At 59.0% G+C, this 139,999-nt stretch overlaps 2 protein-coding genes and 1 long non-coding RNA gene across 6 annotated transcripts; 1 reads left to right on the top strand and 2 right to left on the bottom strand.

Moving 5' to 3' along the window:
• Window positions 1–10,709: 10,709 nt before the first annotated feature.
• Window positions 10,710–34,384, bottom strand: PARVG (parvin gamma). The gene is made up of 13 exons (XM_007096316.3): window positions 34,035–34,384; window positions 32,265–32,359; window positions 29,686–29,750; window positions 27,854–27,956; window positions 27,032–27,172; window positions 26,007–26,122; window positions 24,078–24,133; window positions 22,768–22,790; window positions 19,930–19,988; window positions 19,659–19,727; window positions 17,509–17,610; window positions 11,483–11,555; window positions 10,710–11,032 (listed from the first exon to the last, which is right to left on the bottom strand). The coding sequence occupies exons 1-13, from the start codon at window positions 34,043–34,045 to the stop codon at window positions 10,923–10,925; spliced, it is 1,023 nt and encodes a 340-aa protein (XP_007096378.1). The 5' UTR covers window positions 34,046–34,384; the 3' UTR covers window positions 10,710–10,922.
• Window positions 34,385–35,845: 1,461 nt separating this feature from the next.
• On the bottom strand, window positions 35,846–138,352 carry PARVB (parvin beta). Of its 4 annotated transcripts, none has more exons than XM_042993493.1 (13): window positions 138,214–138,352; window positions 87,557–87,646; window positions 84,719–84,789; window positions 70,574–70,676; window positions 63,293–63,433; window positions 61,602–61,717; window positions 58,682–58,740; window positions 56,274–56,293; window positions 50,538–50,599; window positions 47,948–48,016; window positions 44,947–45,048; window positions 40,180–40,252; window positions 35,846–38,687 (listed from the first exon to the last, which is right to left on the bottom strand). In XM_042993493.1, the coding sequence occupies exons 1-13, from the start codon at window positions 138,326–138,328 to the stop codon at window positions 38,611–38,613; spliced, it is 1,098 nt and encodes a 365-aa protein (XP_042849427.1). In that variant the 5' UTR covers window positions 138,329–138,352; the 3' UTR covers window positions 35,846–38,610. The 4 variants fall into 4 exon arrangements, with proteins under 4 accessions (XP_042849427.1, XP_042849425.1, XP_042849428.1 ...); XM_042993491.1 differs by lacking the exon at window positions 138,214–138,352 and adding an exon at window positions 110,128–110,218; XM_042993494.1 differs by lacking the exons at window positions 35,846–38,687; window positions 138,214–138,352 and adding exons at window positions 39,890–40,082; window positions 110,128–110,218.
• LOC107180991 lies at window positions 87,759–89,237 on the top strand. Its single transcript, XR_001511771.2, has 3 exons — window positions 87,759–88,144; window positions 88,501–88,729; window positions 89,060–89,237. It is a non-coding gene; the product is annotated as an uncharacterized LOC107180991 (long non-coding RNA).
• Window positions 138,353–139,999: the final 1,647 nt, after the last annotated feature.

Raw genomic sequence — 139,999 nt, 5'->3', positions numbered from 1 at the left:
AGAGGCAGAGAGAGAGGGAGACACAGAATCCGAGGCAGGCTCCAGGCTCTGAGCCGTCGGCACAGGGCCCGACGCGGGGCTTGAACCCACAGACCGCGAGATCGTGACCTGAGCCGAAGTCGGACGCTCACCCGACCCAGCCACCCAGGCGCCCCTAAAGCTGATGTTTCTTGTGTGTAATTTTATCCTTATCGATGGTGGCAGCTTGTAAAATGCACAGCTCGGTGTAGTTAAGGGATTTCGCACCTGTGGAAGGTTTTCCCCGAAAACTCACTCGCAGATGGGGGGGCACATCCTCTGTCGGACCGCCCGCAGGAGCGGGGCTACGGGAACCGGTGGCAGGGTGCAGCCCCAGACCCTGTCCCCTCTCCGCCTGCCAAGGCCAAGCTCTCTGTGCCAGCGTCCAGCCCTCCCGGGCGTGCCAAGCTGGCCCAGAAGAAGCCTTGCTGTCAGGAAAACCGCCGTTAAAACATTCTGTCCTCACCCGGGAGAGGACCTGGCTTGTCCACCACCAGAAGCCAGCCTGACACGGCCACACTGGCCCCGGGGCCTGTCTGAGGCTCCTTCCCCTGCCGGGCTCACTGGCCTGGTTCATCTCAGGCCGGAGCCTGTCTCCAGGTCGATTTGCTCTGCGCGTCTCCTCGGGGGTCTCCGTCTCGGCCTCGCATGAGCGAAACCTAGAAACACCTGCTTCTTACATCTCACGCTCAGCGTGGCCGAGTCCGCGGCGGCCGGTGACGGTGTCAGCTACAGACATAGAGGACTCCCACCGCCTGACTTCCAGTCCGGGTCACCAAAGGCCACCAGCTTCCTCCTGGGACACTCAGAACCCCGATCTCCTGCCAGGAGAATCCCAAGGTGCCCAGCAGCCGCCGTGCTCGGGCACCGGCCCATAGGCAGGGCCAGCCAAGCCCAGCGGGGGACCGGACATGCCCCTGAGACACCTCAGGTGACACCCCCGGCCTTTCTAGCCCTCCTCCCACGGCAGAGCAGTGGGCTGGCCCGTCTGAGCTCACCCCTGCAGAGGCCAGGAGCCTAACAAGAGTGGTCCTCTCCTGCCGCTGGGTTGACCCGCAGGTAAGCGGGGGGTGACCAGAGAGCCATGGAAACTGTAAGGGAAGAAGTGTTATTAATAGATTCCTCCCCCCCCCCCCAAAAAATGAGGAAATATGACTTCGTAAGCTCCAGTCCCCTCCCCAGGGTCAAGGCAGATAAAGGGCAGAGCAAGATTTTAATAGAAGTCCTGCCTTTATTTTTTTTTTAATTTTTTTTAACGTTTATTTATTTTTGAGACAGAGAGAGACAGAGCATGAATGGGGGAGGGACAGAGAGAGAGGGAGACACAGAGTCGGAAGCAGGCTCCAGGCTCTGAGCTGTCAGCCCAGAGCCCGATGCGGGGCTCGAACTCACGGACCGCGAGATCGTGACCTGAGCCGAAGTCGGACGCTTAACCGACTGAGCCACCCAGGTGCCCCAGAAGTCCTGCCTTTAAAGCTCCACCCTCCCCTACGCACCCCATTGCGAGAGGGCAGTTTGGTGGCTGAGTCAAGGGACTGGATTAGACGTGCAGGACCCCCAGGCTGTGGGAAGGCAGGGAGGGAGGTGTGAGTTGAGGAGGGAGAAGGCCCAGAGCCTTCACGATCTCAGGGTTCGTGAGTTTGAGTTCTGAGTCAGGCTCTGCACCGACGGTGCGGAGCCTGCTTGGGATTCTCTCTGTCTCTGTCTCTCTGTCTCTCTCTCCCTCTCTGTCCCTCCCTGCCTGAAAATAAATAAATAAACATTAAAAAAATAAATAAATAAAAGGCTGACCTTTGTTCCAGAAACCATCACCGTGTCACCAGGATTCGTCACTGCTCTGTCCAAACCGCATCACAGACCACACATGCCCAGAAAACCCCCCTGGGGGCCTGCTGCCCCCCACAAACACGGGGTCTGGGAGATACGGCCACTCACAGTACGCGAGATGGGGTAGGAGGGGCCCTTCTAAGAGTTCCAAAGCAGGGAGGGTGATCCCACGGGAATCCCAAGTTCGGAGCACCTGGCCTTAAAGGTGGGGAGACTGAGGGGAAGGGTCCTGTCGCCTGGAATGACAACCCCTGAGGTTAGGGGCTAGTCTGTCTGCTTTGGTGTCCCTGGGCATCGTGCCCCATGGGGCTGTCGCGTGAATGGGAGGGAAGGAGTCTGAAAGACGGGAAAAGAGGAGGGGAGGAAGGAAGAAGGAAGAGAAAAGGGAAGGGAAGAGAGAAGGGAGAAGGGGAGGTGGAAGAGGGAGGGAGGGAGGGGAGAGCGTGCCCATTACGCACTCACTCAGCAGATCCTCACCGGCCACTGCCCGTGCCCACCTTGCTGGGCGCTGGGCACTCAGTAGGGAGGCAGATTCAGGCCCTGCCCTGAAGTAGCCCACCGGCCAGGGAAGACAGGCCCAGCCGTGGGCACCGCACTCTCAGAGCAGGGCTCTGTGCCCCGGAACTCGGGCTCCAGCAGAGGGGGTCAAGGCACAGAGAGTTCACATGTGGTGTGGGTTCAAGTTCAAGAACTGTTGACCCAGACGTGGCAGGACAGGAACGGAGGCGGGACAGGGGAACTTGCAACACGCAGCGAGGAGATAAACCCCAGCCAGGCCCGAGGCTTCCTTCCGGCCTACGGTGGCCGTACAAGGCCCTGAGGGTCTGTGAGGGCCCCTCTCTGGGTCTCTGCGTCCTAGCCAGCCGGTCACTAGCTCTGTGCCGCTTTTTCTCAGAGAAAACAGGTGTTTCTCCACACCCAAACCTCTGTCGACGGAAGATGAATGGGAGGGCCTATGAGTTCCCCGTTCTCGGTGGCCTTTAGAACTATGGTTCTGAGGCTCAACTGCCCGTTAGAATCACCCGGACAGGGTCCAGACCTCCCAGCGCCCAAACCGCACCCGGCTCAGGGACCGAGAACGGGCACAGGTAAGGCCCAGGATCAGAAGTCCAAGTGCAGCCAAGATGGGAACCACCTTCCTGGAGCTTCTACTCAAAGGGTGGTCCGTGGACCGGCAGCTTCCGGGCCTCCCAGAGCACGTTAGCCATCCAGAGTCTGCGTCTATCACCGGGGTGAGCAACGCACATGTGCATTCCGAGCCGCTGCCTGGTGCATGGCGTGAAACCCAGGTGTACTTCCTGTCCCCGGAGGCCCCGAGTGGCAGGTGGACATGAGCTGGCGGGCCCGTCTGACCATCACGGCCCAGATTTGGATGACCCAGGGTGGTCTGAGCGGGGCACCCGGCCCCATTAGGCGTGCTCTGTTCCCACCTTGCCATAGGATGCTGGGACCCTGTACAGCCCACGCCTTCCTTCCGTGGGCCTTGCCTGTTAGAAAGTTCTACCGGATCTGACGCAGGGTTCCCCGGCCTCTGACTCCCCCGGGTGAGCTGCCGGGGCCTGGTCTCCACCTCAGGCTGTCCGCTCCCCAGCACCTGTCTCTTATCTCCCTCTGCCTGGGACCTTTAGGCCGATCTCTTTCCTCCAGAGCTGCTGCCTCAGCACCCCGACCCCGCCCCCCCACTGTCCCCCGGGTAGGACCTGTCCCCCAGACCAACCAGGACCGGCCGTTCGAGAAGATTCCGTCTCGCTAACACCACGCTAATTGTGTCCCTAGAAGGAAGCACCCAAAGCCTTTTGTTAGTGACATATACTGCCGTGATGGAGATGATTCACGGACAAAAGCGGCCTGGGTCAGGGTCCAGGATGAGAGGACCGGGCAAGGGGAGTGGGTCTTGACAAGGAACAGGGGGTGATGGGGGAGCAGATCCCTCCCTCCATGTGGAGACTCCAGGAGGGGCCAACACGGAGAAAGAGATTGGTGAAGATACGTTGCTGCCTATTAGAAATCTGTTACGTGAGACCAGAGAACAACGTCCCCTTCCCATAGTACGATGGACTGAGTCGCTGAGCACGAGTCACGTTGCAAAGCAACAGAAAAGTACCGTGCATATGCGTGCGTGTCAAGGTATTTTTTTCTATGTGCATATACTCATACAGATATGGATAATGGACAGATTCATATGCATCACACAGAGCAAGCAAGAGCAAGGAAGACCCTCACGAGCCAAGGAACTAAAAATGGAATTGGAATTCTCCAGAGGTAAGCCACTGCCTAAGCTGGTTTTGCCCAGCGGGAGCATTTGCCAAGCCCAGTCACCTTGACCTTCCTTTGTCAGGACCACATACGGCGCTGGGGTGGGAAGGAAAGCCTGGGCCTGTCCTGCTCGAGAGTCAGGGAGCCCACGTAAAGCCAGGTTTTCCAAAGGGCTATGATGTCACTGTTGAAATAAGTTGGCAGGGGGTGGGGCGCCTGGGTGGCTCAGTCGGTTAAGCATCTGACTTTGACTCAGGTCATGAGCTCACCGTTCATGGGTTCGGGCCCCACGTCTGTGCTGACAGCTCGGAGCCTGGAGCCTGCTTTGGATTCGGTGTCTCCTCTCTTTGCCTTTCCCTCGCTCTCTCTCTCTCAAAAAATAAACAATAACATATATATGTATAGATAGATGATATAGATGATAGATATAGATACAGATTTTTTTTTTTTTTTTAATTAGAGGGGAAACTTGAAGAGAACACTTACTTTATCGATCCTGGCACGGGACAAAAGGAAAAACACTCTCCCCTGAAGTCATAACCACAAACCAACCCTCATGTGGATTTTATACCTAGCCATGTGGACCACAAAGCTCAAACTAAGACTCTAGTGAAAGGGACTCACATTGAAGTGACTCTCAGCAGGTAGAAACGACCGCCGGCAAAGCTCACAGAAGACACAAGGGAAAAAGCACCATGAGCAAGAGTCCACGCAAACAAGAGGCAGCCGCCGCAGACCAGGCTTCAGGCGCCAGCTCATCAGAGGTGGAACATGACATAAAGATGCCTAAAGAGTTAAAAGAAGGGATCAAAGATATGAATAAGGGACAAGAGACTGTAAAATGGCCAAGAAATTCTGCAAAGTTAGCAACTAAAACTTCTAGCAACCCCAAGCGATATAACCGAAATAAAATGAATGGACTAAACAGCAGAGTCAATGTAGCCGTTGTGGTCAAGGTCCCCTCCCCCACCCCCACCCCCAGCTACTGCAACGCCCATCCAAGGGGTGAGTTCACACATTTCTTGCTCAAGAAAGTTCAAAGCGGGTGTTCCTACCCGGCAGCCCTCCCTCCCAGAACGATTCCATCTTTGGCCCCCGCCATCTTACAGCACATGGCTACCAATGTCACCCCATTGCCTGCGCACCAGGGCATCACCCGGGCCTCCTGGATGAACATCCCTGTGTGAGCACCAAGGGTCATACGGGGACCAGGTTTGGGGACCAGGCCCTGCAATGGTACATCTTGCTTCGCTCGCATTTCGGTGACTAGGAGTCCGTTCCGTGGCTGGGAGATGTGGGCCAGCTGTGCGCCCAGCAGGAAAAGAAAGTGGGTCTGCTGAGCGGCCAGGCCATCTGGACCACGGCAGGTGAAGAAACATGAAGGTCCAGTAAGTGTCAGCCACAGCCATTATTTAGCCAACGGCACTCTTGAAAACCTCGCCCATCGTTACTTCCGTTAATCCTCGTGACTCCCACCCTGGGGATGAAGCTAAGCTGGGAGCAGCCTTCCCATTTTCCAAATGAGGAAACGCATGCTCAGAGAAGGGCAGTGACTTGCCCAAGATTACACAGCTGCTGAGAGGCCGAGCTTGGGATCGGAGTCCAGGATTTCCCGCCACATCACACCGTTGCCTTTCTCTCCGGACAACCAGGGGAAAGGAGAGGGATCGTGGAGCCAGGGGTCCTCCGTTGGCCTCTGTGTGTTCAGCTGAGTTGGTGAACCCCCCCCCCAGCTTAGGCTCCAGTGGACCCAGGGCTGAGGAAACTGATCGGAGGTCAGGGCCGTGAGTCTAGAGTTGAGCTCAGCTTTAACACCAGCTCCCTGGGGCATCAGGGTGGCCGGCCTGGGCCCCAGGGTCGGCATCTGCCCCACCCCAGTGCAGCTAAGAGGTCCCTGTCAGTGGGTCAGCCAGCAAATATTTATCCAGCGCCCCCGGTGTAGTGAGTAGTGTTGTAGGTTTCAACAAGCAGAGCCCGGGAGCAGGAGACATGCGAAATCCAGGTAGGGCTTACCTGACGAGCTAGATTTTTAGCGCCCGAACTCCAACCACGAGCTGGGGCCCTGACCTCACGGCACAGCATTTTCACCAGGACCCACGGAAGGAAGGACTTTCGGTTCTGTTTTCGCAGGTACAGGGACGATAATGGTGAAGTTGATTCTGGTGACGGCAGCGACGTCATCCGACATCCCTGAACGCTGTGCGCCCGGCAGCGCCTGGGTGGAAGACGGATCCTCTTTAACTTTTGTCATAAGCCTACGAAACGCAAATTCCCTTCTCGCTTCCGTTGGGCCAGAGAAGGAAGCCGGGGCTCCGAGAAGTGAGCGATTCCCCCCGCGTCACAGGGCAGGTGGAGGATGCCCCCGGGATTCACGCCCTGGGACCTGACTCCAGCATTGCAGGGTAGCCGATGCCCCGAGAGAGGCACTGAGCTCCTCCTGGACAGAGCCTCCAACAGGCCGTCTGTATCCCCGGCTCCGAGCCCAGGGCCCGCGCAGGGTAGGTGCGCGGGGAAGGTCTGTTAGGAACGGCGTGTGCACAGTGATTTGTACGGATGTGAAATCCCACCTGTGCCTTGATGATACCCCTGCAGGCAGGAAGCATACCAACCCATCCGAAATGCTCACGGATGAATGAATGAATTCCTGCAGCTGTTGGCCCACCCAGATCAGCTGGCCGGCTCTTCCCGGGAGAATCATGCCTGGGCCATCCCCGCAGTCCATTTTCCAAGCCGCCAGGCCTCCCAGAACCTGCTGTGCCAGCTCAGCCCGGGCCCCCACGACCGACGAGCCCCCACCGCTCCCTAGGATAAACCCACCGGGGGGATATGAGGACCCATTTGATCTCCCAGGTGAGAAAGGCCCGTGATGCCCCCCTGCCTCCGCAGCCCGGGTCTTACAGGGAGAGAAAGCCCACGGGGGTGGGGACTGGAGGAGGGAGGTGGGGGCTTTGGTCTGTTGCCAGAGAGAGAGGGGAGGAACACACTTTTCCCCAGACAAGCTGTTTGCTTCCCAGCTGACTTTGGTAAAAGAAAAAATATTCCTAGTGCCATCTGTTCCCAGAGCGGGGCTGGTGTGGGGCCCGGGGCTTCCTGTAGCTCAGGCAGCCAGACCCAGTTTCAGAATCGGAGACAGCTGCCCCCTGGATTATTTCGGGAAGCGGCTCAACTCCGCAGCACCCCGGCCGTCCTTCGAGGCATTTCCCGTCGCTCCGAAGCTGTTTGCACACGCAGCCCCAGACTGCCAGCTCCTTCTCAGGCCTCAGGGCCTCCTGTTCAGCCACTGTCATCATCCTGCTTCCTGCTTCCTCCTCTGTCGGAGCCAGACTCCCCGGGGTGGAGGGGGTGGGGGGCCAGGACCAGGGAGCTAGACTGAGGGAAGGGCAAGACTTGGTTCCCCGGGAAGGGGGGGAAGGGAGGGTCTAGAGGAGTCTGGAGTCTGGCGGCCAGGAGGCTGGAGATGGGGAGTCAGGCGGTAGGACAGGGGAGGGGCGAGGGCTGACCTGGATATGGTGAGTTGGGCGGGTCCCCTCCCCCACCCAAGGGACGCCGGGCCCTGGGCAGTTGGAAACGGGGGTGTGGTCGGGAAGGCGGACGGTGGGTGTCAGGGGCTGGGGGGTGGGGGCTGGAGTTACCGTCCAAGGGGGACCGAGGGTCAGTGTGGCGAGACGGAAGGGGTTCTGGGGACGGATGTTGGGGATGGTCGCGGGACAATGTGAAGGACCTTAATGCCACTGATCGGTGCACTCCAGATGTCAGGTGCATTTTTCCACAATAGAGCGACGGAACGGTGCAATTAAAAGGCAGAGCTGCTCAGATTGGCCAGAAGGACACGGCTATTTGTGTCTGCAAGGAGTCCTCTTTACATACAGAGACACAGACAGTGTGAAAGTAGCAAGATGGAAATGATAGCTCGCTGTGTTAGCATCAGAGAAAGGTTTCAGCGCAGGAGATACTCCAGGGGACAAGGAGAGCACAGACGGCACTCCCCGGGGGGCCCCAGGTGAGCATCCTGTCCGCCGGCTCCCACACCCGCCCCTCCCGGCCTCCCTGCGCCTGTCGCCCCCTCCCACGCTTTGAACGTCTCCCTCTTCCCCCATTTATTTTTTTATTTAACAAATCATTTTTATTTTTTATTTATAAAAATAAATAAATAAATAAATAAAATATAAAATAAAATAAAAATCATTTATTTTCTATTTAAAAAATCGTTTTTAAGTTTATTTATTCATTTCAAGCAAGACAGAGAGAGGGAGCAGGGGAGGGGTAGAGAGGGAGGGGTGGAGAGGGAGAGAGAGAATCGCAAGCAGGCTCCGCATGGCCAGCGCGGAGCCCAACGCGGGGCCTGAACTCACGAACCGTGAGATCACGACCTGAGCCGAGACCAGGAGGGAGACACTTAACCGAAGAGCCGCCAGGCGATGCCCCGCTGTCCCCAGCCGGCCTTGAACGGGGCCAGGTCCTCTGCGCTCCCCGCCTCGGCCCTCGGCCCTGGCCCCCTTCACGCCAGGCGTCCAGAAAGCACGAGCCAGGGCCGCCCCGGCCGTCTCGCCTCGCTCGTGCAGGTGGACGACGTTGACCCCTGTTCAGCGTCACGGCAAATTTAAACGTGTCCGTTACTTTTCTGTAGCCTTATCGAGCAGTAACCTATAAAAGGAAAGGTCCCCAGTGTTTTAAGTGCACAATTTGATGAGTTCTGATGAAGGCATATAGTCCCGTAACCGCCGCCCCAACTCTCATGACGCAGGGCAGTGCCGCCTCCCGCAAAGGTCCCTTCGTGCCTCTTTGCTGCTGTCGGAACCCTTCCCCAAGCCCCCCTGGGAACCGCCCCCCGCCCCCCCCCCCCCCCCACCGCAGTCTGGCCTTTTCTAGAATTTCTTACAAACTGTAGCATCAGCGCATCGCCTGCTGGGCCTCCCGTCTGTCACCCGCCCCGTGCTCCTGGGGTCTTGCCCGCTGGCTCTGCATCGGCACCCCCTCCCTCGGGGCCACGCAGAACCCAGTGCGCGGACGCCCTGTGACCCGTGTATGCCTTTGCCAGCGACGGACGTCTGAGTCCTTCCCGATCTGAGGCGTCTGTGAACAGCACTGCCATGCGCGTGCAGGTCTTGGCGTAGACGTACGTTTTCGTTTCTCTCGGATGAACACCTAGCCGTGAATCGGCCGGGTCGGACGAGGAGGGTCTGTTTTAGTCCGGAAGGAACCCGCCGAACTCCTTGCCGCACCCGCATCCCCACCCGCAACGTGTGTCCGTGCCCACACTTGATGTCGTCAGACTCTTCAACTTGGCCGTGACGGGAGGTGCGCAGCGGGCTGTCCGGTGGTTTTACTTCCCTGAGGAATGACGGTCTGGGGAATCCGGGTTGGTCAGCTCAGGCTGCTGTGACAGCACACGGCAGACCGGGGGGCTTAGACGCCAGACATTCATCGCTCATGGTTCTAGAGGCTGGAAGTGCGAGGTCAAGGTGCCGGCAGGTTCAGCTCCTGGTGAGAGGCCTCCTCGCGGCTTGCAGATGGCCACTTTCTGGCTGGGTCTTCACGCGCAGAGAGAGAGAGAGAGAGAGAGAGAGCCCTGGTGTCTCTCCCCCTTCTCATTAGGACGCTAATCCCATCACGGGGCCCCACCCTCTCGAACTCCTCTATACCTAATCGCCTGTGAGTCCAGAGGGGAGGGGAGCAGGTGGACGGGGGTGGGGTGGAAGAGAGACCTCTTGAGACCGTCTCACCCTCAGACACCATCTCCTGATGCCACACCCCATGGGACGTCCTCCCACACGCCACAAGCCCCCCACCCCAAAGCCCCCCACCCCCGCCCCCAGATCCAAGGCTGTCAAACTGGTACAACCCCAGACCCAGCGGGGGCCCGGAGCCGGAGGGCAGGGGAGAGGCAGCCCTGGGGGTGCCCAGCTCAGTCGTCCCCTTGCCAGCCCCGACCCCCACCCCCTGTGCCTTGTCCTGGCTGGTTCCCGCCACACGTCAGCTCCTGGGATGGCCACGTTCCACCCCCCTGCAGGGACTTGTTCTTTGAGAAACACAGGCAGCAAGGGCCAGTTCTCACCAGAGACAGCGTGACGTGATGGCACATCCCTGGGGACAGACCAGGAGACCATCCGACCTACCCGTCAGCCACAAAGATTTCTCCTTTGTGACTTCCGGGCAAGGCTCACCATCGAGCTGCAGGGGTGGCTCTGGGCCATGGCTCCTCTGGCAAGTAAGTGGATTAACTTCCCCCAAGGGGCTCGGGGGCTTGGTTTGGGGGCCAGGTGAGACTCCTGCCTCTGGATGGTGATCCCGGGGCCCATCACGCTGAGACAGAGGCAGGCTGGGGCCTCCGATCTTCAGCCCTGACACCTGAGAGTCCTTTCTGCTCCCAAAGTCGGACGCAGGAGCCCGAGTGAAGGTCAGCATCATTGGTCTCTTCGCTGCTCCCACGGATGCCCTCAGAGATGAGGCTCTGAGAACCTTCCACGCCCCGCCCCACGGAAAGGGGAACTGCTTTGGGGGGTCAGCTCATACTTATGCATATTGAAGGGTCCTTCCCAGGGCACCGCAGGCTCCCCCGATCCCTCCCAGAACTACATTAGTTACTGTAAACTGAGTGAGGCCAGAGGTTGGTTCAAAACAGATCCAGGCCTAGTGAATTCAAAGATATTCGGATGGAAACACGGATCAGGGATGGGGGGAAGGGGCAGGCGTGCCACAGACACACAGGGAAACAGAGGGCAGCCGGCTGTATGGTGGGGGAGGTCCCTCTGTGGCCCTTGGGCCCTCCCTTGGGTCCTGCAAGCAGGCTCAGAGAAGCAGCTTTGGGGGGGCAGTGACAGTTAATTCGGGGATCCACGGGGCGTGCTGTCGGCGTTTTCTTTCAGCTTGTGCTTGCGAAACAGGCTGTAGAGGACGCGTAACGTGCTCTTGGTGTCCTTGTTCACGATGTCTGCAGGGCAGAGGAGAACGGGACAGCCGGTCAGGCCTAGGCGGGGGTGGGGAGGGGGTGACCACCGTCCCACTGTTGCCCGGGACCCAGTGGCTTCCTGGGACACGGGACTTCCGTGCTAAACCCGGGGGGTGGGGAATCCCTGTCCAACGGGACAGCTGGTCACGCCAGGCCTGAGTCCCAGGACCCTCGCGTGGCCCTGCCTCCCTGTTCCTCCCCTGCACCCCAGTGCCCCCCACGCCTGTCGGGACAGCCTGCCCCAGGGTCCCCAATCCCCGGTCTCCTCTCCCTGTGACCCCTCCCCCACTGGGGCTGGTGGAAGCTGTGGGCACCGCACCCCCTCATAGGAAGTCCCTGAAGAGGCTCGGTGTCTGCCATGCCACGCAAGGGGACCGCACGGCCACATGCTGTCCCCTGACACCGCGGCACCCCCTCGAGCCGCACCCTCACCTTCGGGGTTGATGGGGTAGCTGAGCAGGCCTTCGTCCTTGAGCAGCTCCAGGGCCAGGGTGACATTGTGCAGCTGTGATAAGACCCCACCAGATGTTGGCAAAATGAGGGAGCCTCCACCCAGGTGCTGGTCCCCAAGTACCAGGCCCGCCCACCACTCAAGGAGTCCACCCCGAGTGGGAAAGGCAGTTATGGCGAGGGGCATCTAGTCCGGACGTCAGGGAGGGCTTCCTGGGGGAGGTGACGTCTACAGGTAAGTCCTGCCAAGGGAGGGGACGTAGCCAGGGAAAGGAACACGGGTTTATCCTGACCTTTTCTGATGCAGCCCCAACGCTGTGGGCAACGGAGACGCCACCAGAAGCAGCTCAGTTCCAGGGGCAACGCACAGATGGGGAAACTGAGGTTCTGAGTGGCCAAGGGGCTCCTCTGAGCTTACAAGACGGAGAGCGTCAGAACCAGGTCCGTCTCACTCTGATGTCCGGGCAAAGCAGGCTGGAGGCTGGAGCAGCGCCCCTGCCCAGGCCCACCTGGGCTCAGACCCCTGCTCGGTCGCCGGGCAACCTCCAGGCTCCCCCGGCCTGCCTTGCGCCCCTGCAGAGCGGGGTCCCCACCATTTCCCCCGTGTCCCGATCCGGGATGCTGGGCGGGGCGCCCTGGGGAGCCCTGAAGAGACGCTCTGTTAGCGGAGATTTCCCTGTTCACGGCTAGTTTCTCCCTGGGGCCTCGATACGATCAAAAAGTCCCTTCCCTTCTTGGGGCAGCAGCCTGGTGTCTTAGAAGGAGATGGTGTGGGGTGACGGCAACGGCGTGGGGTGGGGTGAAGCAGGTCTGAAGGCAGCTAAACCCCTCATTCACTGTGACTTCAAGCAGGCCCTCCCTTCAATGGTCTCAGCCCCCGACAGGGCGACCGTGGGCCCCGGAAGGCCTCGACTGGCGGCCAGCCATGCGGCCCCATCCCCGCCGCGTGGCCTGCTTCCCACGGTCCCCATGGCAACCTCACCGGTGGCCTAGAGGCCCAGCGGGCAGAGGAACAGCCGAGCAAGGCCACTTGGGGAAGCCGGCCCAGCCCGGTGGCCTCCCAGTGGCTCTGGGTAGGAGGACTCTTGCGACCTGGATGGGGCTCGAAGCCCCTAAGAGAGCTCTCCCGAGGGAGGGCGGGGTGTGGGTTACCCCGTCCTGGTCCGAGGACACTGGGCGGGGCCGGGGAGAACCTTCCACCCCACCCCCCACCCCAGGACTCCCGCTGCAACCTGGGGCAAGGGGCGGAGCGCTCCCTGGTGGCTGGTCGCGGCAGGCTGTGCGGGGACAAGGCGGGCCGTCTGTGGGGTCCCTCTCCACGGGGAGAGGTGTTGCCGCAGAGAATGGACAGAGACCCGGGCAGGGGGGTGGGGGGTCCGAGACGCAAGAGTGGGAGAGGGGCGGCGCTGTAGCCGGTCAGGAGGAGCCCCAGGCTGTCAGTGGTGCCGAGGCCCCCGGGCAGGTGGGACACACCACTGGGGCCGTGCGGACGCAGGTAGGAAGTCTCAGAGGGAGCAGGTCACGGCTCCATTGCTCGCTGCTGTCACTGTGTCCCCAAGGATTCCCCCCAGCCCGGAATATTCTGAAAAAATGAGGGCCGCTGTTGTTCACATTCTCATCGTGAACACTAGTCACCGGCTGCCCACGAGGTAAGCGTCAGAATGAGAGGCTGAGACTGGACCCTCGGCACAGTGCTCTCCCGCCTCCCAGCCCTGCCTTTGACGGACTCACTCTCCACACCGGCGTCTCCCAGAGCATGACCCAGGGCATAGAGGGAAAGGGCGTCTGTGACCAAACGGGTTGGGGAAAGGTTAGCTAAAAATACGATGGAAATCCTTCGCTGCGGGACTTCTCAGAGCCTTGACTGTCTACGGCGTACTGTGAACCTTCCAGACAACGTGTGGTTGCCCAAGTTATTTGACCGTAGGATCCACTTGTCATGGGGCCCCTCAGGGGACCAGTGTTTTGGAAACACTTGGTCCATTCCCTTATTTAAAAAATAATTGTGAGCACCTACTGTGGGCTGGCTGTGAGACAAGGGCAAAATCACCCCCCACCCCGCTCCCTGCCCCCATGGAATTTGTGCTTTGAGAACCGCCACCATCCACACTGCGAGAACGACCACACTTGCTTCAACCTGTCAAGCCCGTGCTCGACCCGAGCCCCGCGGAGCTGCCGCAGGCTCCAGATCCGTCTCCCGCGCTCCCCCCTAAGCGTCACCTCGCTTCCGTGCACGGTGAGATGGTGACAGAGGCACCACGTTGCACGGAGCGGGGGGAAGGTTGTAACCCAGGAGGATGCGCTCAAATCCCCCCGGGGAGAAATAACTGAACGTGGGAGGAGGCCCACGATTCCCGGAACTGGTGTTTTGCTTACGGCAGAGCAGACCGTCGCCTCCCTCCCTCCGTCCCTAGAGCTCGTCTTCCCGAAAGGAATGACAGTCTCGCGAAAACACCGGTGGCCAGGAAGGGCTGATAAGGAGACCGCCAACGTGGAGGGGCCGCTGCGCCAAGATCAGGGTGCCTCGGGTGTCCTACCGTCGGCAAAGGGCTGGCGCTCCCGCCCTCTTCAGCTAATGACCTCTCGGCAATTTGGCCACACCCTCCCGCAGCTGAGACCTCCCACAGTAAAAATCCATTCTTGGGGGGTCTGAGCTCAGAGGCCGCTTCTCTTCCCCTGTGTGGAATGTGGCTCATCGCGGGAAGCTGATTCTAAAATCGGTGGGTTCAGCAGGCTGACGGCACCCAGGGACGTGAGGAGTCAGGACGTTTGTCCCTGGCTCGTAATGGGGTTTGTGAGGGTGCCGATTGCGGGGAGGAGGCTTTGAAGTCCCCATGGAGCCCGACAGCCGAGGAACAAAGAGGGGACCCCTGTGCCGTCCCGGGTCTTGGTTCTGCGCCCCTTCCCAAGGCTCCCTGGCCTGCGTGTGGCCCTCACTTCTCCATCCGCCTCCCCGCTCTCCTGCCTTCTCCTGCCTCCGTGTCCTGCCTTCTGGGTGCAGGGCGAACACCACCGCCCCGGCTGGGCTCTGACCCTCCTGAGCCTTCCGGCAGCTTCGGGCAAGACTCCCTCTTGGCCACGGAGAGGCTCACACCCCCTCTGCCTCCCTTAGGGCTCACCCTGACTCCCCAGAAACCGGGAGAAGGCTCTGGCTTTGGAGGCAAACAGTGAGCCCACTGTTCCTGCTCCTACCTCTAGAACCACAAACGCTGCATGGCTCCAGCCGATTAGCTCCTCACCCTAGAGCCGAGCCCTTGAGAGTCTGAGCCCCGAATCAATCTTCCAGTCAAGCACGCTCCTGCCTCCTGGGAAGGTGGAGGCCGTGCCCACTGAAGACCGCGTCTCCGTGGTGCAAGGGGGAGAAGAGCAGGCTGAGGGTCAGAAGGCCAGTGCTCGTGTCAGACCTGCCACTGAGCAGCGGAGTGGTCCTGGGCAAGCCCCAGAGCCTCTCTGGGCCTCAGCTTTCCCCTCTGTCGAATGGAGACACAACCCCTGCCCTGTCCCCCAGCAAGGGTGCAGGGTGGGGATGAAATGGGGTAAAGGGCCAGGTGAGGCCAGAAGTAGGATGTGAGCACAGCTGTGGTTCGGGGGCCTATGAAACACCGAGGAGCCTGGATGAGCCACGGAGGTGGTCGGAACCGACAGCCCGGCTAAGCAGGTGGGAACGAAGCAGGAGGCAGGGTAGGCAGAGGAGCCATCTGGGCAAAAGGCCTGGAGACGCGAGAGAACCGGGCTGCGGGTAGGCTCTGACGCTGAGACCAGGAGTCGGTGGGACACGGATGGACAGGGCTGTGGATGTGTGGGGAGGGGCCTGGAGGAAGGGACCAGGGTGTGTGTTGGGGGGGGGGGCGGCCAAGCCAGGATGGAGTCCAGCGGCCCCCCACCCCCACCCCAGGCAGGCCACGAGGTCTGATCCAACCCCGGAACTGTGGCTCTCACCCTCCCCGGTGACGCAGCCATGCCAAAGGGGACGGAATTCCTTCTTTGGGATGGATGAATGGGTGGGTGGGTGGGTGGGTGGGTGGATGGATGAGCAGATAAATAGGCAGATGAAGGGATGGCCAGGCAGGTGAGTGAGTGGATGAACTGGCAGATAAGCAAATAGGCAAGTCAATGGATTGGTGTGAGGGTGGATGGATGGCTGGCTGGCTGGCTGGCTGGATGGATGGATGGGTGGATGGATGGATGAGTGTGTGGATGGATGGATGGATGGATGGATGGATGGATGGATGGATGGATATGTGGATGGATGGATGGATGGATGGATGGATGGATGGATGGATGAGTGTGTGGATGGATGGATGGATGGATGGATGGATGGATGGATGGATGGTTGGGTGGATGGATGGGTGGATGGATGGATGGGTGGATGGATGGATGGATGGATGGTTGGGTGGATGGATGGGTGGATGGATGGATGGGTGGATGGATGGATGGATGGTTGGGTGGATGGATGGGTGGATGGATGGATGGGTGGATGGATGGATGGATGGGTGGATGGATGGGTGGATGGATGGATGGGTGGATGGATGGATGGGTGGATGGATGGATGGATGGATGGATAAATGGATGGATGAGTGTGTGGATGGATGGATGGATGGATGGATGGATGGATAGATGGATGGATGGTTGGGTGGATGGATGGATGGATGAGTGTGTGGATGAGTGTGTGGATGGATGGATGGATGGATGGATGGATAGATGGATGGATGGTTGGGTGGATGGATGGATGGATGAGTGTGTGGATGGATGGATGGATGGATGGTTGGGTGGATGGATGGATGAGTGTGTGGATGGATGGATGGATGGATGGATGGATGGATGGATGGATGGTTGGGTGGATGGATGGATGAGTGTGTGGATGGATGGATGGATGGATGGATGGATGGATGGATGGATAGATGGATGGATGGTTGGGTGGATGGATGGATGGATGAGTGTGTGGATGGATGGATGGATGGATGGATGGATGGATGGATGGATAGTTGGGTGGATGGATGGATGAGTGTGTGGATGGATGGATGGATGGATGGATGGATGGATGGATGGATGGTTGGGTGGATGGATGGATGAGTGTGTGGATGGATGGGTGGATGGATGGATGGATGGTTGGGTGGATGGATGGATGGATGAGTGTGTGGATGGATGGATGGATGGATGGATGGATGGATGGATGGTTGGGTGGATGGATGGATGAGTGTGTGGATGGATGGATGGATGGTTGGGTGGATGGATGGATGAGTGTGTGGATGGATGGATGGATGGATGGATAGATGGATGGATGGTTGGGTGGATGGATGGATGGATGAGTGTGTGGATGGATGGATGGATGGATGGATGGATGGATGGTTGGGTGGATGGATGGATGAGTGTGTGGATGGATGGATGGATGGATGGATGGATAGATGGATGGATGGTTGGGTGGATGGATGGATGGATGAGTGTGTGGATGGATGGATGGATGGATGGATGGATGGGTGGATGGATGGATGGATGAGTGGGTGGATGGATGGATGGATGGATGGATGGATGGTTGGGTGGATGGATGGATGAGTGTGTGGATGGATGGATGGATGGATGGATGGATGGATGGATGGTTGGGTGGATGGATGGATGAGTGTGTGGATGGATGGATGGATGGATGGATGGATGGATGGATAGATGGATGGATGGTTGGGTGGATGGATGGATGGATGGTTGGGTGGATGGATGGATGGATGGATGGATGGATGGATGGATGGTTGGGTGGATGGATGGATGAGTGGGTGGATGGATGGATGGATGAGTGGATGGATGAGAAGATAAATAGGCAGATGAATGGATGGCCAGGCAGGTGAATGGGTGAATGCATTGAATGGATGGGTGAATGGATGCGTAGACACGTGGATGACCAAACTTCCCCTCCATGCTTCACTTCACCTGGAAGTGAATAAGGAGACTGGTATTGTCAATTTCACAAGTCTGTCCATTCAGGAACAGACCCTCAAGGAAACCTCTGGAGAACTCACCATTTCCGCAGGACAGGTGGGAGTGAGGTAGAACTCCTTCAAGTGCAGGAAGAAGCCTTCCAGTTGTCCAATCAGCAAGAGTAAGAGGACCCCGTCTGCAAACTGCAAAGGAGAAGCACGGGGGGCAGAGGCCGCACGGGTCCCGCGCCGCCTTCGGCGGGCGGAGTGGCGCTGCGGGAGGCTGCCTTTCTGCGACTCAAGGACGACACCCCCGACCATGCCCCTTGCCGCGTGTTGTAAACATGGGCGGCGGCAGGGAGGAAGCAGTTATCCACTGCCTGGCGCAAAGCACACGCCCAATAAAATAAGCTGTCTTTCCATTAGCTGGGAGATAGCCGGATGTCGCCTTTGAAACCACACCCCCGCTCCGCGAGCGACAGAGCCACAGGAGAAAACGGAGTCGAGCGTAACATCATTCCTCAGCACGGTGGGCTCGTGTCGCTGGCCGCCACATTAATATTTCCGTCTGCGCTGTCTGTACGCTCAGGGACAAAGCGTCGCCCCGCCACCCGCATGTCGTAAGCTCATATCAACCTACTCAATCTCTTCAAAGATACCAGACGCAAGACTGGATGTTGGAGGGAAAACCGCCCCTCGAGCTCGACGTCCTTAACAGAATTCCCTCCTACGAGGTCTGTTTCGCCGTTATTCGTTTGGCCTGAAATCTTTCCTGCTGATGTGCCCCCGTAACATCCCCGAAATACCAGAGGCTTCCACTACCCCTTTATCCGACAGTCTCTACACATCATCGTCACCCAAGCCAGTATTTTCCAAGCGCCATGATTTCATCGAGGAAGAGAGACGTCCACAGGATCATCCTGTTCACACCCACATGAACGACACCGAGACCCCCAATTCGTCGTCTACTGCGTGTCCACAGCGTGTCAGGGAGCGGAGTCAACTCCGGGGGCCGCTTGTCTTGAATCTTTACTCCCAGGTCCACGAGGCTCGTATCCTTACGCTCGTTGTAAAAGAAGAGGGGTCCGAGGTCCACAGAAGTCCAAACCAAGGCCGTGCAGACAACGTGGAGGCGGTGTCCTTGAAGCCCAGGGGCCACACGTGTCCACCTGGCTTCCGAGCCTCGTATGTCCGCCCTGCCACGTCACCACGCCACATCACACACAGGCTTCTCACGTGGCCACCATGTGACATGGTGATGAGGACACACTGTGGCCTCGGCACCCTGGGTTCGAATCCCAGGTCTTCTGCTCTATCGCTGTGTGACCTTGGGCGAGTTAATTAACATCTCTGTGTCTTAGCGTCCTCCTGTATAAAACGGGGCAGTATCTGTTCCCACCTCGGGGACTGTCAGGGGGAGTCAATGAGTGCGCAGAGCCTGGCGCATAGTGAGGGCTTTACTGGCTTTAGAAACCAGGCACGGGAGCAGATCACACCCCGCCCGTCTCTGGCTAACGTCAGGGTGTGTCTGAGAAGTCAGCACCTCTGGCTGAAGTCACCACAAGTCGTTCGGTCCACCAGGGACCAGACCTGACTTCCGCCTCCCTCCCCCACCGCCACCGTGGCGCGTGAGCAGAACCCGGGTGGCCCAGCACCGACCCCGCCACGGCGGGTTGATGTGTCTGGTGTCCAGGGGGCTCCGTCACCGCCAGAAGGCCCCGCGCCGGCGACCAGCCCGTCGGCTTCCCCGCTCCCCTCCGTGCTGAGGGAGTATCGCAGGTGCACAGCATCCTCACGGAAAACCGTGGCCCCCCGCAGAAGGCCGATGCCGACCGTGCAAGATATGGCTCCTGCCCCACGCGGGGACTAGGTGTAGGTCAGCCCCGGGGGGCCGAGCAGCCGAGGGGCCCACAGATTCAGGGCTGTGGCGGAACCTAAGACAACGCCCGGCAGCTAGCTCAAAGCCGTGAGCAGACGCAATGACACCAGGAGAGCTCCCACGGCATAGGTGAGCCCCTGCGTAAAACACACCCACGGTCCCTGCCTCACGAGATCCCCACGGTGTCCCTGGTGGGTGAGGCTGCCTACCTACCAGCTACGTCCGCCATCGGAGAGGCGCCAGGTCTCCAAGAGGTGACACATCGCAGGCCCCGCGGGGGCGGATCGAGGCTCCCCGTGCCCCGCAGGACCCTCTTCCCCACCTGCACCCCGTGACCCTGCCCTACCCGGGGACCCTGCACCTGAGACCCTACCTGGGTGTCCAGATTCTGCACAGACAGGCCCAGGCGATCCAGCTTCTGGTTGACAAAGTTCACAATGGCCTACACAAGGAAGAGCACGGACGTCGGGCCCGGGGCTCAGGTTTTCCGCCTTCCGCTTTGGGGGAGGGGGGGACAGAAAGCCCCCCCGCATGGCACCCGAAGCACAGCAGGTGAGGAGCGAGGGCCTTGCCCCTTCCCCTGCACCCCCCAGGACACGAGGCAGACGGGCGGGAGAGTGACTGGGAGCTTTGATCTCTCTTACCTCCTTCACAGCGCTCACTTTCTCCGGAGCCAGTTTAAATAATTCATCAAAGACGTCGTCTGCAGACAGATCCAATAAACACCTCATTACGATGCTATTATCCTTGCGCCAAACAGGGACGCATTTCCATAAAAGTTTCTCAGAATACCCCGTCCGCAGAGAGATGTAGTGTCATCGCAACGGTTCTTGAATTAAAACACGGGCCTGTGTCTTTGTCCCTGCGCCCCTGGCCGTGTAGCCCAGGGGGAGTCGCCTGCCCTCTCTGGCCCTTTATGGCTGATCATACCTACTAGAAGGCGTCTTCGCAAAGATGAGATTTGGTACCAGATAACGCACTTGGCTCGGCGGCTGGGCACACAGTAGGACCTCGATAAACTTCATCTCGGGGCACCCGGGTGGCTCCATCGGTTACGCATCCGAGTCTTGGCTCAGGTCATGATCTCACGGTTCGTGAGTTCGAGCCCTGCATCGGGCTCTGTGCTGACAGCTCAGAGCCTGCTTGGGATTCTCTCTCTCTCTCTCTCTCTCTCTCTCTCTCTCTCTCTCTCTCCCCCTCTCTCTCTGCCCTTCCCCTACTCGTGTTCTCTCTCTTTCTAAATAAATAAATAAACAAAACTTTAAAAATAAAACAAAACAAAAAAAGGTCATCCTTTCTGCCGTGGATGCCTGTGCGTCTGCTCAGCCACCGCTCCTCCCCCTGGAAAGCTTCTCTCCTTCGTCCCCATTCCCCCCCTCCACCCACAGGCCCACGGAGCCCAGGGAGCTGCCGTAGGTGACCGAGCAGGGCCCAGCCCCAGACGGACACTTGGCCCGCGGGTCTCCTCCCCCGCATTCCTGGATTGGCAGAATGAGGGCACGGAGCCCCGCGTCGTGCCAAAGGCCAGCACCCTCAGCAGCTGAGTCACGCCTGCCTGGTTTAGGAACAAAGGGGGCATCTTGGCAGCCCCGGGCCTGTCCCGCCTCAGACACCCGAGTCCTCAGCCAAATGCCCTTTTCCCACAAGCAGCCCTCCTCATATTTGCAGCCAACACATCTCCCCAGGGAAGATGGGTCCTCGGGCACCGAGTGCCCAAGCTGGCTAGAAGGATTTACCTTCAGATGCTGATGCTCAGCAGCTGTGCAACTCTGAGCAAGTCACTTCACCTCTCTGTGCCTCGGTTCTCTCATTAGTGAAAGGGAAAAGGTAGCACCAGATAGCATCGTGCACCAGGAATCATGGTGGAGACACCAGTCCCTTCGGACCCCTTGGCCTGGGTGGCCAGGGAAATCGGGTCTCTGAAGGAGCCAGGAAACGGGGAGGCGAATGTGTGCTCGGTTGACATGAGCCAGAACAGCATGAATGTGCTAGACGGGGTGGTGGGGAGGTCCGGCTCCTTTCCCCTCACCATGTGACCCACCCTCATGCTGCCCCCTGACAAACACTGCCCCCCGAGCAACACCCCATGTCCTCATGCTGCCCTGCACACACACACACACACACACACACACACACACACACACACACGTTGGCCAGCCTCCCTGCACCTCCCTTTCCCTTCCTTCTCCCACTCATCTTCCCTCAGCCTGTTCTCAGAAGCCCCTCAAAGATCATTATTTCCACCTTTGCAGGTGAAGCACCCCTCATGGAACCCCCTGCCCATACAGAGCTGTGTTCTAAGTGGGGAGGGTTCAGGGAGAAAAATCATGTTAGGATGGATGGATGATGGATGGACTGGTGGGGTGTGTGTGGACAGATGGATTGGTGGGTGGGTGGACGGATGGGTAATTTGGTGGGTGGGTGGGTGGGTGGGTGGATGATGTGGACTGGTGTATGGATGGCCAAATAGATTGGTGGATAGATGGATGGATTGGTGAATGGATGGATGGATGGATGGATGGATGGATGGATGGATGGATAGATTGGTGGTTGGGTGGGTGGATGGACAGATGGATTGGTGAATGGACGGATGGATGGATAGGTTGGTGGGTGGGTAGGTGGATGGATAGATGGATGGATGGATGGATGGATAGACTGGTGGGTGGGTAGGTGGATGGATGGATGGATGGATGGATGGATGGATGGATGGACGGATAGATTGGTGGGTGGGTAGGTGGATGGATAGATGGATGGATGGATGGATGGATGGATGGATGGATGGATGGATTGGTGGGTGGGTAGGTAGATGGATGGATGGATGGACAGATGGATTGGTGAATGGATGGATGGATGGAAGAATACATTGGTGGGTGGGTAGGTGGATGGATGGATGGATGGATGGATGGATGGATGGATGAACAGCCGACTAGGCCAACTGAGTGAATGAATGAAAGAAGAAATGGATGGACCAATCTCTCAATAGGGGAAGATGTCTGTCACAAAAGTGGCCACACCACTGCACAGTCACTATGGGGCACCCACTCTGGGCTAAACACATTCACAAATCATCTTTTAACCCTCCTCACCAGTCCAAGAGGTGGGTGCCATTATTAATCTCATTTTACAGATGAGAAAGCTGAGACACAGACAGGTTATGTCACTTGCCCAAGTTCACATGGCTAACAAGAGGACACGTTAGTGTCTGAACCCGGGCCATGTGGCTTCAGAGCCCACACGTTCATAACAACTCTACCATGACCACCGGCAGGAACTGTAAACCTCTCCCTGCCGTTCGAGCAGTATCGTGAGAGGAAACAGCCCGATCCTGGGACAGACTGACGGAGAGAAGAAGGGACAAATGGAGCAGAAGAAGGCTTGAGATACAAGTAGCGGGGGGCAGAGGCAAGAGCAGAGAACACCCAGCAAGTGACCCTTCATCCTCCCGTCTGTTTTAACACACACCCGGTGGGAAAAGTACTCACTGGTAGCTAGGTCCTTGTCTGTGCTAAAGGGACAATTGCAGGGGGGAGAAAGGTAAACACGTGGTTAAAAAATATCCTCAGACCTGTAGTTTCTTATTACGACAAGACTCAGCACTAGCAAGGTTGACAGAGAAACGGGCGAGCTCCCTTCTTCCCTGCAGTTCGTAAGCAGGCAGGGCCCTTGCGCAGGGCGCGGGCAGAAAGAGGCCCACACCCCACCCTGGAGGCTTCCACACCTAGTTGTGTCTGGATTTTGTCATTTCTGTGGTTGTTGTTTTAGTTCGGGTGGGCGGTATACAAGAAAGCACACAAATTGTACGATTAAGGCGCGTGCGTTTTTTGCACGCACCTGTGTGATCAGCACCCAACAAGATACAGACCTTTCCCGGCACCCCTATGTGCTCTCCCCCGCCCCCGCTCCCCGCCCCCCCACCAAAGATCACCCCTGCCCTGATTCCTCCTGCTGTGAACTGGTTTTGCCTATTCTGGGAGCCCGTGTAATGAAATCACGCTCTCTTCTGCGTCTGGCTTCTTTCACTCTGTTTCTCTTGTTCTGAATGGTTTGTCTTCGACCTTGTGTCAAATTTTCCACCCCAGCCACACCCCTTCGAAGCAAGGTTCTGGGCCCAAAGTGGGTCAAGCTGTCCCAGGAGGGCCGGGTGGCCCCTGCAACCAAGGCCCTCAACAGGGGACTGGGCTGTGCAGGGTAGAGAGGGCAGCCTGAAACAGAGAGCCAGGCTTTACCTCCAGGAGGGCAGAGGGAAGAGCCCATTAGCGGAGCAACCTGCTTGTCCAGACGCACGAAAGGTAAGCAGCTGGCTGTCGTGGACACCCAAGGACAGAGCCACCCGCCCCGCACACACTAGGTGCTCTATAAATGCTGGTGTCTGGTGCCCTTGGCTCCAGCCCTCGGCCACCAGGCTCTGGGAAGCGACATGGCATCGGGGTCCTGTGACCCCAGGTCTAGATTCCTCCTGGCCCACAATGGCTATAGTGTGACCTCATGACAGGGAGCCACAGCTCCTTCTGTCCCCAACTCTGCTTGCTTTTGTGCAGAGGACAAACGAGCTGGCGGGGGGAGGGGGGGCGTGCCTAACAGCCAGAGCCATGCCCTGTGAGGCCCAGCAAGATGAAAAGGCGCCCGGCAGGGCTGAGGGGTCAGGGAGGCCCTCTGGGGGCTGAGAGGAAGTGGCGAGATGTGAGGGTCCCTCCCACAAAGGGCGGGCACATCTGTCCCCAGCTTCAGGCCCTGTTACCCATTCCCCAAATAATATAGCTCGGCCTGTGCTGCAAGCCGACTCTCCCCTCACCTGCATTCAGTGAGCTGTTCCACCGACTTCTCCGACTTGAGACCACTTTTGGTGCTCTAAGAAAGAAAAACAGGGAAGAAATTGAGTAATCCCAGAAAACTCGGGGACCCACACCAGCAGCCACTGAAAGACTGTAGTGGCCAGCGCAGCCCCAGAACCCAGCTCACTCTACCTCTTTCCCTCCTCAGGGCGGCTCCTGGACGGTGCTCATCACTGGGGCCTGGCTCAATTGTCTTTCTTGCTCATGAGCCTTGGGCCCCATGAGGATGGGGACAATGTCTGTCTTGTTCCCCAGATATCCCCAGAGTCTCACTCAGTCCCTGGCTCACAGGGAGTCAATAAACATGTGTTGATCTGAATGACAAATGAATAATGACTGGATGGATGGATGGATGGATGGATGGATGGATGGATGGATTGGTGGGTGGGTAGGTGGGTGGATGGATGGATGGGTGGATGGATGGATGGTGGATGGATGGATGGGTGGGTGGGTAGGTGGGTGGATGGATGGATGGGTGGATGGATGGATGGTGGATGGATGGATGGATGGATTGGTGGGTGGGTAGGTAGGTTGATGGATGGATGGATGGATGGATGGATGGCAGATGGATGGATGGAGGGTGGATGGATGGATGGGTGGGTGGATGGATGGATTGGTGGGTGGGTAGGTGGGTGGATGGATGGATGGGTGGATGGATGGATGGTGGATGGATGGATGGGTGGGTGGATGGATGGTGGATGGATGGATGGATGGATGGATTGGTGGGTGGGTAGGTAGGTTGATGGATGGATGGATGGATGGATGGCGGATGGATGGATGGATGGATGGATGGATGGATGGATGGATTGGTGGGTGGGTAGGTGGGTGGATGGATGGATGGATGGATGGCGGATGGATGGATGGATGGTGGATGGATGGATGGATGGGTGGATGGGTGGATGGATGGATTGGGGGGTGGGTAGGTGGGTGGGTGGGTGGATGGATGGATGGATGGATGGATGGATTGGTGGGTGGGTAGGTGGGTGGATGGATGGATGGATGGTGGATGGATGGATGGATGGATGGATTGGTGGGTGGATGGATGGATGGATGGATGGTGGGTGGATGGTGGATAGATGGTGGATGGATGAGTGGGTGGATGGGTGGATGGATAGATGAATGGTGAAGGGATAGATGGATGGATGGGTAAATGGATGGGTGGATAGGTAGGTGGATGGATTAATGAATAAGTGAATGAGTGAAGGAATGAAGGAATGAAGTCACCTCTGATTTATATCAGAAGTATAAACAAAGTCACGACACTGCTTAGTGGAGAATTTTAATCAACAGTTTTGAAAGAAGTAAGAATGATTTCATCTGAGTGAAACGTAAGCTCCAAGACGGGAAGCCCCATGGCTCATCCGGGCACTCAGAAGTTGGGGGAGGGAGTAATGGGGAGCAGGAGAAGGTGAGGGCCCCGTTTGTGACGCTCAGACTCTGCCTGAGGGAGAAGCCATGGGCTCCGGGGACATGGGCTTCAGCACCAGTTGTGCACGTGCTAGAGCAAGGGGACCCTGCAGGTCCCTTTGCTCCCTTGCACGGTCACAGCCATCGTTGGTGAATGAGGGACAACACCGCAGTGGCCCGGGCCAAAACTATGAAGGCTCCTGAAAGGCCATGAACAGATAGATGACCACTTATGGCCCATGTGACCATGTGACCACATGACCCTATGCCCCCCGCCACCACGGACTCTCAGTATCTCCACCCACAGCTCCAGCCCAGGCCCCTCTGCAGTCCTGGAGGGATGTGCTATATCTTGAGGCTCCTAAGAAAACACCCTGGCTCAGCCCCTCCCCACGCAGCACCCCCTAATCCAGGGTACGGTGATATGGACCCAAGATGCTCAGCCTGTACACAGGGGTCCCCCCAAGCACCCAGCCCCGTACCTCCATGGTGATCACCTCCACCTGGACGTTGGTCGGGAGGGGCAGGTCGGGCTGGAAGCGCTTGGCCAGGGCCACGAGGAGATGCAAGGTGGCCAGCAGGTCCTTGTTGAAGATGGCTGGGAGGGGAGAGGGCACAGGTCAGAGCAGAAGGGGCCACCGATACCTGGGGCCACACGGAGGGCTCCATATTGTCCCAACAACCCTCTGAAGACCAAGGAGATCTGCCTCCAGCCTTCTGGAAGGCAGAGGGCTGGAGATACTCATTCGGAACCAAAAATAGCCACCCTGTGCTCTCATCACCCTGCTCTGCGAATACAGCCCACGGGCACAATTCCCCAAGTGGACGGGGCATTCGACACAGAGACAGCCACTCTTTACAATTTTGAGCCGCTCGAGGCCCTACAGTGGGGGCCCCCGTGCAAGAAACCGTTGGCTTCAGATGAGTGTGGCTTAATTCAGGGCCAACGTTACGCCCATCAGTTGTTGAAAGCGGGACGTTAAATGCAGCGGTGAAGGCACGCAACCCAACAAAAACTGGGCTTGAAAACTGTTACATCACCACCTCCCAACCTCGGAGAAGGCACTCAACCCCTTCAGCCTCAGTTTTCTCATCTGGAAGATGGGGGAGGGGGCGGAGATCAGAGTGGGGGCTTTGCTCGCTCCCATTCGCTCCAAAGCAGGCACCGCGGGTTGAGCTTAAATCAATTAACGAAACGAGACCGGTAGCACCCATCTGACGAGATACGTGGGAGCTCGTGGTGCTTGGAACTCAAAAGTAGGGGCCTCATTGACCGCGTTTATGCCGTTACACGGCCGCGGGCTTTGCTGCGGCGACACCTCCGGGGCGCAGAAGCGTGTAGGGGCTCTTGGCCCCGAAAGGGGTACACGACTTTGCACGGGAGGCTCCCTGGAAGCCCCCAGGGTGCCCCCACCCAGAGGCAGAGGAAACAAGAGGCCGGTGCTGCACAGGGACCCAGGCTCCCCCGCCCTCCCGGGGACCCCGCCCCAGCCGAGGCCCCACATACCGTCCATGTTCCACTTGAGCGGCTGATCTTCTGCCTGCAGGCTGCGGTTGACCGCCTCCAGGACGGCCTCCAGCTTGCGCCTCTGGTTGGGGACCGTGAGAGCCATCTCCTCCACGTCCAGCCGGAGCCCAGTCAGCGTCTCTGAGGGCAGATCGGGAGAGGGCCCAGGAGGGAGTCGGGGGGAGAGACCGAGAAAGGCAGGACAGGGAGGGAGGGGTGAGAACCGTGCCCCCCCCCAGGCCTCCTCCACCACCACAAGCCCTGTGACCCGAGCGAGCCCCGGCCCTCCTAGCCGCCCTCCACTGGCCCACCTCACCTTGACCTTAGCCTTCTGCTCAGCTACGTGCACTTCCTTCTCGCAAGGCAGGGTGGCCTAGACTCCTAAGCTCAGACCCTGACTCCCCCGCCTTCCCCACTGCAAGACGCTGGACAAGTGACGAGGCCTCTCCGAGCCTCATTTTCCTCATCCATAAAATGGGGATAGTAAGAGGATAGGGTTTTTCTGAGGATTAACCACACCTGCTCCTTGGCAGGTGCTCGGGAAGGGGCTGGCAGGATCGTTCTGTCCAACTACCAAGGGTCCCACAAAGGGCGCTGCTGAGCCAGGCCCCAGGTCAGCCGAGGACCAGAATCGGGCATACCCCTGCCCTCTGGGACCTCACGGCTTTGTGGGCAGAAGGCAGGTGCGCAGACCAAGCCCGACATCACAACGGCGACGGGGAGGGGGCGGCTGTTGAGGAGTCCACCCCCGGGGCCTGAAGGGGCCAAGGGGGGGCGGTGTGCTGGGGCCCAGGCCCATGTACCCTGGGAGCAGCCGCTTACGGAAAAGGTGGTGCAAGATGAGCCCGTCGAATATGTCCTCCTCCAGGCTGCGGACCACGATGTGCTCCGGGAGGAGCTTGGCATTGATCCAGTCCATCAGCACCTGAAGACCCCAAGGGGATGGCTGGCCCGGGACCACTCCTCGCCGGGTCCCCCACCTGGCTCAGCTCTGACCCGCAAGGCCCTCCTCCCACCTGCCAGCTCCTATACCATCCGTCAAGGCCAGGTCAAATGTCACCTCCTCCGGGAAGCCCTCCCTGCCCTCTCAGTCTGACTTCCCAAAGACCCTCTGCTTCTCTTCAGCAGGAACCTGGGCCCTGGCGGGGGGGGGGGGGGGGGGTGCTGTTTGTCCTGTGCAAGGTGCTGGTCCCGGAAGGCCACCATAACAAGTACCTGAGAGCGGGGAGGTGGCCGTGGAACCGGATAATGGGAAGAGTTTTGAAGGCCCTCGACAGGAAAGGCCTGAATTGCCCTGAAGAGGCGGTTGGTAGAAACCTGGATCTAAGTAGGCACTTCTGGGAGAGCCCAGAAGGAGAGGAGGGACGTGACTTTGGAAACACAGAGGAGGCCCCGTGACAAGGGAGGCAGAGACCCGAGTGGCGAGTCTAGGCGCCAAGGGGCGCCAGAGCCGCCTGACGCCGGGCAAGAGGCCTGGGATGGGTTCCCTCTCGGAACCTCCGGGAGGGACCCACGCTGCCCACACCTCGATTGAGGACTTCCGGCCTACGGGCTGGGAGACCTTCAACTCCCCTTGCTTTAAGCCGCCTGGCTCATGGTGCTCCGTGGCACCAGCCCCAGGACACCCACACAGGGGCTGCTGGGGTCCCGCCTGATCCCCCAGACTCCACGACCGAGGCACACACCCCTGCTCCCCTCTGCACCTCTGCCAGGGCGTCCGTCCCCGCCCGGGTTCAACAGGCCGGGAGCGCAGGAAGCAGGGCCCCGTGCCTTTAAGGGAGCAGCGCCGGCTCCTCCGGACTTGGGAGCCAACCTCCCAGCTACTCCGTCTCTGCACCTGCTCCCGGAGGGGCCCACCCACTTGCTTTCCTTCCTCCTGGCTCACTACCTGCGCCCAAATCCTTCTCAGGGTAAGCTCCAGGAGGAGCCCCAACTAAGACGTGTCGGCACCCTGTCAGGTTTCCAGGAAGGGCCTCGCTGGTTCTCCTCGGGTCCCAGTGCCTGACGGTGGGGAAGGTGGGATGGAGGGAGCCGGGGAACGGGAGGGAGAGAGGAAGGGACGGGAAAACGGCCACAGTCTGGGGGGATGGAAGGTGGTGCAGGCCAGGAGGCCTCCCCGCAGGAGGCACCAGAAAGGCCACATGGAGACTGAAGCAATGAGGCAGACGAAAACGGAGCCTGAACCTGCCTGGTCCAGCAGGTGCAGCAACAGCCTCCCAGCCAACGAGAGACGCGGGGGGCCCGGGTGACTCACCCCCCGTTCTGCCCATTTTGCCAGCTCTCCACTGCCGTGCGCAGCCGAGCAGGGGCAAGTGCACAAGCTTTGGGGCCTGGGTCAAACTCTGCTGGCCGGCCTTGTGTCCCCCCCAGGCCAGGTCACCCCTCTGAGCCTCCTACTCACTCCACGGGATTCAGGACGGCAGAGCCCTCTCAACCGTCGTGAGGCGTGTGGGGATCATCTACGTAAAGGCACACAGTCGGTGCTCAATAAATGTTCCCTCATGTAGCCATTCGACAGGTCTCCCGGGGACCTGCAGGGTCACCACCCGCCAGGCTGAGGTCAGAGAGGGGAGGAGCGGGACAGACCCCGCCCCAAGGGGACGGAAAGGCTGCCCCCAGAGAAAGCAGGGGGGAGACCGTGGAAGGAGCTGTACCTTCTGCAGCTCTTCAAATTTGGGGTCCCCCCGCGAGGTGGGTGGCAGGTACTTCTTCTTTTCTCCTGGAAGCAGAGGCGAGCATGACACGCGTGTGGGGTCCCTGCGGGGGGGGCTGGGCAGCCTGGCACCTCGACACCCGGGGAATTGGGTCCTGCTGCATCACACGCGCGCCCACACAGATCCACAGACACGGTCACTGATACACACGCGTGCACACGCACAGGCACACACAGATACACAGACACACAGTAGTAGATACACACACACACACACACACACACACACACACACACACACTGAGCATCAAACATCTAAAGTGACTTGGTCCTCCCAGACACGCCTCGTCCTCCACACCTCTTTCTTTGCCCGTGCTGTTCCAGCCCCCCCCCCAATGCCCTTCCCTCTGGTTCCCCTCATGAGCACCAGCTCATCCTCAGGCACAACAATATACACAGTTCGCCTGGAAAACCGTTTCCTGCCTCAAATTCAAATGTTAGCTGGGTGTCCTGGGTTTTATCTGGCAATTCCACCCACGTACTCAAGCAGAGGGGCTCGCACGAGCCCAGGGGCCGGGCACCAGGGGGCCACGGCGGATTTCAGCCCAGTCTGTCTGGCTCCCTGGCACGGGCAGGACGCCGAGACCACCCTGGCTGACCCCTCTGGTCAGCGGCTTCCCGAAGCCTTAGACTCGCAGCACCCACAAATGGCAGGGCCGAGAGGATCTAGTCTCGATGAACATGGGGGAAACTGAGCCACCACGTGGGGCGCTGCCTTGCCCAGGTTCACAAAATGCAACGCCTCTGTCTTCCCACGACGCGGCTGGAGACTTTTCCTAGATGATCTGAAAACCTTCAAGTTCTCCCCGGCCCCGTATCTCCTGACAAGAGGCGGGGACATCTAACACGCTGGGCCCGGGCAGTCTCTGGACCGGTGTGTGGGGAGCGGGTGGGTGGGTGAAAGCCTCCGGTGATACCCCACCCCCACCCCCCGCCAGCTCCTTCCTGGAGCAGGTTTCCTGCCGCTCTGAATCATCCCATGTTCCAGCTGTGCCTGCCAGTACTTTGAGCATTTCTAAATCCACTGCAAAACACAAAATAAATATTTTTTCAAATAACCCAGCCCCACCGCTAACGGCAGTTTTGCTCGTGATGCTTTCCAGCGTTAAACCATCTATAAACAGAGAGCACCAGGCAGTTAAGGAAGTCAGCTTCTCGACTCTGGGCAATGCCCGCCCGGCCCCCAGGGTCTCGCTCACTGCTCTGGGGTCTCTCGGCCACATCGCCCATCTTAAAATTCAGGCTGTATTCACAGGGTCTAGCTCAAGCTGCATTCTGCTCTTACGTTTCAACGATGTCACACTTTTCCTCCGTCATCATATTTATGTCTTAAAGGTTCCATAAATTCTAGTGAGTTCACTTAACGCCCTTGCTGAGCGGGACATTTGGCTTGCTTCCCGATTCGCCTCTTTTCTGTAACAGGGGGATTGACAGCTTTGGGTGCCTGCGTTGTCCTTTCCAAACATCTCCTTGGGAAGGGAGGTTTCAGGGGCAGTGGCCACAAACTCCCCGAGCTCAGAAAACAGATTTGTTAAACGGGGGACCCACACCCATTGAATTGCCCCGTCCTATGCCCACCCACTTTTTAAAAAACTTTTGGGGGGCGCCTGGGTGGCTCAGTCGGTTGAGCCTCTGACTTCGGCTCAGGTCACGATCTCACGGTTCGTGAGTTTGAGCCCTGCATCGGGCTCTGTGCTGACAGCTCGGAGCCTGGAGATGCTTCGGATTCCGTGCCTCCCTCTCTTTCTGCCCCAACCCACTCGCATTCTGTCTCTGTCTCTCTCAAATATAAATAAACATGAAAAAAATTTTTCATGTTTATTTATATTTGAGAGGGGGGGCAGAGAGAGGGGGACACAGAATCCAAAGCAGGCTCTAGGCTCTGAGCTATCAGCACAGAGCCCAACACGGGGCTTGAACTCACGGACGTCGTGACCTGAGCCCAAGTCTGAGTCACCCGGGCGCCCTTATGCCCACCCACTATTTAAAGGGACCCACACGAGTGAAGGAAGCAGATCGATAACCCCCATCCCCTGCCAAGTCAGATCTCTGCAGATATCTGCCAGTAGGGCACGGCGGGAGGGGAACCTGAATGCTGGGGCTCCCCTCCTTGGGTTCCCAACCCCAGCTCCACCGCGTTAACGGAGTCCCCTGCCACCGCCACGTTATTCACTGGGCCTCAGTTTCCTCGCGCATACAAGGGAGGCAGGAACGCCTACCCTCAGAGCGATAAACGAGGTACAGCTTGTAGGACGTGCACAGCTCGTAGGAGCAGTTAATATCGCGTTACCAGTGTCATCGTCAAACGCGAGACGTGTGGTTATGAGCGGTACGGGGGTACCTGCCAAAGTTTCCAGAAGCGGGGGTGGGAGTTGTCAAGGATAAAGCAGAAGGCATAGGCAGGGGCTGCACAAATTGGGTGTTCGGTTAACAACCTGGGAAGCAAGGCAGGGCCCGGACCTGCCCGCAGACCCGCCCCTCCGCCCCGCGCGGACCCCCAGCCCCACTTGGGCCCGGCACCTTGTGGGAGCAACTCCTCCGCCGGCCGGCCCACCGCCTTCGGGAGCTGCAGCAGGTTGTACAAGGATTCCGGCTCCATTTCTGCCTTGCCGGCCCTGGGGGATGCAGGGGACAGGGGGGCATCACCATCCGAGGAGCCCCGCGCTGGCCCTGGGCCGTGGTTCCTCTCCGACCATGAGGCACGGGGAGTGGGCGGGGGCTGCCTAGGCAAGGAGACGGGTCTCCCTGATGAGAAGTAGGCCGTGGGGCCCATTCTGGCAGGACGCAGGGGTGGAGGGAGGCCCGCGGCTGAGGGCTTGTCAAGATCTGGGGAAACCCTGGAGTTAAGCTCCAGAGGGATGCCCGGGGTGGGCGTACGGCAGGGCTGGGTGAGGCGAATCCGCGGATGGGTGACATCTACGGTGCCTGAGTTCCCACGGGGGCAGGGCGAGGGGGGCACTGGATCCGCCCCTTCCAGGTCCCTGAGCCCGAGACGGGTGGGCACGGAGTGGCACCACCAGCCTTCCGATGCGGGGACCACGCTGGCATGGCGGCATCCCCCAGGCTCGGCTGCCAGTCCACGGGGGCCTGGCTCTCGGGGGGCGGCCTGGCCCCTCCTGGCCCGACGTGGAACGAGGCTGTCCACGGTGGGGCTCGGCGGGCTCAGCCTCTCTGCGCTTTGGGGGCCTCACTGCGCACGTCAGCATGGGAGGGGCCGGCACGCGAGGGGTGTGTGTGGCCCCCTTCGTGTGCTCCTTCTGGGCAGGGGCCGGGCTCACCCCACGCGGGACGGGCCCCTGGAGAAGCCAGCCCGGCCTCCTTCCTGTTGCCCCAGGGCTCACTTCCTCTCCTGCTCAGCCGGCAGCTTTGCCCTCCTCTTCGGCCCCCTGCGTTTCCCCAGCGTTTCGGGCCCCAAAAAGACATGGGGGCCGCAGAATGGGGGGCAGCTCCAGCCCTCCCCCTTCCCCCCCCCCACCGGGGAAACCTGGCTACAGCAGCGGGACCCAGAGCTGTGGCAAGATGGGGACACTGGCAGGGCCACCCCATCGCCCTAGCAGCCGGCCCGCGGGGAACCTCTGAGGCCCCATCCCGAACAGAAGGATGGGGGAGACCACAGCTGTGGGACCGGTCCTGCCCCCCGAATTCCCAAGCCTCCTTCTGGACAGGATTCGGCTCGAGGGACGTGGCCGGAGAAGAGGAAAGAGCCCTGCCTGGGGGTTAGGAGGAGGCCCGGGTTCCAGGCTTGCTCTTCCTCACCCTACGCGGCTTTGGGCGAATCCCCTCCCTTCCTGGTCCTAAAGGTCTTTACAAGACAGGGCCGGACTCAGAGCTCACCGAAGGCAGTGGAGCGGACACGAGGGGTGTCTGCCCCAGCTCTGTTCAGGGTATCTCCCCTCCCCCGGCAGCCCCTCCCCGCCCTGGGCCTCAGTTTCTTCATCTGAAACGGGGTGGCCTTTCTTCCCCCCCCACGCCGGATGACGCTCAGGGGAGATGGTGCGGAGAAAGGGAGACTGTCCACCTGGCTACCAGGGAGGTGGGATCGTGCCCTTCTGTCTGGCCCCGGGAGGGAGGAAATGCGCCTCTCTACGCGTGGGTGGCCGGTGGGGGGGGTTGCACAGGGGCTCAGGGCTTTGCTTGGCCCGAGTCCCTCCCTCAGCTAAGGGTGTGTTCTCTGGGGTCGGCCGCCACAAGCCCCCACCCCCGGAGCCCTCCCTCTGCGCCCTCTCGCTCCTGAACATTACAGACGGGCAGAGAGCCCCGAGCCCAGGGCTCCCGGGAGCTGAGACTCACCTGGCTGCCATGAAATGAAGGCCGCGGAGCTCAAATCGTGATCACCGGCTTCCAGAGAAAAGTAAGTTCCTACCCTGGGGGCTGGAGGGGCCGGGGGAGGGCAGGGTCCCCCCACCCCCCACGCTGCTCACTTCCTCCGGGCCTGCGGCTTCCGCAGGGCCTGCTGGGCTGCGTCTGCAGGGAGCTTCCTCCTCGCTGGGCCTCAGGGCCTGGTGCCTCCATGGCCCCGACGGAAAGCTCTGCCCCCCGAGCGCCAACCACCCAGCCACACCTCCGGGCCCTCAGATGCCTCGCAGGAGACGCAGCGTTGCCGTTTCTTCCTTCTCTCCCTCTCCCCTCCCCGCCTCGCAACCCCAGCAGTCCCTCACGGTCGCCCCATCTCCAAGTGGCAGCACCAGCCAAGCCAGCCACTGAGGCCAGGGACCCCCACCTCCCCGCCACGGGGAGCTGGCGAACTCATGAGCCGTGAGATCACGACCTGAGCTGAAGTCCGACGCTCAGAGGACTGAGCCACCCAGGCGCCCCTTAAGGGCTTTAAGTTTACTGGAACCGGCCTCCGAGGCAGGTACTGTTGTACCTGCTGTTGCTGCTCACAGAGGTACCAGCCTAAGAGGCAGAGGCAGTTTGCAGCATGGTGGGGACGGGCAGCTGCACGCTTGGCTGGGGCAGGTGTGACGGGCACGGCGTGGCCCTGCGTCCCCTGCTTCCCGGGCCAGGTGCACCGCCACGTCCCGGCAGAGATGGCCCATCCACGCAGGGAAACTGAAGCGTGTTGGACAAAGCGCCTCCCGGGGCCGGGTTAAGGGAACACAGAAGAGACGGTGCCACAGCCCAAGACTAGCGATATGAGCGAGTTATCACGACCCCAGGGCCCGACGGGGCAGAGGCCAGAGTGGACACCAGAGCCCAGAGAGAGAGATCCGCCAGCCAGGGGTGTGGTAGAGGGGCCCTCCGACCCCGGTGGCCCCGCAGAGGGGCGGCCCTGGAGTACAAACCCCCCGACCTCGCTCCCTCTCCCCCACGCTCCCTCCTGCCGGGGCCTCCCACCGGCCAAGTCCAAACGGAAGCCAGAGGCAAGGCAGCTCACGGACGCAGTCCGGGAGGCCAGCGTGGAAAACGCTGGAGAGGCATCTGGAGAGGCGGACGGAAAGTATCCGGCTCGAAATTGAAACCGCGGGGCAGCAGCCACTCAGCAGCCTCCTGGTCACGGCAGGGACGGCCGGCACCACGGTGCGGTTCGAAGCGTCCTCCGTGGGGGTCCGTCCCCAGCCTGCCGCGCCAGCCTTCCCGTGGCTCTGGGGCCACCTCATTTCCTGCGTTCGATTCCTTTCTGCCTCGAGCAACTACAGCGGCCCCAGTTACAGGCAACCGAACCTGGATTAAGGAAGGTGGCTCTTTAGGGAGGGAAACTGGAGGGACGTTCCCACCGTGGAAAGCGAGGGAGAACTAACCAGCCAGCAGTCACATGGGAACAAAGCGGGTTTGGACCAGGCAATTCTCCGAAGCCTGGGTTCTTTGGGGCAGCAATCGGAGATTCTTTTCGAGGCGCCCGAATCACCCCATGACTTCTGCAGGGAAGGCTCACAGCAGGGCCAGCGTGGAGCACGAGCCCTCGGCCACCGCCGAGGGTCACCCGGGTCCCTCGCCCTGCAGCGTTAAGGACACCACCCCCTGAGACAGCGCCGCTGTCCAGCAGGCCTGGTCCGATCGGAAGCTCCTGGAGCTTGTGCGTCCCAGCCCCCAGCACCGGGCCGGCGCGAACCGATGACCCCTAAGCGCAGGAGAGAAAAACCAGACACAAGCAGCGGACGGCCCCACGCTCTCGAGTTCTTTATTGGAATAAATAACAGCACACTGTTGCACTTCCCGGCACCCTCCTGACCGAGCCTCCGGCTTAGGACAGATCAGGTTTGCATAGAGGGTGCTGGCCAGCGGCACTCAGGAAAAGCCTCAGCTTCCCGCAGCCAGCCAGGCGGGCAGCATAACAGCACAGCCAGGGTTTTAGCGGCTTTTCTGTAATATCCAGAAACCCGAAACAGACATGGGCTTAAAACAATTAAAAAGACTGTGAAACACGGGCACACGAAGGGGCTGAAAAAAGCATCTGGTTCCTTTAAATCACAGCTCTCTGTCACATGCAGTTAGGACACTGGGGCACACGGGGCTCGGCCGACAGGACACCCCGCGGTTGTCACAAGGGAAACGAAGCTGCAGGCGGCTTCCCCGTGGCCGGCGGAGGACGCGAACAAAAGCCACTCGGAGAAGGATCAAAGGTGACCAACTCACCACCCCCGCCCGACCCTGCACTCGGGCCCCGGAGACCCTGAGCCATCGCCGCTCGGGTGCAAACGAGCTGGCTTTTCCTTAGTTCCTGTGGAGGGGCCTCCTTCGTGGAAACACAATTCACTGAAAATGTGGGTCGCTTGAGGAAGGGTTCTAGAACTTTCCGGGATTAAGGAAAGTTGCTTCTGCTGCCCAAGTCACCCCAAGAAGATGGCCCAGTGTGGCCAATGGGGCTGATCAGAGGAGGGGGGACCGTCCCCAGAGGTGGCCCTGCCCTCCGCCTCACATCTGCACCCCTCCCCCCCCACCACCGTGCGAATGTCCAGGCCATGCTTTCAACTCCGATTCTCACTGGACGGGGAAGGGAGGGAAATGAGGTGCACACAGCTCCAGGGCCCCTTACAGGTGTGCGGAAGGCACATCCACAGCCCTGATCCAACTCGAATAAAACTAGTTTGGAGAGATGACATCTTTTGCCGGACCCACGACCTTCAGCAGTCAGCACTGTGAGGCCAAGGTGCCTGCTCATTGTTGACCCGGATCTTAGTATCCCTCTTACCCTCCTACCAGAAACACACAGGGCTTGAAGAGGGCTCGTCACCTGGGAACGCGGAGCCCCCCTGCCTTCCAGGGCAATTTCCTTCTCTTTGTGGTGCAGAGCCTGTCTGGGCTGAAAACCCCGAGGACATGTTCTTTCCAAATCCGTGTCCCCACTCCTACCCCTTTCGGCCCCCTGGGCCCCCAGGGATCACCCTCACCAAGCCTGCCTGTGAACGGGGCCGGACGACTGGTCTCCACGGCTTTCAGGATGCTGGCATTCTAGGAGTGTAATGAAGTCAGCACGGAACCTTCCAGCCTTGGCTATTTTGTCAACGTGGATCTTTAATGTCACTGCATCCGTAGGAACCACGGTAATACTGTTTTAATTATTTCTTTCCCCCGTTGGGAAACCACCTCCATCAAAACGACGATTCTGAAACTAGCCCCAGCCTGGAAGCAGCGGGGCTGAGCCAGAATATTAAGCCGTTTTGTGAGCCGTGAGCACTGGCATTCGATTTAGTAGGACACAACAGCTCGACGGTGCCTACGGACAGCAGGACGGCCCTATTTCTCTCCTGAGCCAAGGTGGACAGGGGAGGAGGGCGGGTGGCACCAAGCGACCAGCGGGAGAGGCCAGCAGGGTTCTAGAAAGCCACACTCGGGAGGAGGGGGAGGAGCACTTCACATCCCCCCATTAAGGCCTGAACAGTGTCCCCTGGAATCTGTACGTTGAAGCTCTCACCCCGAGCACCTCAAAATGTCACTGTATTTGGAGACAGGGTCTATACAGAGGTCCGTATGTTAACATGAGGTCACATGGGGGGGCCCTAATCCATTATGACTGGTGTCCTTATAAGAGATCAGGACGCAGACACTCATAGGGACGACGACACGAGGACCCCGGGGGAGGACGGCCATCTATAAGCCAACACCGTGATGCCGGGACTTCTGGCCTCCAGAGCTGGGAGACCACCCATTTCTGCTGCCTAAGCCCCCTGCCTGTGGCACCTTGTTCTAGAAGCCCCTGGCAAGCTGATAGACTCCCCTTTCTAGAAGTTTGAGAAACGCATCTATTCCCAAACAGGGCCTCCGAGATGGATCGAGCAACATTGTAGGTGTACCTCCTAACACAACCCATTTGGCTGTCCCCCCCAAAAAAAAAAGAAGAAGAAGAAGAAAAGAAATACAGAAATAGCCTCAGCAAATCCTTCCTCCCATACCACGGCAGCGGGTCATCTGGGTCTCAGATGTTCATGCAAACAGTGAATGCAAGAACACTGGTCAGGAAGCAGAACACGGCACAGGCCCTCCTGTTCCATCGAAAGCTTCTGGGACTTTAAAAGCAGTTTTTAAAACCGTAAAATGCTTTTTACGGGAAAGGTCTCGCTTCCACGGAGATTCCCCCAGAACGGTCCAGCTGAGTCTCGGCTCGGGGACAGCTACTGATGCTGTTCTCATCGCCCGGGGCGGTTCATCGCTGGGTCCAGAGGATCGCAGGGTGCCCCTCCCACGGGCTGGGAGGTGTGGGTGCGACCGGGGCACCGGAGGAGCCACAAACAAGACAGGAGCGCAGAACCCCGGATTCGCAAGGGTCCTGCCCGCTGCAGAGTTACAGGAGCTACACAAGGGAGTTTAAGAGCAACGACCCGAAAAGGCCGGGTGGAGTGGGGGTGGGGGCGGGGATAACCCTGGCTCGGAGGGGAAGCCAGCGGGCCTCCCCGCCCTGCACAGGGGTTTCCGCTGCTCTCCAAGGTCACTCTAGGTTCTTATACTTGGTGAACAGGTTGTAAAGGACCCTCAGTGTGGACTTGAGATCCAGGTTTACCACGTCTGCGGAAGGAAACAGAAACCGTGGGCGGGGTGAGGACACCTGAGCCCGAGTGCCAGCACACAGGAGCACACGGGGCAGCTGTCGCGTCCACAGCGGAGCACCTTGGCTTAAAGACCGACAGCCACCATACCCGGGACGCCCTGGGCAGCGCCGTCCCGAGACACAGACTGCCACAGGGGCCCCCAGGCCACCTGCCCGCTCAGTGAGCACCTGGGATGGCCGGGACAGAGTCTGCAGCGAGGCCGGTCTGGGGACCAGTGGCGTCCACGTGGTGCGGGGTCTCCGACAGCCGAGGATGCTTACTGGGTCCAACACCCACGGGCCATCCGGTGCCAGGACCGGCGGTGGGCATTCTGGGGCAGGGCGGGGTGGGGCTGCTACTCCATCCTGCCCCCTCGAGGTCAGGCAATGGGGCCGGGGGTAGTGCTACCCACGGCAGGACCCTCGGAGGATCCGACAGCCTACTAAGTCTAGGCTGCCTTCTTTGGTGGGAAAGGGACCGGTCCTCCTGGATGTTGGGCACCTGGGTGTTCTCACTTGCCCTGTGACCTCAGACAAGTGACATCCCTGCTCTGGGCCCCAGTCCTGTTCCCCTGTAGAACTGGCAGGGGATGCAAAAGCCCCTTGTCGGGCCAGAGCACGATCACCTTGCCTTCCCCCTGCAGGGACTCAACCCCAGAAGCAAAAATAGCATCTCTTACGGAAGGCAGGCTGAGGGGCTGCCGTGAGCCAACAGCTGTCCTTACACGGAGTCCCAGAGCGTTTCCAAGCCCAGCTTGTCAGAGCAGGAGGCAAGCGCAGGGCGCTGGCATAACCCTCCCCGCCCCCCCCCACCCCCCCCCCCGCCTTCCCGTTTGGCACAGGAGACCAAGACTCGCAGAGGAGAAACGGCCTGCCCGCCGGTTCACCCTCAGAATGAACTCAGGGGCTCCCACCGACACCCGGGGCTCCCAGGGTCTCCCCGGTCCTGAGGCCTCGGCCCCGGCACCCTCCCACCGCCGGCCACGGCTGCAGCGACGGGAGGTCAGGAGCCACCGAGCCGGAGGCGGCCAACAGGCCCGATGCCCTCTGTGAACGGGCAGGTCCGAGGAAGGCACCAGGCCCGCTCCTGGTCCCCCAGGCTGCCTGCTCAGGTGGCCACACCACCGGCTCCCCGGGCCTCCCTGCGGCTATTCAGACCCCCACACGGCATGATCGCGCCTCGTCCCTGTTCACAAGCCCTGCCCTTTGCCGGCCGTCAGGGACATCAACCCAACAGTCATCTGACTGCAGCAAGCTTTTAATATCCTTTCAAGGCAGGAAAGAGCATCTTCAGCTTGAGCGCTGGCACCCGCAGGGGGACAAAGGTCCTGAGGCTCGTGGGCGGAGGCCACGCCCTCCAAGTCAAGGGGCTGCTAAAAACCAGCACAGTCCTCCGGGTCCTGGTCCCCAAAGCTAAGAGCACGGGGGGCACCGGGGCTGGGGTAGGCAGGGCCGGGGGCAGGGCATTACCTTCAGGGCGAGCCTTGGGGGTCTTGAGGCCTCCGTCCAGCATCAGCTCAAAGGCAAACGCCACGTTGTGGACCTGCCCAGGAAGCAAGGGCAGGGGTCAGGCTCTGCAGCCGCTCCCAGGCCCGCCCGCTGCCCGCTGCTTCTCTTCTGAAAGGACGAGGTGGGAACAAACGCGGCCAGAGGGAGCCCTGGAGTTGGCACATCCACTGGGACCCAAGCGGCCCAGTGCAGGGCACGGGCGGGCAGGGGCAGGGCATGGGGTGGGCGGGGGAGCAGGGAAGGGTGGAGATGTTTACTAGATGGTTCTCACTGCCCTCACCAGTGATCAGAGGCAGCTCAGAGGTGCAGGGGGGCAAGGCACAAAACCCGCCCTCAAGGGCTCGGGCGTCCCCAAGGGCCGGCTCTGCTGAGGGCCACACGATGAGAAGTGGCAGTGACCCTGTTTTAGAAATGAGGCTCAGAGAGGACAAGTCACGTCCCAGAGGCCCTCAGCCCTGCACACCGAGCGGCCACCCACCACGTGCCGGGAGGGGCTCACACACAGAGCCTGTGTGCGTAGCCGGGCAGGACACGGGCCTCGGGGGCAGCGGTGGCCCAGGCACTGGGCAGGCACTGGGGACGCTGCTGGGACTGACGCCAGCACAATGGTGGCTGCAGGTGACAGGCAGTGGGGCCCCCTGGTGCTGGCCTCCACCTGCTGGATGTCACAGGAAGGCGGATCCCGCCCCCACCCCCACCCACACGTGGAATCTTCCCGAAATGAAAAGGCCCCACTCGGCCCGCAAGGACGCTGAAAGCTTGTGTTCTGCTAACACGTCGTGAAGAGGTTGAAAATAACACCCTGTCTGCTGTGTTTATCCACCCGGATCACAGAGACGCAGGGTGACCAAAGCACAGCCAGCCGTCTCCCGAGCGCAAAGGTTGTTAGAGATCGGACGAGGGGGCACCAAAAATAAAACACAGAGCAGAGTCAGAGCTGGAAAGGACCGCGGGGCTCTGAGTAATCAAACATCCTTTCCACAGTAACACCTTCAGGATTTCAGTGTAAATGAACCAGAAACATGAGCATTTTACTTAGTTTTAATAATTAACCAGGAAAAAGATGTGTGACAAAATAACCCTCAGCTGGCAAACGCACAGCAGCTGAGCGTACCGCGGAGGGGCCTCTAGGGCCCCCCAGCAGCACTGGCAGGCAGAGGGGCCCAGGTCGGGGACGGGCCGGTGTGGGGAGGCATCCAGTGCGGGGAGGGGTCCAATGAGGGGACAGCCCAGTGAGGGGAGAGGTCCATTGTGGGGACAGGCCGTTCACACCCAGGGCTGGGCGGGGCTGCAAATGGCCAGATGGAGGGGGCCGGAGGGTCCCGGGCCATTCCCGAGGCCTTCGGAAAAGGCCAAACGGGAAGGCCAGGTAGGATGTCGGACGCCCAGCCCGAGGTGCACGGAGCCGGCCCGGAGGAGGGCTGTGGGCTACGTCCCGGCCACTTTGCGAAGGAGGCCCCGGGGCTGAGATGGGTTAGGAGGCCCGTGCCAAGCGAGGCTCAGGGCTGGACGAGTCGGAGGCAGGATTCAGATCTGTGCGCCTTCCCACGCTGGCCGGCACCGTCCAGCCCACCTACTCCACACGGGCACAACAGGCTTGGGGTCGCGACGGAGACAGGGTGGCAGAGAGGGAGAGACAGGAAGAAGACTTGGGCCTGGAAGGCTCCTCGATCGTCCCGACTCGGGACATCTTCTCATGGCCTCTTCCAGGCCCGAGGGTCCGTCCCGAGCAGAAGCCGGGAATGAACAAGACGAGTGTCCCCGTTCGCCACACAGTGGGACCTGACCCGAGACTCCGAGAGAGAGAGAGAGAGAGAGAGAGAGAGAGAGAGAGAGAGACACGGCTCCTCGAAAGTGCTCCTGCAGAGAGCAGTTCCCGCCCAGACCCCCTTCCCTGCAGCTACTGGGCTCAGCAGGGCAAGTTTCCTCCCGCTTCCTTCTCAGTCTGAGGAAACTGCCAGACAGGAAGTCACCACCACTCTACTCTCGTCTCAGCCACGCCATCGCCTCCACTAGCCTTTCCTACCTGCAGAGAAGCGACCCCCTGAGCCCGGGCCCCCCGGAACAGGGCAGACAGAAAAGCTAACAGCTCTCCAGGCCCAAGGGGACCAGGCCCCACGCCGTGTCCCAAAGCCCCATGCTGCCCCTGGGAGCCCTCCACACGGCCAGGACGCCCCGCAATCCTTTCTCGCTGCAATTCAAAGGATTTTTGAAAACCTGGCCAAGTGACAGAGGAATAGAAGGTTCCAGAATAGGAGTGGGCTCTTCCAGCTCTGCCCTGCTGTGTGAGCCTGGGCTGCGTCTCAGCCCTTTTGAGATTCTGTTTCCTTGTCCAGAGGGAGAGAATCAGATGGGGGGACAGAAGGAAAGGAGCACTCTGAGAACTCCTGTTAACAACCACCACTGGATCTCCAGGAGGCACTGCAGTCCCCACAGAAAGGGATGCCGTGGAGTCTTCCAGAAAGACAACTGATGGGCGCAGGGTACTCAGCAAAGTGGCTACCTTACACAGAGTAAGATCTATCTTACACAGAGTAAGATCATAGAACACAAAGGGGCGCCTGGGTGGCTCAGTTAAGCATCTGACTCTGGCTCAGGTCACGATCTCGCAGTCCATGAGTTCGAGCCCCGCGTCGGGCTCTGTGCTGACAGCTCGGAGCCTGGAGCTGCTTCGGATTCTGTGTCTCCCTCTCTCTCTGCCCCTCCCGCCGCTCACACTCTGTCTCTGTCTCTCTCTCTCTAAAAAATAAACATTCAAACAATTAAAAAACAACAACAACAAAAAGCCACTGGTCACACCGACGGCTCAGTTCAAAGGGTACTGTTTGTGTGCAGAAGCCTAGGGCGTCTGAGCCGTCTGGTCTCGTGTTTTAAAATCCAGTACGACTGTTTAAAAACACAGGTCCTCACTCTGCTTGGGGAGAGCAGCCCTTGATACATCTCTCATTTTGCTCACTGAACCATAGCGCCCCCGTCCTGGAAATACAGAGTTGCTACATTCTCAGGGTCGGAGCAAACGCGCCCCCCAGAGTCCGGGCCCCCAGAGGATACTTTGTGGGTGGTCCCCCAGCAGCCCCGCCCCACCTGCCCATCTACACGCAGTGCCGGAGAGCTTGGGTGCGCGGACCAGCCTAGAGCGAGTTCAGGTCTATGCCGTGGGAGACACCCCTGCCCGTGAGCTGGTCCTGATGACCAGGAGGCTAATAAAGACAGCGAGCACACAAAGAACTTGCCAGTGGCTGCCGTGGTGACCATCACTCCCCAGGAGGAGCAGGGAGAGGATCCGGGGGAGGGCAGGGGTGCCAGAGAAGAATCCACCAGAATCCCAGCATCCTCCCCAAGGTGGGCTCCAGCTGCCCACAGAGCTGCGTCCAGGGCCGCCCCCCCCAACTCCTTGAGGGGGAAGGGGCTCCCACCGGACGCTGTCCCCTGACACAGCCTTCCCCTCACGGCTCTCACGCAGGGGCGAAAGCGGTCGGTCACTGGGGCCTCTCACGCCTCCCAGGCCAGGCCAGCAACCAACAAAAACTCTCCTCTGTTTCAAAGGGAATAAGACCAGGGCCGGGGAGATGGTGCCCCGGCCGTTTGCACAGCCTCAGCTCGGAAAGAAGCCCGGTTCCAGCCACTTGGCTCAATTAACCACGCGTGCCAGCATCGTTATGAACCTGAACAAAGAAAGCAACGCGTCTGCGACCAGCCACGTCGGGCCTGGGAACGCAGGAGCCTCTTCAGCAAGTGATCTGCGCGCTCGTTTCTGGACCAACAGCACAGACACCCTTGTTTCCTGCTGGGAGCTCTGCTCGCTCCCTCTTGCTCGTGCTGTCTCCGTTCAGCGCGGCTCAAACGTTCCAGGACCTCTCTGCTCTGCTCTGAGTCCGTCTCGGCAGCAAGGCAGGAACAACATTCGGCCGCGAGCGAACGGCCTGCAAGGTGGCCAGAAGCACGCGGACTGATGAGCCCCGGCCCCACCGTCGGATGTTTCCCTGGCTGCCGTCACCCGCTCGCGCTGTCCGCCTCTCTGACTCACGGGTCTAGCGCTTTGGGAAAATAAGACGACAGATGCCTGGGAGTCCAAAGCAATCTGAACGGCCCCGCAAGCCAAGTTTCGCAAGGCAACGCACGAGCCGCTGTCTGGAGGGGCTGAACTTCAGGAAGCCCTGAGCAGGAGGCAAAAACGCCTGGCCGCAAACAGCAGTGACACAGGGGACGCGGTGGCCCACGCTCACGGGTTGGGCCCCTTTTTCTGTCATCTTAGAGAAAGAAAGCGAGAGGCGGGGAGAGGGGCGGAGGGAGAGGGGCGAATCCCAAGCAGCCTCCCCGCTCGCACGGACTCTAACGCGGGGCTCAATCCCACGACCCTGGGATCGTGACCTGAGCCGGAATCAAGAGTCAGACGCTCAACTGACTGAGCCCCCCCAGGTGCCCCAAAGGTTAGGCCCTTGGACCCAAACGATCCTATTTGGGGAATTTTCCTAGAAAACAATCCACAAGGACGGACACACACTCACACACGTTCGAGATGCCCCTCCCTATTATTTTAATGGGGAAAAAGCAGAAAAGCAAGTTAACTGCCTAGGAACGGGGAGCCGGGGGACAGCGGTGCCCGAGCCACCCCGTGGGACCTTGAGCCCCCACTGAAAACGGCACCTGGGAAGCAGCTGGGACCAGAGGTGCCCTGGTAACGAGCACATTCCCGGGCCACTCTGAGGACGGCGACCACACACGTACCTTCTGGTCGAAGCTGTCTGGGGTCAGGTAGAAGTTGTGCAGAGGGACAAAGTAGTCCTCCAGGAGGCCCATGAGCAGCACCAGGTAGACACCATCTGCGAACTGCAGAGAAGCACTCGGTGAGGTTTCGGGGCCGTACACGGGGTGGGCGAACCTTCCACACGCGTTCAAGAGAAGGAAGACGTCTTAAGGGAAGAGCTCCGTCCCTCGTTCGGGCCGGAACCCGCCATCAGGGGAAGGCCCCGGGCGCAGAGCGTCTGGCTCGGGACTGACGGGGCCGTGCAGGTGTCTGGGGCTGTAGCACGTTCACGCGGTCAGGGCCACGGCGCTAGAAACGGACGGCCCGGCTGCTAGACACCCCCCCCCACCGCTGCCCCTGGGGGAACAGTGCCCCCATCTCTCAGGGTTGGCATGCGGACGAGAGGGCGGGCCGGGCAGCCCCGGCAGGGGTGAGCGCTCCACGAGAGTCGGCCGCCGCCGTGACCCACCCGTGAGGGGCGGGGGGCCCTACGCTTTGGCGTGGGGTTCGCTGCCCCGTTCCGCCCGCTCACCTTGGCAGCTGACGGAACACCTTCCTCTAGCTGTGCTCACGGCGCCAGACAAGGCTTTCCCACGCTCGAGCCCCGGTGACGAAGAGCTCCCGTGTGTCCATCTACGTGGGCACCTAGCCGGGCCCTGCACGCCGGTGCCACTGGGTCGGGCTGCGGCCCTCACTCAAGACCCCCACCCGGCCCCTCTCCCTGCCACCCGGCCCAGCAGCACCTGCCCCCACAGCAGGGGGACCGGGCGTCTAGAACAAAAGACCCCCCTCTCTGGCAGACAGCCTTCCCCCACCCCAATAAGCCAGGGAGCAGCTCCAGCTTTGAAAGAGAAAGCAGCGGAGACCAGTGAGGGCGGGGGGGACAAGAGAGGCACAGGAGGCCCCGGGGGGGGTGGGGGAGGGGGGTCTTGGCCATCCCCACAGAGGACAGAGATGGCGTCTCTGAAGGGTCGAGACCTGCTGGGTCCCCTGCAGGGCCAGTCCCTGAGAGGACCCCAGCCTCCGGGTGTCTGAGCCTGTGCTGTCCCGACAGGCCGCGACACCCATTGGAACGAGACACTTCTTTGTTTGAATGCTGAGGACTCATCCTCTTTCACGGCGGGAAAATACACATCACGTGAAATCTGCCACTTTGACCGCGTCTCAGCGGCACGGAGTCCGTTCGCACCGCGTGCGACCATCACGGCCGTCTGTTCCCAGAACTCACGTCATCGTGTGAGACGGAAGTTCCTAAATTTCAACTGTTTTCAAGTTTATTTATTTATTTTCAGAGAGGCAGAGGCAGCACGAGTGCGGGAGGGGCAGAGAGAGCGAGGGAGAGACAGAGAATCGCAAGCCGGCTCCAGGCTCCAAGCCGTCAGCACAGAGCCCGACGCGGGGCTCGAACTCACGGACCGCGAGATCGTGACAAACCACATCACAAGAGAGCCGCACAGTATGATATGTTGTTGTTAAAAAAAAAAAAAAACATTTATGCGTTAAGAGCCATCTGGAGGAATACACATCAACCGTGAGCTGTGGTTAGTGAGGTCTGGAGACGATGAAGGGGGCAGACGGGGAGGGACAAAGGATGACGTGTTAGGACCCTTTGGGACTGCTGATGGGCCGAACAGCAAGGACTGAGAGGCGAGGGGTGCAATGTTGGTAAACTGCAACGACAACGAATGTCTCTGCAAACAGCGCGCAAATAAACACACTCATTAGAAACGGACCGTTTGGCTTTCCCATACGGACCCGCACTGTCCACGATCAGCCAGCCGTGCAGAGAAAAGGTCCGGAACGAAACCCTCAGCACAGCGATCTCTGGGTGTCGGGATTAGGAGTGATTTTTATTTGCTTTGCTTATCTGCGTTTTCAGACATTCTACAATGAACCTGAATTACTTTTTTAATTAGGAAAGCAAATGAGAAAAGGTAAAGAAACAGACAGGAACGGAGGGAGGCAATCACCCAGGGGTTTAAGAGGATCAGCGGTGGGCGGGAGGAATCTGTACCGAGAACTTTACAAAGACTCCACAAATTCAAGCACCCAGCTAATCCTGGGAAAATTATATTTTGTGCTTAATGCCTGCTGAGTCCCCGAAACATATTTTCGCTATGTGATTAGCTCCGAGGGGGTGGGGGAGTATATTTTATACGCTTCCTGCAGAAGCCATATTTTGTGCACAGTCACTGGACGGGTATTCAGTGAGCACTTGCTCAATAAGGATGGTGATGGAGAACAGAAGCGGGGGGTGGGGGATGGAATGTTCTAAACCGAAAAACCTGCACGTGCAAATGCCCTTCGGCGGGGGCGGGGGGGGAGGGGGGGTGGCAACTCAGAGGGTGTTACGGGTTGAACTGTGCGTCCCTAAATGATGTGCTGGGAGTCCTAACCCGTAGAACCCGTGAACATGACCTTATTTGGAAATAGTCGCTACTAAAGTAACTTGAGTTAAAGATGAGGTCACTAGAATGGGCCCTAATCCAACATAACCCGTGTCCTTACTAAAAGGGGAAATCTGGACACACAGACGCGCACACGGGGGGGACCCCATGTGACAATGAAGGCAGAGATCCATAACCCGACGGGGTGAGGCATCTATAACCCGACGGAAGCCAAGAATCACGAGCAGCCCCGCCGGGCAGCCGGGGAGAGGCCTGGCACAGAGCCCCCCTCACAGCCTCAGGAGGAAGCAACCCTCCCCACGTTGATCTGGGGCGTCCAGCCTCCAGGACCGTGAGGACGTAAATGTCTCAGGTAGAAGCCACTCAGTCTGGGGCTCTTTCTCCCAGCAGCCCCAGGAAATTAGGACAGAGGCCCCGAGAGAAGGCCAGAGCGGCGGGGGCCAGCTCTTCCGGCTGTGGGGTGGGCATTCCTTGCAGACGAACAAGACGGCACGGGCCTTGCTCACGTGGCCCACCCGGGATCCGAAAACTGGCCGAAAACGGGGACACATGCTTCAACCCAAACACTGCTCACCTGGGTCTCTAGTTCCGTCACCTCCAAATTCAGCTTGTTCAAGTGCTTGTTCACAAATGTGATGAGAGACTGTCAAGGCAGAGAGAGAGACAGGAACCGTGAGGAAGAGATGTACCTCCCGTCCAACGGGACGGCCGTGACACTGGCCGTCACTGGCTTTGTAAGACGCTTCCCTAATCCGTTTGCTACAATGAAAGGCTCATGTGGGAAAGGATACGTTCTTACAGCGACCCTCAGTTTTAATGGAATAAAGCCTAAATCTATCCCAGCTGGAGAAGAAAACTCACATCTCTATCCACCAGCCCCCCCAGCACCCCCCCACACACACACGTAGTTAACAATCCTCGAGAAGAATCCTCAGCGCCCTTCAGAAGGATAACACCGTCAGGGGAAGATGATTACGTTTTTAAATGTATCCTAGATGTGACCTCGAACGACCAAAGGCTGAGAGGGGTCACACTCGTCCGTTTCAGGACACTTCAGTAAGCTTGATCACCGGGAGGCAGGGCCACCGACTTCTCGCCAGCAAACGTTTACAACGTGTCACCTGTCACTTTTCTCAGCCAGCAAATCCCAACGCCGATGGGGACTCAACACCAGCCCCACCCCAGACACGATGCCACGTCCTCATCCGTGCTCCCCAGATTTACTGAGCAGCCGCTACGTGCCAGGCACTTTGGTGCTGGGGACACGAAGACCGTAAGACGGGGGGGGGGGTAACCTGGAAAGCCTGTGGCAGGATTCTCCCTACACAGCTGGTGGAGGCGACAAGAGAAATCAAGAGCCAGAGCGAAGCATGTGAAAGACATGAAGGTCTGCTGGGCACAGAGGCAGGCGTGTGGACCGCCCCCCCCCCCGGACCCCCGAGGATGCCAGAGGAGGGAGCCTTTGAGTGGGCGGGGGGAGGGGGCAGGCCGGATGGGAGATGGGAGCGGGGGGTGGGCAGAGCAGGCACCCAGGCCGCGAACACTCCGAGGTCTTCAGGCTGCAGCTGGATGTGACGGGATGGAAGAGAGCAGGAGGGGTGACCCCGGAGAGGGGGGCAGGGTCTCCCGGCTTTTATACTGGGGTACGGGCAGCCTCTAACACGGCCACTCTCGATGTGGGGGTGGGGAAGGGCTGGGCTGGAAGCAGGAAGCTGTCAGGTGTCAGGCAGATAAAAGGATTTGGTCTTGGTCATCACTGGGGTCCCCAGGGCCCCAAACCATGTCCTTTCAAAGAATGAATCAATGGCCTATCTACTGAAAGTCGAACCTTACGCCACATCGTACTCAGCGATAGCTGATACGCTTCGTGCTAGGCCTCTGCTGGACCTGATTATATTCTGCTCTCACAGAGCCCTGGAGAGGGGAGTCCTGCCTTGGCCCTGACAGACGGGGAAACTGAGGTACGGGTTATCGTCTGCCTCAGGTCACGCAGTTGATAGATGGGGCAGCCAGATTTGAATCTCCCTGTGCATCCAGACGGTTCTGTCAGGGTTGCTGGGGGCCAGGTGTGGCAGGGGGAGGGGGGAGGGGCACTGCTCTGAGGCCCCAAGGCAGGCCACTCGTGACCCAAGGATGCTAAGAAGGCTCCGCCCCAGAAGGACCACTGGGATGGTTGTGCCAGCCTTTTGCAAAGTGCTTCCAAGAACTCATAATCTCATGGTCCCAGGCTGGACCGGCATTTTCCAAAAGTGGGCTCCATAGGAATTTAATTTAATGTATTTAACAAAATAAATGGATCAACAGATGTCACTATCGACAAACAAGTTTGGAAAATGCTTCCTACCAAGCCCCCTCTTGGAGAATTCCAATGCACGGCAGCATATCAAAGGCCCTGAGAAGTCCTGCATTAAGAAACCTGTTCTCTCTCCCCCAGGTCAAGGGCAGAAACGATTGCCCCTTGGATTTCACAGGAAGGCGGAAAGCACATCCACCCTCCCGCTGCCTCCTCGAGGGAGGAGTCTGCAGGCGCTCAGAGAACTCCAGTGGGCTGGGTCTCGATTCCTTCTGGGCGAGAACAATCCCTCCTGGCGGATCCCCCTGGAAGCTCATCATTCCCCGGCCCCTGACTCCAGTCTCGGTTCGCACGGTTTGTTCCATATCCAGGGTCTTACGCGCAGGCTGCCTGGGCTGGGGGCGGGGCGGGGAGGGGGCCTGTCCTCGCGCTCCTGCGTGGCGTGGGGGACATGGGCCAAGTGCACGCACAGAGCAGCTCGGCCGGCAAAGGCCTGCCTGCTTACCGGGCAGGTTGGGAATACAGCTTCATGGCAACGAGGCCTGCAAGAGCCAGCAGGTGGACATGCTTGAAAACATTCCCACGTTGAGAAAGAGCCCCGAGTCGGAACGAGGCGCCACACTGGCACTGGCGGGATAATTCACCCGACAGGAGCGGGCGGGGCGGGCAGGAAGACGCCCGGGGAGCGGAGATGTTGAGTTAAAGGTGCTAATTTTATGCACTGTAGTTACGTTTTTGCCTATAATTACACTTCAATCCATGTGGCAAACATTTCAGAGATTGCAAACGTGTTCCCACCTTCTTCCCAGCACCGAGTTCACGCTGTAAAAAAGCCTGGAGACAGAGGGAAAGAGCCCAGCCCAGAGCCTACCTTCTTCACCACGCTGAGCTTGTCCGGGGCGTGGTCAAACAGGGTGTCGAAGGCGTCCCGCTCTGCGTGGACAGGCGAAGGGGAAGAGACACAGGGTGGGGTTCGTGGAAACGCACGGGCCGCCCATCCCCGGGGACCGGGCGGCTTCGGAGCCCGCCTCCCGGGGATGTCCCGCCCCCCTGACTCTCTCTCACCCGCCTAGAATCCCCCTCATTCCCACCAGAGCCCGAGGGCAGGCGCAGATGAGGGACAAAATCAAGGAAAAGATGCTTCCTCTAAGTCACTTTCTGTCTTGCAACATGGAACTCACGGGCGGCACTTGAACACCCGCCCCCATCACATCCTCCGACTCCGGGGATCCTTGTCTGCCTCTCTCTCCCCCCACTCGCCACGCGCACCAGTAAATCTCGCTGGAGCCTCTGAGCGCGTCTCCCCACCAGCCCGGCTACCAGCCCCACGCCTGCCCCACCGCCCTCACGTGGCGGCGGCCTCCTCCTTACCTGGCCTCCCTCCTCTACTCCCAGCCCTCCGATCCCTGCTCCTAGCAGGTGCAGCGAGCCCTTTAAAGGGTAGACTGGGTCATTTCTTGCCCCTCCCGTTCCCTGCCCTGACCGAAACTCTCCAACAGCTTCTTGTCGCTCGCTCCCTCTCCCGTGCCCCACGGGATCCAGCAGGCACAGTCACCCCTCCCCACCCAACACACGCGCCCTCCCTGGCTTCCCGGCCGCTCCTCCATCATAGGCCCACCACAGGGCCTTTGCACCCGCTGTCCACCTGCCATACTTCCTTCAGGTTGCTCTCAGATATCACTCCCCCGGAGAGCCTTCCACGACCATCCACATCTAGAAGAGGGCCCCACACCCGCTCTCTGTCCTCCGACCCTCGTGGGCTGCCTGTAACACTCGATCGCTACTTGAAAGGACGTCTAATGTTTACGTGCCTGCTGGATATTATCTGCTGGACTCTCGACTCCTTGCTGGCTGAAACACCTTTCTCGCTTGTTCCCTGCACTGCCTCAGAGCAAATGAACCAACCAGGAGACCCGGCTCCAGAATCCCTCCCCAGCAATTCTTTGGGGGGGTGTCCCCCTCCGCGGGGACATCTGCAGGGCCTGAGGCAGCCTATTCCCACCCACTTGCCTTCTTCCAGGAGAGCCCTAACCCGCTCTGCTACTCAAGAGCCCAGCCATGCCCTCCACATCAACACAGAATCCGTCTGACGTAAGGCCACTGGAGGCCAGGTCACCATGGCTCTCAATGGATGAGAGGGAGCAGGGCGGGCTGGGGGCCAGGTGCCTGGTTCTAGCCTGTTGCTGCCATGGCAGGGGCCTCATGGAGGCAGGATGGAGCCCGCTGCACCAGGCAGGGAGACTGAGGCCTCAGAGTGGATGCGGGGCTGTGGGGGTTCCCTGGCAGGGTAGAGGGGGAAAGGGAGGAGGGCATCTGGAAGGCCCTGGGGCCCCGACTTCTGTCTTCCAGGAGCCAGCTGTTCCCTGAAGGTGCCTGGGGCAACATATGCTCAGAGGACCCCAGCCAGCAGAGAGGCCCTCTATTACTAGCACGGGCTTGGGGGCAACCCCAGCGCGGCGTTCTGGGGGCTGGGGAGCCCAGCCGGATCAGGTGGGGTGGGAGCAGGAAGTCTCCACTGCCTGTCTGGAGATGGCCGGGAGCCCAGAACCAGAGCTGACCCAGGACCAGCTTCAGGACTGCCCGGCCTGACCCACGGAGGGGGAGAGAGGGAGAAATCAGAAGGCAGGCCGACACCCAAGCCGGCCAGAGAACCAGGTCTCCTGGGGGAGGCGGCCCAGTCCTTCCCCCCCCCGGTCTGGCCCCAAGAGGAAAGCGCTCCAAGTCCAAGGCCGAGGGTGCCGGGAGGCAACTCGCAGCCCAGCCCAGCCCAGGTAGCGACCCCCTCGGCCTCGGGGGTGGGGAGAGGGAAGGTGGGAGGCGAGGAGGAAGGGAGAGATGGAAGGGCTTGTGTGTGCACGTGAGAGTATGTTGTGTACATGAGCACCCATGGGGGGGGGGCGCGTGTGCTTGGGGAGAGGGCCACCCAGTTTCGCCTGCCTAAAAGCCACCAGCAACCAGAGGGCCCGGCCTTGCAGAGGCCCCTCCTCCAGCTCTTCTGTGAAGGCGGCCGGACGTTATTTTTCTAATCCCTTAAGTCAGATTAGGCTCAATACCACAGCCTGCTAAGGAGGGGAAGAGAAAAGCTACATCTTTACAAAGCAAAATACAAACTTTAAATGCAGCTTGAGAAGAACCCTGGGAGCAGAGCAGAGCCTGACGTCAGCCGCGTATATTTAGCTGGGCCACCGCTGGGCTCACGGAGCGAAGGCGTGCAGAGGCGCCACGGGAGGGTGCGGAGGCCTGCCGCCCCTGAGCCACCCCTACCTGCACCGGGGGCACAGGGGCGACACCACACAGCACGGCCGGGCCAGCCTCCGCTGCACCCCTGAGGAAGCCTGGCCTCGGGAATGAAAATAGATCCCATTTCAAATCCCGGACGCCCGACTTCAAAGTCCCCGGACTTTGGGCAAGTTGCTTCCTTCCTACCCGTTTCCTCCTCCGTAAAGTGGGAGTGACGATAGTCCCTACCTCACCTCACGGCTGGAGTAGGAATGAAACAGAGGACAGAGGGACAAGCCCACTGCCTCAGGGCCCCAGCTGCCCTCTTCTGCCCCACCCCAGCCTCATGTCCCTCTGCAGACTCTGGGGACAGTCACAGAGGTAAAGCCCTGGGAGGGGCACAGGCTGGGTGGAGGCAGACGGGGAAACTGAGGTATAGCACAAAGAGAGCGGGAACCCACAAGGAGCCAGAAAGGACACAGAGAGAGGCCAAGTCAACCAGGACACGCCCCTGTCTGTCCGCCCCCCACCCCGCCCCCCCGTGACCCGGCACACAGGCTGAGGGTCACAGTATCACCTGATGCTCTCCTCGCTCCCCCCTTGGTGTTATCAGCCTGGTCCCTGGAGGCCCCCAGGGACAGAGGGCCAGGGGCCTGAGGGAGGCCCCACACAGGAGCCTTGAGGTCGAGCGGGGGTTTGCTGGGACAAGAGGAGGGGGAAGGGCATTCCAGACAGAGGGAACAGAAAGCACAAAGAAGCACAAGAAAGCCAGGGCAGGGTGCAGACAGCGCGGCCTGGGAAGGAGGCTCAGAGGGACTGGGTCCGGCAGGGCGAGGAGCCCCAGAGGGTGGTGACCGGGAGGGGCACAGGTGGCTCGGTCGGGCTGCAGTGGGGGGGAAGGGGGGGGCTCTGTCGGCAGGAAGCGGGGGATGTGAGGAGGAGACGGGGGTAGAGGAGAGCTGCTCCCCTGTCCCAAAGCCCAGGGCAGAGGAGGGGCTGCCGCGGAGGAGAGGCAGCCCGCAAGCCTGTTGCCATGGAGACCAAGCAGCAGCTCCCAGCTCCTCTGGGGAGAAGGGCCTCCCAGCCCACCTCAGCCAGGACAGTGGTGACTCACCAAAGGGGGCCCTGGCGGTGGGGGGGGGGGGGGGGGTAGGGCGACCCCCTTCCTTCCCGAGCTCAGGGCGCCCAGGTGAAAAACAGGTGCTGAACAGGACCCCCCCCCCCGCAAAGCCCAGCGGGCAGACATTAGCCAAGGAGGGTCCACCTGGTATTCTGGAAGCTCCCGGCAGGTCTGCAGCCCAGGGCTGGAGGCTGCAGGGGGATGCACGCTGAGGACGACACAGCTCCAGCCCACAGGATGCTTATAGTTCAAGAGGCCTCGTGTGAAGGCACAGAAGGAGGGCGCCGAGGGCTCCCGGAGTCTGACAGGTAGTGGCAGCTCCCTGGGAGCACCAGCGAGGGGAGCGAAGAGACAGGCTGGGTGGGGGCAGGGCAGTCAGGGAGGGCCTCCTGGGTAGGAGCTGGGGAGTGAGCTGGGGAGTGGGCCGTGGGGGAATCCAGGGGGAGAGCATTCCAAGAGGGCACTGCAAGAGCTGGAGGGTGGGGGTGGGGGGCGTGACAGGAGGCAGACAGGCCGGGGGAGGGAGGAGGCCAGAGAGGAGGCGAGGGGTGTGCGAAGGGGTGGTCTGAGAGGGTCTGGGGGCCACTTCGAGGGCTGTGGCTTTAGCTTAAGCCAAGGTGGGGGGTAAGGAGGAGAGTGAGGGGTTGGGGGGGCGCTTTAGGAAGTATGACTCCAGCTCGAGGGGTGAGCCAGGGACCAGGACCCGGGGGGGGAAGGAGAGTCAGACCTCGGTGGGCCAAGGGCTGTCGGGGACCCCGAGGGTCCCACGGGAGAAGAGCCAGCGGAGGCCCAGCTGCGGCCGAGGTTGCCATCTGGGTACCCAGGGGACCTCGGAGCTTGCGCCAGCAGAAGCCGGAGCTGGGGGCGGAACTAACAGCCTGTCCCCCGCTAATAGCCTGCGTGCACTTCCTAAGCAGGGCGAGCCTATAAAGTAGCATCGACTCCACCAGCTTCTCGTGGTTCCGCGGCCCCTGAAGGCTCACACGCCCCCCGTGTCCACCGGCACAGCAGCCGGGTCCAGTTTTCATACTGTGACACCTGGCCCTTTCCCAAGGCATCACGGTCCTGCACCCCATTTGCGCCATTGGCAGGGTCGCGGGGGCTTCTCGGCCGGGCTCCCACCCCCTCTGCCGAGCAGACTCTCCCCAGGGCCCCCAAACCTCCAACTGGGCCCCCGCCAAACAGGGACGTGACAACGTGCAGAAAATCAAAGACACTTAACAACGGTCTGAAGGGCCCGCTCTTATCGCCTCTATACCTCCCCAGTTCCACGGAGGTCTGAGCCCACACAGGAGTGACAGGGAGGTGACACAAGGGTACACTGTGTCCCCCGCCCAGGCAGCGGGGGCCAAGCTGCCGTGACACGTGTCCGCCCCAGGTGCCCTCGCTGGCCCTGCGGGCTGAGCTCCTCTCACTGTCGCCCTGCTGCCCTCAGCACCGGAGGGTTTCCTTTTCTCTCCCTTCCTTTAAAAAATAATAAAGACATTTAAAAAGGACTGAACTGCTTACTTCAAAAAAAAAAAAAACAGCAAAGACTGGGATTTTCCCCAGGGCAGCTTAAGGCCTACTTAAGAAAGCTTGAGGACGTAACAGCTCCAGGCTCTGAGCTGTCAGCACAGAGCCCGACCCGGGGCTCGAACTCACGAGCCGAGCCGTGAGATCATGTCCGGGGCCGAGGTCGGATGCTTAACCCACGAAGCCCCCCAGGCGCCCCTCCACTTTTCCTTCTAACAGCTGTGCTCCCTGGAGAACATGCGATTTGGGGGTGGAGGGCTTTCTGTTTTGAAATCTTCCCCAAAGCAAGGAGCTTCACTCAGTCGGCCTCTGGCTGCGGCTGAGAAGAAGCTGGGGGCCTCCCACCCCTGAGGGTTCGAACGCCGCCCCAAGCTGTCCTTGTATCTGCCACCTCTTGCTGAGATGAAGACAGGGTTGTGCCATGCTTCCGGAGGGGAGGGGACAGCTCTCCGGGAACGGCCACTGGAAACGCCCCCCGTCCCAGAGAGCACCTGCCACATCCCAGACACCCCCCACCCCCTGCCAGCCCTGTTTCACACGCCACCCCCACCGCGCTCTTATCCCACCGGCCGGTGGCATCTCGGAGAAGCAGACAGACCCCAGGGGGATCCACACGCTCTCCCTCGGAGACCCAGCGCTGCCGACGGGAGGAAACCCCACCGGGTCCTGCCGGCCCTGCCCCCTGCGTGAGCTTCCCGTCACCGCCCCAAAGTGCCCGCGACCCGTGGCCTCCCCACCCCCACACTTACTTACCAAAGCGACCCATCATCATCCTGCAAACAGAACAGAGAGGGAGCCGTCAGAGGGGTCGCTCAGAACGCGGCGTGACGAGGCCACGATGGAGGGAACGCAGAAGTCGCAGCCCCCGCTGCCCCGTTGAGGGGCTTTTTATAAAGAGGTAAATCCTGTTTCGACAGAGTCTCTGCCCCTCTAATTACAAAGGGCAGGTGCTCGGGTGGATTTCTAAATGTCGGCACAAGATCGGCAGCAAACGGCCACCTTTCTTCAAACCATCCCTTCGATGCCATTTGCCATTGGTGGGAAGTTGCATCATGGCAGCGGTTAATAGAACGCTTCAGCAGAAAACGGGTCTCCTGGGGCCGCTGAACCGTAAGCTTTAACGCGCAAGGGTCACCCTGCAGGGAGCAAGCACGCCTCTCGTTCAGGGAGTCACGGAAGAATCCTGAAGAAGCGCAGGCTGGGCCCCGATTCCTGCCTGCAGACGCTGAAGCCACAAGGCACAGAGGCTGGTCCCTCCAGCACGCAGGCCCTCCCCCTGCATCGACCTTCCGGAGAGGCACGGAGGTCCTTATTTCGTCCCCAAGTCCCTCCACGCTCAAGTCCTTTGGCTCTGTCTTACTTAACAAACATTCTCTTGAGCAGTTACTAGGCGCAAGCCATGGAAATAAATAAACACCCCATACCAATAAATGCCATGGCCCTGCCCTCATAAACCCCCATTTCAACACGGCCCATGGGTACCCATGGGCACTAAAAGGAAGCCAGCCACTCCTCTGGGCAACCGCGGAGGGCTTCCCGGAGGAGGTGAGCTCAGCGTGGCCTCTAGAAAAAGAAATGGGAAGAAAGGTAGGAAGCCCAGCCCCGTGAGGACGAGGGACAGATGGAAGGACAGAGGCCTGCCACCCAGGCAGCCCCAACCCCCCCGACTAGATGACGACCTGCCCAGTCTGATCCAGCACTGTCAGCAAATACGGTGCCTGGTGTTTTAAGCCACTTGGTTTCGGGGTGGCTTGCTACCCAATTGTGGATAACTCAGATGCCACCCCCCTCCTCACTCCCCTCAAGCTGCCTTCCTGCGGCTCCCAAACAGGCCGGGCTGCTTGCCATAGGCCCACCAGAGGTGCCAGGCTGGGCACCACGGCCCTTGGCCCGGGTCTCCCCTCTCCCCCTCCCCCCCGCTGCCACGGGCTTGGAACAGACACGCCGCGCATCAGGCCACACATCAGGCCTCCGGGCAGCGACTCCCCAGTTCGCCAGCCCCCATGCCGGGAGTGGTTTCCTGGGTCAGCCTCAAGTTTTGAGAAACCGTCCGTGAATTCGTGACACAGTAATTAATCACTCCGTGAACAGAGCGGGAGGGTTCACCGAGAAGATCAATCTCGACTGTTCTGTTTCATCTGAGACAGGGTTGGTCGAGAGGCACCAACGCAAGTGAATTTTAAAGATCCTTCACGGGGTGTCGTGGGGGCTCCTAAAAGCCACACGCAAAATTTACCATTCGATTTGCTACTTTGAATAGATTTTGAAGCCTTTTAGACTTCTTAAAAATTGCCCTCTGGCTTTCTCTAAGAGGCGAGAGACGGCTCGGCACTCTCTCAAAGGCAAGTTCTAATTCAGACGTGTGGCTCCCTCTCCGACAGAGCGGATGCAGGGACAAGGGGTCCCTAACCATTCTGAACACCTCCTCCCTCCCGCCCCCTCTCTACTTTCTTTAAGATCACCTTCGAAAATAAGGAATAAAAGTCCAAACGCTTTGGAGAATAACTCTGTTCTCACACAGAAAACTTTGAAGACTTTGGCATACCTACCCTACAAAAGCCCCATGTTTCAAGTTCCCCTTTTCCTTTTCTTCCTCGTAAAGAGATCTTGAATGTGATCAGTTACGTTTTTACTTGTTTATTATTCTCTGTGTCTTTCCAGAAACGATTTGGGGCAGCCGAAGTACGTTCTAATTCCCGTACCGCACATTATTTATTTTTCTATCTGGGAGAATTCCTCATTTAAATACCAAACCAGGGGCGCCTGGGTGGCTCAGTCGGTTAAGCGTCAGACTTTGGCTCAGGTCGTGGTCTCACGGTTCGTGGGTTCGAGCCCCACGTGGGGCCCTGTGCTGACAGCTCGGAGCCTGGAGCCTGCTTCAGATTCTGTGTCTCCCTCTCTCTGCCCCTGCCCCACTCACGCTCTCTCTCTCAAAAATAAACATTAAAAATGTTTAAATAAATGCCAAACCAAACTGCTATCTTGCCCTTCCTCACGAGAAAAAAAAAATCTTTGACGAAAGCACACGCAGGACATAAAGCTAGGGCAGGGCTTGCATGAAAATCTCATCCTAAGGCTGGCGGGGGGGGTGGCGGGGGGTGTCGCGCAGAAATCAGCCCCCCGCGTACGTGCGGGTCCCCGGCTCCCACAGGCCCACTTACTCGGTGGTTGTGGTCAGCTCTTCCGTGATGTGGCTGGAATGCAGCAGGCCTTCCCGCTTCTGCAAAGCCCAAAACGAACAGGTAAATATACAAATACGTGGGCAGGCAGAGGGGACGGGAGGAAGGGCATCACTGGCAGGGTGAGTGAGCCGTGTGCAGATGGCCCTGGGGCCGGGAGTCCGCCTGAGGACAGCATCCGAGCCACGCCCACGGCGGGTGGACTGCAGGTGGCCACAGCGGGTGACCCTTTCAGTGGCTGGAAACTGCCCCCTCCCCTCCCCCCAGGCTCTCCACCTTGCGCTGAGAGCTGGCAGCTATGGGGGTCTCAGGGGAAACCCTAGCTCCCGAAGGGATTCCCCGGTGCCGTGCCGCTGGGGGAGTAAGTAAGGGGCACGAGGAACACAACATAGGGAGGTGCACTCGACTGAGGCAGGTGCCCCCCCGCCCAGAAGTCATGTCCATTCGGAACCTCAGAACGTGACCTTGTTTGGAAACTGGGTCTTTGCAGACACAGTTAGTTAGGATGAGGCCATGATGGACTAGGCAGGTCCTAAGTCCAGCATGACTGGAGTCCTTATGAGAGAAAACACACACACACACACACACACACACACACACACACACACACACGGGCACAGAGGGAAGAGGTCATGTGACGACACAGGCAGAGCCTGGGGGGACACATTCACAAGGCCAGAAATGCCGAGGGCTGTCGGAAGTCACCAGAAGCTGGAAGAGAGAAGGAAGGATCCTCCCCTGGAGGCTTCAGAGAGACTGGGGCCCTGCCAACCTCTTGATTAGTAGGACTTCTGGCCTCCGTTACTAACGCAGGCTGCAAGGCTCAGGCTGGTTCCGGTTTTCCGAAGCCATCTGGCCCCTCCGTTACCCTGGGGAGCTCGGCCTTGACCCGGCAGGTGGAAATGCTCCTTCCTGGCATCAGGCGAGGGTCTGTTGTTTCAAACAGCCAGGTCGCGGTATTTTGTTACATACAGCAGACCCTGGGACGTCACCCTGTGCGTGACAGACTTCTCCGAAAGCCCCACGGGTGTGAAGAGGCAGCAATGGTGGGACTGAAGGGGGTGGTGGTAGGAATGGGGGGCAGCCCGCATGTCACGGGACCGCAAGGTGGAGCTCGGGCGGCCAGCCCACCCAACCACCGCGAGCCCCTACTTGGACCCCTCGAGACACGGGGAGCTCCCTTCCTGCTGGCCAACCCACCATGGACACCTCTTGAGAGCTGAGCTCCCCACCCCTTCCCAGCTCGGCCTCCAGGGAACTCTCAAGCAACCAGCATGGGCGGCCATCAGCGGCCTCAGGGCCTCGGCCTGATTCCCAGGAGACTCAGTCCACCGCCTCCCTCCACCGCGGGAGGTTGGAGACACTTCTCTCGCTCACGCGTCCAATGTGTATTAGGCACTTCCTAGGTGCCAGGCCCAGGGCTGAGTACCGGACACGTGAAGCTGAGTATTTCAAAGGTTTATAGCATCCGCTCAGTTCTATGAGGAACTCGCCACAACTCAGAGAAATCAAATGGTCTCCCAAGGCCATGCTGCTATGTAGTGACTGAGACCCTTGTCCTCATCCCTTCCCTCCATGGACCCCCACATTCCTTGCATCTCCCATCTCAGACCGGATAACCGGACGTGGAGGGACAGGCCCCAGGGCCTGGGAGGCAGGCTTCTGAGGCCTGAGGCCAGTCAGTTCCCGGGACCTCCTCTTGATTCACACCCCTTTGGACGTGGCCCTAAGAATCCTTCCGTAACCCTGGTCAGGCAGGAGGCACCAGCAAGGGCTTGCCCGGGTCAGTAAAACTTTCTAAAAACCCAAGAGATTTTCTTGGACCAAAGTGCGGGCCTGAAAGGAAATACCTTGATTACCGAGCTACACGGCACTCGTGGGGCCCCCCGAGTCTGACGGACGCGCCCGCGTGTCCTTGGGAAGCCTTTCCCGGCTGGCTGCCGCGAGTGAACGTCCAGGAGAAGGGCAGCAGGGATGTCTCTGTCTCCATCACCACCACTGACCACAAACATCCCTCCTCGGGAAGCAAGCGGGGCCAAGTGGCAGTGGGTGACCCTCGCCTGATGCCAGAAAGGGGCGTTCCTGCCGGCCGGGTCAAGGCCGAGCTCCGGGGGTAACGGCGGGGTCAGACGGCTTTGGGAGACCGGGGCCGGCCAGAGCCTTGCTGCCCACAGAGAGCAGAGGAGGGCAAGTGTGGAGCTGGGCATCGCAAGTACATAAGCATGCAGACGTCCAGGCCCCGGGCGTTAACCTCATGGGTCTCGTGTCCGGAACCCGAGTGTTTTCCGCGTTCAGCGTCCCCAACAGCCAGTGCGCACAGTAGGTGCTTCATGCACACTTCACAGGACAAGCGCCGAACACAAAGCCACTTGAGGGGTGTCTCCCCTCAAATGCAGGGGACACGGCAGGAAAGGCCCCTCCTCGGTCAGGAGGGCCCTGGCTCCTGCTTCCACGTCTCCAAGTGAAGCAAGAGAATGAACTCCAAGAGAGAGAGCCGGGGAACAAGGGGGATAACGGGGAACAGACCCGGAGAAGCTCTAACCGGGGCATCTGTTCATGCCGCTGGACTCAGCCCTCTCCGGTGAGGAGCAAGCTCGTTCAAGAGAACTGAATTCCAGCTACTTGGCTTTGGAGACAGATGAATGTTCTTTTTTAAAAAGCCTGGAAAATTCAACACGCTCATGCCTCTGAATCCGCCTCCCTCTCCAAATCAGGGCCGCTGGTCCCGCTCCAGTCATTTGGACCAAAGCCAGGGTGAGACACACACTGGGTCAGGCGGGGAGGACAGAAGGTGGCCTCTTAGGGGAAGAAGAAAAGGCAGCAGGAGACCTACGGGAGGCAGCTGGCCTGGCGCCCCTCCCGCGACGCCACGGGCAAGCCCACCGCCCCGTCCCATACTCACCCGCACCACCACCACCTGCACGGACACGTGCTCCGGAAGGCGGATCGGGGCCCGGAAGTGCATGGCCAGGGCGACGAGGAGGTGAAGGATGGCCACCAGGTTCTTCCCGTGAATGGCTGGTCGGGGGAGGGAAGAGGGAGCAGCTATAGACCAGGTGAGGCAGGAGCCCGGAGCCCCGGCCCACAAGGCAACGAAGACGTTGCGTCCAAATGAGACCGCGGAGAACAACCATGGAGAAAACAGCGCGGGCCGCGGAAAAACGATGGTGACGAGCACCCTGTGTTTCTGGTTTCTTTCCTGTCGGCTTAAGGTAACATGTGTAACCACTTTCAAGGGCACGGGTCTGGGGGCTTTTGGGGTTTTTTTGAGAGTGAACACAAGCAGAAGAGGGGCGGAGAGAGAGAGGGAGAGACAGACAGCAAGTGGGAAAGGGGCAGACAGAGAGAGAATCCCAAGCAGGCTCCACTCGATGCAAAGCCTGACCCGAGGCTCGATCCCACAACTCTGGGATCATGACCTGAGCTGAAATCAAGAGCTGGATGCTTAACTGACTGAGGCACCCAGGCACCCCCAAAGCAAGGTATTTTTAAAAGGCGTCAACGGGGCAGTGTGAGAAGGAGACAGAACGGGCAGGAGAGCGAAATTAGCACAAGGGAAGGGGAAAGATAGAGCTTTGCTCCAGCCCTCGGGCCCAGCCGTGGTCACAGTGAGTCCTGAGCAGGACTTCACGGCTTGCAAAACACTCGATTCCCCCCCACCGACGGCCCCCACGACCCGGGAGGTAGGCTGGGGTCTGTGGCGGGTCTCGATGCCAAGAAACCAGGCGCCAGTCTCCTCACCACAGCCTAGAGCTCATCCCTCCGAAGCACAGGGGCCCCTGGTGGCTGCCGGGGGCGGGGGGGGGGGGCCTCTGAGCCGGGCCCTGACTGCCCTGCTGGGGGGACGGCACCTTCTGGCTTCTCTCTCTTTTCTTTAACGTCTTTTTAAAATTTATTTATTTTTGAGAGAGGGACAGAGAGCGCACAAGTGGGAGAGGGGCAGAGAGAGAGAGGGAGGCACAGAATCCGAAGCAGGATCCAGGCTCCAAGAGCCCGACGCGGGGCTCAAACTCGTGAGCTGCGAGGAGATCATGACCTGAGCCGAAGTTGGACGCTTAACCCACTGAGCCCCCCTGGGCGCCCCGGGGCTTCTCTTGCTTCATTTAACCCTTCACCTTTCAGGCTCCGCCTCTAGGCTGGAAATACCGTGAGGTCACCTGCCTGTGGTGCCAGCACGCTCCGGGACATACCCCGGGGGCCGGCGTGATTCCCTTCCCGAGGACCTGCCACAGTGGGTCACGGGTGAAACAGCCCTTTTGGTGCTGGTGCCGCGGGGACCTGGGGTTGGGTCCCTTCCACGAGCCCCACGGAGCTTCTCCGTCTTTCCCCTCCTTCCTCTGCAGGCCGCCCCTGACGCCCCAGACCAGAAACAACTCCTGTCTCCTCTGAAGCACGGGGGACCAAAGGGTAAGACGGGAGACCTCCTCTCTCACCTAGGAGCTGGCTCCCCAGCGTGGGGACGCTGTCCTGTCCCGGCCGCCTCCCATGGGGCAGCGGCCTGAACGGGCTTGGAAAGCGCAGGCCCAGAAGCCCCAGCGAACGACACTGTGGCGAGCCGAGGGGCCGGGCTCTGTGTCCCCCGGGACTACTCACCGTCGACGGTCCACTGGAGCGCCCAGCCGTGGGGCCGCAGCAGGCCGTGCACGGCTTCCAGCACCGTCTGCAGCTTCTGCCTCTGCCCTACCTCGGACTGCGTCACCTCCGCCACGTTCAGCTTGCAGCCGGCCAGCTTTTCTGCAACAGGAAGGGGCAAGAGCAGGAGGCAGGGCGTCAGGGCCACCCGCTCGCCTGGCCGCAGCGGGGACCCTCCTGTGCCGGGGGGGGGGGGGGGGGGGGGGGGGACACGTGGTCCCCGAGCAGCGGGGAGCCGTCAGGAGGTGGACCCCGCAGCTCCGAGCTTCCTAGTCCTTCCTGGGGGAAGGACGCCGGGACGGAAAGGGGGTGTGGGGTTCGAGGGCACAACCTGGGAACGCTCCGTGCACACAAAGTGGAAAAAGCGACTCGAGGGGAAGCAGGGGGCTGACGTGCAGGGAGGGAGCTGGAGCCCAGGAGGCCGTGCGGTGGCCTCAGGCGGGAAGGGGGCTCCGAGGAAGAACGCAGAGGGTCTCGGATGTGGCCTTCTGCCTCCCCGCGCTCATGGTCCCCTTCTTGTTTCTCTGACATCCGGACGCCGCGTCGGGACCACGAGACGCTCCCAGGTACCGCCGCTACCTCGTCACCCACGGGGAGCGGGGAGCAACCCGGCGGAGCCAGACAAGACCGGCCACCTGGAGGTGGGGGACTGACCCCGAGCCCGGCCTCAGCCACGGGCCCCCTCCACGTCCCCGCCTGCTAAGGCGTGGGTGTCTCCGGACGGGGCTCCTCCGGGAAGCAACAGCAGCGGCACCGCAGGGGCAGAGGCACCTGGGGGCCGGGGGGCGGCTGCCGGCCGTGGCACCGACGGGAGGGGGGCAGCGTAAAAGCCGTGCAGTCCAGGCTGGTCTCAGTGGTCCCCGCAGAGCCCTGGGCTCAGCATTGGCTCTGGAGGCCCCGCTGTTTCAACGTCCTCTCCCCAGGGCCTCTCCTCCCTCGAAGAGAACAAACGCAAGCACTCTGGATGCTCCCTCCAGGATGATGTTATACAGCAATGCCTGCGGGGCTTGGGACATGCCCTCCCTCCTCCTCCCTCCTCCTCCCTCCCTCCCTTCCTCCTTCCTTCCTCCCTCCCTTCTTCTTCCTTCCTCCCTTCCTTCCTCCTTCCTTCCTTCCTCCCTTCCTTCCTCCCTCCCTTCTTCTTCCTTCCTCCCTTCCTTCCTCCTTCCTTCCTTCCTTCCTCCCTCCCTCCCTCCTTCTCCCTCCCTTCCTTCCTCCCTTCTTCCCTCCCTCCTCCCTCTCTCCCTCCTCCCTCCCTTCCTTCCTTCCTGCTTTCCTTCCTTCCTTCCTCCCCCCCTGCTTCCTTCCTTCCTCCCTCCCTTCCTGCTTTCCTTCCTTGCTTCCTCCCTCCCTTCCTCCTTCCTTCCTCCCTCCCTTCTTCTTCCTTCCTCCCTCCCTTCCTCCTTCCTTCCTTCCTCCTCCCTCCTCCCTCCTTCCTCGCTTCCTCCCTCCCTCCTCCTCCCTCCCTACTTCCTTCCTGCTGTCCTTCCTTCCTCCCTCCCTCCCTTCCTCCTTCCCTCCCTTCCTCCCTCCTTCCTTCCTGCTTTCCTTCCTTGCTTCCTCCCTCCCTTCCTCCTTCCTTCCTCCCTCCCTGCTTCCTTCCTCCCTCCCTCCCTTCCTTTCTCCCTCCTTCCTTTCTGCTTTCCTTCCTTCCTTTCTTCCCTCCCTTCTTTCCCTCCCTCTCTGCTTCCTCCCCTCCTCCCTCCCTCCTCCCTGCTTTCCTTCCTTCATTCCTTTCTTCCCTCCCTCCCTGCTTCCTCCCATCCTCCCTGTCTCCTTCCCTTCCTCTCTCCCTCTCTTCCCTTCTGCCCACCTACCCACCTCCCTCCCTTCATCAGCTCACAATATGAGCACCTTCTGTGTGCCAGGCACTGTCCTGGGGCTAGGTGCAGCACAGACCAGAGAGCTCTCTAGTGGGAAGGCACCACATCTAAGTAACATCAGGTTGGCAGCGGTGAGCACTAAAAACCAAACAAAACTTTGCTGCAGGGGATGGGTCCCCATTTATATATTTTGATGTCCCTCCGCATCTAGTAGGTCCTGGCTGAATAACCCACAGCTGTCTGTCTGCATGATCACCCCGAAAATACACAGCAGCCCCCCTCCCAGGTGTTACAGGGTGGAGCAGGGGATCCTGGGGAAGGAGGGAGGGTTACAGAGCTGTGTGGTCTGAGAGCCTCGCCCACCAGAAGGGCACCCAGCACACCTCCGCCGTCAGCTCTGCCAGCCGACCCTGCAGACTGAACGCGGCTGTGGTACCCGGCGGGGGGGGTGGGGGGGGGGTAGTGATGGAGACGGGAAGGGACCTGTGCTAGCTCGTTAGGGCTGCAATTCTAGAACACCACAGACCCGGGACTTAGGCAGTGAAAATGTCCGTGCTCGCAATCCTGGAGGATGAAAGCCTGAGATCAGGGGGTGGACAGAGCTGGCTTCTCCTGAGGCCCCTCTCCTTGGCCTGCAGACAGGCCGCTTCTCGCTGTGTCCTCACATGGGTTTCCCCCCTCCCGCCCCCACCATGTGTCCTTGTCCCTATCTCCTTAAAGGGACACCAGCCATACGGGTTTAGGGTCTACCCCCAAGGACCTCGTTTTAACTTAATGACCTCTAGAAAGACCCAGTCTCCATTCGAGGACCTGGGGGTTAGGACTTCAACTTATGGATTCTGGGGGACACAATTCAGCCCAAGACAGGACCCGAGGAGGCTGGCTACGGCTGGGTGCTGCCTGCGGCTGTCCTGGAGGGCTCTGCCCCGTGGGACAGAATAAAACATCTGGCTGCCGGCATTTCCAGGCATCACTCTGCCTACGGACGGGCTGCGGGGGCGGCTCAGGGCTGTGCGGCGGCCAGGACCTGCCTTCAGAGCACAGAAAGGGACGGAGGAAGGGGAGGGCGGATTCTCGGATGCGACAGGCAAACGGGGGTGATGCTGAACGCAGGGCCGTGGACACTCCTTATGCCGGAAGGGCCTGCCTTTTGCAAGGAGAAGGGAGTGCCCGGAGTCAGAAGCAGGACAGGAGCCAGCCGGGGAGCCCCCGGGACCCCAGCGTGGGCACCCTCCCTCTGCCCACAGAAGGTCCACCCGCAGAAGAGTCACATCCACCAAAACCTGCCACCTGGCAGGGTCAGCAGCTGCCTCAGAGTCTGCTCCCAAGAAGAGGGACACGTCTGGGGTCCTGCCAATGACTTGCACTTGGTGATCTCACAAGGCCCAACCCAGTCTGCGTCCTCACAGCCACTCCCGTCTCCCCGAATCACCTTCTCCTCTACCCGTCCCTCCCGAACACGGTGCCTGCCTGGCACCTCCACCCTCATGGCTGGACCCTTCAGACCCCTCTCCGGGGCCCCTCCGCTTCCCGACCCCTTCCCGACCGCCCGGGGCCCAGGCCTCTGACTTCTCCTCTCTCTAGACGCACAGAAGTCAGCTTTGGCCTTGGCGCTCGGCCACAAACTCCTCCTGGCTTTGGCTTCTGCCTTTGGACAGCGAGCCGAATGTCTCGTCTACACTCCCGATAGGACTCCTGGTGTCCCGGGCTCAGGGGCCATGTGATCCCACGGGTGACGTCATCAGCGATACAACCGGGCGAGACACGCTGATTTCCTGTTAATACCTGAATATTCTCTCCCTTTGTTCTTTTCCTCAGAGGAGCGTGTCAAACCGTCTGCTTGACACACGGGAGAAAAGATCTTCCAATGGGAAGGGAGGGCGTCTGCTCCGTGATAAAAAAGGCTGCCAGAGCCAGAGTGAGCCTCATGTCAGTCTGTAGGCGGTCACCTACGTAGCAGGCGGTCCCACAGAGGCTCCAGACCCATGGCTGCACCCGCTGGGGCCACCGGAAGACGGGGACCCAAAGGACATGCCTTGCGGGGCGAGAATCCTTACCAGACACCTGCTCTACAGACGCCCCGTCACTCACCACCAGGGAGGCACCAGCATCCTTCGTGAGCAGCCAAGGCTGAAATGTGGATGCAAATTCACCGCCTGTCCCGGGATCCGGACACAGGGTACCGCGGCCACCCTGCTAACACGAAGGCTTAGGACACGTTTTTTGAGCAATTGGGAGAATGAAGCCACAGATACGTGCAAAAGAACCAGAAAGAAAAAATCTAAGGGAGTATAATACTCTTGAGTCTGCTTCTGAAAACGCTAGGAGGCATCTCCCCCTGGTCAGGGCACTGTTTCAATAACAGCATCACCCACAGCCAATTCTTTGGGTCCGAGAGCCAAAGGGGAGCCAGGTCTTTGCCACGGATGAGGAGGGCAGCTGGTGACACGTCGGAAGGCTGCTCGCACCCGGTGTCAGCCTAAGATCCGTGGGCTCCCGCCCCTTCTCTGTTGAAAAGGAGTGTCTGCCATCACGTATTTCTAGTTTAGTGACCCCGAGGACAATGCAGTCCCGGACAGTGCTGAGGGTGACCCTGAGAATGACCCTATCAACACGACGATCCAACACATTAAAATTCTGGGGCACCTGGGTGTTTCAGGCAGTTAAGCATCCAACTCTTGGCTTCTGCTCAGGTCATGATCTCGCGGTTCATGGGTTCGAGCCCCACGTGGGGCTCTGCGTGGACAGCCTGCTCTCTCTCTCTCTGCCTCTCACCCACTCATGCACACATGTAGGCGCGCTCCTCTCTCTCTCTCAAAAATAAACATTTTTTAAATAAATGAAAATAAATAAAACATCAAAATTCTGACACTGTTTCCTATTCACGTACAATTTGCATACAGCATTATATTAGTTTCACGTGTACAATACAAGGGTTCAACCGGACCAATCTTTAAACATTTCTTAAATGTTTACTTATTCTTTCATAAATAGGGAGAATGTGCGCACAAGGGCGGGGCAGAGAGAGAGACAGAGCATCAAGCAGGCTCTGCCCTGTCAGCACAGAGCCCAACGCAGGGCTTGAACTCACAAACCACTGCGAGACGGTGACCTGAGCTGAGATCAAGAGGCGGATGCTTAATTAACCAGCTGAGCCAGCCAGGCAACTCCCACCCCCAACATCTTTAATAATCAACTTGTGATCATTATTAACAATCCCGGTAACATTTCAGATTTATTCTTGGACCGCAGAAGTCATTCTAAGACGCGGATCCTTGGCTCAGCCAAATACCTATGAACTCTCGGCCGCACGGCATCCAGCCAAATCACAAATCCGAACACCCTCTCCAGGAGAGGCCATCGGATTCCACGGTGTTAAACATCACCGGCCGCCGACTCAGGGAGGACGGGCCCCCACCGAGGTAAAGCCACCTCCTCGTCCCCCACCCACCTCGCTATTCCCAAGGGGCTCCTCGTTCACCGGGTGCTCAGAACACAAACCTGGCTGTCGGCCTTGACTCCTCCAACACACCCTCCCGGGGTCCACACCTCCACCCCAGTCTCAGCCTCTTTATCTGAGGCCCAGGCTGTCCTAACAGCGTTCTGACTATCTCAGCTCCTACCCCTGCCCCCCGCCCCCTCCATTCTATTCTGTACACAGAAGCCCAGGTGGCTTTTTAAAACCCTTAACTCAGATCGTGTCACGGCCCTGCTCAAAACCTCCAGTGGCTCCCTGTCACTTGCAATAAAAGCCTTTGTCCACCAGAGCTGCATGTGATCTGGTTTTATCCAGGCCCCCACCCCCTCCCCCCACGACTCTGGGCTTTAAATGCTACGGCCTCTTCCTCACCTCAGAGTCTCGGCCTGGAATGTTCTTCTGAGGCTGGCTGTGCAGACGCCGGCTCAGACGTCCAATCTCCAGAGGGGCTGCCCCCACCGCCCGGCCCCTCTCTGCCCCACGACCCTCTGGCTTCCTTCCTTGCCCTTGGCCACTCTCTTAAAGCGTCTGTTTGCGACCCATGATATTTCTCTTTCTTCCCTCTGCCAGAATGTAGGGGGACAGCTGGGCGAGGGGGACCCCCTCCCTCTTGCTACCACTGCGTCCCCAGAGCCTAGATCCACACCTGCCACACGATGAAACGTTGCCCAACAGAGGAATGACCAAAACAAACATGACAAAGGTACTTTCTGAGGGCAAAGTGGATAAGGACACGACACGGGGGCCATCGATCGTGCGCCCTCCGCGCGGGTTACTGGGGTGGTTCCCTCCTCCCAGCCCCCGCAGGGTTCCCTCCAATCAGAGGGTCCCCGAGAGCGGCCACGCACAGAGGGCGCAAGCCCCGCCCAGGGACGCCCCGCCCAGGGACGCCCCGCCCGCCCGAGGAAGGGTCCTCCCTCCCTGGGCGCCCTCCCCTGAGCGGCGGTCCCCAGGCCCTGCAGCTGTCAAGTCTCTGGTACGACAACGGGGAGAAATGCGGTCCCAGGGCAGCTGGGAGCCCAGGCAGCAGGCCGACAGGCCCCCCCCCCGGATGCTGGGGGCTCAGGATTTGCTCTTGACCTCTAGGAAGTGTGTTATCCACATACAAGGGGACACTGTGTCTTTGAGGCCACCTCACAGGGTGTTCGGGGACCCCCAAAACACATCAGAGCGCCCTGAAGCCGAGGGACCCTTCCGGCGTCTTGGGGGGGGGGAGGGGAGGACCCAGACACACAGTCCTTTCACTTCCGGCAAAAGGAGCCCACAGCCCCTGTGGTGACGAAAGGGCAGGGTCCACACCTAGAAACCGTGGCCCTGCCGCTCACAGGAGCTGGGGGACTCGACGGCCCCCGCGCTTGCTTTCGGCGCTTTGTCTTTGTTTTAACCACCACTCGCTGGCGGGAGACGCGTGCCAGGCGCCCTGCATCCGTCGCTTCGGTGCGGGACTCCCGCTGGCCCCAGCCGACAGCGGTCACCACCCGCACCCCACACCCGTCTGCCCCCCAGGGCACAGCCCACTCACACAGTATCTGCTGGGGACCCGGCCCCTCGGCCACCCACCCACCCACCCGGAACGAGCCGGCACAGGTCTCACCGTTGGGACGAGAGAGCACGCGAGGCCACCAGGAGGGCTGACCGGCACAGGAAGGGGTGATGCTCTTGCCCCATTTCCCTGCCCCCCCCCCCAACCCACAGGACTGCTCTGGAAGCCTTGTGTGGCCTGCTGCAGCCCCGAGGCTGGGGGCTCTGGCGGAATGCCCACCGTGGACATGATCAGAGAGCAGGCGGCCCGGGAGCCACCGCCGAGGAGCGTGGGCTCAGGGCTGCGGCTCTAAGGCTCTCGGCACGTGTGACCCGTGCTGCCCTGTGGGAATCGAGCCCCGGTCCCGGCCCCGGGACCGCCCTGCTGTGGCCCTGTGCTGGGCACGCCCGAGGACTCACCCAAGAGCTTCTGCAGCACCTGGCCGTCGTAAAGGTCCTCCTCTAGCTGCTTCACGATGATCCTCTCCTCCACCAGCACGTCGTTGACCCAGTCGATGAGAACCTGGGGGCAAGCAGTGTTATGGCCTCACCCGCCATGCCACGTGGACCAGGGCGATGACTGGGCAAGCCCAGAGCTGAAGGCGGCTGGACACCGAGACGGACACGCCCCGGCACAGCGGCCGGGGGGCAGGATGGGAAAGGCCCATCTCCCGGCCCCCCCAACACCTCCTGGGCTGCCAGACTTCCCGTGGGACTTCATGAGAGGACGGGCAGGGGGCGGCCACCACGGTGGCCATGGACGTCCTCCTGGCAGGAACTTGGGTACATGGGGAAACTCTCAGCAAAAGGAAAGGATGAACTCGTTCACCGTGGCTTGGAGGAGGAGGGATTACACGAGGAATATCAGCGGCTCTGTCCCGCGTGGCCCGCGGCCATAAAATGTCCATCCCTCCTCTCCCAAAGGATCTGCAGCTCGTGTCAGCCTGAGCCTAAGGCCGTGGAGAGAAGGGGGTCCCCTATGGCCCGTTCCTGACAGGCTCTGAGCAACTCCCGTCCTTCTCAACGGCTTTCCTGAGACCGAATTCGCACGCCACACAGTTCACCCTCCGAAAGTGTGCGATTCGGCGGCTTTTAATCTGCTCGCAGGATCATGCAACCATCACCACTGTTAACTGGAGACCAGCTTCCTCGCCCCAAAGAAACCCCGCGCCCAGGAGCAGGCACCCCCTACCCGCCCCTTCCAACCACGCAGCTGTTTTCTCTCAGGGTTTGCCTATTCTGGGTATTTCACACAAACGGATTTCATGTAAATTACATGCCAGTATCATATGTGAACTTTTGTGTCTTGCTCCTCTCACTGGGCAGGCTGTTTCCAAAGCTCATCCGCGGCGACGCTCGCGCCACATTTTTGGCTTCGCTGAGTGATGGCCTTGTGATGTGGGCGTACCAGTCCCCACGGGGACCCGCGCTCTTTCCTTCAGGCCAGCCTTCCGCTGGAGACTTTTCTCGACGAGGCTCCCATTCTCCTCACCGGTGACGCGTTGTAAGAGAAGACAGCTTTCAGCGGGGAAAAGATCCACGGAGAAACAGGATTCCTTGGCCGAGCCTGCCGAAGGCACTTCACAAAACGAAATGGGACGCCTGGACGGACCGGATCCCAACACAGCAGCTGGACCCCACTCCCCTGCCCGTGACTTGACCGCACCATCAGCCCCCGGCCGAGTTGCCTCCCCTCCCGCTTTCCAGAACTCTCTTCCACGGACATCATGCTTGCCCGGCGTGTGCCCTCCTCTGACCCCCCCCCCCCTTCCAGTTCGCTTGAGGACAGGGTCCTCCTTGAGGTTTACAAGGCAGGTCTCCAAGGTCTCTCCCTGGAGGACTCTCTTCCAAGGCCAGCTCATGCCCTCCCACACCTTCCGACGCTGTCCCCAAATCAGAAACCCCTCGAGATACAGCCCCACCTCCACGATCCTTCAGCTCAGGTGTTCCTAAAAGCATCTCTGAAAGAATCCATCGCTCTCCAAACCTGCCCCTTTTTCTAGGAAAGAAGCAGAACAGCATCCACCACTTTCAAGAGCCTGGACGTCCCCCCTCACCCCACTTCTCCCCACCTCATAACTGGGTCCACTTTTTCACACCCTCCTCTTCACTCCCCTTGACAAAACCACCTCCCCAAAGCAAGGCTGGTTCCAACTGAGCATCCTGCCTCCTTGCTGGTGTTCTTTAAATACTCCCAAGTCCTCTCTGCCTCAGGACCTTTGCACATGCCGTTCCTGCCACCCTGAACACATCTCCCTCCCCACCAGCTGGCTGCTGGCTCTCACTCATCCTTCGGGTCTCAAGCTTCTGGATCATTCTCTGATCACCCTACCCCCCCCCCCCCAGGCCACAGGCCGCCCCCCCCCACCCACTCACTCACCACACCCAAGCGCTGTTTCCCTGTTCACATCTACACTGGGAACACGCCTTTGTCTGTAATGATCTCCCCCAGTGGACTTGAAGCTCTCTGAGGGCGGGAACTATGGCACTAAGGGGCTCTGTCCCCAGCACGCGGGGACCCCTGCCCGGCACTGGTGCTCTAGAAGCAGGTACCGAGTCGATTAATTAATTTGCTGAGCCTCTGCCACGCGCCAGGCTCTGGGAATAAATAAGACAAAAGGGGCCTCTGGTCTTACGTTCTAATCGGACATTAGAGGAAACACAACAGACACACTTCCGGACTGTGCTCGATATTATAAAGAAAACAAGGCAGGACACAGCGGAGAAGCCTGTCAGCCACCTCAGCCACGTGATGGAGGCCGACGCCCACGGGATCAGTCACGTCGGCACTTCACGCATCTGGGGCTCCTCCTAAAACCCATCGCCCCAGTCTGACCCTGAGCACATCAGGCAAGTTCCCACCGAGAGGAATTCTACAGAATTCCTGATCCACCCTCCTCAAAACGGGCAAGGTGATCATAAGCAAGGAATCGCCACAGCCCAGAGGCGCTAAGGAGACGTGATGACGCTGTAACGTGGGATCCCGGAGGGGGTCCTGGCCACAAAATGGACGGAAAAATAAGGAAATGTGGATAAAAGGTGGACTTTGGTTAATAACAATGCATTAATCCTGAACAAGTGCACCCCGGTGATAGGAGAGGCTCATAATGGAGAAAACAGGGTGTGGGCATATGGGAACCCTCTGTAGGATGTTTGCTGTTTTTCTGTAAATTTCAAACTGTTGAAATATAATCAAGTCTGTCGCCTGGGCGCCTGGTGGCTCAGTCGGTTGAGACTCCGACTCTTGATTTCGGCTCAGGTCACGATCTTACAGTTTGTAGGTTCAAGCCCCGCGTAGGGCTCTGTGCTCACAGCATAGAACCTGCTTGGGATTCGTTCATTCATTCTCTCTCTCTCTCTGCCCCTCCGCTGCTCAGACTCTATCTCTCTCAAAATAAAATACAAATAAATTTAAAAAAAAAGTCTATTGGAAAGAACAGGACAGAGTTTGGGGGGTAGAGAGGGTATCAGGGACCAGGAGATCGGGGGGGAGGCATCTGAGCAGAGATAGGAAGGAGGACGGCATGAACCACGTGGCCACCTGGAAGGGCAGGGGACGTGCCAGGCCAGGACGCTGGGGTGGGAGGACCGGGGAGGGAGACACAGAGCCAGCCCAGAGCCCACCTGGCCTCGAGGACAGCGGCCGGGAAGCCGTTCAGGGCAGTGGTGAGCAGAGTGGTCGTGGACGCTAGGGGGTCAGAGGCTGGACCCCGACATGACGGAGGACACAGGTAGGGCGGGAACAGGGGTCGGAGATGCCCCTGGGAATGGGCAGGCGAACAGGGCAGAGGACCAGGAGTGGGAGGGAGGGAGGGAGGGAGGGGGGACGGGCTGGGCAGGTGCGTGGGGCACGTCCACGGTGCTGAGGCCTCGGGAATGACGTGGGAAGGGAGGACACCTGCACCTGTACCACAGGCTGGAGGCACCATGAGGGAAGAGACAGCTGCCAGTCCAGGGAGGCAGGGAAAGATCTGGAAGCAGCCAGGAGCATCTGCAGACGGGAGGACATCTGTCCCCCTCCTGCCCCGACATCCATGGGGTGAGGCAGAGACCCAGCAAGGCATCTGGACCCCATCGCCCGCCGTCTCAGGGCCCCAGTTACATAGCTGCGGGGGCGGAGTCAGGGACCCCAGAGACCCACGCCATGCCTTCGCCTCCCCCTGGCCACCAGCCACCTGACTCCCGGCGGGAACCCCTCGATCCCTTAATCCCACAAAGCTCCACCACGGTCCTTCCATCAACAATTTTACAGCGATTATTGGAGCCAAGTGACAGTCTTGCATGTAACACAACAGCTGGCACTGGGAACCTTCCCCGTGCCAGGCTGTGGGGGGCAAAGGTGTCCCCGACCTCCGGGAGTCGGCGCTCCCCTGGCAGACGGGCAGAGAGATGAATTATGAGCAAGAGTGGAGGGAAGGGCAGAATCCAGGCCTCGCTCGCACGCACGCGCTCGCTCACTCTCAAAATAAGTAAATCAACTTTAAAAAATGAAAAATAGCTAAATAAGTACCAGATAAGTGACTACTAATCACATCCCTAATGTCGTTTATAATTTTTTGGCTAATGGCTTTTAAACAATTTTGTAGGCGGAGCGTTTCTTTTTTTTTTTTTTTTAATTTTTTAATGTTTATTTCTGGGACAGAGACAGAACACAAGCAGGGGAGGGACAGAGAGAGAGAGGGAGACGCAGAATCGGAAGCAGGCTCCAGGCTCCGAGCCGTCAGCACAGAGCCCGACGTGGGGCTCGAACCCCCGGAACGTGAGATCATGATCTGAGCCTAAGTCGGTCGCTTAACCGACTGAGCCACCCAGGCGCCCCTGTGGGCAGAGTTTAAAAATGCCCCCTAAGAGCCCGGGCTGCTGTGATGATGGTATACGCCCCATGATTAGGCTCGTTTGGACCCAGCTGACCTCAAGAAAGACAGACTATCCAGGAGGGCCTGACCTAATCACGTGAGCCCTTTGAACGTGACCAGGAGGTCAGAGACCACAGTCCGAGAGACAGGGGCAACACGCGGGGGGGGGGGGGGGATTCTCCTTTGCTGGCTCTGAGGACGGCGGCCCCCCCTGGAGAGGACAGGCCTCTCGGGGCGGAGAGCTGATGCGTCCCCGGAGCCCCCAGAAAGGAACTCATCCGGTGACACCCTGAGCAGCGAGCCCGGCCAGACCACGCGGACCTCTGGCCTACGGAACTGTGCGCGGATAAACGCATGTGGCTTTACGCGGCTGAACGGGTACTTGGGTACAGGTGGAGAGAAAACTAAAACGCCATATCCTGTCACACAGTTCAAGCATCCGCGTCCCATGCAAACGCCCCCACCGCCACCACCTACAAAACGCACCGCGCCGCGGGACCCGGGGTCCTCGCTGGATGCCCGGCTCTCCCCGGGTTTAAGCCGTGTGACCTTGGGCCTGTCACTTAGCCCCTGCGGTCCTCAGAGTCTCCATGAAAAAGACGACAAATCAATTCCTATCCCTGTGTGTGCTGTGGGACCCGGCAATTCCAGTTCCAGAAGCTTCCGCCAAGATACTCGTCCAAACGTGCCCCTAAGACACTGACTGACGCTGGAACGATTCTAAATTTTGCGCAGGAAAAGCTATATACGCAAAACACGAAGCCTGGAGGGACACAGATACAAGAAAATTGCCACTGCCTTCTGTTTGCTTTTTGTCTTCCAGATTTCCACGGCGTGTCGATATATATTGCCGTGGTAGATAGGAAAAAAATAATACTAAATACCATTAAAACAAATCACCATCCAGATGGCTTCTTTGCAGAAGCGGACAAGCAGGTCCTGAAACGCATATGGAAACTGAAGGGCTCCCCTTGAGCCAAAACAATCTTGAAGAAGAGGGAAAAAAACGTTGGAGAACTCCCACTTCCCGACTTCAAACGTTAACTAAAAACCCGCGGTAATAAAAGCACGCGGCACGGGCCTAAGGACGGACACAGAGACCAACAGAACGCCACTGGGAGCCGCGAAGAAATCTCCCAAACCACCAAAGTAAAAAGCAGATAACAGCGGACTGAAACAAAACTAAACACTTTTGTCCCTCCAAAGATACCCGGCAAGGAAGGAAAAGGACGGGCCACAGTATGGGAGAAGAGTTTGCAAATCTCAAGAGACGATTTCTCTCCAGGATACATAAAGTGCTCTCAGAACTCAGCAATAAAAAGACAACCGGTTTTAAAATGGGCGAGAGATCTGAAGAGACGTTTCTCCGAGGACCCGGGCGCACGCCCAACGCACGGAAAGATGGTCAGCGCCACGTGCGGTGAGGCAAATGCAAGTCAGAGCGAAGGGGACATACCACCTAGGGTAGCTGTAATCAAAAAGATGTATAATAGGGGCGCCCAGGGGGTTCAGTCGGTCGAGCGTCCGACTTCGGCTCAGATCGCGATCTCGCGGTTCGTGGGTTCGAGCCCCGCGTCGGGCTCTGTGCCGACAGCTCGGAGCCTGGAGCCCGCTTCCCATTCTGTGTCTCCCTCTCTCTCTGCCCCTCCCCTGTTCATGCTCTGTCTCTTCGTCTCTCTCTCTCTCTCTCTCTCAAAAATAAATAAACACTAAGAAAACTTAAAAAAAAAAAAAAGACGTATAATAAACAGCGTTGGCAAGGATATGGAGAAACCAGGACCTTTCATACATTGCTGAAGGGACCGTAAAACGGTTGAACCGCTCTGCAAAACAGTCTGGCTATTTCTCAGAAGGCGAGACATAAAATTATCAGCTGACCCAGCAACGCCGGAGAACTGAACACACGTGTCCCCGCAAAATCTCGTACACAGATGTTCAATACCTTCCCTGTTTCAAACAGCCAAAAGGTGGAAACAACCCAAGGTCCATCAACAGATGAAGGGGGTATGTGGTCCATCCAGCATACCATGGAATGTTATTCAGCCATAAAAAAGGAACAGCTGCTACAACACAGATATATCTTTTTTTTTAAAGCGTATTTATTTATTCTGAGAGACAGAGAGAGCAAGAGGGAGAGGGGCAGAGAGCGGGAGAGAGAGAATCCCAAGCAGGCTTCATTCACACTGCCAGCTCAGAGCCCGACGCGGGGCTTGAACTCACAAACTGGGAGATCATGACCTGAGCGGAAACCAAGAGTCGGATGCTTTTGTTTTTTTAATTTTTTTTTTAACGTTTATTTATTTTTGACAGAGAGAGAGAGAGAGGGAGGGAGAGAGAGAGACAGAGCACGAGCAGGGGAGGGGCAGAGAGAGAGGAAGACACAGAACCCGAAGCGGGTTCCAGGCTCCGAGCCGTCAGCACGGAGCCCGACGCGGGGCTCGAACTCACAGACCGCGAGATCGTGACCTGAGCCGAAGTCAGATGCTCAAACTAACTTCACCCCACAGGTGAATCTTTCCAATATTACGCCAAGTGAAAGAAGCCAGTCACAAAAGGCCACACGTCGTATGATTCCCCTTATGCAAAATACCCAGAATGGGCAGGTTTATGGAGACAGAATAATTCCAAAGGGACAGTGGCTGCCGGCGGGGGGGAGGGGAAGGAGTAGGGACTGACTGTTGGTGGTGGCGGGGGTCGGGGGGGGGGGTCTTTTGGGAGTGAGGGCAATGACAGCGTTCCTAAATTGACGGAGGCAGTGGCTGCGTGGCTGTAGGCGCAGCCGAACTCCTGCTAACCCGTTCGGGATGTGAACTCCATCTCGATAAAGCGGTGACTGAATGACTCTCAGGAAGGCAGAGGGTAACATCTGCTTCCGCGGGGTCATTCTGAGGATTTGGGGAGGTGATGTGGCTGGCAGTCCTAAGCGGCTACGACGGTCCCCGCAGACGTGAGCGTGGCCACCCCCGGAGCTCTTCGCATGTGACCGTCCCCGGAGCTCTCCGCAAGTCAAAAGCCCCTTTCTGATTCACTCAGCATAGCCAGCAGCACCTCGTATATACCAGAGGCCCCCCTAGGCACTGGAGATATAAACATGACCTCATCTGTGCCCCACACGGGGCGGTTAAGGTGTCACAGCTGCTTGCTGGGAAGGGCATGTGCAGGGAGCATACACACGGGGGGACACGGGAGCCGGGCCCCCTCGTGCTCCCACGGCGACTAGAAAGAACTGGTCCCCGTCCTGCTGGTAGTCTAACACCATGGGCGTCCCTGCCGCCTCTCTGATCTTATCTCTGACCACTGCCCTCCTCGCTGGTCCTTATACGTGCCAGGCACACGCATACCACAGGACCTTTGCATCTGCTCTTGCCCCTGCGGGGACGTTCTTCCCCTAGGTACCAACGAGCAGCTCTCGGTTCAAATGCCACCGCCCTGACCACCACACCTCCCACAGAGGGAGAGGAAGCCACCCTGCTTCTTGTTTTGGCTTCCTGCAAAGCGCTCACGGCCATCTGACCACAGTTCGGCAGATCCGTCTCTCCAGCTGGCCTGTCCGTTCCGCAAGGGTTGGGCCTCTGTTTTGCCCGACGACACATCCCCAGTGGCTAAACTTGGAACAGACCCACGCAAGGCGCTCCGATCAAGTGCAGCGCTGCCTACACAACACGGCCGGCCTCCTGGGCACCCGGACATCTGGCTCCAGAGGCCGCCTGGCCCGGAGCGCAGTCCTGCCGTTAAACACGAGACAACGTTTCTGCTACCAAGAAACGAGAACTTAAAAATGCCATCTGATCGCTGACCTGATCAAAGCTCAATTACAGGACAAGACAGAAAGGGGTGAAAAGCATATTCTCCACAACAGGCCAACGGGGGTCGACTCTGGGGAGCGAAAGCAGTCCAGCACCCAAGTTCATCCCCGGCCCCGGGGAGACTCAACCTCCGCCTGGACGCCAACCACAAAGTACCCCGTCCTACTTCCCGGCTGGTCCCTCTCTCGTTCCTCTGCTTCACAAAAGGCTTTTTACAGAGAACACCCGTTGTTATTTTTCGGACGTACTCATCTGCAAACCCCAAATCCTGCAGGCAAATGTCTAGGACGCACGTTAACGATGCCCGTGGCAGAGCGCTCTGTGCACGTCCGCTTTACGAGCTTGCCTTAAGCAGAATAAAAAATTACCGTTTCTCTAGTTCCTCCTGAACGATAATCAGGATCTGTGGCCTGTCTCCCCCAAAGCTATGACAGTTATGTTTTAATCACTTCCAAACAGGCTCATCGCTGCTTAATCCACTGAGGCGGGCTTTCCTGCGACGGGCGGGGAGGCCACCCGGAGCTGGGTACGGGGCCAGGACGCATCACAGGGGGCGTCTCCGAGCGGTTCTGGCTCTCTCGGCACTGCCTTCCGCCGAGACCGTTGATATGCAGCTGTTTTCTTCACAGGGACAAAGGGAGGAAGGAAACAGAACTCAACAAGCAGCAAGAGTCTCGTCCGAGAAGCCGGGAAATGAGACGTGAAATCTGCTCACGGGGAGGAAAACGGCCAGCTCGCCTCGGACCAGCGTGGCTTCCCGGGGGCAGGCCTTTCTCTGGCTGTCTGTTCCGGGAGAGCATGACAGCTGCCGTGCTCTCTCTTTCGAGGATCATTCAAAACACAAAGCGTCTCATCTATAAGCTGCAATCTTCCCGGGGCCACGCAAGCCGTTTGCCCCGTGAAGCAGTTCGGGGAGCTTCCGGAAGGTGCTAGAGAAAATCACTGCGGCACAAAGCACCAGCAGAGAGCTGCGGGAGGTCTGTCGGGCTCCTGAACCCACGGAAGGCTCGTGCCCACTCCCCGATTCCCACCGCAGGCCCACCCATTCTGCTCCGTGCCCGCGCCGCCCGGGACGTGCTCGCGTTCCAGCACCTGCCACACGGCGATAACGGAGCCTCTGTCACCGTCACGACACTACCTTTCCCGCTTTAATCCGGGCCGGGATGTGAATGGAGGAGGCCAGACTCCAAGCCCACCTTTGCCCCTTAACAGTGCATTATGCACAACAGATGCTCAAAGAGAATTTCTGAACGAACGGCCTCGTCCTTATGAGCTGGCTTAGCCCGAGCCGAGCTTGTCTTTTATAGGAGGCAGAGGGCAGCTCACAGTATCTTAAACGGTGACACTTCCGCGACAGCAGGTTGGCAGGGCTAAGTCCACAGAGGGAGACAGGACAGGGGCCAAGACAAGAGGTGAAAAAGACCAGATGACGGAGAACGGAGAAAGGAAAGGAGGGGGCTGACCGTACTTCCGCTGAAGGGTCCCTCAGGTGCCCAGACTGAGACGTGGCCAGCGGACCTCACCCCAGACCCACTCAGGCCTGCGCGTGGTCCACACTCCCCACCAAAAACCCCAGTTCTGAGCCAAATCCCTGCAAAGAACCACGGGCAGGTGCCCTTTGCCGAGGCCTCCTCAGACATGATCAACCAACCAGAGGCTTGGACCAGGCGAGTCCCCGGTACAGAAAGGGGGTCTGGAAAGCAGCAAGAATCACGAAGGTCAAGGGCATGGAGGCGTTCCGTCGGGACCGCCAAGACCGGCCGTCCACACTCCCGGCTCCCAGGGCGTACTCCGGGGACCCCCCGTGTCAGCGTCCAATCCACAAGCGCCCCCGCCCCCCGCCCCGTGCTCCCAGAGCCCCCTTCCCGAGATTCAGACCCTGCAGGGCTGGGACGGGGCAAGGAGACGCGGGTCGTCCCGAAGCCACACGCCCTCGGCAGCGGTTCTGACGCAAAACCACACGTTGGTGCCCCGCCCCCGTCGGTATCTCTGTGTGCGGGCACACGCCCAGGCCCTGGGGACCCAGCGGAAGACAGGCCAGACCAAAAGCCAGGTGCCAGGCCACAGGAAGCGGAGGGGAGGAGACCAGGCAGGGCAAGGAGGTGCGAAGCGCCCGGGCGCAGGGAGGGGGCTGGAGGAGGGAGTGGCAGGAGGCAGGAGTGGAGAAGCGGAGGAGGGTACTCCACGCTGGGGGCCAGGAGCGCCCAGACAGGTGCAGACGCTAACCCTGCCCAGAGCACAGGCAGGCCCGCGCCTCAGGCCCCCGGGGCATCCTGCCAGATGGCGTACCTGGGGCGGGAGCCTCGGCTGCCCGAAGGGACCCACGTGGCCCAGGATGGGGGCTCTGGGTCACGCTCTGTCCATCGGGGCGGAAGGGCTGGGGGCAGCCGGCCGCGAGGGCAGTCGGTTCCGCCCACGGGGTGATGCTCCCCTAAACACTCCGGACCACGAGGCTTGGGAGCTTCCCTGGCGGGCAGTGCTCGAAGAACACGGTCATATCGTCGCCAGTGACGCTGTCCTCGATGCCGCCAGAAGGCAAGTGGACGGTGCCCTCCTGGGCCTGCCCTGAGCTCCTCCCCCCTCGGCGGGTTTTAACCTGTGTCCTTCCACCGTGACGAAGCACGGCTGAGAGCACGGCAGCGCTCCGTGAGCTGTGCGAGTCTTTCTGGGGTCAAACCTCCATGTCGCCTTGGGGCCCCCAAACTTATAACTGGCGTCAGAAGCGAGGGCGGGCTCGGGGGACCGGTGGCTCTAACCTCACACCCGGGTGGGCACGTGCTCGGCAGCAAAGAGGCCGGGGGCTCGAGCACGGGGAGCAAAGAGGGGAGGTGGGAGGCGACGCGGCCCAGGCTGCTGGCCCCCGAGGGCAGGCCACGGTCCCGGCCTCCAGCCCCAGGAGAGGACGGCAGGCTGACCCTCCCGGCTCACCCCTCACCGGACACGCACGCTGCTCCCAGGAGAAGCGGATGCTGACGCAAGCGAACCCCGACTCAGGGACACGCGCGGGCCCCACACGCTGCACCCCACACGCCCGGAGCTCAGCACAGGCATCTCCCATGCCGCCACCCACACGCGACTCTGGTCAAAAAGACTGTGGTTACCGGGGCGCCTGGGGGGGCTCAGTCGGTTGGGCATCCGACTTCGGCTCAGGTTTGCGGGTTCGAGCCCCAAGTCAGGCTCCGTGCGGGCGGCACGGAGCCTGCTTCAGATCCTGTGTCCCCTCTCTCTGCCCCTACCCCACTTGCTCTCTGACTCTCTTTCTTTCTTTAAAAAAAAAAAGGGGGGCCGCAGTTAGTGAGAACGAACACTTCGCGTCGGCCCCTCCACACTCCACCACGGCAGCTAATGTTTCGCCGATGCCCACCCAGTGCCACCGTCCCGCTTGCCGTGTTAACGCTTCTTTTGGAAAACGCTTGAGGAAGTAAAAAGTACGCCCCCAAGCCTGCCTCGAAATGCTGCCTGCAGCCTGAAAGCAGGCGGAACCTTCCGGAAATTGCCCATCTCTTGGCACGTGTGCTCCAAGCTGGCGGGACGGCCACATCGAAGTGTCTCGCAGCTGGCCCTTCCAGGAACTGACAGAGTGACCCAGGGGGACTGGGGGACAAACCGGCAGCTGTAGCCAGGAGGAGGCACCTTGGGGAAGGGAGGTGACGTAGTCTGGTGACGAGGTTTCCTATGGCTGCTCTAACAAATGACGTCCACGGTACCCGCCTATTATCCCCTTCCAGCCCTAGAGGTCAGAAGTCCAGAATCAGCTCCACGGGGCTAAGGTCAAGGTGGTGGGAGGGCCAGCTCCTTCGGGAGGCTCCAGGGGAGAATCTGTCTCCTCGCCTTCACCGGCTCCCAGACGACGCCTGCACTCCTTGGCACCCGGCTCCTTCCTGCACCTTCCAAGCCCGCAGTGCAGCACCTGCTTTCCTATCATCAGGTTGTATCTACACCCGTGGTCGAATCTCCCCCTCTTCTAAGGACCCTTGTGCCGGGACTGGGCCCACGCGGGCATCCCAGGACCCTCTCTCAAACCAAGACCCCGGCGTTACGTCTGCAGAGCCCCTTTTGCCCAGAAAGAGCGCCCGGGGCCAAGCTCGCTGCTGCTCCCTTGCCGGGGGGCGCAACCCCAGACCAGCAAGAGTGACCAGAAGGGGGGCGAGGCAGGGGCACCACGGAGCTGGCCACGGCTTTGGAACAACACCCAGTCGATGCTCGGCCACGCGGCCGATCTCCTGTGGAGATTCGCAGCTTAATTCACAGTTAGTGAAGCACACCTCACTAACACACACACACACACGGTGAGCTGGCGGTGGGGGGGGCGGGGTGCCTCTCCTCTCTGTCCCCGTGTCAAAGCGAGGAGGGCACCGGCTCCCCTGGGGGTGTTTCAAGCTGTGAACTCTCAAGCTTTGCTCACATGTCAGAGAAGGAGAAAGCCCAGGGGTGGTTAATACTAAGTGTCAGCAGGACTGAGCCACGGGCAGCAGAAGGTCTGACTCAACATTCCTTCTGGCTGCGTCCGTCCTTCCGTCCTTCCGTGAGGGTGTTTCCAGAAGAGATCAGCGTTTGAATCGGAGGACCCAGCAGAGCACAGGAGCCTCCCCATTGCAGAGGGGACCTCCCGCAATCCACAGGGGGGCCTGAATGGCGCGAAAAGGTGGAGGAAGGCTGGAATCGTCCTCTTCTGCACATCAACCCCTGTCCTCAGTTCTCCTGGCTCGCTGGCCTTGGAATGACAGCACCCACTTTCCTGGGTCTCCGGCTGCAGATGGCAGATTGTGGGACTTTCATCGCGTGAGCCGATTTGTCAGAATAAACGTCCCAGGGGCGCCTGGGTGGCGCAGTCGGTTAAGCGTCCGACTTCAGCCAGGTCACGATCTCGCGGTCCGTGAGTTCGAGCCCCGCGTCGGGCTCTGGGCTGACGGCTCGGAGCCTGGAGCCTGTTTCCGATTTTGTGTCTCCCTCTCTCTCTGCCCCTCCCCCGTTCATGCTCTGTCTCTCTCTGTCCCAAAAATAAATAAGAATAAACGTCCCAGAGATAGACAGGCAGACAGACAGACAGACAGATGGATGGATCCATTCTGTTGGTTCCGTTTCTCTGGAGAAGCCGAACCCTTTCCACCACCTCGACATCCCCTGTAATAACATCTTGGGGGGCTGAAAGAGGGGGTCACTTTTCTCCCCAATTTCTTGTGTGGGATGGGAGAAAAAAATTCTTCAAAAAATGAACTAGGCCGTTTAAGTTGTTAAGAATCCACATTTGGGGGTGGGTCCTAACACGGACACCTTCAAGGTCAGTTTTTAGAAGGACACAATTTGCCAAGGTTTTCTTTATTCTGCGTCAGCCCCTGTGAGAACACGGCCGTGTAGCAGGCACCTCGGGTCCGACGGCGGAGGCCGAGGTGGAGAAACGTGTTTGAGGGGCGCTTTTAATAGACTACGTCTGTGGCCTGGCCTGGCCGTGCACGGTGTTTTCAGCGCCTTGGGGGGGTCACCCGAGCCGACCTCGAGCTGCAGAAGAGAAACCTTTTCCACGGCTGCCCAGGCAGCCCGGAGCCGGGTCTCCCGGGGCGGGGGAGCACGCTGTCAGCGCCCCGAGCCTTCGCTCAAAGTCAGAAGAATTGCCTTTTGAAGCCCTGTTGTGGTTTAGATCAGAGCAGTCAAAACCACAGTCCACACGAGGACGCACACAAATGCCACAAATACGGCCTCACCGCTGAGCCGGAGCTCAGAAAATCAGGCAGAGGACGCAGAAGGCACCGCCGTGGCTCAGAAGCAGTCCCGGGAGCCCCCACCCTCCCACCACCGCCTCCCTGACCCCGGGGACCATCTTTTGGGCTCAGCCCCTCACCCTCCGCCCCCCCCGATGCAGCCCAGCAGCGCGAATGGAACGTGCTAACCGAGGCGCTCCTTACCTTGACCAGCTCCTTGAATTTGGGGTCATCCTTGGACGTGGGGTCGATCATTGTGCGTTCCTCATTCTCCTCTGCCGGGGAAAAGAGTCACGGTCAGCACCAGTGGGCGTGCGGGGGCACGGGGACGGCCGGCTCCCCTCGCACAAAGCAGGGCAGACGGACTGAGAGCAGGGAGAGCCACCGGCCCCGCACGGTGCCGCATCAAGTCACACGAGCCGGAGCGGGCAGCCGACTTCTGGAAGGTGGATGGGCCCGGCCCCTTCCTGAACGGGAAGCAGGAAGCCGCCCCTGGCTGGGGACGAAGGGAGAGGACGGCACGCACACGGCCCGAATCGGATCTGTGGGAAGAGCTCCCCGCAGCCACTGTTAATAAATACGTATACTGAGAAAGCTCACCACTGCGTAAAACAGTACGGACCAAAAAATTAGGAAAAAATAGCAAAAATAAGTGGGTGACGGTGGGCGAGGTTTCACAATAAAACGTGTTCATCCCTGTTCTGTTTACTGGTCACTTGTTCTCGCTCCATGTTCAGGCCTCGATCCAAGGACGCTGGGGCCCAGCAAGCTGCCCCTGAGGGACTCATGTGACAATAAGAAGATCCACGGGGGCCGGACACGAACCAGAACAAAACCGACCAGGGCCCGGAAGGAGAGGGGGTGTGGGAGGCACGGCTGGCTGCGTGCGGGGGAAGCGGAGAGGGAGGCCTCGGGACCTGGGCAGGGGTGGGCCCGCAGGACACACAGGTGACAATGACCAGGCTCCTGGGGCCCAGTCCGTGCCAGAGGGAACGAAAGGGCTTTGAGTGGAACTGGCTTCACAGCAGGAAATTTTAAAACGTGACAAAGTGGAGAACTATTTTTGGAGTCGTGCAGATCTGATGCTTGAGAGTTCCAGGTGACATACAGGGGACCACACAGCGGTCCCTTGTGATGTCCCTGCTAGGGCCCTCAGCAGCCTCCTGGTACTCCCGGGACCAAGGCCAGACCCTTCCACGTGGACTCCAAGGCCCTCTGCAGCCTGGCTTCCCCAGTTGTCCCAGGCACTCTCCACTCCAGCCCTCCCAGCTTTCCCCTGCCCCTCAGCAAGCCTCACCACTGCCTGCCGCAGGGCCTTGGCACATGCCGCTGTCCATCTGACACCCTCTCCCCCCACTCCACAACCCCTCTGGCCTTCAGATGTCAGTTCCAGGTGCTGACAAGGTCAGTCCTTATCGAGGTCACCCAAGCTTCAGGGACGAGTAGAATGTTACGAAGCAAACTGAAGCTTTGCCCAAGAGCAGCTATTTATAAAGATGATAAAACAGGAGGGTTAGGGCCCAGGCAAAGGCAAGTTCAAGGCATTATCAACAAAACAACAGCCTGACAGATGTTTCCAATTAACCTTCTAGCCCTCCTGTTGGTTTAAAGCAGGGTTCTCAACAGGACGGACAGTCCCTCCACCACCCCAGGGGGGCTACAGCCATGTCTGGAGACGTTTTTGGTCGTCCCAGCTGGTGGCACCTAGTGGGCAGAGGTCAGGGATGCTCAAACCCACAACGCACAGGACAGGCCCCCACAGTAAAGAATGACCCAGTGCCAAATGTCCGCAGTGCCGAGGTGAAGAACCTTGTTCTGTGTCAGGCTAATTTCCAGACCCACGAGCTAGTCCCCGCGTTCCCCTTGGAAAGGGTCACCCGGGAGCATCTGCCTGGACAGCAACTTCAGCCTGGCTGAAGACAACCAAAAGCAGGACAGTGAGGGGTTACACTCTTCCAAGAAGAGAGAGGGGCCACAGTGGACCCCAGCAGGATCTCAGGGGGGGCTCGTCCAGCACTGGGCTTCAAGCCTGCCAGGCTGAACCTGTGTCTGCATTTCTCCACAAGCTCCCGCTGGCCTGCCCTTGTCGTGGAAACCACGAGGGAGGGACCGACCAGGACTTCCCTTTGAACCAGGGTTTGGAAATACACAATCAGATTGATCAGATCCCAAAACGCGCATTGAGAAAAACACGTCGCCTGTCGCCTCCTCAGTGCCGGCTGTGACGTGGCCCCAAGGAGGTGGGTGCAGGGGCCTTGCCGCTCTCTGGGTCCTCCCTAGCAAGCCCGTGGCTTTGGGATAGCTCTGGCTCGTGCACAGATGGGGGTGTACTAATTACGTTTCTTCCTTTGTATATTCGCTAATGCTGTGACACCTCGGGGCCTGTGGACCTAGAGATACTACTGTCCCTTCCCGGGCTGGCCAGTTCCTAAGTTGGCAAACAAGGCCCCCGTGACTGCCTTTTCTGGGCAAACCAACCAACCCGGAGCCCATCCCCAGCCACCTCTTTGACTGGGTTCTCACACCCCCTGCCCACATGTCCCTAATCACCCGGGGGCAGCTACAGACCTCTCCAGAGAGCCTCTAGAGCCCACGGAGATGATCGACTCGCCAAGCCAAACCTGCCTACTCTGCCCCACCCAGCCCTTCCCACAAGGAGAGAAAGGCCCCGCTCTCCCCTCCTGCCTCCCAGCCACCCCTGGCAGGAACCCCCCCTCCCCCCGGGAATTGTGCGTGTAACAGGCCATCGTTTTGGGGGTGGTCAGCCCCTGATCTGTGGGCCTCGTCGTACTTAAATACTAACAGAGCTCACACCTGAAATCAGAGAGGCGGAAACTTTCAGAGGAAGATGGAGTTTTTCCTACGGCCTTTTCTAAACGTGACCTTGAGCCAGGAGCCCCGACTCTCCAACGCCAGCTGGGATGATGTGAGATCCGCAGACCACGCCGACCGACGGTGCCCCTTGTCAGCCTCACCAGCCCCGGGCACAAGCCGCGGAAGGCCAGCTCGCTCACGACAGGGGGCCGGCAGGACCCGCCTTACCTAGCAAAGTGTCTTCGGGGTGGACGTCCACCGAGGCAGGGGACATCGGCGAGTCGATGGCATGTCTGCCTTCTTCCTGTAGGTCACTCACTGTGGAGCAGGAAGAGAGAAGAAAACAAGGGTTGGTGTGAACAGAATTCCATGGCCTCGCACGTTGGCAGCAGAAACAGGAAGGAATCAACTCCTGTTTTCCAAGCCTTTAACAAACATTCCTAAATGGCCTGCTGCCCAGAAAGAGTCCGAGGGAAAATGCTCCGAACCGAGAATACATCCCCCGGCTCTTCCCCCTCGCCAAGGACTTCTGGGGCCCGCCAAGCCCTGCCAGTCTTGTTTTCGCTGCTCTTTGGAACACATGAGTAAGACACGGAAGCTTCTGGATGCTTCCAGACCCTCCCACGGCTGCTGAGATGGACAAAGCTGGAATATCACAGCGACGGGGCCTACAAAGGCGGGCGTCCCTCTGCTCCCGGCAGAGCTGTGTCCTCAGCCGCGGAATCTGGGGGTGCAGGCCCCTCCCAGCAAGTCCGGAATTTAAAGCAACGCTGTTGTCGACGGCCAGGTTCAAGGGGACAGAAAGCTGACAAGCAGGTAATGGCCAGGGTTGTGGTGTTAGAGCACACAATAGGACCCAACAAACCAGACCACAGGCTTGGAGCTGGAGGCACCATGACCTCGGGTCTAGATAGCACCAGCCTGTGTCTCTGTGTGTGTGTGTGTGTGTGTGTGTGTGTGTGTGTGTGTGTGTGTGCGCGCGCACGTGCTGGGTAGAGGGCGCACTTCACAGTCACAGGGCTCGGATCCTACAGGATCCCTCGCTCCCCACACTAGAGGCCCTCCAGGAGAATGCCTGGGGTCACATCCGCCGTGGGGGACCCCGAGGACTAACACCCCTGCCCTTGTCACACTATGTTTCCTCTGGCGCCCGGCTGCTCCTGGGACTCCAGCCTCCAGACGCAAGATCCGATTCAATGGGTGGGGCCTGGGCACCTGCTGCTTTGACAGCCCTGCTTAAGGACACTGGGCAACCGTCCCCATCACACGCCACAGCCCGGCCTCTCCATCGGTCACCGGTTTGCCCAGGTCTTCTCTTCTGCGAAACGTTCTCACGCGTTCTCTCTCAACACCCCGGTCACTGTGAACCAACCACACGTCCGATCCCGGGCATGTGAAGAGGTAAGTAGCATGGGGACAGGGCCTGACGGCTTTGGGGCAGGCGGGTGGGGGGGATCCCCCCAACTTTGCTAGTGTTGTGACCCCAGGCAAGACCCAGTGACCCCTCTGAGCCTCTTTCCCCAAAATGTCAGGGCCCCTGGAAGGGTGAAATGATGAACACCAGGTCTCCAGCCCAGAGCCAGGCACACAGCGGGCTCCGCGGACAGCCGACCCTCCGCCCCGCACAAGGACGAAAGCAGTGGGGCCCCAGGTCGCCTGCTTCTAACATCGGTGAAGGGCCTGAGGCGAGGCTTTTTACGCGGTCAACTTTCGCATTCCCATGTTCCACAGCAGCACGATTCACAAAAGGCGGCCAACAACACAGGTGCCCGGCAAGGGGTGACAGAATGAAGCAGAATGTGATGTACCCACACGATGGAATGCTGTGCACCCGGAAAAAGGGAGGAGATTCTGGGGCACCTGGGGGGCTCAGCCGGTTAAGCATCGGACTCTCGGTTTCAGCTCAAGTCATGATCTCACAGTTTGGGGAGTTCAAGCCCCATGTCAGGCTGTGTGCTGACAATACAGAGCCTGCTTGGGATTCTCTCTCTCTCTCTCTCTCTCTCTCTCTCTCTCTGCCCCTCCCCTGCTCACATCTCTCGCAAATAAATAAACTTAAAAAAAAAATAAAGGAAGGGGGTGTCTGGGTAGCTCAGTCAGTTCAGCAGTGGACTTCGGCTCAGGTCACGACTTCACAATTCATGGGCTCAAGCCCCGCGTCGGGCTCTGTGCTGACAGATCGGAGCCTGGAGCCTGATTCACATTCTGTGTCTCCCTCTCTCTCTCTGCCCCTCCCACTCACACTCTCTCTCTCTCTCAAAAATAAATAAAAAAAAAAACATTTTTAAAAAGTTTAAAAAAAAGGACGGAAATTCTAACACCAGCTACCACATGGGTGAACCTGGAGGGCATCAGCTCCTTGAAACACTCACAACAGGACAAACACTGTGCGACTGTACTCACACAGTGAGGGACCCGGAGTCGTCACATCCAGAGACCTGAAGTGGAATGGTGGGGGGAGGGGGAGGAGGGGGGGAGGGGGAGTCCCCTAACAGGGACCGAGTTTCAGTTCCTGATGAAAAGCAGCTTCAGGAGATGGGAGGGTGGTGACTGCACAACACTGTGAATGGAATGAACGCCACTGAAAAAAGCACACTTAAAAAGGGTTAAAATGATCAATTTCATGTTATGTATGTTTTACCACAAAAAAAAGTAGAGAAAAGAAAGAGAAAAGGAAAGAAAAAAGAAAAGGAAAGAAAGAGAAAAGAAAAGGAAAGGAAAGAAAGAGAAAAGAAAAGAAAAGAAAAGAAAAGAAAGAAAAGGAAGGAAAAAGAAAAGAAAAGAAAGAGAAAAGAAAAGAAAAAAGAAAAGAAAAGAAAAGAAAAGAAAAAGAAAGAAAAGAAAAGGAAAGAAAGAGAAAAGGAAGGAAAAAGAAAAGAAAGAGAAAAGAAAAAAGAAAAGAAAAGAAAAGAAAAAGAAAGAAATGAAAAGAAAAGGAAAGAAAGAGAAAAGAAAAGAAAAGAAAAGAAAGAGAAAAGAAAAGAAAAAAGGAAAGAAAGAGAAAAGAAAAGAAAAAAAGAAAAGAAAAGGAAAGGAAAGGGAAAAAAAAGAAAAGGAAAGAAAGAGAAAAGAGAAGAAAAGAAAAGAAGAGAAAAGAAAAAAGAAAAGAAAAAAGAAAAGATAAGAGAAAAGAAAAGAAAAGAGGAAAGGAAAAGTGAATGCTTTGCCAACAACATCCGGTCTGGAGGTCTGCCCGGCGGTCGGCCCCTCGCACGCACACAACCTAATCCGACCCCCACAGGGCGCATCCTAGGAACTGGCCCCACGCACGGCCGTCTTTTCACCCCCAAGCCCTTAGCCTGACTCCGTGCAAGATACAGACAAATGTTACCACCCTGACGCGTAAAGGATGCTCAGGTCGGTTTCTGAGAAGTCCCCACCCCCACTCTCCCAGCAATACTCTGAAGATGACGCCCACCGGTGGCCCAGGCCAGCGGAGAAAACAGCCGCCCAGTTTCAGCAACTGTTTTTCACTATGTAACGAGTTGCAAAAGCCATTTGAACCAGCCCATCGTGTTCGAAGGCAGAAAAAGGAAAGAGGAAAAGAGATCTTTCAGAGGAAGTCCTCACGTATACACGAGGCGCATACTTGTGGGTGTATGCAGAGACCCTGAGCTCCTAAATCCCATTTCCCAGGCCGACATCACAGAAGGACCGAGAGGCCAAGGAGGTCCACTGGGGTCCAGGCCGCCGGAGCCGTGGTTATGCTCACAGCCCAGGAGAACAACAGGCTTTGGAGTCACGTCAGCGGGGGGTGGCCCAGGTGGGCTTTGGGACACAGGTGCGCCACACAGGTGAGTCACGACGACGAGCCCGTGGAACCTCCAAGAAAGACGCCACACGGGCCATCCGCCCACCGGGACACAGGACGTGAGCCAGAGCACGTGGACACAGAGATGATTCCAGAGGGCCCTGCCGCCTGGTCTCAAAGACACAGGGAGCCGGGCAAGAGAAAGGAACCGCATTTTCAAAGCACGGAAACTGGGTCACATGAACACAGAGAAGTTTCCACCCCGCCCTTGAACATCAAAGATAACACTAAACAGGACCCGAGATTTCTCGACCTTAATAGACGAGAAACGCTCTGGCAGAACGACCCAGGCTCTGTCTGGCTCAAGGACTCACATTCCGAAGGAGTTTGTGCTCAGAGCCCGGGGTTGGGGGGGGGGACAGGACAGGGCCGGCGGTTATGAGCCCGGGGCTGTGCCCACAGAGCTCGGCGTTGGAATCTCACTTTACCACACGCTCGGGCCCGTGGTCTGGAGTGGGTCCCTTTGCCCTGCTAAGCCTCAGTTTTCCCGTCTGTAATGTGGGAGCGGTGGCAGTACCCGCCTCGCAGGGGTTCTGAGGAACAAGCGACATCATGAATGCTCAGCTCTGGGTTCACAGCTCAAGCTCTGAGGCACTGAGGGAAAAGGGGAGGCATCCCAGGAAGAACCAGGGAGGGCTTCTTGTAGGAGGAAGCAACTGGGTGCAGCCTTGAACGATCAAGAATCTGGATCTTGATTCTGCAAAGCATACGGGTGACACATCAGAGCCGGGATTCTGGAAGCCCAACGTGGCAGCCACGTGGACCTGAGCCACGGCAGGGATCCACAGACGCCTCTTCGGGACTCCGCTGCTCCTCACAGACGGGGTTCCCCAAGGGACACAGCCCCGTCACCGAGGACCTTTCTGTCTGAATCTGTTACCATCCTCCGACGGTCAGTCTGACATTTGGAAGGAGGGGCTCTGCTTGAACCGCGGTGGCTTTTCCCCAAGGACCCTACTCCGCCAGCTTAGTGGCTTTCCATTGATCCCTGGAATGTTCTGGTTTCTAAAGTACTGGTCCATGTGCCAGAAAGTGGAACACTTCAAAGATGCAAACTGCCAGCTGCCCTGAGTCACGGAGAAAGATCCGCTGGCCTGGGAGGGCCGGCGTCTGGGGTGTATAACGGGTGTGGACGTTCAAAGGGATGGGGGCTCCGTGTCACGAGGCTGGGGACTCACTGATTTCCTGAGTGTGCATCACTGTTTTGAGGTGAACGCCCTTGTCCACACCAAGCCTGACAGCCAACCAGGAGGAAAGCGATGGCCAAGGTCCGCACGGCACCCAAGTTCAGCTTGCGGGGGTGACCGCGTGGCTGTGGGACAGGGGACACAGGGCTGGGGAGATGCCGGGAGCCTGGGGGACAGGATGAAGCCCGGGTCAGGAGACAGAGCCAAGCGGCCGCCCGTCGCTCGGCCTGGGGTGGGGGGCAGGCTGAGAGCAGTCACCAGCAGCACAAGCTTTCAAAAAGGCTCGAAATTCAGGGTTTAGTGTGGAATCTCCCAACTTATAAACGTGTGCAAATCATTCCAGTTCTGTCGGCCAACCAGGGGTCGCCGTTTTGCGACCTCAGGTGGCAGTGAACGGATTATCCACGTTCTTACTGTCCGTGGGATGTGGACTGTGGGCCGCTAACGTTTCCTGAGCACCTACTATGGGCCAGGCACCTATTCATCTCATCTCCTAACAAGTGCGGGAGGGAGTGGCCGGGTCCTGGCTGAGCCCCAGTCTCTTCGCTGTGAACGCACCTGACATACACCCCCCGCCCCCCCCCCCCACCCCGTCAGCCCCAGAGTCAGGACCGAACCTGGTCTTGCACCTCCCTACGCCCAGCTAAGTCCTCCCCACCTTCAAGCCTCAGCTTATTGGCAACCTCCTCCAGGAAGCCCTCCTGGGTGTTCCCTTCCCACCCCGGGCTCCCCTCTGCCTGGCTCACATCACACGGCCCTAGAACTCTCTCTTTCCTGGACCATACGCCCCCATCCACACCAGGGCTAACTCGGCCCGTGCACACAACAGGCCTTCGCATTTGGGTAACGGCACAACAGAAGCCTCCTGTCGCTTTCGGATCCCGGCTCGGCCGCCGACGAGCTGATCCTGGCCAGGCATGCAGGAAGTACTCCATAAACGCTCGCCTTTTAGCATCTGTTGAATCGATGCACGAAGGCATGATTCCAAAGCCCCGTTCCCTTTCCATCACCCCACCCAAGGACTGGGCAAGGCTTAAAAAAACAAAAAAAAAAAACAAAAAAACCCCACCTCTCCTGCCTGGAATTAGGAGCACATAAAAAGGAGGAACGACAATTGAAAACCACAACCTCAACACTTGAAAGCGTATCTCATAAAAAGCCTGCCACTCACACCCCAGGCCAAATGCAAAGGCTTCATCTTTGATTTTTTTTTTTTAATCTTTTCCTTCGTATGGGTTTCATTTATTTATTTATACCCAGGCTCTTTCCCAGGAAAAAAAAAAATGCTTTTAGGCACCTTGTTTTTTTCCCCTTTGACATGACTGCAAAAGCCCAACTCTGAGAGCTGCTGGCTCACAGAGGAAGGTCACGGTCAGGGGGGCAGAGGTCTGAATGCATAAAGGCTTCTCGGCTTCTCGCTCCGTGAGGGGCGCCGGGGCAGGAAGGGGGACCACAGCACAAGGCCTGCCAACGATGGGGTGCAGGGAGCCCACTGGGGGCTCACCTGCTTCGCGGAGGATCCAGAGGCCTCACGGCGGGGGTGGAGCGGGGGGTGAGCCTCAGCCTCTGGAGCTCAAGACTGACAACTCCATTTTCTGCCATTTTTCTAAGGGTGTCATTTCCACGATGCTTTGCCTCCTAGGGAGACTTTTCACGCCATATGTACACGTCCTGGTTTTGGTGCCGAACAGATCAGGGGGAGAATTTTCAGCAGCCCCGTGTGAACCGGCTCAAAGAGAAAACTCCAACAAAAACAGCGTGCGGGCCACCCGATCCCCCGTCTACAGGAGGAACTTGAAACCGGGAGGAAAGCTTACCGGCCCGGGGCCAGACACACCCACTCGCAGTCACAGCCGGTCCTCAAAGGAACTGAGCGTCCTCGGAGTTGCGAGGAAAAGTAAGGGAGGGTAGGGACGTGTCCCCCCCCTCCCCCCCCCCCACGGCCGGGGCAAGGACAGTCGGGGGGACGGTAACCTCCCTGTGCTTTAGGAGACCCAACAATGAGGCTTTCCAGGCCCCTGCCAAATAGTGAGGGCTTCCTGGGAGTTTTCCGGCTTCCGTCCTCGCTCAGGGGGGTCGTTTGCAGAAATTATACTTTATCAGAGTAATTATGGGCGCCTGGGTGGCTGAGTCACTGAAGCGTCCAAGGCTCAGGTCACGATCTCACGGTTTGGGAGTTCGAGCCCCGTGAGTCAGGAGTCGGGTCTCTCCCGTTCTCTCTGCCCCTCCCTTACTCCCGTGCATGTGCACACGTTCTCTCCCTCTCCCTCCCTCTCAAAATAAATAAACTTAAAAAAAAATTTTTTTTTTAACACAGTGGTTCTTCCAGACAATAAATCAAATTGTACTTCATGTGAAGATCTCACAGCTCAGGTAAAACAGGGCCCAACTCAGCGGGTTAAGCATCCGACTTCGGCTACGTCATCATCTCACGGTTCCCGAGTTCAAGCCCCGTGTCGGGCTCTGGGCGGGCAGCTCGGAGCCTGGATCCCGCTTCGGATTCTGTGTCTCCCTCTCTCTCTGCTCCTCCCCTGCTCGCACTCCGTTTCTGTCTCTCAAAACTAAACATTTATAAATACATACATACATAAAAACAGGGCCCAAGGAAGATCTAAGCAAGAACACGCTCCACGGCTGGGGGAGGGGAAGCCATGAACAGCCCTCCATGACACCTGCAGATTCCGTGTTCAGAGCGAGCTACGGATCACAACTCCAAGGGGTGAGCTACTCCCGGCGTATCACGCTCGCAAAGGCCTTGAAACGGGAGGCCCCGTCTTTCCCAGGAGGTTAGGGGGTCCGGGCTGAATCTCCACCATCCCCAGAATTAACAGCAGATGGAGGGCAGTGTTCGGCCCAGGGTCAGAGTCTGTGGGAGCGGACAGTCCCCCGGGGGGCCGCTGTCCTTCCCGACCCGGATGTGGGACGGGAGTGAAATGACCTCCAGCGACCCGACCCAGTAGCGCAACGTAAAACAGCCTCTCAACCTTTTTTTAAAAATTTTTTTAATGTTTTATTTATTGTTGAGACAGAGAGAGAAAGAGCACAAGCGGGGGGAGGGCGGAGAGAGAGGGAGACACAGAATCCGAAGTAGCTCCAGGCTCCCAGCTGTCAGCACAGAGCCCGACGCGGGGCTCGAACCCACGGACCGTGAGATCGTGGTGACCTGAGCCAAAGTCAGACGCTCAACCGACTGAGCCACCCAGGCGCCCCTGAGCCTCTCAACCTTTAAAGTGGCAGATCCGGCTGGTTCTTCCTGAGGAATGACATCTGGCCTCGGCACGAGCACGCCGGCCCACCGTCTCGAGCTCCGTATATCTGTGTGTGTTTAACTCGCGGTCATTTCTCGGCGGAGGATGAGTGCCTGAACCGCACAGACAACACCACAGCAACAAAAAAGTACCGTGACGGTTACCCAAACCACACGGGTCGCTCGGTCTGACATCTGATTTATGGGGTTTCGCTCTGCCAGGGCACACGGTTCTACCCCGGCTCTCGACGTTTACCGGCGAAAATAAACGTGCGAGCATTTCAAAAAAGCGAAATCCACAGGAGGTCAGCAGGCGTTACTGGCCTCACATCAAGAGCTCGCGGCTAAAGATCTGTCCCGTTGGGGCAGCAGCAAGCAAGCCTCGGGCCGGGTCCTACAGCCTGCTGATCTAGCCAACACCCATCGAGGGTCACCTACGTTGTCGCCGCTTGGCCGGGCACTAAGGGGAGAACGAGACGGAGCCTGTCCTCACTGTGCCGATCGTCGTGAGCCGGCAGGAGACGGAGGGGAAGGATGTGTCCTGGCCCCTGGCATCCAACGGCCTGGCCCAGGACCTAGCAGAGAAAGCACTAATGGGATGAATGTAGGTATACATATATATATATTATTTTATTTATTTATTTTTTTTTAAGTGGGCTCCATGCCCCACGCAGGGCTCAAACTCACAACCCTGAGATCAAGACCTGAGCTGAGATCAAGAGTTGGGACGCTTAACCAACTGAGCCACCCAGGTGCCCAATGTATAATTAATTAAGTTCAATATGCATCATGGTGTTGAATTGTAAAAAGCAGGTGTCAAGGGCGTCCGGGTGGCTCAGTCCATTAAGCGTCCGACTTTGGCTCAGGTCATGATCTCACGGTTCATGCGTTTGAGCCCCGCGTCGGGCTCTGTGCTGACAGCTCAGAGCCTGGAGCCTGCTGCGGATTCTGGGTCTCCCCCTCTGCCCCTCCCCTGCTCATGCTCTGTCTCTCTCTCTCTCTCTCTCTCAAAAGTAAATACACATTAAAAAATAAATAAAAAACAGGTTTCAAGACAATCCCGCGTGATATTTATGCAAACAGCACAATCAGAGACTCAAAGTGATATATTCCTAGGTGTATGCATCTAAACTCATAGAGAACAGAAGGACAGGCCCCGGTCCCCAATGACAAGGACAGTGTTAAACCTCTGAGAGCGGGGAGGGCAGAGGAAAGGAGGAGACGGGGAAGGCTTGGCCGTGGCCGTATTCCTACGTTCTTGTGAAATAAAGTTATTAGGACATTGTGCTTGGAGGACGTGCCCCCGGCCCCAAAGCTCACGACAGCCAATGCCGCAGGGAGGGGGGCCCTGCCGCAGCCGAGCCTGTCCCGGGGTGCTCACCTCTGAGGCCAGGAAGGGCCGAGGCGCAGAACTCGCCTTGCCAGGCGGCCCTGCAGGAAGAGAGCTCTGTCTGCAGCAGACCCCCCACCCCCACCCCGAGGAAGTCACAGAGGGCCACACGCCTGTGCCTTCACGTGTGGCCAAGAGAGAAGCCGTAAGTTTGGGGGTGAAGAAATAGGTCGCCCCCGGGTGACTCTGTCATCACCCACAGGCTCAGAGGAATACCTTCTGCTGGATGCAAGAGGCATCTACACAGCTCAGAACCTTGGAATCCCCTGTCCTCGGCGCCGTTTTAAGACCCTGTGCTGCTCCTCTGTGCTTTGACGGAAAAGATCATTCCATGCCTTCTGTCTCCAGTGACACCGGGGAAATGCACGCTGCCTGGATCAGCCTGGGAAGGGTGTGGGAGGGGGGCTCAGGGGCCACATCCTGGGGAACCCAGCAGGGGGCACCTGCAGAAGGGAGACCAGCCCTAGGAGGACATCACCGTGGATACCCCTGTTGTCACCGCTGGGATGCCAATCGTCCCCCGCCTCCCATCATCAGCCAGAGCCTGCCCTGGGGCCTTGGCTGACCACTCACCCCCTAGGCACTAAACTTGGGATCCCCCTGGGCTCACAGGCTGATCCAGCAGGTCTGGGCAGGGTCCGAGGCTCAGCGTCAGTAACCGTCACCCCAGGGTGATGCTGCTGATGCCGGGCCGAGAGCAGCAAGAACTTAGAAGACACGAGCACACCCCACCAGTCCCCCGAAATCCAAACTGGCGAGCGACTTCTGTGTCCCTTTCAGAGATGAAGACAGGGGCCACGTTTCAGCAACTTTCTACCCGGCCAGCGCCTGCCCCAGGTGACTGCCTCCCCAGGAAGGAAGGAGATTTACTGAGCACATCTTCCCCGCGCTATCATGCCAGGCTCCCACCAGGGACGAGGTCTCTAAAAGAGCGAGCCACATCCGAGCTGGCACAGCTGGTTAGGGATGGATCCGAGCACCCGACCCCAAACCACAACATCTCCCAGCTTCTAGCGGGGTCGGAGGGAAGCACAGACCGTTTCCTGCCTGCGGGAGGGGGAACCCAGAATTTCGCTCCTTCTCCAAATCCCTGTTCTCGATCTTGAGCCAGATTCAGAACTGCCTGTCCCCACGGCGATCATCTTGCCACCCTGGCTTCTCCCGAGACCCTCTTTTCCAAAGGGCTGGTGCCCACGCCGTTGGGCTGGGGTTCCCCCAGCAGCACTGCCCCAGCCCCAGGGGACACAGCACGCAATCTGGAGGGACAGAGAAATCAAAAGAGGGAACCCCACAGCACAGCCCTGACCACAAGAAGCCACCGCAAACGATAACCTCAATCTGGAGCCGTGGGTGATTGAAGGTGGAAAGTTCCCGACACACATATACACGCAAAGGGCACAGAGAGGAACTGAGACGCTAGACAGGACCCTCCTCAGACCCCGCATCCTGTGTCCGGTCCTAGGGGCAGCCGGTGGGGAGAGGGGAGGAACCCGTCACCAGGAGGGCCACTCAGCCTCCCGCGGGTCCTGCCTCAGCCTCTCCGCTTCTGCAGGTGACCATCCTGGACTCTGCTGTTTCTTCTCTCCGGCGCCCGGTCGCCCTTCTTCTGGTCAAACGGAGCCCAGCATCTATACACCGTTCTCGGGACTTACAATCCAGGTGGGGATCTGCCTCCAACCCCAGTGGAGCCAATGGGTATGCTATTCTCCCCAAAACACAGTTATCGAGGCAGGAACGTGCTTGGCCTGATCAGGGTCAGCGGCCATAGGGAGACCATGCTGGGAATGCAGAATGAGACGGGCACTTTCTCCCAATGGCCTCAATCCAGCAAGGATGCCCGTGGGAGCAGTACCACCATCCTACCCCCCCCCCAGCCGACCCTGGAAATGAAGACAGGGTCAACAGAACGGAGGGAACAGTTCAGCAACACCATCCGTGTGCTGGATCAAGCCTTACCTGAGGCCAGCCACAGGCAGCTCTTTCTGTCAAACGCAACGGGGGATTCTGTCTTGTTCCTGTTCCACTTTGGGTTGAGTTTCCTGTCATTTGCAAACTGAGTCCCGTCTGATACAGCAGTCCTCCCGGCACGCAAAGCTAACCATGGTGTAATCCACACCACGGCTCCCACCGGCTCCGGGGTTAAACCCAAACCCCCCAAACCCGTGATGAGCGAACCCGACCTGTTTCCATCCGGCTAACTCCAACTACAGCCCCCGGATTTGTCAGGACAGCGTTCCATTTGCGCTCATGCCCTAGACAGAGTTAGGGCTCCTCTGGTTCCCAAGCCCCCTGCACGCGACAACTACAATCTTTTACCCCCTGTCACGTGGCTGTGGGGTGTGTCCGCCTCCCTGCACCCTGCCCCCCCTCCCCCAGGGCTGTAGAGGCGCCAGGTGCTGGTCCGGACCATGACCTCGTATCTTGCACGAAGCCTGACATGAAGCGTGCGATAAATATTTAGGGAAGGAACGAACGACTACGTGTTTACGTAGACAAAACGGGGCTGAGCGGAGAATTTAGGTGAGAGGCACAAAGTCAGAAGAGCAGGGAACAGACTGTTCTTGCAAAACATTCCACCTCCAGCCACTTAATTGGGTGGGAAAAGAGAGTTTCCATTAAGGCTTACATTAGCCTGGCAGTCGTGGGTCACCAAGGACCCAATTACTGTGATGTGGCTGCGCGGAGGGCGAGGACCCGGGAGGGAGGACTCTGCTCTGCAATTAGGGACATATTGGGACAAGCTGCCTCTGGAGCAGACCTCGGCCGCCCGCGGGTGCACGCCGACCAGCCACCTGCTGCATGCACCCGGAGCAGAGACCGGCAAGAACAAAGCCGTCCGCCCGTCTCCAGGAAAGCAGGCCTTCTGAATACCAAAAGTTGCTTCGGTATAAATATTAAAAAAAAAAAAAAAAAAAAAAAAAAAAAAGCCTGGAGCTCAGAAGCTGATGTCAAACAGAGAATTTCCCGACCCAGATCAGGCCTTTTCTTCCCCTTCGCCCTGGCTCATCAGGAAAATGCCAGGACCACAGAAAAACCAATTGTCTGTGGGAAGGAGGCAGGAAGAAAGACTTTCAGGTGAACGGGAAATGTCAGCTTTACCACGTAAACCACCTGGCGAGCAGAAACCGGGACACGGGAGGGGTCTGGGCTGCCGGCTCACGAAGGATGACTGATCCTTTAGGGGCGAGTCGACGTGCCGGCTGCTCAGGCGGGGAGCAAGTGGGTCAGCTCGTTCAAGCCACCTCCCGGATGCGGCAGGGAGACTCTTCGGGGGCCGGATACTGTGGCGGGACGAGCGCAAGGCCGGGGCGTCCGCTCTAGTCTCTGCGGGTCTCGGGTTCCTGGTCCCTCCCCTCCGGTCCAGCTCCCAAGGGTTCTCAAGACTGTGTCCCGTGAACACAGCCCATCAGGTCACTCCTGTGCCCAGAGACCGTCCCCGTCCTCCACTGCCTCCCTGCACAAAGACCAAATCCCTCCCCACGGCACCCTACCCTCACCCCTGCGTCCCCAGGGGTCGGCCCCGCATGGAGACGACCCCACGAAGGTGCGTTCACCTGATGGGACCGAGTCGAACCGAATCCCGACAGCCTCAGGCATCTGTGAGTATCGAGGGGTGGGACGGCCTCATTAACTGAACGTTCAGATGACAAGAGGCCACGAACCCCCACGTCGCCCATTCCCAAAGAATCCAGACGTGGAAACATCCACTTCACTGCAAACCAGGTGTGATCGGATCTCAAAGATCCTTAATTTACTGCACGGGCATCACCGCGAACATCTTTATCTGGTGGCCGAGCATTTAAAACAGACGCTAAATAGGCTGAATTGTAACAGAACCTCGACTCTACCTAAAACGCCACGATGGCGGCTGGACGGTGCCAGCAACACGGTGTGACCCCCCCGCCCCCCGCCACGCCAATTCTGAAGCCCAAGGTGCCGCCCAAAGTCTGCCTGCAGGGAGCCAAGGCCAGCCACCGCGAATGGTGACCGGCGACCAGGACAAGGAAGTCAGAGCCCACGGGAGGCTCAGAAGCATGTCTCAAGTGACTCACAGTGAAATTAAAATGCATATACATGCCAGGAACAAAGGATGGGGGAGAGCCCCCCGCCCCCCCCAGCAGGCAAACCTGCTTTTCTGAGGGTGACGAAGAATCCTGGCTTCCCGAAAACCTCAAGGGCCAACATCATATCATGTAGGGGGTGCCCTTTGGCACATGTCCGTGAGCTGACGAACAGCTGGACCCACGTCCCCGCGGCCAGCCTCCCCTGACCCCCCAAAAGGGCCGTCCGGTTTTGCCTCCTGCTTTCTCGGTCCCCCTCCCCCCCGCCCTTCGCACCAATGCCTGGTAATCACTGCATCCTGGCTGCATCCGTGCTAATCTGGATGGGATGTGTGTGCTCTGTTCCGTTGATTTGCGGACGGTGAGTTTATCACATTTCTACCCATCAATCGTGCCGGGTTTCGGTGAGGACGTGGAAACAATTTCAATCACTGGTCATGAAAATCTGCCATGAGTCAACAAAGAGGGAGGAAGGATCTAGAACAAGCATTAGGTGGGGGCAGAGGAGGGAAACCACCCCCAAATGAAACTCAGAATTGTCAAAAAAGCCACATCGACGTGCGACGTCTCCCCTTATGCTTATCGGCCACGGCCCCTTGGGGCCAAGTGGGGCAGGGTGCCCTGACCAAGGGCGGGGGGCGGGTAAGGAAATCTGGTCATTTCCAGGAGCGGACAAGCCCAACAAGGTTAACACACCAGGAGAGAAGTCTGCTTAATAAAGAGAAAATGGAAACGGCAGGGAAAAACAAAGCCCAGTGAAGCAAGTTCGCCTGGTCCCTGCTCGGCGAACTCGTATTAATTAACCTGATCAGTAATGTCCCATTGTATTCGGGGAAATCCAAAGCGTGCTCTGCTGAGAAAATAAGAAGATTAAATCATTAAGTCGTTAAACACACACACACACACACACACAAAAAATTCCATGTGCACCTGCCACAAGAAACCTCAACTAGAGAAAAAACCAGGGAAGCGTGTGCAGAAACCGCCTGAAGGATAGCGCCCTCTAGTGGCCCATCTCCGCCAGTGCAAGTTAGACCACCTACCATCTGCTAAAGGTTCCATCCAAACTAGAGAATCTGGTCCGCTGGGCAGAGGGGCACCTTCCCAAAGCAGGTGGCTTTGGGGCAGCCCTGGGGCTGGCAGCTACGCCCCCAGCTGAGATACTCCAGGGGCCGACGTGGCATTTCAGGTGGCCCGCCTGGGCAAACAGGACACCACCCACCCCAAATGGATGCAACACTCCAGGCAACAAAGGGGAAGGACCGTCACGACCCACGGGTTTCCCGGTGACCAGCCTTCGGAGGGAAAGCCCCAAAGGAGCAGCTACAAGCCAATGGGGGGAACCCCTCCCCGTCGGCCAAAGGGAGGCTCCCCACGGCACCCCACACAATCCCGTGGGCCCCGTGCTGTTGTCGCCCTTTCGAGTATGACCGTGTCTGAGGCATCTGTGTGCACCTGCTGCTGGTAAGGGCAGGTGCACGGGGCCCGGCCCAGAGGACACACATGGCCAGTCAAGGGTGAAACTGTCGATGAACGAACGAGTGAACGTTTCAGGACTCAGACATCCCCCTCCGGTGCTCCTCTTTGGAGCTCCTAAGGGCAATTTTCTTCTAGGGCCCCCGTGCCCGGCTGGATAACGCCCCGCTTCCCCCCAAAGATATTTCCGTCCTCATCCCTGGAACCCGTGACTTTGCACGGCAGAACGCCTTTGTAGGTGTGATTAAGTTACGGATCGTGACACGGGGAATTATCCTGGCTCATCCAGGGGGGCCCAAAGACACTGCAAGGGTCCTTTAAAAAAACGACACAAGTGAACCGTGAGCAAGGAGACAGCAGAGACAGGGAGAGGCCCGAAGACACCGCGCTGTTGGCTTTGCAGATGCAGGACGGGCCCCACGACAAGGAACACGGGAGCCTCTGGGAGCTGAGAAGTCAAGGAAACGGAATCTCCCCGGAGCCTCCAGAAGGCGGGCAGCCCTGCCTACGCCTGGATTTGAGGACGTAAGACCTCCAGAACGGTACGTCGGTGTTGTTCTGAACCGCGGAACGTGGTGATTTGTTACTGCAACCACAGGAAACTCATACGGCCTCGAGACGGCCCCAGCTACGCCACGTCACTTCAAAAGGCCCAGAACATTCTTTGGCTGCGCCCGTTTTACTGAGCACCTACCGTGTGCCAGACCCCAGGCTGACAAGCCCCGGGGACACAACCGTGATTGAAACAGGCACAGCCTGGGTCACGCGAGCGGAACAGACACACGCGAGCACAGAGGATGCGTCCAGCCAATGCCGTGGATAAAAACGCAACCGTCCCCGAGCGTCCCAGGTCACGCTCGTGTGACGATGGGGCCGGAGAAGGCCGGCTTCGTGGTGGCAAACCCACTGACATGAGTCACCTTGTCACCTTAGCTGCAGAAGGAACAGGATGCACTCGTGTCCTCGCGAGACCCGAGGTGGCTCCCGTCCCTGCAGCTGCTCAGGACCGGCCACCACAGCGGCCCACGCGGCCACCGTGCTCCTCACCTCCTCCCGCGCCTGGCTACTGAACGGGTCACGGGGAGCAGCCGGGGACGTGCTAGGCGCCTGCCCCTCCCGACCACCTCTCTGGGCCTGACCCTTTGCGTCTGGCTCTAGGCCCCAGGAGCACCTGCCCTATGCGTCTTCTCAGTCCCGCCTCCGCTGCTCTAGATCTCGGCCCCCCGGCATCCCGGGCAGCAGCCCCAGCCGCTGTCAACCCATTCTTTCTCGAGGTCATCGCGCAAGTCGCTACCAACAGGAAACACCGGCCCAGACGCCAGAGTCGGCGCCCGGCCTCGGGAGACACCGGTACCGGGAGCTCGTCAGCAAGCCGACCAAGAAAAGGTACCTCGTTGCGGCTTCGCCCACGTGTGCTCTGCAGGTGCAGGCAGGGGTGGGGGGGGCGGGGGCGGTTGGGCAGGAGGAGGACTCAGGTGAAGCAGGTCCGGTCTGACTACCCACCCGGCTGTGATCTCGGGCAAGGCAGCTTCTCCCGGTGCTCGCCACGGTCTCTGCTCCGACATGAGGAGGCAAGCGAGGCTGGCGGGGAGCGGGGCAGGACCGGGGCCTGGGACGCCGATCCGGGGCTCCCCGCCACGCTCTGTAAGCCGCCCCTGGCTTTCAAGGAGCCGGGCCTTTGCACTTACGTCCCCAAGCCTGACTAACACGCCGCCCGTGTGACTCTCTGTGGCTCCTCGAACGGCTGCTTCCTTCGTTGTAAAGTTTAAAGACCCGCAGGTCGTATCTCCGAGTTCTTGAGCCGCGTGCGGACGACATTCGATCAGAACGAACAATGAGCCCACGCGGTTCCCCAAACGCCGACACGGGTGCCTGCCTCCCAGAGGCCCGCCAGGCACGCCTCCCTCCTCAGAGCCCCGCACGCTTTCCTCAGGGAGGCCTCCCTCCTCTGGGTTGTACCGGCCCTTGGGAGGCAGCCAGATCCGGAAGATGTGCAAGAACCCATCACGTGCTACGAAGGGTTGAAGTTTAGCCCCCGGAATACATGGTGCAGCCCTCGCCCCCGTGCCCCGAATGTGGCTTTATCTGGATACAGTGTCTCTGTGGATATTTCTGAGACAAGGCCACCCTGACCGCTGGTGCCCCGAAGACGAAGACATGGGGCGCCCGGGGGGCTCTGTCGGTTGAGCGTCCGACTTCGGCTCGGGTCATGATCTCGAGGTCCGTGGGTTCGAGCCCCGTGTCGGGCTCTGTGCCGACAGCTCGGGGCCCGGAGCCCGCTTCGGATTCTGTGTCTCCCTCTCTCTCTCTCTCTGCCCCTTCCCTGTTCTCTTTCTCAAAAATAAATATTTAAAAATTTTTTTTAAAAGAGAGAGAGAAGGCAGCCACGTGAAGACAGAGACAAAGACCAGAATCGTGCAGCCATAAGCCCAGAAGCGCCTGAAGCCACCAGAGGCCGGAGAAGGCAAGGCCGATCCTCCCCTCGAGCCCCCGGAGGGAGCACGACGCAGCTGACATCTGACTTTGGACTTCCGGCCTCCCCACGTGACAGAATGAGTTTCTGCCAAGCCGCCCGTCTGCGGGGCTCTTGTGGCAGAGTGGGGCCCAGGCACCCTCCGCATTTGTGGACACCCGGGACCCTCCGTGTTCTCACCTGCACGTGGGGTAGAGGCGCCTCAGCTTAGGGGCGGGAGGGATCTACCGACGTGTGCCCCGCGGGCCCGGACCGGCCGTGACCTGGTCTCTGGCAGGCACAGGATACCCTTCCCACTCCTGCATGGAGCCGGGAAAACGGGGATTTGTCCCGCCGTCCTTCAAAAGACGTCCGTGCACAGCAGCGCGTGGCCCTGAGCGCCGGGACGCTGTCCCCTGCATCTCGCCGGCCCCCCTCCCCCAGCCTCCGGGGTCAGTTCTGTCCCCCAGGGGCCTGGCAGCGTCCGGACGTGGTTACGGCCCTCCACCTGGAGGCAGGAGGTGTTACTGGCATCTAGTGCGTGAAGCCGCTCCACACCCGACCGCGCCCGCGGCTGGTCCCGACACCGAGAATCATCCGGTGCAAAGCACGAACGGTGTCGAGGGCGAAAAGCCCTCCTGCAGCCGCCTCGGGACCCCCAGAAGCTGGCCAGGCGGGGACTCCCTGGGACCCTCGCTCAGGTCGGAATCTCACGGGGCCGTCAGGGACCCTGCCCGGCCGTCCTGGGCTCTGCAGACCGCACCCTGGGCTCCGAGGGGACAGAGGGCCCTGCACTCCGGGAGCACCTGTTCCTGTTGGAGACGATGCAGTATTAAAATAGTAACAGCCTGACGATGTCGCACGATAACAGAGCAGAACTAGGCGTAGGGCGTGGGCATCCCTCCGCCTACGTGGCCGGGGCAGGGCAGGGTCCCTGACCCTAGACCCTCGGGACAAAGGTCCACCCAGGCCCCACCTCCGGCCTCCGGGGAACACGCGGGGTGGGTGTCCTTGGCACAGAGGGACAGCCCGCTCTTCTGTCCCTCTGCTGGATGACGAGTCCAGTGTGGACACGGGGTGGGGGCCCGAGCTCAGCAGCTGTGCGCATCTCTCTTCATTACCCTGCTGCGCGCTGGGCCCTCGGCCACACGCTCGTGCCCACACACCCTCCCCGGCCCCGCCGGGCAGCTGGGGGGCGGTGGGGACACAGGGGAGGAGGCAGCGAGTAACGCCTACTGCCCCCCATCCCGTACCCCCTTCCTAGGGGGGAGGTGCTGACAGGGATCCTCTGATACTGTGCCCTGCAGTCCAGGATCAGCCCGCCCCGCTGGGGCGCCCGCTCGCTCGCTCGCTCTCTGGGGCTGCGGGAGGCTCAGCCATTTGCCGGAGGCCTGGCCTCCCACCCCCTCACCTCTGGTTGTCCCGGCAACCAGGCCCCCTCCGTCCCCAAGGAAGCCACGGCTCCCGCAGGGCGAGGCTCTGCACAATGGTGACAGCAGGGGCGAGGCGGGGACGGCTGGACCCGCCAGCCAAGTGTGCGGCCGGGACAGCTGCTGTCGAATGCTCCCCTGACCCAGCCCAGGGTCACGGTCCCGCGACCGCCCTCTGTCCGCTTTGCTCACGCAGTCGGCCGCACAGGCGACAGGACCGCACGGCTTTAGCACGAAGTTCTGAGGGGCCGCTGAGTGTGGGCTGGTGAGCAGGTCGGGTCGGAGGGGAAGGGGTGGGGAAGGTCACCCCTTCCGAGGGGGGCTCCCTCCCGGGCCTCCGCGGGTGGGAGTGGGGTGACCCCGACTTCCGCCCAGCGGACCCCAATTCAAAGCGCACCTGCTTCCCCAGCTGCACAGAACATCTGCCTTTGGAGAAACTGAGGGACGCGGTTCAGTCCCCGGCCCCCCTTTGTTTGCAGACAGGGGTTAACGGTCAGGGGGTGGGGAGGGCAGGCGCGCCTGTGTTCGTCCACCTTCGGTCGATATTTCCTCCACTTCACAGAAGAAGGCTGGCTTTCGATGCACATTTACAGCTGAGCCGCGAGGAGACTGGGCTCAGTTTACTTCTGCTCATCTACTCACCCGGCGACCCCCTAGCGGACATCCACCAGCAACCAGGCCTGGCAGGGCAAGGACGCGGACACAGGCCCTGCCCCGAGGCCTCAGCGTCCAGGACACAAAGAGTGGAGGGACCGGAGAGGGAACGGGCGGCAGTCCAGGCAGGCTTCCTGGAGGAGGTAACCTCGGGACTGCGTCTTGAAGGACCCTGGCCCACAAGGCCGGCGGGGAGACGGTGCCAGTCCCCGGCCCCACGTTCCCAGCAGGTGGGAAACGTGTGTCCTTTTGTTCTGGGACCTCCTGTAGCAGGAGGCTGGCTAATAAGCCGGGCAGAGAGGATGTCTCTGAAGTCCCGCTCAACAAACTGCCACGTCTCCGTTCTCAAGGTCCCACTGCCTGGCCCCATTCCACCCCCGCCTCGAAATCCCCCACCCGCAAGGGCAGCGAGCGACGGCCTTCGGGGTGGGGACAGAGATGGCCGGACCTGGCGCCGCGGAGGAAGGAAGTCTGTCTACGGGGAGCCCCCCCCGCCCCCCAACATCCTCCTCCACGAGCTCACTCGGGCTGCCCCTGCCACTGCAGACCGGGGACCGGAGGCTCTGCACACAGCCGACCTGCCCGAGGAGAGGCAGCCAAGTTTGACATTCCTACTGGAACCAAGTCTCCCCAGCGACCAAGTGCTGCCCACGACGCAGCAGTCAGGGGGAGTCACGGGCAGTTAAGAAACCTTAGAAACCTCTCCCGGTCCTGGATCCCCACGGGTGGGAGGAGGGAGAGGGGAGGCAGAACACGAGACGACAACAGGCAGCGACACGGCAAGAGCGGTGCCTTCCGGGTGCCCGTGGATGGCCGTGGGGGGGGTCTAAGTGCAGTGAGGCAGGCCACCTCCCTTATCCCCACTTTACAGACGAGGAAGAGAGAGGACTGGCCGAGGCCCCAGGACCAGGAAGAGAGGGGCCGGGATCTGCATGCCGCCGTCCCACGAGCTGAGCGTCCAGGAAAAATGCGCACCTGCTACCCTGAGCCCCGTCACGCCTACCCTGCCCGCATGCGCAGCAGGCCGCAAGCCTCAGGAGGGGACACACACGCCGGTGTCGAGCGCCGTTCCAGAAAAGGCCTCCGGGTGCAAAGCAGAGCAGGCTGCGGGGGGGGGGGGGGGGGGGGGGGGCGGGCAGGCGGCCGCGGAGCCGGGTACTCGCCCGTCAGTCCCCAAGCTTTGGGAGCCCAGGGCCCCTTTCCTAACCGAGAGTTTAAAGGACCTCCGCCTCCTTCGGCCACCGTATGCTCCCGGCAGAGAGTACATTTGGCACAGCTTTAAACTGGCTTTGGGATGCCCACAGACCCCGAGAAAGTGGGAATACCGTGGGGCCCAGGTGAGCAAGGTGCCTGCCCGTTCATCCCCGTCATTTCTGGTCCCCACGTGGGCTCCACGGACCTGGGCGCTCCCGGGTCTGGCGGGAATTAAGCCAGGGTCGAGGAAGCAGAGGAAGGAGTGGGGGGAGTGGAGCTAAACACGAGACTTTTTCTGCAGGACTTCTCAGAGCCTTGACTGTGCTCCCGTGCCTCGTGCCTCGCGCCTCTCCCAGGGAACAGACAGGGAAGGCAGCTACCCGGCGCTTCGGGAGAAGGGGCAAGAAGGTCCCCTGACGGCCTGAGGGGAGGGTGGCAGGGTCTGCCCCTCCGCCAGCCACCCATTCCCCCCACCCCTCCCCGGCCCACCCCTGCACGGGAAGAGCCAGAGGCCCGGTTCAGACGCTTTCTGCTCCTCACGGTAAGGCCTTCGGTCTCTGGAGGGCGGCAGAGTTGCAAAGCAGGGAGCCCCCTGCATCCAGTCTCCTTAAGCTCCTCCCTCAACTGCCGGCCTCCCCTCCAGAAATGTCCCCCACACGCCCACAAAAAGCCCGTGATCAAGGCACGGGCAAAAATCAGCCTGTGACCTCTTTTTTTTTTTTTCCCCAAGTTTGTTCATTTATTGATTGATTGATTGATTTAGCGAGAGCAAGCAGGGAAGTGCAGAGAGAAAGGAGAGAGAGAGAGAGAGAAAGAAAGAGAGAGAGAGAGAGAGAGAGAGAGAGAGAGAGAGAGAGAGAGAGGACCCTCAGCAGGCTCCATGCTTTCCAGCACAGAGCCCGATGCGGGGCTCGAACTCATGAACCGTGAGATCATGACCTGAGCCGAAACCCAGAGTCAGACGCTTCGCCGCCTGAGCCCCCCCAGGCGCCCCAGCCTGGGACCTCCCTTGCCCACCTGAGCATCAGCTCCTTTTCTGTAAGGATCCAGCGGGCAGAGCCCAAGAGAAACGTGGCTTCTCCTCCACCAGGTGGGTGGGAAGGAGCCGTCTTTCGCTGCCAGACGCACAGGAGCATCTGAACAGCCGGCATCTCACCGCCCCCCTCCGGGCCCCAGGGAGGTGGCCGGCGGGCCGGCGAGAAGAGCTCCAGACGAACCCGACCCCAGCTCTCAACCGCCGTGTGACCTCGGGTGGGGCACTCGGCCCCTCCGGGCTCCGGTGTCCTCAACTGCGAGGTTACGAGGTTGGCACGAGACACCTCGCCCGTCCCCCCCTCTCCGTTTCTCAGGTGGGAACACGGGGCGTCAGAGTGACCGCTACCAGCTGCCATGATCGCGCCGGCGAGGGCAGAGCTGGACGCACCCCCACGCCCTCGACGCAAACTCCTCCGCCATCTGCCGTGGCCGAAGAAAACACAGGATGAATCTCTCATCCGGGGGCGACGGGAAGAGCCAGGTACGGGGGGAAGACAGAACCAGAAGGTCGTTGCAGGAAAACCCGTCACGTCGGGGAGCCCCTAAAAGAAGCCTGGTGGCAATCCGTCCGTCCCTCGAGACGTTCCGAAGCGCCACTCTTCCGGGCCCAAAGACCCAGGGGTGGAAGCGTCCCACACGCCTCGACGCCCAGAGCAGGTGCCTGTCCGTCTGGGCCGAGGTGAGGTTCCCGAGGACCCTCCTACCCCGCCGTCCTCACGCCTTCCCAGGAAAAGTCAAAAGTCCCGCCAGCCCGGGGCCCCCCCTTGTCCGAACAGCCCTCGCCCCAGGAAGCAGGGAAGGGGCAAGGGCCAGCCTGGGTTGAACTCCTGCCGAAAACGGTCAGAAAACGGGGGGCACTCACTGGCCAGGCGGGGGTGCGGCTGGAGAGGCGTCAGAAATGCAGGGGAGCGGGAGGCCAGCGGGCACCCGGCGGGGAGCCGGGGGCACGCGTCACGTTCATATACGGACACGGGCGGGGACGGCATGACTTGCAATTTGAGGAAGAGGCCTCTTTAGGGCTTTGAGGAAGGCCCGTGAGGGATCGGGGTGCCCGGAGGACGGGGCTGCTCTCCGACGATAGAACTCCGCCGACCACAAAGAGCTATTTCTATCCTCACTGCCAACGGCCTCGTGGGCAAGCAAACTGCTCCGGGAAAACCAACCCACGGGGCACAGAGAAGGAAGGAAGACAGCGTCCACTCCCGCGGTGTGACCCGGCTCGTGTTTATTTGGCTCTGGGAAAAACCACGGCGGGCTGGGGCCTCCGATAAGCCTCCGATCTCGGCCCGACGCCAGAGGCCTGGCAACGGGGCAGGCCCGCGGCGCCCCAGGCTGCATCCTGGCCGCCAACGACGCGTCACGAGGGCCAGCGCCGAGGACGTTTGTCACCCCGTCTCCACGACAACAGAAATCAGACACCAGAAACAGACAGCCGAAGCCAGAGCCGCGGCCAGACTGTGGAGGCTGGTCGATGTGCCCTGGGTGGTGCCTCCTGGCTTCCCGGGACGGAAGGACCAGGGGACAGCCCGCAATGGGGAGACGCGAAGCAGAAACAGAAACCGGCCTTCTCCCCGCTTTGGCCACGGGACACGCCATCTGGTTTCAAGGCCGGGCCCGCCTGCCCCCCGCCCCCCCCCTCCCCCGAGCTGGGGGACCCGGACAGGCCCCGTGCCTGCGTTTCCACATCTAGAGAGTGGGGATGTCACTGGGATAGGCGAGTTCACACGGCACCTGGCACCGGGAAGCGCCATTAGCTATTAGCTCTTCTTTGCGACGATGACGAAGCAACCCCCAACTCCCGGAAACACAATCTCCTTGCAGGTGCCGCTCAGTACGTTCTCCGGTTCCCAGGTTTGCTCAGACAGAAGTGCGTGAGCCCAGCGGGGACACGGGCGTCCGGAGTGGGCCTCCGGCTGGCAAGGGCCACGAGCAGTCACGGGCATCGGGATCCCAGCCTCCAGGGACGCCCAGCACCCCCCTTCCCCAACTAGACACGGTACAAAACCGAGGTTCACGCAGAGGTGACACCGGGGAACTGGGACAGCAACTACGAGCGACCCGAAGCCAGTGCAGTCCCGAGGCTGGTTCTCGTGTTTGGGGGTCTATGGGCTAAACTGTGTCCCCCCAGAATTCAAATGTCAGAGTCCTCACCCCCAGGACATCAGAACGTGACCGTGTTGGGAGACAGAGCCTTTAAAGAGGAGATTAAGGGGGCGCCTGGGTGGCTCAGTCGGTTGAGCGTCCGACTTCGGCCGAGGTCATGATCTCGCGGTCCGTGAGTTCGAGCCCCACGTCGGGCTCTGTGCTGACAGCTCGGAGCCTGGAGCCCGCTTCAGATTCTGTGCCTCCCTCTCTCTCCGCCCCTCCCCTGTTCATGCTCTGTCTCTCTCTCTCTCAAAAATAAATTTTAAAAAGTTTAAAAAAATTAAAGAGGAGATTAAGGTAAAATGAGGTCCCATGGGTGGACCCCGATCCAATCTGACCGGTGTCCTTATAAGAAGAGGAAATTCGGACACACAGAGAGACGGGTGCCAGTGTTGTGCACACAGAGGGAAGACACCCCCCTGCAAGCCAGGGACGGAGACCAATCCCACGGGCCCTGACCTCCGACTTCCAGCCTCCAGGACTGTGAGCACATAAGTTTCTGTGGTTTAAGCCATTCGGCCTGTGGTGCTTTGTTAGGACAACCCTGGAAAACCAAAATTAACAGAGCGCCCGTGGCCAGGACGGCAAATGGCACCGGTGCCCGGGGAGATGCCGCTTCAGCTTGAGCAGAGCTCCTGCAGGAAGGCCCTGGCCAGCTCCCGCCGGGAGACCGCGAGCGCCCAGGCAGATGGGGCGTCCCCTGCTCACAAAGCCTGGGACAGGAAGAGGGGGTGGTTCCTGTCAGCGCCTCTGTGCCACCAAGTCAGCCAAGCAGATACCCGGAGCCGGCGCTCAGCTCCCAGGGGGACAAAAATAACAGAGGGTCAGTCACGAAAGGAAACGCTACCTAGCTTTTAAAAGGAAACCGACTGGGGCGCCTGGGTGGCTCAGTCAGTTCAGCCTCTGACTTCGGCTCAGGTCACGATCTTGAAGTTTGTGGGTTTGAGCCCCACATCGGGCTCTGTGCTGACAGCTCGGAGCCTGGAGCCCGCTTCGGATTCTGTGCCTCCCTCTCTCTCTGCCCCTCCCCTGCTCTCTCTCTCTCTCTCAAAAATAAATATTCAAAAAAATTTTTAATGAATCAAAAATATAAAATAAGGTTTCTTTAAACAGGAGCACACGTAAAACAAGGCTATACGTTCATCAGTTCGTGAAAACACCGTGACCAGATGCCCCAAGGAACCTAGCCCTGTGTCCCCCCCCCCCCCCAAGAGCGGTTCCGTATCTGCTGACGAGTGTTTGTGGGGAGGGCGTAAGAACCGTGGACCGTATTCCAGAAAGGAACGGCGCCCTCTTTCCCCCTTGTCTCGCTCTTCCTCAACCCCTCTTCCTAAGTGACACCAAACTCTACCTTCGTGGTCCAGGCCCGAGGGAGCCGGGTTCATCCCGACTTCTGTCCAGGCACTGTGTCCCCAGATGACACCGGCCCACGGGGGGCAACTCACGCAGTCTGGTGTCCTCACGCCCGGGCCAGAAACACCAGGACTTGAACCCCAAACCACCCAGCTCCAACCACCCTTCTCACCACCGACTTCTCTCACTGCCAGCTCAGCCGAAGTCTGTCCTGCTCGACGGTTTATTTAAAAACAATTTTTTTAAGTTTACTTATTTTGAGAGACACGGAGACAGTGTGGGTGGCGGAGGGGCAGAGGGAGGGAGACCCAGAGAACCCCAAGCTGTCAGCGCGGAGCCCGACGCGGGGCTCGAAGCCACGAAACCGTGAGACCGTGACCCGAGCCTAAACCAAGAGTCAGACACTTAACCGACTGAACCACCCAGCCGCCCCCCGTCCTGCTCGACGGTTTCAAAGTCTCCGCTTGAGAGCAGTTCCTCAAACCCCAGCCATGGAAGCAAGAGATACCCCGTGACAAGCAGCCAGCAAACTCTCGTGTAAGACGCCACCCCTCGTTTCTGAATCCTTCCCACCTTCCCAGAGCAGGAGAAAAAGGTTTCCTTTGGTGACAAGCAGGAGAGAGAGCGCCGCCGTGGGAAACACGCAACCCAGGACTGTCACATCCGCCCCTCCGTCGTGCTAGGCGAACGCACCCCGACGATGACAAGTGCAGCTTGAAATCAAACGACAGCAGTCTTCGTACCTGTTTAATAACACACGTCCTTAGCTGTCAAACAAGCCAAGTGAGACTTTCGCGAGGAAGACGGCGTGTGACAGCCTTTCTTTCAGCCACAACACCATCAACACCAAGTACACGGCATTCTGAACTTACGCCCAACACCCACGGCCAGCCCTGCTCCCGGAAGAACAAGAAAGAGGGGCGCCTGGGGGGGCTCAGGCGGTTAACGGTCCAAGTCCCGAGTTCGGCTCAGGTCACGATCCCGTGGTTTGAGGGTTCGAGCCCCACGTCGGGCTCTGTGCTGACAGTGCGGAGCCTGCTTGGGATTCTCTCTCCCTCTCTCTCTGTCCCTCCCCTGCTTGTTCTCTCTCTTTCTCTCTCTCTCAAAATAAATAAAAATTAAAAGAAATAAAAAACAGGAAAGAGACACTATACCCGCTCATCAAATCCCCCCAAGGCCACCAATGAGCAGTGTTTGTTTTAAAGGAGAGGATGGGGGCGCCTGGGTGGCTCAGTCGGTTAAGCATCTGGCTTTGGCCTGGGTCACGATCTCACGGTCCGTGAGTTCGAGCCCCCCGTCGAGCTCCGGGCTGACAGCTCGGAGCCTGGAGCCTGCTTCGGATTCTGCGTCTCCCTCTCTGCCCCTCTCCCGCTCTGTCTCTCTCTCTCTCTCTCTCTCTCTCAAAAATAAAACATTAAAAATAAGAATAAGTAAATACAGGGGTGTCTGGGTGGCTGAGTCAGTTAAGCGTCCGACTTCGGCTCAGGTCACGATCTCGCGGTCCGTGAGTTCGAGCCCCGCGTCAGGCTCTGGGCTGACGGCTCAGAGCCTGGAGCCTGTTTCCGATTCTGTGTCTCCCTCTCTCTCTGCCCCTCCCCCGTTCGTGCTCTGTCTCTCTCTGTCCCAAAAATAAATAAACGTTAAAAAAAAAATTAAATAAATAAATAAATAAACGTTAAAAAAAATTAAAAAAAAAAAAAAGGAATGAGTAAATACATAAACAGGCTTCTCGATTTGTAAGCTGGGGGCACCGGGCAGACACACAGCTCCATGGTCTTTTTCAAATGAAAAGACAAAGACCGACCCTCCTTCTCCCTTCAGAACCAAGAACAGACTTCAAGACCAACCGCCAAATGTGCAGCACCAAGATAGAACATGATCAACCACGGGCTTACGGCTTATCGTCATCACACCCTCGTCCATGAAAATAATCACAGTAATGATAACTAACGGCTTTGAGGCACGTACTAAGTGCGGGGTACTGTGGGAGGCATGGCGTCCCCCCAGAATTCGTACCCACCTGGAACCCCCGAACGTGACCCCACTTGGGAGAGGGGGCCTTCGCAGGTGCTACCAAGAAGAGGTCAGGGGCGCCTGGGTGGCTCAGGCGGTTGGGCCTCCGACTTCAGCCTAGGTCGTGATCTCCCGGTTCGTGAGTTCGAGACCCGCCTCGGGTTCTGTGCTGACAGCTCAGAGCCTGGAGCCTGCTTCAGATTCTGTGTCTCCCTCTCTCTCTGCCCCTCCCCTGCTCATGCTCGCTCGCTCTCTCTCTCTCTCTCTCTCTCTCTCTCTGGAAAACAAATAAACATTAAAAAAATTCACAAAATAAAAAGGAAGAGGTCACTACTGGTGTGCCGAGAGGAAGAGGGAAGTCTGGAAACCAGACACAGAGGGCAGGTGGCCGTGCGGCGACAGAGGTGGGGACTGGAGCGACGTGTCTACAAGCCGACTGTCACCAAGGACCGTGGGAACCACCAGAAACTAGGAAAAGGCAAGGAGGGACGGATTCCCCTCCCCCCCACTCCATCACACCCCAGGCGCCGGGGGCCGAGGACCGAGACTTGGGACCCCGGCCGCGCTTCTCGCTGTTAAAGCCACAAAGTGGGTGTGCGTTCGGTTCTACCCGCTGACTTCCTGAGCTCGGCCAACGCAGACCTGAGACGGGTCTGCTCAGAGTGCGGGTAAGTCCAGGCTCTGAACCGTGGTCCCACACGGGCCCTCGGACGGCTCCCGGGACACCGTGTGCCAGCTCCCTCTGGGCCTCGTTCCTGGCTGGAATCCAGCACCAGCCTCCCCTCGGTCTTTGGATTTTCTACCAGCGCAGATTATTTTTAGCAGCTGCTCCTGCCCTACAGTCACTTCATTAGTTTGAGAACCAAATAATCCCATTATATATGGCTCGACTGGCTCATAAAATTATCCTGCCTTCTAACAAATATTTAGGGAGCCTGCCGCCACGTGCTAGGTCTTGTTCGGTACATGGCGCGTCTCAGAAAATCCTTCACGCCGCCAATGACCACAAATCCCCTAATTTAATTTACTCTTAAATGTGTTGACTTCTCCCAATGGCCCCGCAAGGACCCCAGTGCTGGCTCTCAGCCGACCTGCCTTTCGGAGCGCTTCCCAGGTGATGTCTCTGGTTGTGTTCTAGAAATCAGCCTGACACCCCGAGGCTATGCCCATCCGCTGATGGGAAAACCAGGGCTCAGAGGGCGATCTGTCCAAGGAGAAGGTAGGGGGCGCTACGGGCAGAAGGGGAAGATCGCCATCCGCACCCCTGGCCACCTGCTCTCCGTCTAAGTCAAAACTCAGCCCAGGTGCTCCTCAGCCCCGAGTCACCGTGCTCCTGGCCCGGGACCCGACACACTGGTGCAAAGAGGCGGGGTGGCCACATCACAGAGCTGAGCCGCGCAGATGGGCGATCCCAAGAGTCCCGGGGACACGCACGGCGTGGGAAGAAATTTTTCCCTTGGTTTCTTAGATTGTGAGATACACTTCACAGAAAAATTACCACTTTAACCACCGTTGAGTGGACAGTCCGATGCATTAAGTACATTCCGATGGTGACACAACGGGACCCCGTCCACCTCCACGTTTTCACCTTCACTTGGTCCCCATGAAACAGCTCCCCATCCCCCCCTCCCCCAGCCCTTGTCGCCCCCACCTACTTTCCGTCTCTAGGAATCTGGCTCCCGCAAGGACCTCGCAGAAGTGAAATTATACAGTGTCTGTCCGTTTGTGACTCGTTCACTTGGCATAACGTCCTCAAGGTTCATCCATGTGGTGGCAGGTTTTCCTTCCTTCTTTCTTTTTTTTTTAAAGTTTTTTTTTTTATTTTGAGAGAGAGAGAACAGGGGAGGGACAGATCGGGGCGGGGGGGACAGAGAGAGGCGGGGACAGCGGATCTGGAGTGGGTTGCATGCTGTCAGCACAGAGCCTGATGGGAGGCTTGCTCTCACACACCGCGAGATCATGACCCGAGCCGAAATCAAGAGTCAGACGCTTAACTGATACGTTGCAACGCAGCGGCACGATTAACCAAGCGTCCATGGACGGACGGATAAGCTAAATGTGGTCCATCCATACAGCGGAATATGATTCAGCTTCACAAAGAAAGGAAATTCTTGGGGTGCCTGGGTGGCTCAGTCTGTTGAGCCTCCAACTTCGGCTCGGGTCATGATCTCACCATTTGTGAGTTCGAGCCCCGCGTCGGGCTCCGTGCTGACAGCTCAGAGCCTGGAACCTGCTTCGGATTCTGTGTCTCCCTCTCTCTCTGCCCCTAACCCACTTGCATTCTGTCTCTGTATCTCTCAAAAATAAATAAAAGTTAAAAAAAAAAATGGGATTGGCAAAGGACTGCCAGTGGGCCAAATCTGGCCCGACACCTACTTTTGTAACGGGCTTTACTGGCACACGGCCACACCTATACGTTTAGGTATCGCCTACAGCTGCTTTCACGCGACAACGGCAACATTGACGGTTTCTACAGCGACCAGATGGCTCGCAGAGCCTGAAATATTTACTCTTCGGACCCCTGCAAGAAAAGATTCCCGGCTCTTCGTAACACACGTATTCCACACTTCTAAGGGGCGGGCGATCTGGGACTGGGGGGGGAGGAGGGGGAGTCTGACATCCTTCGGCCTCTCCTGGATCCTAGACCCTCCTGGACCCCTGCCTGGTCGGCGTTCACACCGCCTCTCGGGGGGCGGCCAGGCCTGGAGCGCTTCCGGGTCAGCGCCTTACCCCGACGTCCACGTGGGACCTTCAAATTCACTCGCGGCCACACTGGCTGGAGACCCACTGAGGCAGTCAGCAGGTCCGAGGCCAGAGACTAAGACAGCACCTATAACCAACGACCACAAACCGGGGGCGCTTAACACAGACCCACGGCTCTGGAGGCCCCAAGACTGAGAGCAAGGTGGAGGGCCGTGCCCCCTCTGAGGGCTCCGGGGAGGGTCCTTCCTGCCTCTCCCTGGTGCCTGTTGGTGACTGTCAGTCCCCAGGGCTCCGTGGCTCGTGGCTGCCTCACCTCTATGTCTGCCCCTGTGTGACGTCTCTCTTCTCCAATCCGATCGGATCAGGGACCCGCCCCACTCCAGGGCCTCGTCCTAACCTACATCTAAATCACATCCGCAAAGACCCTATTTCCAAATAAGGTCACATGCACAGGCCCTGGGGTTCAGGACATCTTTTGTGGGGTGGGGGGGGGCGGTTAATACGATTCAACCCATCACGTGGGCGTCACTTACCAAACGCACGCCAACCAGAGAAAGTGCTCCTTCCACCAAGAGGGAGTGCGGGCAGCTCCTCCTCTCCCTTTGGCGGCCGTGGCCAAGTCTGAAACCAGCCCACGGAGACACAGAGCCCCTCGCCTGGCTCGCGTCCAGGCTGGGCCTCAAGGGCCCTCCTTAACGGCCAGACGCCCAGGGATGGAGTCACAGGCTGCAGACGGCTGCAGCCTCGCCAGCGGGACGGTCTCTGCTGAATTTTATTTGTAATTCCTCCCCCCCCCCCCCCAGCGCCTACGAACAGCCCGCGTGATGTAACCCCCCTTCCTGGCTCTCCCTCTCACTTCGTCAGGGTTACATGTGTGTTTTGCAGCAGGGAATCTGCAGCCACAAAGCACCTGTCTTCGATTACATGGCACCTGTCAAAGAAGACCCTCTCCACCAACTGGCAGGAAGACTTTCATGGCTGCCTGGGTAAAGTGTCACAGAAGATCTGTGTTTCTCCTCTCGTGGCTGTTACTCAGCACAGACAGGGCTCAGGAGCCGGCAGCACCGAGAGGGAGAGAGCCACAGGGCACCGGGCACTTCATTCCACAGAGCAGACGGCAAAAAGCAGACCCCAGCACCTAAAAGGGGCGTTTGCATGGCACAGGCAACAATAAACCCCCGGCCTGTTCCCAGCGGCAAGTTCTCTGCCCAATTTTCTCTTCTCTGCACCCGGTGACAAATGCGGGCACACTCAGGTGACACGTCACAGCTTACGGGGCCTTCTCCCACGTGTCGACACATTTAATTCTTTGTGATTTTTTAACTTGTATTCATTTTTGGACAGAGAGAGAGAGACAGAGTGGGAGCGGGGGAGGGGGGAGGGGCAGAGAGCGAGGGAGACAGACACAGAACCCGAAGCGGGTTCCAGGCTCTGAGCTGTCCGCACAGAGCCCGACGCGGGGCTCGAACCCACAAACCGTGAGATCATGACCTGAGCCGAAGTCGGGCGCTCAACCGACTGAGCCACTTAGGCGCCCCGTAACTCATTTAATTCTTGGAACAATCCTGGCATTGGTAAGAGAGCTGTTGCCATCAAAGCCCTTGTTCAGACAACGGGACGAGGCTGGGCCCATGTCAAGGTCACCGAGCTAAGAGGGGACAAGTGACCTAGGTCCTGTGCCTTCCTACCAGTCTGTAGCATATAGAGTCTTAACAGGTGCGGAAGGTCCCCGGGGGGATTGGGCCATTGGCATTTCTTTTCCAATAACAGTTTAAGAAGACAGAAAGGATACACACCTCGGATCTAGAGCATGGAGTCTATGCCACAGACTGGGGGCCAGTGAACCCCTGGGGGGCCAAATCTGGCCTCTGGTCTGTTTTTTGTAAATAAAGCTTTATTGGAACCCGGCCACGCCCACCCGTTTACTATCTTCTCTGGCTGCAAGGGCACAGTGGAGTGGTTGCCACGAAGGCTAGAGAACCTCCCATCTGTCTGTCTGCAAGCGGAGGGTTGCAGACCCTGCTGGGCGGCGGGGGTGGGGGGTGGGGGGGCTGAGCGGTGGAGGGAGGGACCTGGGTGAGCCCCGCACAGGCACCCCAGGCGCTGCCTGCCCAGGGTACGGAGCAGGTGCGGGGCTCGCTCACGGTGGGCGCAGCGAGCCCACCCCTGCCAGGGACGCGCAGAGGCCGAGGCCTGCGCGGCCGGTGCCCCAAAATGCACTCGCGTCACGTTCCGGGTGGCTGAGCCCACGTCCTGGGCAGACAGGGGGCCCCCGCCTTTCAGAGCAGCGAGGTACCAGTTCAAGCTGGATTTCCGGCTGGCACCTCCAGGGCTACCGCAGCCCCTAGAGCTCTCGCAAGGCGCTCAGAAGCCGTGCTTCAAACTGGATCGCTCCAACACAGAGGAAAATCGAAACCAATCAGTGGGGGCCCGGGCAGCCGTGGGGACGACGCCTCGGAGAAACCTAACGGAGCTCGGAGCGCCAGCGGCACCGCGTGAGTCCCCGGCGGAGAGGTCCGGAACCACCCCCAGATCCATCAGGCTGCAGCTCACCCCGAGGCGGGGAGCTAAGGTCCTCGTCCGGTGGCTCGACGGGCAAAGGGGGGAGGAAAAGAGCGCCCTGGCTCGTGGACGGGGTCGTCCGTTCTGACAGCGACACACAGAAGCCTGCCGGCTTCGGGGAGAAGGCCGCTCGGCAAGAGACCCGGCTTCCCACCCCCTCTCGGGGCCTCCGTTTCCTGACGAGGAGACTCTGCTCACGTTTCATTTCTCTGGGAAGGCGGCCCAGCCCTGAGCACAGCCGGGGGGCCGGGGACCCGGGCCTGCAGCCAGCTCCCAGGGCCACGTGGCCACAAGATCTCGGTGGTGGGGCTGATGTCAGCACAGCTCGACACAGGAGGGTGCACGGGTGACCCGGCCTCGGGATAGGACACCAGGGGGTGGGAGTGCACAGGTGATCAGGCCTCGGGATAGGACACCAGGGGCCGACCTGGTGGCCCGGGGGAGGGGGAGGGGAGGCAGGGCCCTCCACCCCCACCCCTGCGATGCTGTAGGCACGTGAGCCACACATGCAGGGCAGGGTCACGGCGGGGGCCCCATCCCTGAGTCAGGCCCTTTGAGGCCGCTCCTCTGCCTTTCTAGGCTTGCGTACGTAAGACAAACCGTCCTGCCCGAGATACTGCAAGCCGGATCTCTGTCACTGACCACCTGAACAATCCTGCGGCTCCGCGAGCGAGGGGGGACCTTCTCTCCACACGGAAGCAGTGATGAGGATTCTGTTTAAGCTCACCTCATTCAAGTGCAAGGCCCCCTGGGGCCCTGGTCTTTATCCTGGGGGAGGGGAGGGATTGTTGTTTATTGTTGATGGGTTTTTGGCAAGGTCTCTGGGGCAGGAAGGGATCCGAGTGCCCACTGAGAGACAGATGTCCCTGACCAGGGCCACACTCTGCCCCAAACTGTGACCCCCCCCCCCAGGACTGAACGCCCCCTCCCCCAAATTAACAGCTCTGTCTCCCTCCTGCCCAGCTGGATAGTGGGTCTCCTCTGCCAGGGCCCCTCTTTAAAAATAAGCACACTTAGGGGCACCTGGGTGGCTCAGTGGGTTAAGCGTCCGACTTCGGCTCAGGTCGTGATCTCACGGTTTGTGAGTTCGAGCCCCGCGTCCAGCTGTGTGCAGACAGCTCAGAGCCTGCAGCCTGCTTCGGATTCTGTGTCTCCCTCTCTCTCTGCCCCTCCCCTGCTCGTGTTCTTTCTCTCTCAAAAATAAGTAAGCATTAAACAAACAAAAAAAAAATTGTTTTAAATAAACACACCTTGAAAGAGGCAGCGGACAAAGGAGCCAGGCCTCCCTGTGGCTGTGGCCAGCCCTGACGTTGATCCTTCACCTGAAAGGACAGTGTCACCTGTGTCACTGGTGGTCATGACCAGACAGGGGCCTGAGCCAGCCTCTGCATGGCCCCCCGCCTCACCTTACACACTCCTGCCCGCTGTCCCCTGCATTCCAGCCACACAGGCTGTATTTGTGTCCTGGGGCTGCAGTAACTAAGGGCCACAGCCCCGGGGATGTAAACATAGGACCTTACGCTCTCCCTACTCTGTCCCCACTCTGGAGGCTGGATGCCCAGAATCAAGGTATTGTGCCTATGTCCTGATTTCCCCCTTTTTATAAGGACACTATGCACATTGGATCAGGGACCTCCCCAAAGACCCTCCCTCTAGATAAGGTCGCTCTCGGAGGTACTGGGGGCTGGGGGGTTGGGTTCACAGCACAGGAATGGGGGGGGGGATGCGACTCACCCCCTCAGCTTCCCGAAGGCTGTTCCCTCTGGCTGTAGACACCCTATGTGCTAAACCCGCTCACCCTCCAGCATGAGCTCAAAAGCCACCTCTAAGGGGAGCCCTCCCGGCCCCCGGGCAGGGCTGGCCCCCACCACATGCCTTAAGGTCCCTCCTCCCCGGGGCAGGCCCGGAGGGTCTCATCTGCCCCCGCCTGTTCTGCAGAAAGGCATGCCTTTTCGCTGGCCACGGGCCAGGCTCTACCCCCAATGCCCACCCCAGCGACGCCTTCTGAAGGAACAAAGAAGCCAGTGAGCGAGTGAACGAAGGCAGCTGGAGTAACACGGGTCTCAAGGCTCTACTCCCGCAAATGTCTTTATCCCCGTGTCCTGGAGTGGCTTTGAGAGCCCCTGAATACGTCCCTGCACTTCTGCCGTGGGTCCCAGGCATCGTCTGGAGGGAAACCTCCCCACGAGTCTTTTAGGAAGGCCTTCCTCGTGCCCATTTTACAGACGAGGAAACCGAGGCGGAGGGTGACGGCGATGCAAGCAGGGCAACAAGGCGGGGTACAGCCCGGTGGCCGGGGGCACAGGCTCGGTGTGGCTCCCAGCTCCCCAAGTCCAAGGCGCCGGGCCCCAGGCCAGAGCGTTCAAACTCTCGTCTCCCTCCTTGATGTTCCTCATCTGCGAAATGGGTCCCAACAGCGCCCTGCGGTGAGGACGGAGGCACGAAAAGCATGCAGCGCTGCGGGTGTGCTCCCAGCTGAGGAGGAAGACAGGACACTGGGGCCCCGGGCCTCCCTGCAGCTGGGCTCTGTGCTCAACCTCCGCCTGCGTGACTTCGCTTAATCCTCGAAGCCATCAGAGATCATCAGGCTGCCGTTCCCAGCCTCACTGATAAGGGCCCTGAGGCTCCAGTCGGCAGACTCTGACCTCATCCTCCAAGCCCCCGCCGCACCCTCCACACTGCCCACAACGAACCGGGACAAACCCCCGTGATGTCACCGAGGCTTCTGCAGCACCTTCTGTGGTTAACACGACACCCCGGCTGACGCTATCAGAGCAACGAACACCCCTCTGCACCTCCGTTAATCGGGTGAGTCCAAGGGGGGCTGCACAGGGAGATAACATGTGACCAAGACAGGCTGCGATGCAGCTCAATGACGGTCAAATGCACCGGCCCCTGTGCCCGGGCCTGGCCTCTATCAGACCTGCCGGGTGGACACCTGGGAGCCGCTGCTGGCTTATTCCGCCTCCGGGGCCAGGAGCTCAACCCCCCTGCAGCCAGCCCCCTCCCACCCCCGTCGGCAGGGCCTCGACCTCCCCTCTGGGTTCAGAGTGAGACACCAGCAAGACGGGGCCAGAACCAGCACGTGGGCCACTCAGAAGGTCCCTGCTGGCCAGGAACCAGGGCTGAAGCCTAGACACCCGGTTAATCCCAGGCATGGAAATCTTCCATGTACGTGGCATCCAAAGGAATAAACCTCCCGGAGATAAGCCTAACCAAGGAGGCAAAAAGCCCTGCACAGCGAGAGCCGCAAAACACCTGCTAAGGCAGCTTAAAGAAAACCTAAACGAATGGATAGACATCCGCGTTCGGGGATGAGAAGGCTTAACGTTGTTACGACGATGATACTACCCCAAGCGATCTTCAACTTCTACGCAATCCCTACAAAATCCCCGTGGCGGCTTCTACAGAAACAGGAAAACCCGCCCCCAGATCCATGGGGAATCTTCAGGGACTGCAGCTCGCCAAGACAATGTCGAAAACGAAGGACAGAGTGGAAGAAATTCACCGCGACGCCGCGGTAACCAGGTCAGTGTGGGACTGGCATAGGACAGACGTACTGGCCAATGAAACGGCAGGGACGGCCCAGAAATAAACCCACACACGGATGGTCAACTGACTTTGAGCAAGGGGGCCAAGATCGTGGAATAAAGAGTGGACAGCAAGAGCGAGGGGCCGTGAGCGCTGGGCCAGCATCAGGGCAGGGCCACTGCACCCCCAGCCCGCCCCTGGTCTCAGGGGGGCTCACATGCATAGAGGAGTGACCACCTGCCTGGGAGGCCAAAGGATAACGAATGACAGGGAACAACTGAAAGTTTGAGAAGCCAGGCCTGAGCATCCGACACCAGGCCCAACAACAATAGTCCTCAAATGCCTTGGGCCCCTTGGGGCGCCTGAGGGGCTGTCTGACTTCGGTTCAGGTCATGATCTCACAGTTCATGAGTTCAAGCCCCACGTCGGGCTCTGTGCCGACAGCTCGGAGCCTGGAGCCTGCTCTGGATCCTGTGTCTCCCTCTCTCTCTGCCCCTCCCCTGCTGTTGCGCTCGCGCTCTCTCTCAAAAATAAATAAAGATTAAATTCCTTGGGCCCCATAACATCCACTGACTCATTTCCCTCCTTACATCTCTCAGAGCAACATACTGAAACCATCATCTTGACCCAGAGGGTCGTCAATCAGCTCAGTGTGACCAGCACGTTTCTCTAATGAAATGAAACAGAATCGGATAGAAAAGGCCAACGTGCTTCACTTACAGGAAGACAGGAGTCCGTGGCTATGAATAAATGTAGGTTTGAACTGGTGCTTCTGCGTAAAATGCCTTTCTTACCACGGGGGCAAGGTCACATTAAAGTTTCACAGACACCTGTCCCAGCTCAGACCTTCTGACCATTTGTCAGCCCCATAGGAACCTCATCAAAGTCTCCCTCCCGAAGCACACAAGGTCAGCAAAACTGCACACACAACCGATGGGGGTCCCCATTCTCTCTTCCCCAACGAGGACAGCATCAGACCCGCCTCAACGCATCGCAGTGGTGATCGGATGAGACCATCTGAGCAAGCAGCAGCCCCTCGGTGGGGGACAGCTGCCACCAAAACAGGCAGGGACCGGGGACAGGAAAATGAGGACGAAGACTCCACCAACCCACGGCCGACCGGACCACCCATCCTCGCCCCAAGGTTAAAGAGCCCACCTTGGAAACGCAAAGACACTGGCTTATGGCGGGAGAGAAACTGACAAGCTCAGGCTTCAGCTCTCAGCCCAAGCGCTGTTTTCCTAACTGCTTTGCTGACAAAGAAGTCACATTCCGTGCTATTCCCCCGTGTCAAGTGCGCGATTCAGTGAGTTTGAGGATATTCACCCCTTCTGCGGCCCTCACCACAGTCGGGTCAGGAGCGTTCTCATCACCCCAGAAAGAAACCCTGTACCCGCACTGCCAGGAACTCCCCATCCTCCCAAGCCTGTCGCAAACACGAATCTCCTACTCCATCTCTGTGGATTTGCCTGTCCCGTACATTTCGCAACTACGGACTCACACAACCTGTGGCCTTTGGTCTGGCTTCTGTCGCTGAGTATCCCGTCCCCAAGTTGCAGAACGCATTGGTACTGCATGCGTTTTACTGCCGAATAGTATTCCCTTGTCTGGCTAGACCATATCGTGCTCATCCACCCATCTGCTGAAGGGCATCCGGGGCCGTTTCCGCTTCGTGGCGATTCTGAACAATCAGCAGAGCCTCCACATAAATCTCAGACCTACATCTCCTTCAGTGACAACACTCACACCCTGGAAGGGATCAAGCCAGCTAAATGTGTACAAAAAGAGTACTCCCCCCCCCCCAAGAGATCTTCTAAGCAAGAAAATTAGGATCAGCCTACCAGCAGGGCTCTAAGAAAGAAAAACTAAATAATAATTGTAGAAACGTGTCCTTGCAAGGAGGCCCAAGCAAAAAATTAAACAAAAGCTGAGCCCAGCTGCACACGATAAGGTTGAAATTCCGCGTGCTGCTCCAACAAAATTTCAAATCATTAAAATCTCATTATACTAATAATATGTTTTCTAGTCAGACTTAACTAAAACACTCTCTTCCCCTAACAAAGTGCAGACATTCTCAGAAGCGGCAGCAGTGCGGGATGTTTGACGATGACAGCTCTCGGGGCACCGTGTCTCCCGCCCCGTCGCTGCAAACGCCTGCAGCCCGCACCTGATCAGGCGACAGGCAGAAACGACAACTGACGAGCTCCCGGCCCTTCACCGACATTCGGTCTCCTAAGTGTTCTTAAACGGAAGCAACCATCCAAACGCGTCATGATGATCTCATTCTGTTGTATTATTTCCGCCCATTTGCCACTGCGGGTCCCCTGGTCTTCTCTTCACCCGTCTTCTCTATGTGATGGGCAAAGTCGGGTCTGGAGGCAGTGGTCACGTGACAGCTATCACCCGTGGAGGGCTCGCTACACGCCTGGCCCAGGCAGCTCCCCCCAATATCGTATTAGTAACGTTTTCAAGAGGCGCCTGGGTGGCTCGGTCAGTTAAGCGTCCGACTTTGGCTCAGGTCATGATCTCGTGGTTCGCGGGTTCGAGCCCCGCGGCGGGCTCTGTGCTGACGGCTCGGAGCCTGGAGCCCGCTTCGCATTCTGTGTCTCCTTCTCTCTCTGCCCCTCCCCGCCCCCACCCTGTCTGACTTCGTCTCTCAAAAATAAATAAATGTAAAAAAAAAAATTTTTTTTTTAATTTAGAAACTACCCAACTAACTTCCTAGGTGACTGAACCATCCTACCGCCCCCTGCCCCCCCACAGGGCACAAAGGAAGAATTCGTCCCTCATCCCCACCAAGCCTCGGCTGACCATTTCAGCTGTTCCGGTGGGTGTGGACCGTACCTGGTTCATTTCCTGGATGTCTAATGATGCTTGCACATTGGCCATTCGTACGTCTTTGGTGGAGTGTCTGTCCAGACCTTTTATCTACCCTTTTATTGCGTTTTTCTTTATTATCAAGTCGTAGGAGTTCTTTACAGATCGTGGACAGCAGTCCTTTATCAGCTGGGTGCTTGGGAAATTGTGTTAATTCCCAAACAGAAACAGATCTGTTTGGTCCTCCGGCAAGGTCTTCCCTGGCCCAGGGCTTCTAAAACCCTAGCAACTTCCTACGTGATGACAGAGACAGTCACCCAAGGAAAGGGCTGGTTGCCAGGGGGAGCCAACCAGGAGATTAGAGAGCTGGCTCCTTCAGCCTCCCCCACCCCGACATGGCCCTCTGGGGCTACAGATGGGACTTCCGTCACCGATGGCCAATGATTTCATCCATCGTGCCTATGTAATGAAGCCTCCGTAGAAACCCAAGAGGACTGGGCTGGGAAAGCTCCCGGGCTGGTGAGCGCGTGCGAGTGCACGAGACTGGCACCCACCCACCCCCACGGCCCCCTGTGCATCTCCTCCGTGCGAGGAGGTCACTTCTGAGTGACCCTTGCATGCAAGCCAGCGATCTGGCGAGTAGAACGTTTCTCTGAGCTCTGCGAGCCGTGGTAGCAAATCAAGGGCACCCAAGGAGGGGTCATGGGAACCTCTGATTTGTCACCACGGGTCAGAAGCACGGGTGAGGGCCCAGACTTGTGCCCGGCATCTGGAGGGCTGGGGCAGACGTGTGGGGCTGAGCCCTGTCCTTGGAGAGAGTGTCAGAATTGGGCTGAATTACAGGACACCGGGCTGGTGTCAGAGAACTGCTTAGCAGTGCTGGGGAGAAGAACCCCCACATCAGAATTTCTGTCGGCACCACAGTGGGTGATGGGAGGGGAACCGGCACCAGAACCCTAGGAGTATTTTCTCCCACTCTATGGCTTGACTGGGCCCAGTTCAAATTACATCATTTAATAACCCACTTAATTCCCCAACAACCCTAGAGGTAAGTACTCTCTGCAGAAGAGGAAACCGAGGCTCAGGACTGGGAAGTACCTGTCCCCAGGTCGAGGCCCCAGAGTGCCGCGGGACTCGGTTCAAACCCTGGAAGCTGGGCTCCAAGATGCGTGGCCCTAAACTGCCACATGGATTGATTGCTTCCTGCTTACTGGGCAAATACACAAAGACCACAGGGTGAGTGACAGAAGGTCACTTCTTATCATTATCTTCCGAGAGGACGCAGGAGGCCTAGGATTCAGGCCAGGGGGGAGGGAGGTGGGCGCTGGGCCAGCAACTCTGGCAGGAACATTCAAGGGGGCAGAGAGGGGCCCCAACCTGCTGGAGGCACCAGTGACACGGAGGGGCAGAGGGACAGCATTTGTAAGGGGCCCCCAGCCAGGGAAGAATGGGGGGGGGGAGCAGGGGGAGGACGGGGCGGGGGCTGGCCGATTGCAGGGCAGAAAACACAGAGTCAGCAAGGCTCTGGACTGTAGCCGCCGGGGGTCTGTCTCCTTTCTGTAAATGCCAGTGAGTCCATTCGGCACAGAATGGATGTCATTTGTCTCCTCCGGAGCACCTTCCTGCCACCGTGGCTGAGTGCATCTCAAATGCCAGAGAAGAAAGCGGCTTTACTGTGAGCCAGCTGGGAAAATTATCCACATTTGAATCACTTCTCCAGGTTGCAAGGCTGGCCCACTTATAAGCCAGGCTGCTGGGGTTTTAATCTCCCCGGCTGGGGGCATGACCTCTGCAAGGGACCTCGCTTCCCCCAGCCCCCGTCCGCTCATCTGCAAACTGAGAATAAGCACATAGCACCCACTTCCCCGCTTTGTGTGAGCCACAGACGGGGTGATGCCGGGAACGTGACAAGAGCCCAACAAGGCTTAGCCGTGGCCGTGGCCGTGGCCGTGGCCGCGGCTGCGGGAGACCCCACTCTGGCTTTTCTTCCTGTTTAGTTCTTCTTTTAATCGTTTTCCCTCACGTCTTCCCTGATGATCTTCTATCGAGCTTGTGTGTGGATCAGGTATGGATCAGCATCAGGTATGGATGCGTTCAGGTCTTACTTTGAAAAACAGTACTCATTTTCAAAATAAGAAAAAAAAAAAGAGAGAGGGATCAAGACGCTTCAAATGAGGCTTTGGGAAGGAGCTCCCTTAAATTCCATCTGCACCCAGCGCGGCGTCCCCCTCTCCCCAGCCTGCTGCGAGGGTGCTCTGTCCACAAAGAAGCACCTGCATGGTTCTGGCAGGCTCCGTGGTGGGGGGAGGGGGGTGGGGGGGAGAGGGGAGCAAACACTGAGAGCAGCCACGGTTCCATGGAACCGGCAGCTGCTTCCTGGACCGCTGGGTTCAAGCAAGCTCTGAGCGAGCCCCAGGAGTCAGGCAACGTCTGTTCCCTCCTTAATAACTTACTATTAGAGCAAAGCCTAGATCCTTTGGAATTACGGTTTTTCGAATGAAAGTACAAAAGTGTGTGAGTTTTTAGAACAACAGGCGTGGAGCGCCTGGGTGGCTCGGGCGGTTAAGCGTCCAACTCTTGACTTCGGCTCAGGTCATGATCTCACGGTCCGTGGGTTCGAGCCCCGCGTCGGGCTCTGCGCGGACAGCGTGGAGCCTGCTTGGGATTCTGCCTCTGCCCCTCCCCCGCTTCTTCCCTCTCTCTCTCCCTCTCTCAAAAAAAATTTTAAAAAATTTAAAAGCTTGTTTAAATTAAAAAAAAAAAATAGGCAGATTAAGACAGCCTTACTTGGGGCAACCCACATTCGTGACGGATTCTGGCTAACGAGCAAAGGCTCGAAGACCCCCAACCAAGAGCGGTCCTTTCAAAATGCCTAAGCCCGAGCCCGTTTACTTTCGACTACGAACACGAAAGCATAACCATGTAGAGTTTGCCTACTGTTCAGTTCTCTCAGCTGGCAAGGAAGCCCCATCGGAGACCCAGGCGGACGACGCGCACCTGAGCTGACCGCCCTTCCCAGGGTCCCAGCTGACCTCCCTTCACCAGCTGCTCAGTAAAGCGAGCAAGTTGCCACTTCTCCGCAGTCATGCCCTTCAAGGGCGCGTGCGCTGCGCTTCCTGGTCACGGCGGGCCAGGAGACAAGGTCGACTACCAGCACCCCTCAAACGCGTATTTTTTAAAGGATTCACGTGCCTTTGTTACCAAGAGCCAACTAGCTGCTCCAGAACCCTCCTTAACCCAGGAGCAAGCAGTCGTTAGAAAAGCAGCGGTGTCTGCTCTCAAGAGGCAGCCGTCACGCCGCCCCTGCCCGGCCCCTAAGGGGCTCTGGTGTCCGTGTCAGTGCCCTCACTTGCCAACATCGTCCTCAAGGACCACGGCCTGGGCAGGCCCCCAGGCGCTCATAAGACTTCACCTCCGCCCGCCTGTTATCCTCAGACGCATGGCCCAAGGGCCAGTGCCACCGGGCTCCGTGGCCCCGTCAGGACAGAGGCTCAGGGTTGTGAAGCAGCAGACGCACGCGGCAAGGGTGCAAAGCCCAGACCTGGCTCCTCCACCGCCCTCGGCCTCCCCCTGGAACACACTGCGCTCCTGGGGAACAGCCGAGACGAGCCAGCCGGGAACCGCGGAGCGCTATCTCCCCTGCACTGCACTCCCCCTCCGGAGCTTGAACCCGGAGCCTCGAGGGGGTTCCCACGGCCCCACACTCCGAGTCGGGAGAAAAGTAAAGGACCCCCCCACCGGCTTGGCGGAGCCGATCCCGCGCCTCCCAGACCTGCTCACTCCGTTCTCAGTGACAACCAGAAAGCGGGGTCGCTAGGACGCGAGAGCCGCCAAAAATTCTCGACTTGAGCGCATTCCATACGATGCTCTCTTCACCCCAACAGCAATTAGTACAGACAAGCAGATTAACGCCACCAAGCCAACACATTTACAGCGCACTCCTAAGCCTCCTAATCTGTTGTTTCAGCCCCTGCGTAACATAATAAACAGCAAACAGACTCGCTAGGAAGTAAAGCGGTTTTGCATCTGAAACCTACATAAAGCGAGAGCTGATGCCAGAGAGGAAACCTGCTTCCTTAGGGTACATCTTTTATGTGACGGAACCGGCTGTTTGGAAACCAAGAGACGGCTGGGTAAAGGTACCTACCTGGCCTTTGCCAACCACAGCGGGGGTGGGGGGGCGGGGATCGATCACACAGAGCACTTAAAAACCACTCCCAGCAAGCACGTACCCACTCACGTCTTATAAACATCCCTTCATTATTCTGACGACCGGACAGGGAGCACGATGATAAAGCAAGTTCAGGGTGGGCGATAAATATTAATTCCGGGGAGTTAAGACAGGCGTTCAGAGCAGAGCTCCTCTGATGAGTGTGGGGTTGCCAAGGCGACTGATGCTTCTGGGGCCCGGCAGGTGGGACCAGGATGCTAAGAGAACCACCCAGAGTTAGCTGTTCCTAAAGAGGCCGTCTCTGCACAGAAAGGTAAGGAGCGGGGCGCCTGGGTGGCTCAGTCGGTTGGGCAGCCGACTTCGGCTCAGGTCATGATCTTGTGGTCCGTGAGTTCGAGCCCCGCGTCCGGCCCTGTGCTGACAGCTCAGAGCCTGGAGCCTGCTTCCGATTCTGTGCCTCCCTCTCTCTCTGCCCCTCCCCTGCTCATGCTCTGTCTCTCTCTCTGTCTCAAAAATAAATAAAAACATTAAAAAAAAAAAAAAAGAAGAAAGGTAAGGAGCATCAAAGTCACCGCTCTGGGCTCCCAGGTAGTTTCCCTTTCTCACCGGAGCAAGGATTTCCAAGAGATGTTAGTGGGCCACCAAGAAAAAGAGCCCAGTTTGGTACAAGTTGACATGCCTACGCGTGTGTCTCTTGTAAAAACCACCCCTCCCCCGGCCCGCTCCCCACCCCCATGACCTGGGGAAACAAACGAGGAGAAATGCTGGGCTTGAAGATCGCCATCAGGATAATAATCAAAGGAAACTACAAAGCCACACCAAAAGCTCCCTGAAAGCCACTTCCTCTGGGCCAGAGAGAGGAAAAACAGCACAGCGGTTTCCAGTGATTTCTACCCCACCTCCCCAAGGAATCTGTCGCAACCCAGGAGCTGAACAGAGTCACAGATGAACAGACAGTGCATTTCCTCTCCGACCCGAGCTGCCCCTCCGCACCGCCCATGAACAGAAGTGGCTCAAAGAAGAGGCATTTGCGTTTGGAGAAAAGGGTGCGGGGTTCTTCAGAGAACCTCGTGGGCTCGACACTGGCTCCTCGTACCGTAGACTATTCTAGAACCCACCGTGTGCCTGGCCCCGGTCCTCACCTACTAACATGCCTCCATGGTCTCATTCCCTTCTCACAGGTTAGGAGTCCCACTGACCTAAAACATGATCTGCAGTTCATGTTCAAAGGGTCCTGCAGATCGGCAAAGTGATCACGCGCGTGCCTGGAAACGCAAGGAATTCTAAGAGTCCTATCTCCCGGGCCAAAGACACGAAGCTCATTACAAATTCTTTCCCTCTATGTTGACACCATTCCGTTTTTATTTTTAAAGGTAAATCAGGGACGCCCAGTGGCTCAGCCAGTTAAGCATCTGACTCCTGATTTCAGCTCAGGTCATGAGGTCACGGTTCGTGAATTTGAGCCGCACGTAGGGCCGTGTGCTGACAGTGCGGAGCCTGCTTGGGATTCTCTCTCTCTCCTCTCTCAAAATAAATAAACTTTAAAAGATTAAAAATAGGGGCGCCTGGGTGGCTCAGTCGGTTGGGCGTCCGACTTCAGCTGAGGTCACGATCTCGCGGTCCGTGAGTTCCAGCCCCGCGTCGGGCTCTGGGCTGATGGCTCGGATCCTGGAGCCTGCTTCCGATTCTGTGTCTCCCCCTCTCTCTGCCCCTCCCCCGTTCATGCTCTGTCTCTCTGTGTCTCAAAAATAAATAAACGTTAAAAAAATTTTTTTTTAAATATTAAAAAAAAAAAAGATAAAAATAAAAACATAAAAGTCAATCAATGGGCTGTTAAGCTCTGCTATAAAACAGCATGTAGAAATCACTTCAAAGTTTGCAAAATGTCTTGAATGGGCTGCAAACTACCACTCCAGTGGCGACCCGGGTGTGTCAGCCCTGCACGCACTGGGAGCTGGGGACTAGGCGGAGAACGCGGCCTCATCTGATGTTTTCACGCAAAACGTCTTCATTCTTACAGCGGCCTCTGGGCCACGATTTCGCAGCTGCTCTGTCCTCACTGTCTGGGAATCCAGATTCTTCCCACCGCACCGCCTGGGGGAAGTCCACCTGTGCCTGTGCGCACGGTGGCCGTTCCCACCCCCGGCACCCACTAGACCTTCTAAAGTAACACGGATCGCGGCTGACCGCGACCCACATGCCACACCACAGCCCAGCCACCGTGAACTGCCTACATTTCCCCAAAAGCCGGGGACGAGCCGGGGTCTCCTCCAGGGCCCCTGGCGGGAAGCCCCGCACACCCACCCCCTCCTGGCTGATTCCCAGCCTTCCTTTGCATGCCATCAGGGGGACCATTTCCTCCAGCTGGAACGGGTTGTGTGTCCCCCAAAGGTCTCGATTGCCATCTCCCGAGGACAGGCCTGCGGCCATCACTGCCCCATCACCAGCTCCCAGCCTGCCAGGTGAGCGCCCGTCAAGACTCCTCCACCTGTGCCCTTAGGCCCTAGAAGTCAGGGCCACCTCCTCCCTCTGCTGTCCTGGAAGGGGAGGACGTCCCCCTCCCCCTTTGGGGGGGGGGGTCTGGCTGCACATCCTCTGAACCTTCAGGAAAGTTTGAAAGTTCGTTTCTTCTGGGCAGGAGCGCTCTCCCATCTTGCACACTCTGGGAACCTGCCCCCCAACGGGACCCCGCTCACCAGGACCCTGCGACTGGTGCCTGGGCCCAAGGAGGCCAGGCGGATTCTCCCCCTCAGGAAACTGAGCAGGGAGCCCCAGATACTGAGCCCCAGGCCAGGCAGGTTCACGGCGGGGCTGCAGGGGCTTCTCGACTCCAGGGGCTGAGCCCGGAGTTGCTTCCCCACCAGCTGGGACTACTCAGCCCTCTCTTGGACTTCTCAAGACACCTCCAGAAACAAACATCCGGGTCATCCACGTTGGCACTCTGACCGGACATCTGGGGCCAATAATTCACTGCTATGTGCTGTTACAGCACAAGCTGTCTGTCCTGTGGGTTGTAGGATGTGCACAGCATTCTTGGCCCGCATCCCCTGGATGCCAGTAGCACCCCCAGCCCCAGTCGCGACCACCCAACATGTCCCCAGACAATGCCAGCGTCCCCTGGGGGCAGAGGCACCCCCAGAACCACTAAACCCATGGTGAAGTGGCTACTGGGCGAGGTTGTGTTTTCTCAGCTATAAAACGAGGGGGAAATTCCTGCCCCGCGTAGAACTTGCAGTGAGTTAAAAATTCCTACCTCGCAGGGCTAAATTACACAGCATCTTTATCCCGGTGTTCTTATTATAGAGCAATGTGTGAGCGGGTTGTGCTGGGGTCTACACAGAATCAACACGGCTGATCGCTCCGTAAAAGACAGGGCTTAAGATGGGTGGTGTAGAGGGGCGCCTGGGTGGCTCAGTTGGTTAAGCATCCAACTTCAGCTCAGGTCATGATCTCAAGGTTCGTGGGTTCGAACCAGGTGCCGACAGCTCAGAGCCTGGAGCCTGCCTCGGATGCTGTGTCTCCCTCTCTCTCTGGCCCTCCCCAGCTCATGCTCTGTCTCTCTCTGTCTCAAAAATAAACATTTAAAAAAAAAAAAAGTAAGATGGGTGGTGTAGAGATTTTCTCCTGGAAGTTACTTAAGAAGCTTAATACTTTCAACCTTCAGTTCAAGGTCACAGCCACCTCATGGTCCCTTTAGATTTAGATCCTGCGGGAGGTCTCCATCAGTATCTTACTCATTGATCGATGTTTCTGCATCAAATGCCAGCAGGAAGAGAAGCAGAAGACGAGCCCCAGACTAGGAGAAAATATCTACAAAAGGCTCCCGTGCATCTGAAACACACAAGGAGCTCTTAGCATCCGAGAGTAAGAACTCAAACAACTCGATTAAAAAAGAGCCCAAGATCTGAACAGACACCTCACCAACCGGCACATTCCGCATAGAAGTCATCAGGGATCGTGAACCTGGCTGCTCTAAGGAAGTACATTTACATGGGGCACCTGGGTGGCTCAGTTAAGCTCGGTTAAGCGTCTGACTTCGGCTCATGTCATGATCTCACGGTCCGTGGGTTCAAGCCCCGTGTCGGGCTCTGTGCTGATAGCTCAGAGCCTGGAGCCTGTTTCAGATTCTGTGTCTCCTTCTCTCTCTGTTCCTCCCCTGCTCACTCTCTGTCTCTCAAAATTAAATTAAAATGTTAAAAAAAATAAATAAAGTACATTTACAAAAAGAAAAAAAGACAATAAGAACTTCCTAAATGCTTTCTTTCCTCTGAAAGGAGGGACAGGTGTCTGGGCCTTCCATTCGGCCCCTTCCATCCAGGGCCATCCTGGCCCCAGAGCTGGCTGCTCGCCTCTAAAGACTTAACAAGGCAGCTGCGGTCCCTGGAATGTCCCCTGGCCCCACCTCGTGGCCCACTGGACCTCCAGGGTCTTTCATCCGTGGTCACCAGGGGGACCTGGCGTGGGCAGTCTTTCCCCTGCACCTGCTCTGCCCAGCTCCAGTGAAACCAAAGCAGCTTCTAATAAGTTGCTCCCGAAAGTCTCCGGGCCTTCTACGGGGAGCTCTGGGGTTTTTCAAGGGTTCCTTCCCACACTTTCCGATGTCCACAGTTAGTCACAGTTCTGTTTTCTAAACCGGGCCACCACGTGACACGATGTGGTTCCCTCCCGGAGAACATCAGCCTTAATCACGCCGTGAATTCATCCATGGGCACTTCCTGCACCGGCTCCTCCGAACCCCAGAACAACGCATTTCCTAAAATGATCTCGTCCTGCAGAAGACAGGACGTTCACCCCAACGTGTCTCTCTGTGCCTTGTCACAACCACAACCTCTGCCAATCTGGTGGGGAGTGGGCAGTGCCTGCAGGCTCCCCACATCTCTAACCTCCAGAATCTTCACCCCCGCCCCAACAGGGGATGCGTCACCACCCACGCTCCTGAAATCACCGCCAACTTTGTAACAAAAAGGAAAATGAAACCCACCATACACCTGTCAGTGCCTGACAATCTCTAAGCACCCACCCTCTTCCTGATGGTGCCAGGGTAGGCAAATGAGTGCCATCCCGCAGGGGCCTGAAGTCCGGGCCAGGTCCCACCCCAGCTCAAGAGCTGCATGAACAGCACAGAGATCGGGAGGGCACACGGCCAAGCAACTGGCTTCCTAGAGTCCTGGCAACCCTCAATTACTCAGGACCTCGTTTTCCAGTCTCTGCATCCGTGTGGTCCACTTCCCAGAAGACCAGTCGGAAGCCAATAAGCCCTTCTAGGCCCAGCCTCGCCCCAGTGCCTACATCTGAGCTCAATTCGGGTTTTGGGCCTTTGGTTTGTTTGGGGAACCCCCCCCCAGTATGCCAGGCACCCCAACTTTGAGAACCGAGGCAGAGCTCCCTGCCTAACATACACAAAAGCAACCACAGCAAACCACAAGCATCCCTGCCCACCCTCTTCATCACAGGATGCCTCTGACCGCTGGGATTCTTGCTGCATTCACATCAGACCAGATTGGCCCTCAATTTACTAGACGCACGCTGGTTCCAAGAAAGCAAAGACGAGAAGCAAAGCAAAGACGAGAAGCATTTCACTCTGGAACTGGGGACCAGTCCATCACTCCAGGCCTGTGTTCTTCCTATTCCGGGAGTGTAGATGTCACCCCTAAAAAGCTGCAGCAGTCCGGAACATTCCACTTACTTGCTATTCTGTGGGAGCTGTCTTTCCCTGGTTCCTTCTGATCTCAACCCAAACATGACCTGTTCTGAGCCCTTCTCTATCGGCCTGCACTTTCCACGTCTCCTTCAGATCACACGCTATTCTAGTGCTACTAGTCTGTTTCCTTATCACAACAGACTCCCTGTTCCACGAAAGCAAGAACCTTGGCCGGGGACACCTGGGTGGCTCAATCTGTTAAGCGTCCAACTCTTGATATTGGCTCAGGTCATGATCTCACAGTTTGTGAGTTCGAGCCCCGCATCGGGCTCTGTGCTGACAGTGCGGAGCCTACTTGGGATTCTCTCTCTCTCTCTTTCTCTCTCTCTCTGCCCCTCTCCTGCTCACTCTCTCTCAAAAAATAAATAAATAAGCTTAACAAAATTAAAAAAAAAAAAAAAAGAACCTTGGCTGTCTCTTCTGAGGCTGAACAAATTGGGAGAGGAAATGTCACTTACGTCTGCAATTGAGGCCCTGAAATGACTTTTGTTGAGGGCAACGTGACTGTGGGTGCGGACACACATCACCAAGGCAGACTGAATGACACAGAGGGGTGACTCTTGTGTATATCATCTCACTTGGGAGGTATGACTTGTAAGCCTCGAGAGAGGAGTGGCCAATTTGTTCAGGAATATGGGGAAGCCACTAAAAGGTGACAAAGTCCTCCCCCGACGGGAACTGAATAATCTAATTCGGTAAAAGCTTCCCTGATGGGAGATGCCAGGGTGCACCCCCCACCTCCACCAAAATCCCTGAAGGGAACGCATCCCCAAGAGGGAAAAGTGTCACGCAGGCATCCCTGGGAATACACACGTCCCAGGGGGAAATTAAGGGAGTTAGTGTCCCCGGGGGTACGCATCCTTGGGGTACATGTGTCCCAGGGGGTACAATCAACCTGGAAAAACAAAAGACTTTTTAGGGGCTAAGTCAGCCCCAGGTGGCTTCAGGAGATCAGTCGACACACCCCTAACTCTCAGGTCCTTTTTTCTCCAGGACCTGCCTGAGGCCAGGTCCCCCACCTGCCTTATCACAGCTGCCTCTTCCCTTCCCTGTAAGCGCGGCTCACCCAGGCCCATCCGGAATCTGTCCCAGAGGAGGAAATCTCCTCGCCAGACAAAGGGAAAATTCAGGAATGCAAGTCCTCGGAGAGGCCCTGGGAACAGCAGTGCATTTGAAGCACACACAGGCCGGCAGAAGTGAAGTCCCCGGCAACTCTTTGCAAAAACTTTTAAAATGTAAGGGAAGGCAGGTGGTTTTTTTAGGATTATTTGCCGAAGCACACAGAAGGGGGAGGGGAGCTCCGGAGCCCTAGGTCGCAGCCCCCGCCCCCACCCCCGGCCCGGGGCCTCTGCACACTCTGGCCCCCTTTCTTCCTCCCCGCTCCAGGGCGGGGGCGGCGTCCCCCGCAGGGGCTCCCGCACCGAACCCCCGCCGGGCCCCCCCCCCCCCCCCGGGCCCGGGCCGAGCCAGCAAATGCCCGGCGAAGGGAGGGTGACCGCGCACGGCTACGTGCGGTCGGCCCGCAGGCGGCCCGGGTGGAGGGCGACTCGAGCCGGCGTGCGCGCCGCAGGGCAACGCGCCTCCCGCCCCACGTCCGCCTTCCGCTCGAGCGCCCATCCGCGACCCGCCGCGGGAGGGGGCGGCCCGGCTCGCCCAAGTGCCCCCGGCTGGCGTTTAAAGGGCCCGGGAGGAAGGAGGAACGAGGGTCAAGGCCTCTCCCGAAGGTCACGGCGGCGCGCCGCGCGGGCCGGCGGGGTCAGGCGACCGGAGCGCGCGGGCCGGGGAGCCACCCCCTGCGGGGGACGCGTGGACCCCGGCAGAGCCCGGAGACGCGTGCGCGGGGCCCGGCGGGGCGGGGACGCGGGGACCCGGCGGTGGGGGGAGGGGAGGCGAGGGGGGGGGAGCCACCCGGGCGGGGCGCGCGGGGACGCCTGCGCGGCCGGCGCACTCACCCTCCCTGGCCTTTTTCTTCCTCGCCAGCGTGCCGCCGAGCTTGCCCAGGAACGACTCGTCCTTCTTCATCCTGGGGGGCCGCAGGGGGGGCGAGCGCAGCGGCGCGGAGGACATGGGCCGCGCGGGGGCCGCCGGCGGGCGCAGCGCGAGTGGGAACCGCCCGGGTCGCCGCCGCCGCCGCCCGCTCGCCCGGGGAGGGGCCGGAGGGCGCGGCCCCCGCCGCCCGCCCCCGCCCCCCTCGGTCCCCGCCCCCATCCCCCCGCCCCCGCCCCCGGGTCGGACGCGCTGCCGCAGAGGCCACAGCCGTCCCCGCTGTGCGGTCGCCGCCTTGAGCCCTCGGCCGATCCCGCGCCGCGCGCCCGTGCTCCCCCCTCCGAGAAGTGAAGGGGCTCGGCTCCCGAGGGCCGCGCGGGCCGCACCCCCGGGGCTCGCGGCGACCTTGTGTCCTACACGCTCGAGCCCCGCGCCCGAGGGCTCTGGTGCCGGCGCCCAGGCTCCGGTGGGGAGCGCGGCCGACGTGCGGCAAAGAACCGCGTTTCGCTCGTTGAACTTCTGCCCAGAACCAGGCCCGGGGCTGGGGGGAACCCCCTGTGAACTGTCCCCACTCCTAAGCCGCGCTGGCCGATAGGCGCCCCCTGAACCCCTCCCCCGGTCCTAGGGGAGCTCGGGATGTTTCCCAAGGGGTGAGGGTTCCAGGGCTGACCTGGAATCGGGGGTCGGTGTTCAGGCAGAGGGAGGAGAGGGACCGGAGGGGACGGGATGGGGGCTCCAGGGAGGGGAGAAGGGGAGAAGAGGGCAGGGCAGACCTTGTAAGCGCTGGAGGCCGAGAGAGGGTTTTCAGACTGGGATGACGGGATTGGATTGGGGTCCACAGGCCTGACCGCTGCTGGCACCGGGACAGCGGGTGAAGGCGTAAGACCGGATCTGAGGCACCAGCTGCAGCGCCGAGGTGACTTAGGAGGGAAGTGGACAGAGAGTTAAGGCTGTTTCTTGCCAGGCCGGGGCTGAGGGGTTGGGTCAGTCTGAGGCAGGGCTGTCAGAGGGGGACGGCCGGGAAGGGTAGGAGAGTTCGGGTGGCAAAAGGATGGCCTGAGGCTGATTCTCCATGCCCCTGTCCCCGTCGTGCCTGCTCCGTGTCCCCGGCACACTCTGTGCTCTTGAGTGGGTACCGAGCCCTGTCCTCCCGCTGGGGGTGCACAGACCACAAGGACAGAGCCTTGCCCTCCAGGAGAGCACATGTTGACCCGCAGTAATACGGGACTCACAGGTCCTTTAGGAACCCCGTGAGGTGGGGGAGAGGAGGCTTGTCCGGAAAGGGCCGTCTGACCTGGGACCCGGGTGAAACCGCCTTCTGCCTTGGTTCAGTAAAGGGAGAGAAAACTCGGCAGGCAGGCAGAAGGGGTGACGGACGGGGAGAGGATGCTAAGTAAAGACAGGCACCTGGGGGTGTGAAGTGACAGGAAACAAAGGCACATTGCCTGGCGTGGATTGAGCCTTTGTGGTGGAGGGAACCAGATCAATGCCGTGTTCAAGGAGCCCTGAGCCACTGAGAGGGTCTGAGCAGAGACCGGACACGTTGGATTAATGGGAAAACTGAGTGATGAAAGGAAGCGAAACCCAGGGCCCGAGAGCAATTCACAAGTCACTGAAACGGGCCAGGCCAGAGTCTCGGAGGCCGTGGCAGAGGGAAGGGACCAGACGAGAATGAGCTCTCAGGGTTGCAAACCACAACATTTGGACAATAACTGGGGGGTCGGGGTCAGGGTCAGAGGTCCCAGAGGCTTC

Source organism: Panthera tigris, chromosome B4 (genome assembly GCF_018350195.1).
Source record: "Panthera tigris isolate Pti1 chromosome B4, P.tigris_Pti1_mat1.1, whole genome shotgun sequence".
In the NCBI taxonomy this organism is placed as follows: domain Eukaryota; kingdom Metazoa; phylum Chordata; class Mammalia; order Carnivora; family Felidae; genus Panthera; species Panthera tigris.
This window is presented reverse-complemented; position numbering and strand designations above follow the sequence as displayed.

Coding starts and splice junctions, on each gene's coding strand:
- PARVG (XM_007096316.3), bottom strand. Junction 27,173..27,853: donor CATCTTGCACCACCTTTTCC/GTAAGCGGCTGC, acceptor ATCTGCCCTCAG/AGACGCTGACTGGGCTCCGG. Junction 17,611..19,658: donor TGCAGAATCTGGACACCCAG/GTAGGGTCTCAG, acceptor TCTCCTTTGCAG/TTTGCAGACGGGGTCCTCTT.
- PARVB (XM_042993493.1), bottom strand. CDS start 138,328: ATGTCCTCCGCGCCGCTGCGCTCGCCCCCCCTGCGGCCCCCCAGGATG. Junction 56,294..58,681: donor GAGCTGACCACAACCACCGA/GTAAGTGGGCCT, acceptor TTCTGTTTGCAG/GATGATGATGGGTCGCTTTG. Junction 40,253..44,946: donor CAGACAGCTTCGACCAGAAG/GTACGTGTGTGG, acceptor CTTCCTGGGCAG/GTCCACAACGTGGCGTTTGC.